The 116,046-nt window shown below is 56.5% G+C and overlaps 2 protein-coding genes across 6 annotated transcripts; one reads left to right on the top strand and one right to left on the bottom strand.

Moving 5' to 3' along the window:
• Nucleotides 1–33,069: 33,069 nt before the first annotated feature.
• Trmt44 (tRNA methyltransferase 44 homolog) lies at nucleotides 33,070–55,673 on the bottom strand. 4 transcript variants are annotated; one of them, XM_047566490.1, is made up of 11 exons: nucleotides 54,781–55,666; nucleotides 52,337–52,451; nucleotides 49,759–49,978; nucleotides 48,495–48,563; nucleotides 47,063–47,170; nucleotides 46,491–46,562; nucleotides 43,524–43,630; nucleotides 41,171–41,354; nucleotides 39,813–40,203; nucleotides 37,676–37,792; nucleotides 33,070–33,834 (listed from the first exon to the last, which is right to left on the bottom strand). In XM_047566490.1, exons 1-11 carry the CDS (start codon nucleotides 55,349–55,351, stop codon nucleotides 33,605–33,607), a joined length of 2,184 nt encoding a protein of 727 aa, XP_047422446.1. In that variant the 5' UTR covers nucleotides 55,352–55,666; the 3' UTR covers nucleotides 33,070–33,604. The 4 variants fall into 4 exon arrangements, with proteins under 4 accessions (XP_047422446.1, XP_047422448.1, XP_047422449.1 ...); XM_047566492.1 differs by having other exon boundaries at nucleotides 49,759–49,949; nucleotides 54,781–54,920; XM_047566493.1 differs by lacking the exon at nucleotides 54,781–55,666 and adding an exon at nucleotides 52,542–54,746 and having other exon boundaries at nucleotides 49,759–49,949.
• Nucleotides 55,674–60,873: 5,200 nt separating this feature from the next.
• Acox3 (acyl-CoA oxidase 3, pristanoyl) lies at nucleotides 60,874–98,087 on the top strand. Of its 2 annotated transcripts, XM_047566494.1 has the most exons (18): nucleotides 60,874–61,015; nucleotides 66,447–66,604; nucleotides 66,985–67,218; nucleotides 67,897–67,971; nucleotides 68,339–68,428; nucleotides 69,219–69,362; nucleotides 73,986–74,074; nucleotides 78,116–78,212; nucleotides 79,723–79,905; nucleotides 81,177–81,299; nucleotides 82,883–83,003; nucleotides 84,840–84,962; nucleotides 85,047–85,160; nucleotides 86,615–86,730; nucleotides 92,494–92,668; nucleotides 93,996–94,063; nucleotides 94,709–94,795; nucleotides 97,444–98,087. In XM_047566494.1, the coding sequence occupies exons 2-18, from the start codon at nucleotides 66,461–66,463 to the stop codon at nucleotides 97,561–97,563; spliced, it is 2,103 nt and encodes a 700-aa protein (XP_047422450.1). In that variant the 5' UTR covers nucleotides 60,874–61,015; nucleotides 66,447–66,460; the 3' UTR covers nucleotides 97,564–98,087. The 2 variants fall into 2 exon arrangements, with proteins under 2 accessions (XP_047422450.1, XP_047422451.1); XM_047566495.1 differs by lacking the exon at nucleotides 85,047–85,160.
• Nucleotides 98,088–116,046: the final 17,959 nt, after the last annotated feature.

Below are 116,046 nucleotides of genomic sequence, written 5' to 3'. Positions count from 1 at the left end.
TGTCAATGAATATCATGAAGATGACAGAAGTCAATAATTCCTCACCAGGAGGTGGAAGAACTGAGAAGTCGTTCCCATAACAAGGCCAAACAAAGGTTGGAGAGGACAAGGCCTTTATTTGGGAACTTTAACATCGTCCAGGTTATCAGGAATGTAAACACAACATTTAACTCTTAATGTCATTGATGTCCCCAGAAAATATAGTTAAGCTACTTAATGTCATCTGATTTTTGTAAAATATCCTTTTATTGGCATAACCTGTGTTTAGTAGCGATTTCTGTATTTCTGTTACTTAGGGCTAGATAATCATACTAGCAAACGTACCTTAAGCCTATCTGTGTAGTTTAGGAAGATCTTTAGGCCTTAAACTGACTAAACGTTTCTTAGTCTGGCAGTTTCTCTTGATAGTTATCAGGTACATCTACCTAAGGATCTCTCTTTTGTAGCTTCCAGTCTTTACTTGTTCTAGGGAGCTAACACAAGTGTACATCTTAAGTTACATTTAACTACTATTTCTTTTAAATGCCCAAGAATGGCGATATTTTGGTTTTAACTGTTTTGCTAGGTGTTTAAGATTAAGCTTATCAAATTGACCTGTTCCTGTCTTGTTAATGAGTTAGCTGAGTTCCCACAGGGGTCACTCATGGGGAACATGAGAGCAGCTTCTTAGCTCCTTTAGTGCCATTCACTAGGCAGGGTCTCCTCGATGAGATGGCTTCCCTTGGAAGCATCAGGGATGTCTCCCTTTTTCCATGACCCTCCTCTGCAGCAGGTGCCCTGATTGGCTTTTCATCCTCTAATGGTCTCATTAATCTCCCTGATCGGGAGGTTGTGTGGCCCAGATTTGCAAAGCTCCTTAGAGAAGTTCTCATGTTTCCTGGATTCGGTCTGACTCTGAGGGCAAGAACCAAATACTGGTTTGGTTCTTTTTTACCCCTTTGTTTTAATCTCAATCTCTAAATTTAATCCTAAACATCCAGCAAGCCTGTCTCACCAGTTATAAAGAGTACTGGGCTTTAACTTCAATGTTTATGACTTTACAGTAATTTACCCTTTTATCTAACTGGAGTCTGTATTAGTACTGGAAGTTACCATTATATACTATCTGTTTTGTAGGTGATGGCTTATTATCACAAGTTATCTATGTTGTATGTTCTTGAAGCAGTACCTCTGCAAAACCAACAAGTAACAGTTTTACAAAATAAAATTAGTAAGAGTAAAAATATATTCAGCTTGTATAATAGCTATCTTGAATTTCCGCTGTCTGAGATCACGGTAATTTTATAACAAAAAACAATTTTTGACTATAACTTTAAATGAGCTGAAGTCTGGCTTATTTTGGAGCCACTCTAACATGCAGTAAGGTGGGAGGCAGAGCCTTATCTCAGGTAAGGTGAGGCTCTTTACAAATCTTAAGTGTTCTAATTCTGATGCTGATCTTTGCTTCTTTCTTAAATGTCATTTTAAGAAGTTTACATATAGTTTCCTGAGTCTATATTAACATTAGTAAACACGATTTAACATTATATATAAAACATGAATCAAAGAAAGCCTGAGAGAGCTTTTAACTTTCCTTTTGTGTGACAAAGTGGCAAAATGCTTTCTTATTTCACGATCTTTACTTTTAAACAAATCAGGTTCTCACTAACTTTTAGAAATACATGTACATTAAAAATTTTTTTATCTCTGTGTAAAAAGCAACATAAAATTTTAAATATACCCTATTGATAACAGATCCTGTAATAGAACATTAAATGATAGAAATAAATCTGCAATAAAATTTACTCTTCTTATAAGTTTAAAATTACCATTACAGACAATTTTAGATTGGAGAATAGCAGCTTGATAAATTTTCTGCTTTAAAGATTTCTTTACCTGGAAAATATGAACACATTTAATATACAAAGAAGAGTGACCACCCCACAATTACCTTGATTTTTATATTAACCAAATTTAGTTTTTAAAGAAAAATTTAGACTCTATAACGTAGTAATACTCTCACAGTTGTTTAACCATAATTGTATAAACCTTGATTTTTAAGAATAATTTCTCTAAAGAATAAAACTTAACAGATACAATGTTAAGAGTAAATTAGTGTCTTTAAAGAAATCCTTGTTGTTAGGTCAGAATTTAGGTGACTGTAGGGGGCAGAGCAAAGCAGCTGAAACAAAGGCCAGCCTGCCAAATGGTGACCAATCAAGTGGGCTAGAAAATTCCACTGACCCTTCACATCCACCTGTCACTTAGCAGGACCCCCTCCCGTTCCAGCCTATAAAAACCCTGGGCAGCCAGGGCCACGTGCGATTTTCCCCAGGTCCCTACTTGGGCTGTACCCTGGGGGTCTGGGAATTTCACCCGAGAGCCAAATTCCAATAAAGCTTGCTTTGGCCACTTTCTGTCCCATTTTATTTGGCTGCTAACCGTGCCCCCGAGTTTACATTTGGTGCTGAAAGCCAGGAGGGGTTTTTTGGGCTCCCACCTCGGGGCTGAGGCCCACCCCCTCCCTCAGAAGAACCAGGAGATTCTGTTCCGCCCCACCCAGCTCTGCTCCGCTCCATCCTTCTTCTCTTTCTCTGGCATCAAAGCACGGTAAGTCCCCGGGGTTTTTCCCCATTCACCCACTTCATCTCTCAATCAGCCCCTGATACAAGAAAAAAGCTCAAATGAGCCGAGGAGGGCCCTCAAACACCTATCCGAGATCTGGTGAAAATGGCCTTCAAAGTCTAGAATGCCCAAGAAGAATCAGCCAAATTGGCCAGGCAAGCTCGTTTACAGAAGAAGGTGACGCTCCAATCCCAAGCCTTGGTAGATGCCCTGCGGCCTGTGGCTCCAGCAAGAGCTTCAAAGGGGAGCCAGCAACCCCCTCCGCCAGGGGCTTGCTTCAAGTGCGGACGCGAAGGTCACTGGGCTCGTCAATGTCCAAACCCACAGCCCCCCACCAGGCCGTGTCCCACCTGCAAACAAGCAGGACACTGGAAGAGTGACTGCCCTATGGCCGGTCCCTCCCCAGTGTCTCCACACAGGGGTGTGGCCAGCCAGGCAGTCCCTTCCCATGAGCTTTTGGGATTCGCAGAAGACTGAAGGAGCCCAGACTCAAGGACCCCTATAACCCTAGCCAGGCCCAGGGTAAAAGCTCCAGGTAACGGGTAAGTCCATAACTTTCCTTGTGGACATGGGGCCACCTATTCTGTCTTGCCTGCCCACTCTGGGCCTTTATTTCCTTCCCAGGTTTCGGTTATGGGAATTGATGGAAAACCCTCCTTCCCAAGCAGAATAGCTAAATTAGCCTGTGCCCGAGGGACATCCTTGTACACACTCACTCCTAGTTATTCCCTCCTGTTCAGTCCCCCTCCTAGGAAGAGATGTTCTCCAACCTCTAGGATCACCCTACAGCTTCTTCCCAGGCACACTGGTAGTGCTCACCTTCCTTTACCTCTGTGTCATACATTCTCTAGCGCCACCACACCACCTATCCTACTGTTGCCCCAGACCTGGTCGACCCCCAAGTCTGGGACACTTCCAAGACAGGCATAGCCTCCCACCACAAGCCAGTCCTTATCCAACTGAGACCTCAAGCTAAGTTTCCCCTCACGTCCCCAGTTTCCAATTTCCCGTACTCACAGGGAAGGACTTAAACCCATTATAGACCAGTTGCTTACTCAGGGACTCCTTGTCCCTACTGACTCCCCTGTAATACCCCCCATACTGCCAGTACGTAAACCCTCAGGTACCTATCATTTGGTCCAGGACCTTCGTCTAATTAATGAGGCAGTTATTCCCATCCACCCCGTGGTTCCTAACCCTTACACCCTTCTTTCCCACATCCCCCCTTCTACCACCCACTTCACAATCCTGGATTTCAAAGACAAGTTCTTTATAGTTCCCTCCACCCTGACTCCTATTACCTCCTTGCCTTCACATGGGAGGATCCCATATCCTTTAGGTCTCAACAGCTGACATGGACAGTTTTACCCCAAGGCTTCCGGGACAGTCCTCACCTTTTTGGGCAAGTCTTAGCTCAGGATTTGGCTACTTGTGATTTGGGAAGTAGCACACTCCTACAATATGTGGATGACCTCCTCCTATGCAGCCCATCCCTCAAGGCCTCCCGGACTCACACTGCCCAGCTCCTTGACTACCTGGGATCTCAAGGCTGTTGAGTCTCTCCAACCAAAACCCAGCTCACCACCTCTTTAGTCACATATTTGGACATACTCCTCACTCGTACCTATAAGAGGCTCACAACGGACAGAATCCAAACCCTGTGTTACTAACAGCCACCAGAAACAGCAGATTACATTCTGTCCTTCCTGGGTTTAACTGGTTTTTTCAGACACTGGGTCCCTAATTTTGCACTCCTTGCCAAACCCCTATATCAGGCAGCAAAGGAGATTCTACATAGGCCCCTTACCTCCCCCAAGATGATAGCTAACTCTTTTTACAAGCTCAGAGATGCTCTTATATCCTCCCCTGCTCTCTCCCCAACCCTAACCATCCTTTCCATCTCTTCACGGATGAAAAGCAGGGTGTAGCCACTGGCCTCCTCATGCAACCAACTGGACCTTCTCACAGACCGGAGGCATCACTCCAAGCAGCTTGACTCCACGGTTTGTGGGTGGCTACCATGTCTCCAAGCACTGGCGACAGTAGCTGAATTAACTCTAAAATTCGCCCTACTTCAACCAATAACTGTGTTTTCCACCCATCAACTGCAGAACCTCTTAAACCATAAATCCCTTCCACTCCCACAGGTGCTAAAAATGCTACATTCACCTCGTGAAGACCTCTTCGATTACCCACTCCCCTCACCCGCCCTAACCATTTTTGTAGATGGCAGTTCTGTGCTGGGTCCTGATGGACGCTGTAGAGCCGCTTTACGCAGATGTCACCACCGCCTCAGTTCTGGAAGGCAATTGCCTTCCAGAAGGGACCACTTCCCACAAGGCTGAACTCTTTGCTCTGATCAGGGCTCTAATTTTATCCAAAGGTAAACAAGTCAACATCTACACAGATTCCAAATATGCCTTCCTGATTGCTCACTCACATTGGGCTATATGGGAGGAGAGTAAATTTTTCACCACAAAGTGTTCACCAGATAGGAAAGAAAAACAGAAGGTTCTAAATATGGGAATGTATTCAGTAAAAAGTAAAAGAATGATTCTAAGTAAGAAAGTTCTTGCGTGATGGAATATATGAGGGTCAACTAAGAAAATCTGTGTAAGTAAAGGGCAAATTTCAACAAGTTTGCATATAACTAAGTGGGTTATATGTACGTTAAATCAGTTAAAGCTTTTAAGGTTTTTCCTAAGGTCAAATACTAATGTACTGATAATCTATATGTTAAAATGACATTGTGTCTATTACGTTTCATTCTTTATAAGCTTCTTAAAATGACATTTAAAAAAGAGTGTAATACAGGGGGTTTTGAAGATGGCAGACTAGAGGGTGGCTGCATTTCATGTTGCTCCAGGACGCAGGATTCAAAAGAGGAGATATTGAGAGACTTGGGACCAACTCAAAGCCGCTGGGTGAGTCTCTCCCGTTGGGGAGGCGTCCCGGATGGGGCGGTAGTCCTGGAACGCAGGGAACTTTGTGAAGTAGAGTTGCCCGGTGAGATGCCCCTCCCCCCGCTGGAGCAGTGAACTCGGACAACTGGGATCATCGTAGAGGAGGTTGCTCAGCACAGCTCTTGGACTCGGAGTAACCACTGGGGCTCCGGCGGCTGCCCAGAGGAGGAGCTGCATGGCGAGCTGTTTGGACTCAGAGCAAGCACTCCTGAACACCGGGGGGCTGCCCAGAGGAAGAGGAGGAGCGCGGCGGGTCGCTTGGATTCGGAGTGACTGCATCAGACCTACAGGTGGTTGCCAGAGGAGGAGCTGCACAGCGAGCTGTTTGGACTCGGAGCGACCGCTCCTGAACACCGGGGGGGCTGCCCGGAGGAGGAGGAGGAGCATGGCGGGTCGCTTGGACTCGGAGTGACTGCATCAGAGCTCTGGGCAGCTGCTCAGAGGAGGAGGCAAGTGGTGAGTTGTCTGGACTCAAAGCGACCGCTCCTGAACACTGGGGGGCTGCCGGGAGGAGCGTGGTGGGTCGCTTGGTCTTGGAGCAGCTGCACCAGAGATCCGGGCGGCTGCCCGGAGGAGGCGTATGGCAAGTCACTTGGACTCAGAGCAACCGCTCCTGAACACCCGGGGGGGCTGCCCGGAGGAGGAGGAGGAAAGGGGCGGGTCACTTGGACTCGGAGTGACTGCCTAGGGCTTCGGGCGGTTGGCGGGAGGAGGAGACGCGAAGTGAGTTGCTTGGACTCCTAGTGACTGCACCAGAACACCACGGCTGTCTGGAGGAAGAGGCATGCGGCGGGTCGCTGGGACTCGGAGCGACTGTACGGGGCTCCAGGTGGCTGCTCAGAGGAGGGGCCGCATAGCCAGGCAATTAGGTGCAGAGCAGGGTCCCAGGACCTAGGCGGCTTCTTGGTGGAAGAGCCGCACAGAGACACGCTTAGGGGTGGAATGAAGGTTCCAGGACTGCGAGCAGATTCTCTGAGGAGAAGCAGCCTAAGGAGACTCGTCTGCGAAGGGTGAGGCTCCCAGGCCCAGGAGGTTGGTCCAGGCCCCTGATAATGTTGCAGAGGAAGGCAGCCCAGCCCAGGTGGTAGTTGTAGATTGAGGGGAACCTCTAGGAGGGGAACTGACCAGTGAGACCTTCCCACCGGGTGAGTCTTCCTGCTGGGTGAGGTTTTCCAACAAGGATGGTAAAACCAGAGTCACAGGCCCAAACAGGCCTTGCCTCAGTCCGTAGCCTAGTTCCCCTTTGGATGACCATTGGTCACCAAGTGGAGGCACCTCTGCCCACTAGTAGGGAATATACCCCACCTCAAGGCCACCACCCCTAGAGAGGCAGCTTCCTTGTGAAGCACCGCATTATCAACTTCCTCCAAGAATTCAGGCTACTGAAGGCTAAAGAGGGGATATACTAGAAATCTTCGGGGACATTATAAGTCAATAGAGGAAATCTGCAATATCTTAATGATCCACTGATACCCAAACAATATGAGAAAACAAGGGAAGAAAATGCCCCAAACAAATCTAGATGTTACATGAATAAAATCCAATGACAGCATGGCAGAAGAAATGACACAAAGGGAGTTCAGAATGTACATAATTAAAATGATCAGGGAAGCAAATGATGAGATGAAAGAGCAAATGCAGGCATTGAATGATGAGATGAAAGAGCAAATGCAGGCATTGAATGATAGCACCAATCGACTGTTAAAATAGCAAATACAGGAAGCAAAAGATCATTTCAATAAAGAGTTAGAGATATTGAAAAAAAAAAAAACCAAACAGAAATCCTTGAAATGAAGGAAACAATAAACCAAATTAAGAACTCCATAGAAAGCATAACCAATAGGATAGAATACCTGGAAGACAGAACCTCAGATATTGAAGACAAAATATTTAACCTTGAAATCAAAGTTGACCAAACAGAGAAGATGGTAAGAAATCATGAACAGAATCTCCAAGAACTATGGGATATCATGAAAAGGCCAAATTTGAGAATTATTGGGATTGAGGAAGGCTTAGAGAAACAAACCAAAGGAATGAACAATCTATTCAATGAAATAATATCAGAAAATTTCCCAAATCTGAAGAATGAAATGGAAAATCAAGTTCAAGAGGCTTATAGGACTCCAAATACACAAAATTACAACAGACCCACACCAAGGCACATTATAATGAAAATACCTAACATACAAAATAAAGACAGAATTTTAAAGGCTGTGAGAGAAAAGAACCAAATTACATTCAGGGGGAAACCAATATGGATATCAGCAGATTTTTCAATCCAGACCCTAAAAGCTAGAAGGACCTGGAACAACATTTTTCAAGCCCTGAAAGAAAATGGATGCCGACCAATAATCTTATACCCAGCAAAACTTACCTTCAAGTTTGACGATGAAATAAAATCCTTCCATGATAAACAAAAGCTAAAAGAATTTACAAAAAGAAAGCCAGCATTACAGAACATTCTCAGCAAAATATTCCATGAGGAAGAGACGAAAAACAAAGAAGCATATCAGCAAAGGGAGGAATTATCCTAAAGGAAATGTCAAATAAAGGAGGAACCAAGTCATGTCAAAAAAATAAATAAGTAAATAAAATTTTAAAAAATGAACCAAATGACCGGGAATACAAATCATATCTCAATAATAACCCTGAATGTTAATGGCCTGAATTCATCAATCAAAAGACATAGACTGGCAGATTGGATTAAAAAGAAAGATCCAACAATATGTTGCCTGCAAGTGACTCACCTCATAGAAAAAGATACCCACAGATTAAAGGTGAAAGAATGGGAAAAAACATACCATGCACATGGACTCAGCAAAAAAGCTGGAGTATCCATCCTCATTTCAGATAATGTGGACTTCAAGTCAAAGTTAGTCAGAAGGGATAAAGAAGGACATTACATGCTGCTTAAGGGAAGCATAAATCAGCAAGACATAACAATCATAAATATCTATGCCCCAAACAGTGGCTCATCCATGTATGTCAAACAAATCCTTCTCAATTTCAGAAACCAAATAGACCATAACACAATAATACTAGGTGATTTTAACACACCTCTCTCACCACTGGACAGATCCTCCAAACAAAAATTGAACAAAGAAACCATAGATCTCAATAACACAATCAATAATTTAGACTTAACAGACATTTATAGAATATACCAACCAACCAAGAGCGAATACACTTTCTTCTCAGCAGCACATGGATCCTTCTCTAAAATAGACCATATATTATGCCACAAAGCTACTGTTAGCAAATACAAGAAGATAGAGATACTACCTTGTACTCTATCAGATCATAATGGATTGAAATTAGAAATAAATGAGAGAATAAAAAACAGAAACTACTCCAACACCTGGAGATTAAACAATATGCTATTATATGATGAATGGATAACAGAAGATATTAGGAAGGAAATTAAAAAATTCTTAGAGGTAAATGAGAACAAAGAAACATCATATCAAAATCTCTGGGACACTATGAAAGCAGTACTTAGAGGAAAATTTATTTCATGTAGCACATTCAATAAAAGAAGTAAAACTCAACAAATAAATGACCTAACACTACAGCTCAAAGCCCTAGAAAAAGAAGAGCAGACCAACACCAAAAGTAGTAGAAGACAGGAAATAGTTAAACTGAGAGCTGAAATCAACGAAATTGAAACAAAAGAAACAATACAAAAAATTGACAAAATAAATAGTTGGTTCTTTGAAAAAATAAAGAAAATTGATAAACCTTTAGCCACACTAACAAAGAGAAGACGAGAGAAAACCCAAATCACCAAAATTCGGAATGAACAAGGAAATATCACAACAGACACAATTGAAATACAAAACATAATTAGAAGCTATTTTGAAAATCTATACTCCAACAAAATAGAAAATTTCGAAGACATCAACAGGTTTCTAGAGACATATGAATTGCCTAAACTGAACGAGGAGGACAAACACAACTTAAATAGACCAATTTCAAGTAATGAAATAGAAGAAGTCATCAAAGGCCTACCAACAAAGAAAAGTCCGGGACCAGATGGGTTCTCAGCCAAGTTCTACAAAACCTTTAAAGAAGAGCTCATTCCAATATTTCTCAAAGTATTCCATAAAACAGAAGAGGAGGGAACCCTCCCAAACTCATTCTATGAAGCCAATAGCACCCTGATACCTAAACCAGACAGAGACACATTGAGGAAAGAAAGGTTCAGACCAATATCCTTAATGAACATTGACGCAAAAATTCTCAACAAAATTTTAGCAAATCGCATACAAAAACATATTAAAAAGATAGTGCACCATGATCAAGTGGGTTTCATCCCAGGGATGCAAGGTTGGTTCAACATCAGGAAATCAACAAATGTAATTCACCATATCAATAGACTTAAAGTCAAGAATCACATGATTATTTCAATCAATGCAGAAAAAGCATTTGATAAAATACAGCACCCCTTCATGCTCAAAACACTAGAAAAAATAGGGATAGTGGGAACATTCCTTAACATTGTAAAGGCCATCTATGCTAAGCCCATGGCTAATATCATTCTAAATGGTGAAAAACTGAAAGCATTCCCCCTAAAAACTGGAACAAGGCAGGGATGCCCTCTTTCACCACTTCTATTCAATATCGTCCTTGAAACTCTAGCCAGAGCAATTAGACAGACCAAAGAAATTAAAGGGATACAAATAGGAAAAGAAGAACTCAAACTATCCCTATTTGCTGATGATATGATTATATACTTAGAGGAACCAGGAAATTCCACCAGAAAACTTTTAGAACTCATAAGTGAACTCAGTAAAGTAGCAGAATATAAGATCAATGCACATAAATCTAATGCATTTTTATACATAAGTGATGAATCTTTGGAAAGAATAATTAGGAAAACAACCCCATTCACAATAACCTCAAAAAAAAAATAAAATACTTGGGAATCAATCTCACAAAAGAGGTGAAAGACCTCTACAATGAGAACTACAGAACGCTAAAGAAAGAAATTAAAGAAAACCTTAGAAGATGGAAAGATCTCCCATGTTCCTGGATAGGCAGAATTAATATTGTCAAAATGGCCATACTATCTAAAGTGCTATACAGATTCAATGCAATTCCAATTAAAATCCCAATGACGTACCTTACAGAAATAGAGCAAGCAATTATGAAATTCATCTGGAAGAATAAGAAACCCAGAATAGCTAAAGCAATCCCTAGCAGAAAGAGTGAAACAGGGGGTATTGCAATACCAGATCTTCAACTCTACTACAAAGCAATAGTAACAAAAACGGCATGGTACTGGTACCAAAATAGAAAGGTAGATCAATGGTACAGAATAGAGGACACGGACACAAACCCAAATAAATACAATTTTCTCATACTAGACAAAGGGGCCAAATATATGTAATGGAGAAAAGATAGCCTCTTCAACAAATGGTGCTGGGAGAATTGGAAATCCATGTGCAACAGAATGAAACTAAACCCATATCTCTCACCATGCATGGAACTAAACTCAAAATGGATTAAGGACCTCTGAATCAGACCGGAGACCCTGCAGATTATAGAAGAATAAGTAGGTCCAGATCTTCAACATGTCGACTTAGGACCAGACTTCCTCAACAGGACTCCCATAGCACAAGAAATAAAAGCAAGAATCAATAACTGGGATAGATTCAAACTAAAAAGCTTTCTCTCAGCAAAGGAAACTATCAGCAATGCAAAGAAAGAGCCTACAGAGTGGGAGAAAATCTTTGCCAGTCATACTTCAGATAGAGCACTAATCTCCAGAATCTATAAAGAACTAAAAAAACTCTACACCAAGAATGCAAATAATCCAATCAATGAATGGGCTAAGGAAATGAATAGACACTTTACAGAAGAAGATCTACAAGCAATCAACAAACATATAGAAAATGTTCAACAATGCAAATCAAAACCACCCTAAGATTCCATCTCACCCCAATTAGAATGGCGATTATCAAGAATACAAGCAACAACAGGTGTTGGCGAGGATGTGGGGAGAAAGGTACACTCATACATTGCTGGTGGGGCTGCAAATTAGTGCAGCCACTCTGGAAAGCAATGTGGAGACTCCTTAGAAAACTTGGAATGGAACCACCACTTGACCTAGCTATCCCACTCCTTGGCCTATACCCAAAGGACTTAAAATCAGCATACTACAGAGATACAGCCACATCAATGTTCATAGCTGCTCAATTCACAATAGCCAAATTGTGGTACCAACCTAGATGTCCTTCAATTGATGAATGGATAAAGAAAATGTGATACATATATATACACAATGGAATATTACTCAGCCATAAAGAATGATAGATTTATGGCATTTGCAGGCAAATGGATGAAATTGGAGAATATCATGCTAAGTGAGATAAGCCAATCTCAAAATACCAAAGGACGAATGATATCGCTAATAATTATGACACATAATGGGGGGTGGGAGGGGTTAGTGTTAGGGTTAGAGTTAGGGTTAGGGAGGACGGCAAGAATGGAGGAAGGAAGGACTGTTTAGAGGGAAAAGAGGGGTGGGAGGGGTGGGGGGAAGGGAAAAAATAACAGAATGAATCAAACAACATTACCCTATGTAAATTTATGATTACACAAATGGTATGCCTTTACGCCATGTACAAACAGAGAAACAACATGTATCCCATTTGTTTACAATAAAAAAAAAAAGAAAAAGAAGAGAAAGAGTGTAATACGCAATAGCAAAAATGGGACAACAGTGACTGAGATTTTGGTCTCTGATGACCTCATGGCTGTGGCATGCCTGGTACCTGGGAGTGTTCCTATGCAGGGGCACAAGATGCCTGGCTGCTATGCCAGTACCCTCGCTGGGGAGGCTCTGTGCAGCAGTCCTATCAGCTCTGACATTGATCTCAGGCACACAGCTCTCGGGCAGGAAGGAATTCCGTTGCCAGACAACCAGTGTTTCCTCAGCTCCCTTCTCTGGTTCCTGCCTGCCTTACAGTAACTTTGGACAGTGGACTTCCATGAAAGCAACACAGAGCTGCTAACATTGCACTTTGCAGCTGTGAAAAGTTATATAGATGTCCTAGTCTCTGTAACTTTCCCGAAAACAAAGAATAATGCTTACATAATCTTTAACCTGATAATAAGACATATATAAAGATTGCTGCATTTCCATCAGAGAACAGAGTTCCACCTGATCTCTGCTTAATCTTCGAAATCTGTGATTTGTGAAGAGCCCCGCCTTACCTGAAATAAGGCTCTGCCTCACCCTGCTGCATGTTAGAATGGCTCCAAAGTAAGCCAGACTTTAACTCATTTAAAGTTGTGTTCAAAAGTTTGATGTTTGCTGTAAAGATTACTGTGATCTCAAACAGGGGATATAATGAATAACTCAGCCAGAATTCAGGATACCTATTGCACAAACTGAATGTTTTACTGTTGGTGATTCCATTTTGTATTTTCCTTGTAAACTCTAACTGTTGCCTAATTAATTTTTGCAGAAGTATTGCTTCAAGAGCAAACACTATAAATTAACTTGAAATAATAAGGCACCACTGATAGGACAGATAATGTAGACCCCAATTAGATAAAAGGGGGTGAATAACTGTAAAGTCATAGACATTGAAGTTAAAGCCCAGCACTCTTACTTTATGACTGGTGAAACTAGCTTGCTGGATGGTTAAAATCAAATTTAGAGACTGAGATTAAATACAGAAGTCAAGAAAAGCCAGTAACAGGTCAATTTGACTAACTTGATCTTAGACACCTAACAAAACAGTTAAAACTGAAGTATAGCCATTCTTGGGCATTTAAAAGAAACAATAGTTAAATGCAACCTAAGATGTACACTTTAGTTAACCACCCTCCCACCCCAGAATAAATAAAGACTGGAAGCTACAAGAGAGAGATTCTTAGGCAGATGTACCTGCTAACTAGCAAGAGAAACTGCCAGAATCAGGAGTTTTTAGTCAGTGTAAGGCCTACAGATCCTCCTAAATGACATAGGCTTAATCTATGCTTGCTAGTATGATTATCTAGCCCTAAGTCAAGGAATGTAGATATCTCTACTAAACACAGGTTATACCAACAGAAGGACTTGATTATGCAGTCACTGCCAACCAAAAGCTAGAACAGCAACTCCAGAAGGCAGCAGAGGCATCTGCTGCCCCCCGACATCCCTGCAAAGATGAATAACATTTATTGCTCAAGTTTCCTTGCAGAACCGTCGAGCACTCGACTGACGGTAGATAAAGGGGGAACACGCCTCTTCCTAAGAGAAGAATGTTGTTGCTGCATCAATGAAACCAGTCTAATGGAAAAAATGTCGAAACTCTCAGACGTCTAAATGAAAGGTTGAAGCAAGAAGAATCAAACTACCCCTGGCCAGGATGGCTGAACTCCACTCTTGTCACCTGGCTGACCCCCACCCTTACTCCCCTATTTGTGATAGGATTTCTGCTAATGATTGCTCCCTGTCTTCTCAGGTTTGCCCAGGTCTGCATGAGTGAGGCTGCAAGGGTGACATGCAACCAGACGCTCCTACACTCTTACAGCCGCCTCCCCACCGACCTAGAACCCGAACCTTTTCTTCCCCACGACGCCCCCCAACATGCAGGAAGTAGCCAGATGGACTCCGGTGCCCTATATCACCAAAAAGGTCAGGATATTAGGTCGGAATTTAGGCGACTGTAGGGGGCAGGGCAGAGCAGCTGAAACAAAGGCCAGTCCACCAAATGGTGACCAATCAAGTGGGCTAGAAAATTCAACTGACCCTTCACATCCACCTGTCACTCAGGAGGACCCCATCCCATTCTGGCCTATAAAAACCCTGGGCAGCCAGGGCCACGCGCAATTTTCTCCAGGTCCCTACTTGGGCTGTACACCGGGGGTCTGGGAATTTCACCTGAGAGCCAAATTCCAATAAAGCTTGCTTTGGCCACTTTCTGTCCAATTTTATTTGGCTGCTAACCGTGCCCCCCGAGTTTACACTTGTCATTTTAACATATGGGTTAAACTTTGGTTGATATCAGCATATTAATATTTGACCATAGGAAAACCTTAAATAGCTTTAACTGATTATCTCACATTTATACAACCAATTTAAACACAAATTTGTTGAAATTTGCCCTTTACTTACACATACACTTCCTTAGCACTTATGTTTTTCATCACATAAGCACTTTCTTACCCAGAAACATTTTCTTTTCCCTTCTACTAAATATATTTCCATACCTAGAACCTTTTAGTTTTTTCTTTCCTATCTGTTGACCCCTTTTTGTTCACATTCTGAAACTCTTATGAAATTTCTGAATTTAGATACATTACTTCATTTTAATATTATGAAATACTTTGTCATGTGTAGTACTCTAATTAAAACAGTTGAAATTTTTGGAACACTTTGTATATAGAATTGTACCTGTTAGGACTTAACTCTTAGTAACCTTGTTTTTAGTGATGACACAAAGCAATTTCAAACCCTTTTTATTTACCAATCTATGAAAATACCAATAATGTTTAAGTATGTTACTCCATAGAATTTAAGGAGTTAAGAGTACTCAATGTCATTTAACAATTAGCATTTTAACTTATAAATTAATCAAATGTCTCTAACAAACACATTTGAGTAATCCCATACATGTCAACTCTAATTCACTCATCTTATTGTAAAAAAATAAGATATCAGACAAGTGTATTGAACAGAATCTGCCATCTCTTTCCTGTTGAAGAAAAGTCCTAGAAACAATTGATATTAGACATTTTATAAACATCAACATTTTATTAGTTTGACCACCTAGAGACTTGTGAGTTAATTTTAAAAACATTTTACTTTCATTAGTTTACCCAATTTAAATAGAACCTTTTTATATCACATGAATTAAAAGTATCTGGATCCATTTTTTAATTTTAATTTTAGGAGTGCTCAATTTTGATATCATGCACATACAGACAACGTGATGTCAGACAACACGATATACATTACACAAAAGCAAAGGCCTTGGAACTTTATAGGTGAGTCTCCATTGCAATGTAACAGATGTTTAAAAAAATCTACTTGAATAAAAATATAACTGATCTAAAAACATTAATATCATGAGCTCAAAGAATATATACTTTAAGGAAAAAACAAGAGTCCCGGAAAAATGATACAGCTGTTAATTATTATAGTAAAGCACCATACAATTTTCTTTTTCGCTGGAGTTCAGGTTAGATTCTTTCCTTTTTTTTCCTTGGATCCGATACTGGTCTCCTACTAAGCCTTCAGGCTTCTTCCATTTACATTTCAGCCTTGACTGAGATCTGAAAGTAGCTGAGAATAACTGGTTCTAGCAGAAACTTGATGCTGAGGGCATCTTAGTCATTTCTATCAGGACAGGTTTGGATGTCAAAGAAAATTATGAGAACTTATTTTCTGTTACTTTTGGGAATGAAGCGACTATGCTAATTTCCTCAGTGAGAGATGCCATTGGTTATTGACCTGGTTTGTCCAAGGCTGCCTATCCAGTATTTTTGGGTGAATATTTTTAGGATTATTTTCCTCTCAGTGACAGATTAATTCTTGCTCCATAGGTAAGCTGAGGATAGGGGCTTGAAGTAAGTCCCCTTTTTTGATATTTCTGGGGCAAGGGATTTTGTCCTATGGTGGTTATTTTCCTATTTTAGCTTATGGGTTCCTTGAGACAATTGCAATCCTAAGTATTGAACCTGTTGATTGCATAATTAAGCTTTATTCTTTGAGATCTTATAACCCCTATCAACAAAGAAGCTTAGGAGCTCTGTAATAGCCTTTTGATATTCCTCCTGGGTGGAGGCATATAAAGAATGTCATTTTCATACTGGAGAACAATTACAGGTGTTTTATCTCTGAATTTTGTTAAGTCCTTAGCTAGGGTTTATCTGGAACAGGTGAGGGCCATCCCTAAATCCTGAGGCAACACTGTCTACATTATCTGGTTCCTCAAAGGCAAACAGAAGTTGTGATTGAGAATCAAATGACCCCTAGCATATACAGGAAAAGCCATCTTTTAAATTTAACATAGTAATCCCAGCACTAGTTGGAAACCCAGATAACTGAGTACATAGATTAAGAAATACAGCATGGATGGAAATGACTGCTTCATTACTTTAAGGTTTTGGACTAGGCACTTTGCTTTTTAACCCCTAACATGGGTGAATAGCATGGGCTGTTGCAAGGCATTAAACGTTTCCGACATTTTGAATGATCTTTATGAAGCCAGAATTGGGGACAGGCAGTTAGTGTAGAAATAGGGGATCAGGTCAAATCCAGGAAATGGAGGCCATGAAAGCCATCTGCCTCTGGAAGTTGGAGACTGCCCCTGGGAGAATGGAATGTCAAGGATCTCGGAGCCCATTGATTACCAGCTTTACCTGTACTTATCAAGGACTGCATGCAGGGAGCTGCTAATGAATGCCCTGTGGGCCCTTGCCTGGCTGAATCACCTTGGCCCGCCCCCTGCCCATCTCACTTGCAAAACCAGGTCTAGTCACTTAGGCAGGAAGGAGAGATAAGGGGGAGAGAACTGGAGAACAAAAGAGACCTTAACCTCTAAAAGATGTAGGGCGGGCTCACTTCTCTGGGACTCTAGCACCTCAGCCATGGCCCCTTCTCCCTCCCGGGAGTAGTCTGTATTATCACCTTTAAATAACACCTGCCTCATAGGCTTGCCTCGGCGAGCTTCTCTGATGTTAAACTTCAACACCTGAGGAAGCAGCACTTGTCACCAGTAAATGGTGGTATCATTTATTAAGCCCTTTTTCTTGTCTTTATGCTTCCTTTCTTTTTTATCTCTATTATAAAAAATGGAAGATGCAAGCTGGAGAAGATCATCTATGGATTGATCAGGGCCATGTGCCAATTTTTGTAATTTCCTCTAAATGTTTGGGACTGACCAAAGGATAAATTCATTTTTTAAAATAGGTGGCCCTCTATGGATTCAGGATCTAGGGTGGTGAGTTTTCTTACTGCCTTCTTGAGTCTCCATGAAAATAGTAGGACTTTCCTGAAGGCCTCGTAATAGTTTTTTAGGCATCCTACTCATTGTTTGAATCCCAGTTAGGATGGTTTCTGGGAAATGCCTGTGCTCTAGATGGTTAATAGCTAGTTTTTCCAGGTGAAGTCAAATACCTGGCATACGTTTTGAAACATCTCAATATTTATTAGGATCCTCCAAAACCTCCCCTAAATTTATTTTTATCTGTCTTAAGTCGGGGGGGTCCCCTTGATCTTCCTCCCTCAGTAGGTGATTGCTCAAGGTTTTCTCTCATGGTAGAGATTATTGATGCCAAGCCTGGCAACATATGAAAGGCACTTTTTTGATCGTTTTTAATTTAGCAGTATGCTGGCTAGTGGTGAACCTGGCAATACTGTTGAGAGAGAAGCTCCCTCTGAGTTAGAAGTATTAGGGGTGTCTCCCTAACTTTGAACTCTCTCTCACTACCTGGCTTTGCCAAAGTTATTCCTGGCCTTCTTCGGCAAAGTGCTAGGGTCCCAGTTTGCCCCGTGCTACAGACCCTGGGAGGATTCAGACTTAAGTGCATTACTGCTTTCCTCCTGCCACTATAAACTCCTAATTATGGGGAAAAAAAAACAAAAAAACAAAAATGCAAAAATCAAACATTTTTGCCTATCTTTTTGCCCTGTAGACTAAAGGAATCTCTGGAGGTGAGGGGACATCTATTGGGTGTTAGGCATGTAACACCCTTTTCTTGGAGGGTCTCAGAGGAGGGATTTTTAAATGCCTCCCTCTTGCAGCTTAAAGAGAACACAGTGAGCCCGTCTAAGCACAGGAACAGTAATGGGGAGACTGGATAGCCTAGTGACAGCTAACTGTGAACACAGGGAACCTGGGCATTTTCACACTAATCATCCCAGACCTTAATCCTACAGCTTGAATTCCTAATGTCTGACCGGCAAGGGAAGGGGAGCATCCAGGAGGGAGTGATGTGCGGGAGTGTTTGCGGCCCATACGGAGGCAAAGGTAATTGGCGCTTTCCCTCAGTGCCACTTGTCTACCGATCACCCTGGATACCCCTCAGGGTGGTCGGGAGGGGGAGTCCGGAGAAGGAACCTTTGGGGTCCGCCCGAGAGTAGCCCAGGCCAGGGAACCCCGCAGTTGTTCCAACCCTTCCTCCGCCTCCACGCATCCTGGGTGGGTCAGCACTAGGGACACAGTGTACTGGTGCCAATTGTGCTCCGGGTCTGGACAGAAAAGTAGGAAACGGCTTTCGCAGATTCCAACAGGCCTGGTCTCTACAGAGCAGGCGATTGGGAACTGCCTGGGCCAGAAACCTCTCACCCGAGTCTTGAAGGATGGCGGCTGCACTAGCGGCATTTAAGTAGCCGACAGGTGCCCATTTTGCCCTCCAAAAAAAAAGAGACAGAAAGATGCACCTCAAACAGAGGTGGGGTGCGTGGAGAGAGAAGCTTACCTCCATGTAGATCTCGGTGGGACCTCCAAATCCGACACCGCCGAGTGCTGCTTCCTCAGGTATTGAAGTTTAACATCAGAGAAGCTCGCCGAGGCAAGCCTATGAGGCAGGTGTTATTTAAAGGTGATAATATAGACAGCTCCCGGGAGGGAGAAGGGGCCATGGCTGATGTTCTAGAGTCCCAGAGAAGTGAGCGCATCCTACATCTTTTATAGGCTGAGGTCTCTTTTGTTCTCCAGTTCTCTCCCCCTTATCTCTCCTTCCTGCCTACACAACTAGGCCTGGTTTTGCAGGTGAGATGGGCAGGGGAAGGGTCAAAGTGATTCAGGCAGGCAAGGGCCCACGGGGCATTCATGAGCAGCTCCCTGCATGCAGTCCTTGATAAGGGCAGGTAAGTTTGGTAATCAGTGGGCTCCGAGATCCTTGACATTCCATTCTCCCAGGGACAGTCTCCAACTTCCAGAGGCAGGTGGCTCTATGGCCTCCATTTCCTGGATTTGACCTGATCCCCTATTTCTACACTAACTGCCTGTCCCCAGTTCCAGCTGGCTTCACTGCCACCACTGGTGTGTGGCTCACACTGTGGGATATGCCACAGGGAGTGTGCCCAAGCTGTGACGAGGGAGCCATCAGGGTGACATGTCAGGTGACACAGCAGGGTCACAGGTACAAGAGTTTCCAAACACCCCAACTTCTCTGCTCCTTGTGAACCTGTAACAAAGCTCTCATGCACAGATTCCCTCATGAGAAGTGCTGAGTCACACGGACTGGTGGACCCTCGGCTCGGCCTCCCTGGGCCACAGCCGGCCTGGAGCTGGCCAGGCCCCACCCACCCCAGAGCCCAGGGCCCAGCAGAGAGCCCAGGGAGGAAGGTCTGAGGGACGGACCAGGAGGAGGAGGAAGAGGACGAGGGGGGAGGCGAGCAGGAGGAGGAGGGGTCGAGGGAGGAGTCCAGCAGGTGTCCTGGTGACTCCTGCCCTTGGCTGTGCAGAGGGTGGCTGTGGGCGATGGCTGACACTAATGGCCACACAGCCTAGGACAACCTGGGGACCTCAGCAGGACACCCTGATGGGGACAGTGCTGCCAGCAAGAGCAGCTGGGGCATGGCGGCTCCAACTGTGGCCCCCAGTGCTCCCTCAGGTGCGGTCAGCCTGGTGACCCCGGCTGTCCACTGTGGGGGTGCTCCAGGGGCAGGCCTTGGGGTCCTGGGCCCCACCCAGCCCCCACGGGCTTCATGGAGTCCCTCCTGTGTCCAGCCTTGTGTGACAGGGACAGGGGCGGGAGAGGATGGGCCCCATCTCACTGCTGGGCCAGAGGCTGTGGGGCCTTCAGGTGCAGCACAGGACAGCCCATCTCCAGCCCTGAGGGGTCAGCAGTCCAGTCCAGCACAGCACCCCCTGCCAAACCCAGCCCGGTCCAAGCGGGCGGCTTGGTCACTTGTCTTTCCGTGCCTCAGTGTCCCACCCATAAAGCGAGCCCACAGGACGCCACAGGTCTACCCACAGGACGGCCACATGGATCTCCCTGTGGGCAGAGTCTCCAGTGGCCGCACTCTCTTACCCACCCGGACGGAACCAAGGGGCAGAGCCGGGCGGAGAGGGAGGAAAGCTGCGCAGCCCCCTGACCGCCTGGGCTTCACAGTCGCTGTCCAGGCCTGGCTGGGCTCTGCTGAGCATCTGCACAACGGTCCCTGCCCTCCTCCTAACACCTGCAGCTCTGCAGTGCTGTGCTCTCTCAGGTAGTAGACAGCAGGAGGGGTAGTCTGGGGCTGGGGTAACCCTGCCACCTGGTCAGCAGAAACCCCGACTCCTCTCTACTTCAGTGTGTGTGTGTGTGTGTGTGCGCGCGTGTGTGTGTGTGCACACACAGACTTATCCATTTCAAAGTCACAATCTGGCTGCCAGAGCTCCAACCAACACCTTTACATTCCAGGTAAGAAGGAAAGGGCAGTTCTCAAAAGGTGTGAGCACCAGCTGCCTATTCCTCTCTAAGGAATTTTCCTGAATTTGATCACATGGCGTCCACTTCCACCTCCCTGGGCCCATACCTGCAATCTGTCTTCCCTTCAACCTATCTCCTGGGGCCTCACCAAGCGGCTCTACCCAGAGTCCCGCTCTGTTCCTAGTGCAACGGCATAGCAGGAGCCTGCACCTTCTTCCCTAATGGTGGCTCAGACCACAGTCCTCGGCCCCACCCTCTGCAGATGGGGAACTGAGGTCCCAAAGAAGGGGCTTACACCCCCACTCACAAAGCTGGCGGGAAGCGGGGCCACCGCCTGCCCTCAGCACCAGCGGCTGAATGAGGGGTCGGGGCAGCGCGCCGGCACACCGGTGCTCCCAAAGCCTGAGTGGAGCTGTTGGACTTGCGCCGCCCATTCGCACCTGCCACGCTCCACCCGCAGATGGCCGCACATCCAGCCATGGTCAGCTTTGGCTTCCTAGACGGGTCTCCGCATCCAGTGCTGCTCCACGTCCACCCCGAGTGTGGGGCCCCCGAGCACCCACCCCGGGAAGAGGCAGCTGAGGGGCTCACAACCGGGAGGGGATGGCCGACTCCAAGGGCCCCCGAGTCCCACCTGGCTCAGGCCCCTGGCCCCACAGGTGGGCTTCTGACGTGGGCACCACCGCCAGGAGGGTGCAGTCGGCCCCTTGGTGAGGGCCAGGCTGGCCAGGCTGCCCACGCCCTCTGCACGAGGAGACGGGGACAGAGGGGACCCGGGCAAGGGCGGCACTCGGCAGGTCTGCCCAAGATGCCAGGTGCACCTGGAGTCAGCACCTGTCCTGAGGAGCTGCGCAGAGGCGCCCACCCAGGGCCTCGTGCAGGCTCAGGGACGCCTCTGGCCTCCCGCTGCACGGAGAGGCTCAGGCTAAATCGCCCAGGTTCCGCTCTGGGGCTCAGTCACCAGGGCAGACCCCAGCCTGCCTTTCGCCAAGGCCGCTCCTGGGCCAGCAGAGGCTGGCGCTCTCTGCCCCTCCTGGCCCAGCACCCTGGGGGCCGGGCCACGCGCTGCCTCACGGTGCGTGGGAGGGCACGTCCCAGCAGCAGACGACTGGCAAGACTCGGTTCCTGGAAGCCGCAGTTTCCTCTGGGCCCAGGAGGGAAGCCGACCCCGCCCTCCCTCAGCCACGCCAGCAGCTCCTGCCCCTGCAAACCGGGGAGACGGTCCCCTCCCAGCCACAGCCTGCCGCTGACGTGGCCGCCTGCCTGAGCTGCGCACCGAGGGCCAGGGCAGTATCCAAAGGCCGGTGCCCGGAGGAGGCCACTGTTGCCAAGCTGCCCAGGCACCTCTGGCCAGAGGGGTCGCAGAGAGACCAGAGGATGCCCTGGAAGGGGCTGGCCTCTCTCACACTGTCACCTGCCCAAGGGCCCCAGACCCCACAGGACCCAGGCCAAAGCTCCACCAGCAGCCTAGGGTACCCCACCTTCCCTGCCGCAGGAAGGGGCTGTCCTGAGCGCCGCCTATGCAGACAGGACAGAGTCCAGCCCTCCACAAGCTGCATGGGCAAGGCAGGTGACAAGCCAGGTGTGTCTGACCCCAGAGCCTGCACACTACCCTTCCTGTCCCTTACTCCCCAAAGCCTGGGTGGACTCTGAGGGAGTCGCCAATGCCAGGGGAAGTGGAACCCCAAGCTGGAAGGGCCCGGGAGCCCGATGTGCTTGTCAGACCAGGACTTGGAGGCCCAGAGAGGGCAGGACCTCCCCAGGGCCTCGCACAGCTGGTTGAGGACAGAGCCCTGTTGCCCCCTCCTAAGCCCACGAGACCCTGTGCCCTACCAAATAACCCCCATTTCCTCTGGTTTCCACCTGCTCTTCCCCTCCTGGAGGTGGGAGGACAGAGACCCCCACAGTGCCTGGTCAGCATGCCATGGACACCCCCAGATAGAAGCAGGCTCTAAGACGAGCTTCTAAACGGGTCTTTGCATCAGGAACCTCAAAAACGCCCGGTCCCCTTAGAGGTGCCTATCCTCTGTCACCAAAAAATGTCCTCCCACTGTCTCCCTCAGCCCCCATGAACAATGCACTGGCCAGCGGGGCCACGGGAGGAGCTCTGTGGGAGCGGGCACTGTGCCTGCTGCAGGGCTGGACGGATGGACGCCAGAGTCCCTCTGGGGGCAGCTGGGAACCAGGACAGGTCCCAGCACATGCACCTTCCACACCCTCTTCTTCGGGTCTGTGCTCCTCCAAGACCACCAGGAGCTGGGTGGCAGAGGGGCCACACGCACCGCTCCCTCCTGATCAGTGGGGAGAGCCCCTGGGCGCAGGTCACCTTGTCGTCACAGGATTGCAGTTACAAATGCACCTCATCGCCAGAGCCAGACTGCAGAGACCACAGTGCCCAGCACCTTGTGGTTCAGGAGAACAGCTGGTTGGTTGCCTGGGTGTGGGGAGATGGATGGGAGGTGGGTGGTAAGCAGTGGGCGAGCCGGGTCCCCGGCTGGTTTCCGTTGGACATTCAGCCAGGGCCGGAGATGCTACCACACGGTTCTGCTCCAGCCGAGTGGCCCAGAGGGCTCAGCGACTTCTGTTCTCAGCAGCACGCACAGCCGTCTGCGGCCAGCAGGCATGCTGGCGGTGAGTCGGGACCGCACGCGTGGTCCCAGAGTGCATCTCCCCATGGCTGCAATGCGGAGTGGCTTCTCATGGTTACCAAGCCTTCGGCTCTTCTCTTTCTTGAGTTTTTAAAGGTCTACCCATTTTTGCTCTGCCTTTCTTGTTGATCAGCAGTGGCTCTTTACGTGTTCCGGAGTCGGCCCTCGCCAGTGGCGGGTGCTGCTGATCTCCACCTACTCTTTGAGGTCCCCTCACACTGGCAGACCCCGGCAGCTCACTGCCTCAATTCACTGCGGTCCAACTTTCAGATTTAACCTTTCTGGACAGACTTCATGTCCTGCTGAGGAAACTGTTACCTGTCCCCGGTCATCAAGACGTGTCCTGTGTCTTCTGAAGGAATTCCGGTTTGACTTTCCATATTTGGGTCTTGGGTCCATCAAGAATTGAGTTGGGATATGAGCAAAGCAGGGTCAACAGTCACTTCCCTAAGGACCCCAGCGGCTCCAGTGACCTTGGCTGCAGGTCCTTCTTCCCAGGCCATGTGCCTCCCCCATCAGGCAGTGCAGGCAAGGAGGCCTCTGCTGGCCGCACGCCTGCTGTCTGGACTCTGCCACCGCACGACAGCAACGGCGTGGGACCTCTGCTGTCAGGTCAGCCGCCTGCTCTTGGTCCTTTGCATTTCCATAAGCGCCGTGCAGCAGCTGCTCGCTTTCCACAGGCGGAGGGCTAGGGACAGTTGGCGGGCCTTTTCTTCTGGCACTTTGCAGACACTGCCTGCTGCAGGTTCACAGCACTCCTAGGAGAACTCCTTGGGCAGCTTGCGGGCAGGACCGCTGAGGCTCAGGGAGGCCACCTGCAGCTCCTGCTGTTCAGCCAGCTTCCCCAGCAGGCTGTCAGCCTTCAGAGGTAGCCGTGACGAGCTGGGCACCACCTCCAGGGTGTCCCTCAGAGAGCCGGGGGCGAGGGGTGGCCCCTGTCTGGTGGAGAGGAGAAGGGAGGCTCCCCATGCCAGGTCCATCAGGCTGGAGCCGAGCCCCTGCCTCCAGCATTCGGGGAATGACACTGCTCACGGCGGCCCTCAACTCCAGCCTGGCTCTTGAATTCTCTTTCAAAGGAAAGAAAGAAAAATCTTCAGAAGCAAATGTTTGAAATCCTTCCAGAGAGTTCCTAGTGTAGCTGATGGGGCCTCGCCACCCACGGACACTGACGCTATGAGCACCTGCTGGCCACCAAGGAGGAACATGTGGCACTGAGTCATGTTCACCAAGCCCCCCAAGGTGCTGGAGGCCGTGCAGGCCAAGTTCTGTGGCAGAAGGGACACAGCCTCAAGACCCCGACAGGCCCAGAGTGGCACTGCCTGACAGGGTCTGCACCGAAGCAGACAAGTCCCAGGTCAGGGGCCGGGGCCTTGGCAGAGGCTCCTGGAAGAGGCTGGCAGAAAGCGGGGCCTTAGGAGAGGCGGCGAGGGTGCTGTGGGAGGCGGGAGAGGTCACCACCTGCCCTGAGGATCGTGCATGCCGCCGGCCTGTCCAGGGAGCTCATGCCAGGATGAGCCATGGTGACACTGTCTCATTCTTTGCCGTCCCGAGGTGCCCTCTGCTGGTCCTCGCAGGAGGGTTGAGCTGGAGGGAGAAGCAGCACAGGACTGCCTCTGTCCAAGGCCCCAGGGAGCTGAGGTCCCTCTGGAGCTGTGTGCTGGCTTTAGAGTGAGTCACCTTCCTGAGACTGGAGGACTCTGAAGGGCAGGACAGGGCAGCAGCACCAGGAGCATGGCCAGGCGGGGTCCTCCTGTCCTCCCTGCCGGGCCTGGGCTCTGCAGGACACCTTGTCCCCATCAAGCCTGGAGATAACAAGGACCGAGCTGGGACGGGTTCAGTGCTCCTTGTGGGTTCTGGATTGTTCTTTCCCCCACTTGGCTCCTATTGCACCAGCCTTAGAGTCTGCTCAAGCTGCCTGGCTGCAGGCACTGACTCCCCTCACACAACCCTGGACAATAACACACATCCCCACGTGGGGTGCACACACTCTTGTATGTTAACACGGGAATTCACGGATTCAGGGCAACCGGGGAACACGGGAGGCGATCTGGAATCGGGATGGGCGGGGGCTCTGAGTAGTGCAGGGTGGGTGAGGGGAGCGTGGGGGCTGAATGGGGGGTGTGTGCATGGTGGAAGCCTGGCCAGGCGGGCGGTGGAAGGCCGGATGGGTGACTGGACGGGTACATAAGTAAGTGAGTGAGATGAAGCACACAGTGGGACATACAAAGAGCATCAAGGGCGGGGTGTGAGCTGGAGGGTGTGGCCATGTTCCCGAGGAATAAACCAACTGCTGAGGGCCCCTCTACTGCCCGGCGAGACGCTGCGGGGAACGTGCCAGCATATTTTGCAGTGGGAAAGGTCTATGAACTCTGTGGTCCCAGACAGAAGCAAGCCTGGGGACATACTGAAGCTGGTTGGCCTCTCCAAGCTCCCAGGAGACCTGCCGTCCAAGTCACCAAGCCCCATGCCAGGGCCAGGGCCAGCTAGGTCCCACGGCTGTGATCTGAGGTCAGGCTCCTGCGTGTCTACACCAGGCAGAGGTGGCTCAGAGCAGCTTTGGGGTCACCTCCAAGGCCCAGCCTGGCGGGGAGTCCCTGGGGAGCTCCCAGGTGGCCCTTGCCTCCCCCACAGCCCCAATCCTCAGCCTACTTCCAAGGTGGCGAAGGGGCCTGGGCACTCGGCAGGGAGAGCAGCGGGGAGGGGAGGAGCTGGGCCTCAGTGCTCTTGCAAACTGAGCGCGCCCGAGCCCCCACCCGGTGCCCTCGGAGCCTGGACGCCACCTGCAATTGGAAGGACAGCCCTGCCTCCAGGTTCTGGGTGGGTGGGTTGGTGAGTGAACCCAAGATCCCACAAGCCTATTCCAACTCTTCTTGCATGCAAGGGAGGGAGGGAAGGGAGAGGGGAAAGAGAAAGTGGGAGGAGAAACGAGGGAGGACCCACCCTAACCCTCAGCAGGGCCGCCTCAGGGTGCAGGCGCCCCAGGGCTGCCTCCTGCCTGCATCCCTTCCTGCCGGGGCCTTCCTCGTTCCCTCTGAATCCTGCCATGGGATCCTGGGTTTCTACACAACCAACCAGTCCCTGGAAGCCACTTCCTCCACCTTCCCAGTGGAGACCCTGCCCTGCCCCGCCTGTGGCTCCCACAGGGCAAGGCGGCCACTCAGCGTGCCTGTGGAGGCTGGGGCCGAAGTGGAAGGAAGGCCGCACCAGCTGCGGGGAGCTGGCCGGCCCCAGGGAAAGTGCACATGCACTCTGGCCCCCCGGGCTCAGCGCTGGCCGGGGTGTGTGACTGGCCCTGTGGGCCCAGGCCGGGAGGGGAAGTTGGCATGGTCACAGGCCTCCCAGTGCCGCCAAGCCGCAGGCTGACTCCCCGAATCATTGCCAGCTGGGTTCCAATGGGGACACTCCATCACAGGACAGTCTAACGAACGTTCCCCTGGGTGCCACTGTGGAGTTCTGCAGAGATCCCTGTGGCCCCTCCGCCACAGTGGGACCCTGGACGGGCTGGGACAGAGGGACAGCCTGCTGGGCTGGCCTGGCCAACCAAACGGCACTTTCCACTTGGAGCCTGGGGAGCTCAAGCTGTTTTGTGCTAGAAATGCGTCCAAACCCTGCACATGTTGGCCTCTGCTGCAGCCTCCAGCTGGGGGAGGCCGGGCCAGCTGCCTCCTTCCTGTTGGGCAGAGGAAGTGCACACGCAGCATTTGGCTGACTCCACCAAGCCTGGCTGGGTTTCCCTGGCTCCAGGCCAAAGAGGGGAAGGGACCAGGTCACCTGGGGACCTCGGTGTACAATAGAGCCAGAACCAAAGGCTAAGTTAGGTCAAATGGGCACTGAGGTGGAGTCATGCCTGGCCACAGTGCAGCCTGCTCCAGGTGCGGGTCTTGCCTGCTGCCCAGCTGGGCAACAAAGTGCTCCTACTTCGCTTTCAGCTGACCCAAGTCCACAGTGGACCTCCAGCCTGCGTGCCCCAGCAGTGTCACGGCAGACTGGCAGGAGCTCTGAGACACCACGCCTGCGGGTCTCGGGGGGCCCTGGACATAACTGGAGCACCAAGTCCCCTTGCAAAAGAGCCAGAGTCAGCAGAGCCCTTTCTCTGGCTCGTGTCCTGTCTGCATTAGGAATGTGAACTTGGGAAGAGACAGGCCTGGAGGCTGGCTCCAGGGCTGCAGGTTACTGTGCAGTCTTGGGCAAGTGTCTTGACCTCTCTGTCTCTGACTTCCCATCTGTGTAAGAGGTGACAGCAAGGACACTACATCTGTTGTGCAGGGAGACCGAGTGTGCCTCCCATGCCACTCTGTGCCACAGTGTGAGCCAGGCTCCTTCTGAGCCTGGGGCCTCAGCTCACCTACCACCACTTGTGCCCCCTGCAGGGCCACAGAGGAAACCTGAGGTCTCCATTCTCGGGGTCTCATAGAGACTCTGAGCCCAAGATGCATCAGGAGGCCCAGCAGTCCTTGTCCCAGGGCTGAAACCGACCTCCAGCCACTGTGCCTCGGGCAGGTGACTCCTGGTCACTTGGGACAGGCGCACATACTGTGGCTCCCGTGTGCCCAGCCCGGCACCAGCAGCCAACAGGCACGGCTGCCAGACCCTGATGTGCAGAGAAGCCACCTTGGGATGCTCCCCAAGGCTCCGGGTCCTCTTCCTCCTCCAACTCCATGACTCGCGGCCACCTGGCTCCGGTGTCTGCCTCCACCCCACACCTCCTCCGTGTGCGCCCTCTCCTCGGGACACCCTCACTGGTCAGAGCTCGCCCTAACGCCGCATGACCTCACCTTAATTTGGCCACTTCTGCAAAGGTCCAATTTCCAACCCAGGCCACATGAGGTTCCCAGCAGGTGGGGATCTGGGGCACGACTCCCATCACGGGGGTGCAGGAGAGTCTTAAGGTAGGGAATTCTGGCCCAGAGAGGATCCAGCTGAGGGGCAGCCTCCTGTGCTGCAACGAGGTGCCAGGGCCCGGGCCTCCCAGGGCTCCAACGGCGCCGGGCCCTCCAGGGCGAGTGGCCTGGATGCAGCGCAGCTCTGGTGTTCCCTTTGTAGGCCAGGAGGGCACGGCAGAGGCCCTCGCAGGGGCAGCTCTCCACCGCCACCAGCAGGCAACAGCCCCACACGCCAACGCCCACAGGCCTCCTTCCACGCGGGCGGTGCTGTTGCCTGGGGTCGGTTCACCGGGGCACCTGTTCCAGCCAGGCCAGGGCCTGAGCAGGTCACCTCGGAAGATGCGCAGAGTGGACAAAGACCAGCTTAGAGGGGTTATGGGGAGACCACCCCTGGGGCAGGGCGTGGGGACATCCCTGGAGAAGGTCCAGGCCAGTGTTCACCTGGCAGGCGAAGGAGAGACCCAAGAGGGCTGCCCTAGGTTGTAGGGCGAGAAGACACGGCCAGCCGCGGCCCTTGTCAGCGGGGCAGAGGGCGTCCCCGCTTCGGTGGCTCTGCTGCACCCCGACAGCACCCAGCCAGGCCTGGGTGTCCTGCGTGTGCTCAGCTGTGCTGCATGGTCCTGCCTTCAAGCATGGGCATGAATGGCCTCGGGCCAGCCCAGAGAGCAGTCGCCGCGCTCCCAGGTGCCCACGAGCCTGGCCCCCTGGTGCTCGCGCCTTCGACCAATCTCCTGCGTGTGGGCAGGGCCTGGACCTGCCTCCCATCTGCAGAATCCAGCACAGGCGCAGGAACGTTGCTTCTGTGATCCTGCGACACAGGTCAGCTTTGGTCTTGCTGCCGTGTTCTGAGCTGGCCCAGTGGAGAGGCTGGCAGCCAGCACGGCCCCTGGTCCTCAGGTCCCAAGTGCTGCCCTTCCCAGTCAAGTCTGCACTGATGTGCAGCTTGGCCCAGCCAGGCCTGGGTGTCCTGGGCACAGGAGCAGGGAGGCTGGGCTCGGCCTGACGGCCACCCAGATGTGCAATACTGAGCCAGCTGGCTCACCTCCACTGCCATGCAGGGCCGATGTTCAGAGGCCCCTCACTGGCCCCAGCGCCTGCTCTCCAGAGAACTGTCCCCTGGGTACACTCACCCGGCTCGGTCGCGACCAGTGGAGGGCTCTCCAACAGGCTGGCCTCACTGCCAAGGTGAGCAGGGCCCTCGCTTCAGGGCTCAGAACCACTTTGGACAGCTTAAGCCGTGCTCGTCGGGCCCACTCGTCCCTCCCCTCGGAAAGCCAGCCCAAGTCCTGCAGTGTGCATTCAGCTGCTGCTCCAGAGCCACGGCAGGCCCCTGCCCCAAGCATGCAGGAGGGGGGAATCTAGGACCTTGACGTGGCACAATCTCACGGAAATACTGATCTAGGCCGTGATCAGCGCCGAGAACAGCTTCTGGAAACATCCATGAAGTAGCTTGGTTGAAAGGATGGAGATTTGAGCTCAGGCCTGGGCCTTGCCCGAGGTCATGTGGCTGGCTGGAAAGAGGAGACCTAAGGCCCCACGGGCCCTGGCCCTGCATGAGCGCCCCTGCTCCAGACCTCCCGCTAGCTCCCTGCCAGAAGGAAGGGGAGCGGGGAGGAGAGGGGAAGGAAGGACTTGAGCAGATCCCAAATAGCAAGGGGGGGGCAGGAACCACACGGCCCCTCCTGCACAGCACAGTGGGCCCTCTGTTCCTGCACTGGATGCATGTGCATTAAAGCTGCTGGGCTCTAAATTCAGGCCAGGCCCCCATCAGCGTGGCTATCACAATGAGTCTGCCGGAGACGCCCAGCACTGCACACTCACACACACCTGCACGCTCCCCACTCCCACTTCTGCACCTTCTCTGGTGGCCTCTGAACCCCAGGTCCCCTGGGGCCTGGCCAAGCCGTCCTCTTCCTCTCCATGATGCACAAGACCCTCCCACATCCCTGGTCACCCCATTTTCAATGAGAAAAGCCATGCCAAAGCATAAGAGTGGCCTGTGCAAGATCACACGGGGGGTGCGAGGCAAAGCCCGGAGTGCCCGCCCTGCCCGCATCTCCATGCACCCAACACCCGCGTGGAAAAGCTCCTCGCCCTACACGGCCCCAGCCCAGTCCTGGACAGGTTCAGGGCCTGGGGACAGTCTGGACATGCACTGGCATCCCTGCAGCCATGACGTCAGAGCTGCACCCAAAGGTTGCCCAGCCAGGGCCCAGCAGCTCCAGGCCTGCCGGACCAGGGGTGGGCAGCGTCCCACGAAGAACCGGCCTGGCAGGTGCAGGGGCTGGGCTTCCTCAGAGAACAGGGCCATGGACAGCTGGGAGCTGGAGCCGGGAGCTCAGAGCCTGCAGGTCTGGTCTCACCTCTGCACACAGGTTGCCTTCTAGAATCTGCGAGAGCAGCAGGCTGGGCCATGGCTCCCAGAGCGCACTCAGCCCCGCGCAGCTCCCGAGGCTGAGGCCCTGCGAACAGGCTGGCCGGGCTGCTTTTGTGCTCTAGTGCACATCCAGGTTCCTTCTCTCCTCCCCACCCCTCCTGGCCGGCACAGCCTCTGTGGGCACAGGGCATCTGGCTGAGCTGCCCTGCGTGGTCCTGGGTCGCTGGTACTGAGCTCCTGAAATCCAGGGCTGGGGCAGTACCACTGGGGGCCATGGTCTGCAGCAGCCCCTCTCCTCACCCAGTGGTCACCCAGGGAGGACACACACGAGCCAGTGTGGCTCCACCGGGGACTGGGACAGCTCTGAAGGAACAGCCCCTCCATGCCCCACGCCTGCCTCAGCAGCAGGGACGGTGGCCCTGGTCCTGGCGAGAACCTCCCCCTGTAAGAACAAGTCAGTGAGCACAGCACCCCTGGGCTCTTTGAAGGCCTGCAGCCTTGCTTCTTCACAATCCACTCAACAAAGGAATCTGCCAGCCACTTGGAGGCTGAGGTGGGAGGAGTGCAAGTTCAAGGCCAGCCTGGGCAACCTGCCTGTCTCAAAACAAAAAATAGCACAAAACCAGTAACAAAAAACCTATTCTAAGAATTTGAGTTCAGCAAATTGAAACAAACTCCTAAAAGGTTATTTATTCAAGAAATAACCCTACTCTCCACCACAGATTTCTGAAGACCAAACTATTGACCACAGAGATGAGGGCGGAAAACAATTTGCAGGTGTCAGCGCCCGGTTACCAGGCACCTGAACTGTGTCCACTATGTCACTATACACCTGGCCTGGGACGCTCTGTGCCAGAAACGAGAGACAGGGCCAGGGGTCCCTAGGCCTGAGACTCTGCCCAGGATGGGGCCCAACCCCTGGCTGGAGTGTGGTCATCAGGGTTTAGCAGTTGCCCCCACTTCTCATCAGTTGCAGGCTGCCTCTCCCTCATCCAGCCTGGCCGGGGATCAGGGTGCGTGCCCGTCGGGGCTCTGGACAGCACAGCCACACCAGCATGGACACAGCCTGCTGCAGTCCGACGCACACACCAGGGGATGCTTTCAGCTCCAACAGGGTACGACCCCTCTCCTGGCCCCAAGCATCCCTCGAGAAGGGCAGTGGCCCTCCCCACACTCTGCCCTACACCAGGACAAAGCTTCTGCCTCCTGGGACAGTCCCAGTCAGGAAGGGCAGAAAAGCCCCCAGCGCCCCCAGCCAATCAATAGGACAAGATGGGGGGGGGCACCCAGGGCCTCTTCACAACCACCAGCCTCCTAACTCCCAGAGTGGACGCTCACTGGCTCCGCGACTGTCCTGGGGCCACCCTGGAGCCCTGCCCTGTGCCCACTGGAGAGCTACTGTGGCTTAATGGAGCACCCAGCTCTGCAGGTGACTCCCTTCCCCTCAGGGCTCTCCACTCCCCTGCGGGGCTGGCACTGCGCCCCAGAGCCCTTTCCTACCTTCTACCGCAGCTGCTGCCTGGCAGTCAGATGCTCCTGCCACTGCAGCCCAGGGTGAGACGGAACAAAGCCAGAGTTGCAGGACAGACAGCCAGAGTTGCTGCAGCCTGCCTGTAACCCTGGCCACAGGGCAGCGATGTCCAAACGGTGCCACTCGAGGGCCCCTTCACACACAAACTATTGCCAGGCTGCACTGGCATCAAACGGCCTGTTAATTGGAAACCTCCTGAAGACCCGCTCCCCGTCATGGAGGGCAGCCGGCGCGTTACCCAGGCAGGGTGAGGGGTGAGTGGTCCACGCCATACCCGCCATACCCGCATGCCGTCTGGCCAGCACGTCTCAGGGGGCCCTGCCGGCTGGTCCCAGCTCCAGCAGCTGTGAGACTGGACGCAGCTCTTGCCTTGGGATTGCTCCCAGGGCCCAGGTCACAGACACGTCACCTACACAGGCCTGAGTCATCCCTGGCACGGGAGCAGTTCCACTGCAGCCTGCGAGCCCACCAGCTTTCTCCCGGGCACTGCAGGGCCGTGGGGGCACGCCTGGCACACAGTCCTGAGATCCAGGCCTCCTGGAATGCGCTGGCAGTGCCCAGGGCGAGCTTCGCAGTGAGCCACGCCACTGTTAGACTACAGGCAACACCCCTCATGCAAGGGTCCCCAGAACACGCCTGTGGGAAGGCAAGGGGCCCTGTGTGTGACGAGAGAGACGGCTAATGCACACTGCGGACACAACTGTAAAGGAGAACACAGGCTGCGCTCCTGGAAGGAATCAAAAGAATGTCAAAACACAGCGGGGACAGGCCCGGGGAGGACAGGAGGAGGCAGTTACATTCTGACCTTGCACAGGAACCACTTTTGATCTCAGGGCCACCCAGCAGGGCCCAGGGAAGGGCTGTGGCACTGCTGTGCTCTGGGAACACCAGGGCTCATGCCTTTTCAAAGCAGAAGGTGACAGCCCGGCAGTGCATCTGCGTGTGATGCGCTGGCCTGGGCCGCCTGCTGCCCCTTGGGGAAGCCTGTGCTTGTGCAGAGGCTGGTGTGGCAGCCCCCCTGGTCAGCAGTTGCCCAAGAAGGGTCTGAGTGGACTCCCCAGCTGGCCCTCAAGGAGACGTGCTGAGAGCCTGCCACTGGATGTGGCAAGGCTCGGTGCGGGTGGGCCCACGGGTGTCCTGAGTCGGCCAGCTCCGCTGGCTTCTGTGGGAGCGGCTGACTGCCAGGGCATCGGCAGGAAGGCAGGAAGGCAGGAAGAGGGCCGGCGCAGTGCAGGCCGTCAGGGGGCCTGCCTTTTCTTTTTGGAGGTCCGGGGTGGTCTCAGCTCTTTAGGCCCGTGGGCAAATGGGCAACAGGCAGAGGGCAGCACGCAGCCATCAGGGTGGTGGGTGAAGAACCAGCAGATGCGAGTCTTGAAGGCCTCAGAGGACGGGCTCCGCTTGTCGTCAGGCCGCCTCTCCCTCTGCAGCTCTCGTCTCCAGTCTCGGATGTGAACTCGCCCGTTCAGCACTGAGGTGTGGAACACAGACAAGCCCTCTCACTCATGGGGGTCCGTCGCAAGTCCACTGAGGGGTGGCACTGCTACAGGGATGCAGGGCCAGGGATGCAGGGGATGTGCACCAAGATTCTCCTGGGAGGTGGTGCCCTGTGGGCAGGACCTGGGTGCACAGTGGGTTATCAAGCAGGAGAGGCCAGGAAGACCTGGTGAGCAGAGGAGAGGTGAGGGGCGGAGCGCACCCCTGGGACTGCTCCAGAACCAGCCAGTGAGGAAGGGGCACGATGGGCCCTGCAGAGCATCAGGGAAGGCATCTCCCGCCACCCCCTCCAGGGGGCGCTGCAGACCGGGTCCCTGAGGGGAAACACTAGGAGGCATCTGTGCTGGGGCTGGCCTTCAAGGACACGTCAGCATCACCAACCGAAGACAGGGGAGGCGGGAGGTAAAGGTCCCCTCTGGGCAGCCTGAGTCGGACTGTGTGCAAGCCCCTCCAGATGCCCATGGTGGTGATGGGGGTGCCCGGCCTGGACACCCCGAGGTAAGGGCAGCTGACCCTGCCAAGCACACTCATGCAGACGCCTGCCTGAGACACCAGGCCTGCAGCAGAGGGACCCGGGACAGCCAGAGCTGACCTCAGAGTGCAGGGGTGGGGTGGGGGCATGGGGGTGTGGCCAGGGAGGGCAGCTGCAGGCCACTAGAGTCTGCTTGTAGGCCGATGGGCAAGCAGGGCTGCAGACTAGGCCACCCAGGTCAGGCTGAGGCTTCCCCTGGGCTTCTGCTTGGCTGCTTCATTTCAAGAAGCCACCAGCTCCACATGATTGCAGCCAAAGCAACCAAACCCTTTCTAGTTTTCTTTTTTGTTTGTTTGTTTGTTTATTTTTGTGGTGCTGAGGACTGAACCCAAGGCCTTGTGGTTGCAAGGCAAGCACTCTACAACCGAGTTTTCACCGGAAATTGCCTGCCCAGACAGGAAAGCTGACAGGAATGGGGTTCCTCCTGATCAAGTCTGGCCACCCACGTCCAGAACCTGAAAGTGAGGTATGTGGCCCCCACCTGCCTCCACAGCTGAGCCCCATGCTCTGCAGGGCCAGCCCACCTGTCTGCCCTCAAGGGACACTCAGTAAACATTCTCCACTGAAACCAGGGAAAGGAGGTCACCAGAGGCGCCTTGCTGCACCGAGGGGCGGAAAGGAGTCTCGTCAGGATGCCCAACCTTCAGACCAAGCAGCCCTCGGGTCAGGGCAGCTCCAGGACGCTGCACAGTGCAGCCACTGGGGACCACCGAAGTGGCTTGGGAGGAGCCCTGGTGCAGGCAGAAGCAGCTACCAGACCCCTAGGGGGCCCACGACAGTGAACAGTCTCTGGTCTGGATGGAGGCCACCCGCCTGGGCTGGCCTGGGCAACCCCCAGGCAGGCTCCTCCCAGTGGGCCCTCCCAGGGCAGCGCAGTGAACTGAGACCCACTTCACTGGGTTATGGTGTTAATCCTGTAGCCAGGGAAATACAGAGCCAGCCAGGATGCCCAAGGCCCAGCAGTGGGCATCAATGACAGAGGGGCCCCAGAGGGGGAGAGGACGGCCAGTACCACTGATGCTCCTGGTCTACACCCCACAACAGCACAGCTTGCTGCCACCCCTCCTGACACCTGAGCGCCCATCCTGGGCAGACGAGTGCCAGGCACCAGCGGGGCGGCCCTCCAGGGGCACATGCTCCAGCCGGGTCCCAAGTCAGACCACCAACAGTGCTCCTCCTGCAGAAATGTGGTCCTGATTTAAAACAGAACCGCAACACAAAATCCGCTCCGCCCCGCAGCGCACCCTGGGAAGACGCCCTCCGCCCTCGGGGTGTCTGAAGGCAGCGCTGGAGCCGCTGCCCTCCTCCCTGCTCGCAGCGCGGGGAGAAAGGAAGCCCAGGCCACGTGCGGCTGCGGAAGCGCCAGCACCAGGGTCCTCACCAGCGGGGAGCCCTTGGGCAAGTTCCCGTCCCCCAAACTGTGCCCACCACTAGAGATGGGAAGGCCAGCGGCACTGGGGGCAGGTCGGATGGCACCAAGTGCGTGTGCTCCACACGGGCCCTGGCAGCCTGGGGGAGCTGGATGCGAGCCCGGCCCTGGCTCCAGCGTGTTGGCCACGCTGCAGCCCCAGCATGACACGGGCACCCGGCGGGGCTGGCACTAGCTGACCTGAGTCACAAGAAAAAGTGTGCCCTTCCGCTCTCACAGCCTTTCTCGAGAGCAGCCACAGAGGTCTGAAAAGTAAAACAAAATCTCAGAGAGATAAGACCCAGCTTCAGCGCATATTTTTTGCATGACTAGAAAAGAATGTTTATTTGGCGCTCAATCCCCAAGCCGCCTACTCAGAAGTGATTCCAAAAATAATCTTGCCCCCAACGTGAACTGCACAGAAAAGCAACTTTATAATGTTTATACCGGAAAGAAGATACTCCTTTAGAAAGTCAAAGAAAACCATGTGCAGAAAAGAAAGCAGCCTCCGGCTCAGGCAACGCTGCAGCTTCGGGAAGGAAGAGCGGCTCCAGGCACAGCCGCCCCACCTGCTGCACAGCGACCTGGGGTTCCCACAAGCCCTCCCAGGGATGTGGCTCGCACCCACCCCCAGCCCCAGGCTCCAGGGCACTGGCCAGGCTACCCCATGGGAAGTCCAGTTACACAGAACCAAGGTCGGCCACCTGAGCAGCCGGGCCACCGAAGGCAGCGCTGTGTGAGCAGGTCTGGCCCACTCACACGTGGGCGGTGTGCACGCCCGGCTCCAGCGCAAACTCGGGGCAGTGCACACCGCTCTGACACAGGCAGGTGTGACCATCACAGGCAGTGTGCCCCGGGTTCTCAGGTGTGCACACGCACGCACAGAGGGGACAGGGAGGAGGAGCTGGCGGCATGCCCTCCTCAGGTCTAGGCTCTGCTGGCTGAGGTACCAGCCACGTGTCCCTGCAAGGCCTTCCTCACCACCAACCTGAGCTGCTCTGACCACCTGTCCCAAATCTTGGGCTGCGCACAGAACAGTAAGATGGGGGCACTCGCCTGCCGGGCCCTCAGGAGGGCATTGCGTAGAAACAGTACCAAGCGAAAGAGCTGCTTCCTAGCATTAACCACTTACCAGTGCGGTTCACACGCAGCTGGTGACTTCCTCCTGTGACTAGCGGGGAGCCAGGCCCCGGGAAGACTAAACTCAGCGCTGCACAGGACCCTCACGGCAACGAGTGACCGCTGAGGCCTGGGCCAGGCCCCTCCTCCCCACCGTCACGAGGGCATCCTCACTCTGTGCCAGTCCGCGGCCCGTCCTTCTCCGGTCACAGCAGCTGCAGCCCACCGGCTCCCACCCCACTGTTCCCTCTGCCCCAAATACTTATCCCTGCCCCCAACCCCCGACGCTGTTCTCCTTCCAGCCCAGCTCAGGTGCCGCCTGCCAATCAGGCCTCCCTGCGGGCCAGTGGGGCCCTGGTCCATCTCCCTGCATGCTGCAACACCGCAGAGATCTGTGCTCTGGGTGCTTCCGGTGCAGGGGGCCAGAGACAGAGCAGACAGTAAGCAGCCCCCGCGGCTGTTGCAGGGGGCACGAGACACAGCACACTTTTCTGAGGGCTCCTGCTCTGCTGAGGAAAGGCCGTGAGCACACCCTGGAGAGAGGAGGGCCCGGGGGGCAGCCCAAGCAGGACTAGAGGCAAGAGCATCCAAGGGTAGGAGGCTGCTGAGGGGCCCAGTGGGCACAGGGAATTCACACCGTGCCCAGGTCCTCAGAAAGTGCCCGCTCCCTGAGATGATGCAGTTACTGAGCTGAAGAACAGGGAAGCCAAGCCCTGCCTGAAGGACCCGCGGCCCGGTGCTCCAGCCAGCCCTCACCTTCGAACACCTGGTGGCTGTTCCTGAGCAGCGTCTGCAGGCCTCCACACTCGCGCTTCAGCCTCTGCAGCGTCTCCCTGTCCAGCTCCTTGGCCACTTCCGTCAATGACAGGCTCTCTGTAGAGAAGTAGGGTTTCCCCAACAACAGGACATTACAAAACTGCACCCAGGCAGCCGCCACTGGGTCCTGGTTCAAGTCCCTCCTGCAGATTCAAATTCCTCAGAGCCCAGCAGGCGGCCCCTATGCTGGTCTAATGGGATCCACACCTCACAACAACAGGAACCGTGGGATCAGGGGTACTGCCACCCGAGCTGCACAGACACAGCGCGAGGCTGTGCAGGACCAGGATCCTACTGTCCTGTGTAGGCTGAGCACTGAGTGACTGCCAGAGTCTGGGGGTGGCTGGGTCCCTCCTCCCTGGTGCCCCACAAACAGAATGGTCAGGGAGGCAGGGCAAGGGGCACGGCCTGCTGCCCAAGCCTTCCTGGGCTGCTCTAGCCAGAGTTGCCAGCCAGGCCCTGGAGGCAAGGGCTCTAGGTGGGCCAGCTGCAGCACGGACAGCGGGGGTGTGAGGCGGGAAGCAGCACCGCAGACAGGAACGGCAAGGACCAAAAGAGCTGGCAGTCACCTGTGGGCCAAGAGACCCAGGGTGCACCCATTCCCGGGGGAGCAGCTTCTCAACCCAGGAGGCACCTGAGGCCTCCAGCTAGCCTTGGGGTGACAGCACCTGGCCTCCAAGGTTTCCGTGGCAGGCAGGACCTGGGCCCACCACAAGTCGGCTCTAAGTCTGGCGCGGTTTCTCTTTGTTCACCAGAACCTCCCAGGTCATGTCTCTTCTGGGGTTTGTAAAGGTTGCCCTGCACCAGGACTCTCCACTGCTCACTGCACTCAGAACCTTCAGACCCACCCCAGACCCACTCCCGCCCTGTGCTTGGCCGCCCTGCCTGCTTCAGCCCTGTCTGTGCCCACTCAGTGAACCACCCAAGGCCCTGGAACCTGGAGGCTGGTCGGAAGTTATGCTGCCAAATCAGTCACTTGACCAGAACCACTCTGGCCAAATGGTGGCTCTTGGTGCCCTGCAGAGCTCTGCTGACTAGGCTGTCCTGTTTGGACACTTTCTGGAGGGGAACAAGATGTGGTCCTGCTGTATCACATGCAGCAGAGGACAGCAGGTGAGAGGGTACTTGGTCAAGGAAGGAGCCACTGCCCCCACATGGGCAGGAGCCAGCTCCGCGCTGTGCAGGGAAAGGGTGTCCTGGAAAGGGCTCCTCGCTCTCCTCCAGCTTCCCAAGACTCGGAGAAGCAGGTCTGAGGCTCCAACCCCAGCAGACAGCCCCACACTGCCCCCTGGTGGGCAGCCAGTATCCCTGCAGGGAAAACCAGCTCAAGCAGGAGAATCAACTTTATAAAAAGAACAAAAGCGGGGTGCAGTGTCACGCCCCAGTAATCCCAGCAATCTAGGAGGTGAGGCTGGATGACTTCAAGATCAAGGTCGGCCTGGACAACTCAGCAAGGCCGGAAAGAACTTAGCAAGATCCTGTCTCAATATAAAAAATAAAAAGGGATGGGATGTAGCTCAGTGGTTAAGCACCCCTGGTTCAGTCCCTGGTACCATAAAAATAAAAATAAAACAATAAGTAAACATAACAGCAGCTCATACTTTGGCCCCTGTCTCTCTCAAATGCCACTAATCTCAGACAATGAAACAATCAGATGCAATTACTTTGATCAGAATGGATTCTTGTTATCTTGAGAATTTTTAAGGAGAATTTCAAATCTTAAATATTTCTAAATTCTAGCTGGATATTCAAGGGAACAGTGCATTTCTGGCATTCGGTCCCCTGCTTTCTGGTTGTATCATTTCTATGGCTGAGAGTGAGCAGCCCCGGCCTCTGAACCTGCACATGGCCCAGGTTAAGTAGAGCTCAAGGCTACTACCCACTAGCTTCAGCCTTCCTCCCCAGAAGCATGCCAAGTCCCTCGTGTTAACAGGACCTATGAGGAAGACTCCGAAGAGTGAGCTTACTACAGCCGTTCACCACCAACCACCTTCTCGAGTGCACTGAACTACAAGGACCCACAATGCATGCTGGTGAGCCCGAGGAGTGCGGCAGCCCTGGGGTGTGGATGGCCTACCTCCTCCATTCCAGGTCTTCAGGATCCCCTCCTGGGAACTTCCCGTGTTTAATCTCTTTCCACCTAACAACAAATTTGCCACTTGCAAAACCACTTGGTCAATAAAATCTCGAGGAAGGGAAGCGCAGTTCCTCACAGGCTCGGCCTTCTCCCTGGGGTGGAACCCAGGCAGCCAGAGTCCTGTGGCCGGGGCCCCGGCTCCACAGGCAGCTCTGCGGACATCTTGGTGGCCTGCACCGTCAGCAGCAACCTGGGGTGCAGAAGGGGAAGGCCCCCCTTCAGGCAGGCTCGCGGGGCAGCCCTGCCTACTGCGAATGTACTGAGTCCTCTGCTCATCCCTCCACACTTCTCCAGTGGCGGGGTATGTTCTGGATTTTCCAATGAGACAGACCTGCATTTAAGAGAGCAGGGTAAGCATTTTAGCGGGGTCGCATACTCCAACACCTCTCTACCTACAGAATTTCCTTATTCTGGAGTACAAACCACATAAAAATTTTAGACATCTGTCATGAAAAGAATCCTTTTATGAAAATTTTTTTGGCGGTGCTGGGGACTGGACCCAGGCCTCTTGCACATCAGGCAAGCACTCTACCATGGAGATACGCCGCCAGCACAAAAGTCCTTATTTTAAAAACTAACACTAATGTACATGACCTAAAAACTAACAACTAACTTGGCAGCACGCCCTGTTCCAGACACAGCACTCGGGCCCACCCTTGGTGGACGACCACAGCTGCCCCGTGAGCAGAAGCGCGTCCACTCAGAGTGCTCACGGGCACTGTGAGAGAACACACCTGATGTCGCCCCGCCGCAGCAAGGACACACAGGCCTGCGAGTGCTCGGTGCCGCCCAGCACGACAGCTTCCTTCCTCCTGGGAGTCTGAGCGAGGCTGGGCCCAGGATGGTGGCCGTGCAGCGCCTCGGTCCGAACGTTGTCCCCAGGCACTAAAACCAGAGGCCGGTCGCAGCTACGCCAGAGCCTCCCCTTCAGCCCGGCTGCACCGCGGTGGGACCGCACACGGCACACGTTCAGCTCTAAGAACACCCAGGCAGAGATGGAGCCAGAGTCCTTGTCTCTCATGACAGGTGACAGAACAGCAGATGTAAAAAGCAAAACCGTGGGGCCTCTGCCTTGCCAGTGACCCAAACCCGAGCAGGTTCCAAGAATCAACCCACCTCAAAAGTCAAGGACCTGCCCACAGAGGACAAGTGGACAGCAGCACACAGACGCTGAAGACTGAAGACGAGACCTGAGGCCATCTCCAGAGCAGCTCTGAGGGCCACAGCAAGGACCCTGTGCCCGCCCCAAGCTTCCCACGTAGACACGGCACACCGCCCAGGGCAAGAGCCACACCTACTCTCTTGGTGGACGGAATCCTGAGGCAGTCTTCCTCCACCTGGAAGCCACAGGAAAGCCCCACTTCCCGAATGAAGTCCAAGTACTCTCGGTACTGCGTCTTCCCGCTCTGCCTGCGGCAGAATTTCCCCGTGAAGTCAAAGAAGCAGCAGGGCAGGACGAAGAAGCGGCAGTCATAGGAAGACCTGCAGGCGACCCACAACAGACCCTGAGCTCCAACGGGTTCCAGCTCAGCAGAAAGCCTCCACGTAGCGGCCGCACAGGGCAACACGTGGCGAGTTCGTTCGTTCAGGACAGATGGGTTTTTTTTGTTTGTTTGTTTGTTTTTTTTTTGGTGGAATTGAGGATTGAACCTCGGGGTGCTCTATCACTGAGCTCCAGGGCCTCACTAAATTGCCAAAGCTGGCCTTGAACTTGTGATCCTCCTGCCTGAGTCTCCCGAGCAGGGGTCACAGGTGTGTGCCACCTCACCCAGCGTGGCCAACATGTTTTCATATTAAAAAATGAATTACATCCTCAACAGGACTCCCATAGCACAAGTAATAAAAACAAGAATCAATAACTGGGATAGATTCAAACTAAAAAGCTTTCTCTCAGCAAAGGAAACTATCAGCAATGTGAAGAAAGAGCCTACAGAGTGGGAGAATATCTTTGCCAATCATACTTCAGATAGAGCACTAATCTCCAGAATCTATAAAGAACTCAAAAAATTCTACACCAAGAATGCAAATAATCCAATCGACAAATGGGCTAAGGAAATGAATAGACACTTCACAGAAGAAGATCTACAAGCAATCAACAAACATATGGAAAAATGTTCACCATCTTCAGTAATAAGAGAAATGCAGATCAAACCACCCTAAGATTCCATCTCACCCCAATTAGAATGGCAATTATCAAGAATACAAGCAACAACAGGTGTTGGTGAGGATGTGGGGAGAAAGGTACACTCATACATTGCTGGTAGGGCTGCAAATTAGTGCAGCCACTCTGGAAAGCAATGTGGAGACTCCTTAGAAAACTTGGAATGGAATCACCATTTGACCCAGCTATCCCACTCCTTGGCCTATACCCAAAGAACTTAAAATCAGCATACTACAGAGATACAGCCACATCAATGTTCATAGCTGCTCAGTTCACAATAGCCAGATTGTGGAACCAACCTAGATGTCCTTCAATTGATGAATGGATAAAGAAACTGTGGTATATATACACAATGGAATATTACTCAGCCATAAAGAATGATAAATTTATGCATTTGCAGGCAAATGGATGAAATTGGAGAATATCATGCTAAGTGAGATAAGCCAATCTCAAAAATCCAAAGGACGAATGATATCACTGATAAGTGGATGATGACACATAATGGGGGGTGGGAGGGGTTAGTGTTAGGGTTAGAGTTAAGGTTAGGGAGGGGGGCAAGAATGGAGGAAGGAAGGACTGTGTAGAGGGAAAAGAGGGGTGGGAGGGGTGGGGGGAAGGGGAAAAATAACAGAATGAATCAAACAACATTACCCTATGTAAATTTATGATTACACAAATGGTATGCCTTTACTCCATGTACAAACGGAGAAACAACATGTATCCCATTTGTTTACAATAAAAAAAAAGAACATACCTAAAAGAAACAAACAAAAAAAAAAGGAATTACAGCCTTTCCCGAGTCAATCTCCAAAAACAATGCAACACAGTGCACAGTGTATCCCTTCAATAAAATGCAAATCTAACTACCAGAGCAAAGTGTGATTTCCCACCACAGTTCTTATCACTGTGCTCCAGACTTCTGAACACGCAAGACTAAACATTCGGAGTCCTCGGCTAGGAGAGGAAGCTCAGAGGAAGACCACGCAGACGAGGTCCAGCCCTGCCTGGGAACGGTGTCCTTCCGGCCAGTTCAGAAGACCCTCAACGAAGCCTCTAGGAGTGGCAGCCCACCCCATGGAGGCCCCAGCACCCACCTCTGACAGACTCAGACCCCACGGAAGACATCGTGGCCACAAAGGTCACCTTCTGACAGAGTGCCTTTGTTATGGGAGAAAAGCTTACAGAAAAACCCGCTCTGCACGCTGGGCATAAACGTGGCGTGAGTAATAGCGTTCTGATCTCCGCCGGCCTTAGAGACAGACGGTGAACCCCATGGGTTATTCTGTGGATTTTTATTTTTGAAAGTAAAGGAGATGGAACTTATTTAAACTTAAACATATGCATATACACACGTACACACACACCATCATTTTAACCAGCTGCATGTCTATGCTCAGCAGGCACACGCAGCTCATGGCCACCACCCTAGACAGAGTGCTTAGAGGACAGAACATCCTGCCACTCAGCAGGATGACTTCTGCCTGACTCACCTGGCCGCGATGACAGGAATCCAGGGTGTGAGCTCATCGGAATGGTTACCAATCAGCCAGTCAACACCAGGGAAGAGGGTCTCCTCGCCCGGGGTGATCGCGTCTTCCTTAAAGACCAGCACAAGAAAGGACAAATGGTAAGTCAGCACAGAGCAGCCAAGGCAGCAGGACAGAGGCTTGGGAGCCACACGCCATAGCTCACCTGTGGCATGACCTTCTTTGGCCCCCTCTGCACTTCAGTCACCAGGAGCAAGGTGGTGATGACCCTGCCCCATGTTAGCCCTTAAGGGCACCAACCACTGGCAACTATTGGGGTCATTCCTGGGGACATGAATAGCACTGATCTCCTGAGTGCTAATGTCCTAATAATTTCAGGACATACTTTTTATATGAACCCAAGAAGCAGCTACAGGAGAGATGGGACACAAGAACAGTCTCCCTCTGGCAGAATAAAAGGGAAGAAAGGGCCCGAGGTGGGCCAGGGAGAAGAGCCAGGCCTGAGGCTGAGGCACGCGCCAGTGCGACACAACCCAGAGCCCTCCGTGGAAGGGAGCCCGGCACAGCGCAACCCAAGATGAGTTACCAGGTGCACACCACAGTCCTGCTGCACAAGTGTCTCCTGGCAGCCCTCAGACAGCGGGCAAGCCCCTCTGGCCAGGCACCCGCGCCCAGCCGACCCTGCGTGCTCTCCTTTCTGACGCTGGCAGCCGGTCTCCAGAACCTCCGCCCCGCGGTGGGAGAAGACGGGCTAGCTGCCCACCAGGATGGCCTGTCTTCTGCGGGTGCGGAATGATCCCCAGGGAAGGCGCAGAACTGTCACCCCCAATCAGAGCACATGGGAAAGCATCCAAACATTCACCACGCAAGGCCGCTCCTCACAACACATCCACACAGGAAGGGCTGTTTGCAGACAAGAAGTTTACAAAAGGAGAGCTGAAATCCTCCGGCCTTCCTGGTTCTTCAATAGCACACGTGCTTCTATTCACACAGATTTAAGCATGAAAATACTATTGCTCGACCAGTAAGCGCACAGCCTACAAGCAGGTAAAATGAGCCTTTGGAGATATTCTTCTACTGCCACCCAAACTGGGTCTGACTCTGCCCACCTAGCTCTTTCAATGGCTTGAATTAATGGAGACCTCATTAAACCTGCAACCGACGCAGCCACACTGCAGCATCTGGCCTCAGCACCCTGGAATCTTGCCCAATGCTTTCCGAAAAGCCTTCACTGGCATTTTGAAGAGCAAATTGCAACATTCCTATTTCATACATAGCTTCACAAAACTAAGATAGTTTGCAAACATCACAACACTATCTTGCTTAAATCCAAGGAAATTCCTAAAGGAAAAGACAGGTATGACACACTTGATCTTTGAACTTCTAGAGTGCCCACTTCACAGAAATCAATCAGTCAACCACGTGGGGAGATGAACTTTCCCAGGAAATACAGAAACACTATACTTGTGAACACCGCCACTCCCCTGGGACCCTGGTCCTCAGGACGGAAAGCATGACTGAAACTCAGTGGGCTCTGTCCCCACCCTCAAAACACCAGAGTCAGCTGTTCCAACCCGGAGACTGAGCTTCAGGGGCAAAGAGAACATGAGAACCAGAACTCTCCCGGCAGGGGCCTCGACTGAGGGCTCAGGACGGACGGCTCCCCAGAAGAGCCAGAGGCAGGCTGCTAGGAACCACCAATGGATGATGAGAACCTTCTACCCACTTTCCAAGGGCACCCAACACCAGTCAGTCTTCCCTTGGGTCACGGCTGCTTGAACCCCTTACCCAAAGGACATGGGAATTTAAAATTGGCTGCCGCTCTTTTTTTGTTGCCGCCGTTATTGGGGATTGAACCTGGGGTGCTTGACCACTGAGCACAACCCCAACCCTTTCTATTTATTTTTATTAAAGTTGCTGGGGCTGGCCGGAAGTCCCATCCGTCCTCCGAGTTCCTAGGCTTACTGGCATGGCCACCACACCCAGCTCACCCAGCTCACCCAGCTGCATCCTTTCACTTTGATCATCAACCTCACCCCAAGTCAGGGGTCAGTTTTGCTAGGTGGGTAAAAACCAGCGTCTGCACATCCACAGAGCCTCCCCAGTACACTGGCCAGCTGACCAAAAGTCTTCAAGTCTAAGATTTTACACATATTTTTTAACTTACTGTGATGTGTGAATGTATAAGCAATTACAAACCCCTCTAGAAGAAGGAAAGAATAAATCTAGAATAAAACCTAGCAGACACAGGGCGGCTACAGCAAGCTCCTCCCTCCAACGCTTTGACCTTTCTGGAAATATCATTCTCAGCTTTAAAAGGCAACAGAAAACATAAAAAGTGTCCTGAAGACTTCCCTTTCTAGGCATGGGAGAAGTGATACCTGCTGCCTGTTTCAATGGGGTGTGGGTCATGCTGGGGTTGGGGGTGGAGGAAGGGGCTCAGCTGGCTGGTGAGCACAGGGGGCTCACACTTCTCCTGTCCACTCTCCAAGGAATGGAACGTCAAACCGACATTCTGTCCTCCAGCAGATGCGACTCTTGACTGTCACATCACGCCTTTAACTCCATGGACAAAGGCCTGCTGGCAATTCAGCGGCTGAGTGGCAGACCCCACAGGATCCTGGAGGGCTGGGCACTCACTACACACTGAATGCCTGAGCAGCAGCCTGTGGCAGTCTTGTAGCACCTGAGAATAGGAGGCCCGTCCTTTTCCCCAGGCGGCCTGGGAACACCACACTGGAGACACACTGCACGCGGCAGGACCAGGCTTAGAAAGGAAGAAGGACAGGACACTTGAGATTCCACAGCCCTCTGGTCATGTTGAAGAGTGGACGCTGAGCTCTAGCCAGAAGAGCTGCCTTTTCCTGGGCCTGCTGCGTGCAGCATGCATCTCCTGTGGGGTGTTCCCATCTCACTCACCAGATGCCGCTAGGATGAGCCCAAGGTCAAGTGCATGGGCAAAGTCAGTACCTCTAATTGAGTTTGGGGTCCATACAAGTCCCAGATTTTCCTTCTTCGGACATCAATCCCTCTGCCTGGATGCTGAAATAGTTTTAGAAACCAAAGATTACTCTAATACATCACAACAAATCAGCCACAAGGATGCAAGGCCTGCAGGAAGCGCAGCAGGGAGGGCAGCTGAGGGACCACAGTGGCTTTGGTCCAGGAATGCCACCACGTCAGCGCCCCGGGGAGGAGGAGAGAATGCGAGCCACACAGCCCCTGGCCAAGGCTGTCCTCCGGCATCTGCTCCTCCTGCAGCCCGGCCACGCTCTTGGCTCTCCCAGGGCAACCTGTTCACTCCCGAACGGGGTGGAGGAGATGCACACACCTCCCAGTGGTCGCCTCATCCCAGCTGCAGGTCCCACGAGCACCCTGCTCACAGCAATCACCACTACAAACTCTGTCTCACAAAACATTTGAAAAGCCCATTTTAACAGCCAGGCCAACGCTAAGTTCAGACAGCAGCAGCAGAAAAAGATGTCATGAGCCCTGTGCCTGACCTGCAGAGACTCTAGCAAAAGTCACAGAGCCACACTTACCCCCTCGCTGCAAAGGATGTGAACCAGGAGGCCATTTCCACACCCCAAGTCCACGAAGGACTGCTTAGCGGTCATTCCCCTCTCAGCCCTTTCCTCTTCCCACAGGATCTAAGGAAACAGAAGAAAGAAAACAAAGCTAGCTTGTAGTTCACTCTGTTCAAGAATAATCCAGACACAAATCCCTGCTGGGCTGGGCACCATGGCCATACTTGTGATCCAGCCACTTGAGAGGCTGAGGCAGGAGGATGTCAAGTTTGAGGCCAATATGGGCAACTTAGTGAGATCCTCTTACAGAATGAAAAATGAAAAGAGCTGGGACGTCACTCAATGGTACAGCACCCCTGTGTTCAATCCCCAGTACCACAAAGTAATCAAAAAACCCAAATCCCACCTGTGACTACAAACTGTACTCCCAGAGTAAGGCTTCACTTGAAGCCCGGGGCCTCTAGCAAAAGACACACAGGTGAGCCCACTGCTGTGCCTGAGGCTGCAAGGGCTTCAAAGCTTTCTCTGTCCAGCAGGAGTCAAGTTCAGGGCGGGGCTGCAGCTCAGCGGCAGAGCACGTGCTCAGCACACACAAGGCCCTGGTTCAATGGGGGGGGGGGGTAAAAAAGGCCCACATTTAAGTGTTCATCTCTGATACGAGCTTTATAGAGCAGTGGTAATAAGTTTCTTTACACTTTCTCGTCAAGTTTTGTATACTTTGATAATCAGAAACCCTGCTACTTCTAAACTAAGAGAAAAGTCGAAGGGAAACTAAAAATGATCTAAACATTGGACAGATACGAAAATTAAAGCTAGCTGGGTGAGGTGGTGCACGCCTGTAATCCCAGCTGCTCGGGAGGTTGAGGCAGGAGGATCCTGAGTTCAAAGATAGCTTCAGCGGGGCTGGGAGATAGCTCAGTCGGTAGAGTGCTTGCCTTGCAAGCATAAGGCCCTGGGTTCGATCCCCAGCACCCCCCCCCCCAAAAAAAAAAAAAAAAAAAAAAAAAAAAAAAGACAGCCTTAGCACTTAGCAAGACACTGTCTCTAAATAAAACATAAAAAAGGGCTGGGGATGTGGCTCAGTGGTTATATGCTCTTGGGTTCAATTTCTGCTACAAAAAAAAAAAAAAAAAAAAATACAAAAAGAAAAGAAAATCAAAACTACTAAGTTAAATGGCATGCCCAAATTCAGCTGGCTAGCCAGCTAGCTGAGGAAAGACCCAGGGACAGGTGCCAAGGCCCAGAGGTGGAGGCAGGGGTGTGGATCAGTGGTAGTGCCAGCCCGTACCCCACAGTCCGCCTCAGAGCTGGCCTGCTTCATGCTAACACAAAAGCACCACTCAAAGCAAAACCGTCACACGTGACAAGCCTGCAAGCAGCCTATGGCCACCACAACGTAGTTACAGATGTGGGGACTGTCCCGCCCTCCTGTGGCAGACATTCTTACCAGCAGGTACGCAGCTATAGCCACGTCTTCATACACAAACTTTTCAGGATCAGTTACTTCAGGCCACACCTAAAAAATGTCCAAGAGCATGTGAAAATGGCTGTCCGGCTCCCAGTGCTTCCCAGCAAGGCACCCTCAGAAGGCGCGAGTCAAACCGACCTGGTCACACCAAGAAATACACGAACCAGCTCCAAGGAGAACTTCCCCTGACCGCCTCACATCCAGACACAATTCCCACACTACGTGTGTAACAGGAAGCGTCTGGTGCAATATGATCAAGAGCAAGACGGGCGATGCAGAAATGTACAAAAGCTGTATAGGTGAGGCAACCGGACCTCAGAGGGAAATGCCCACCTACACGATCAGTTTATCTGGATAAAACAACGAAGAAACAAGGTGGTGGCGGGAGGAAGCCAGGGGTTGGAGACCAAGGCCCGGCCCATCTCAGTAGCAGCAGTGTCCCTGCAGAGCAGGGATGGAGCCTGGGCCCTAAGGCACACACAGGCAGACCACTGAGGTGCCCCAGAAGGGGCAAAACAGGCACCGGACAAGGGCACAGCCTCACTGCTGAGGTCAGCAAGGTGCGTGTGGAATCTGGCCCGAGAGGAATCCCAAAGGCCAGCGCTCACCACCGAGACTCCACTTCTAGTCATGGTACACGACACCCCTCTGGGCAGCCAGCTCACGTGAACAATCTTAAAAGCTATAAAAATACGAGAAGTGCCTTCCTGCACGTATTGAGTAGGGGGCGGGAGGGCGGGGTCATAGCCAGGCTCTGCAAAGGAATGCACCCAGCTCCAGGCAGACCCTTGAGACCCACAGCCCAGTGTGATGAACCGACATGGTGCAGGTGTGGCTCCTGAGTGCCTTGTCAAACAGCGATGGCAATGACTTAGGGAACCATGACATGCTGGTTTTTTTCTGGGAAGTATGTTCTCACATACTTCAGCTTTTCATGTTTCCTTAAAATATCTTCAAATTCACTCTAAAGAATTCTGGTAATTAAGTAATAAACTCAATGTTCAATCATTTTTCAATTAAAATTCCCTTCTGATCTCCTGAAAAAATAATGCAGAAAAAAGAGCAATCCCCTTGGTCACACATCTGCCTGGCGGCTGGGCGCCCTGAGGCAGGAGTGCAGCTGGCAGCCACACACTGGGGGTCACATCTGGACAGATCCAGAAGGACCACCGGAACTTGTCTACTGCAGGGTCTGGTCACATCACCTTGTCTATAGGGGCTCACACATGTCCCACAGAATTACCTTCACCATTTCTTTGTACTTCTCCTTAAGCTCCCGGTAAGCCTCACTGTACCGCAGGATGGAAATGAGAGAAAGGGTGCTTTTAAATTCGCTCTTCCTGTTCTCTACAGACCACCTGGCCAACCTGGCCAGCAGTTCTTTGCCAAGCCAGATGGGCTTGGGATAGATAACTCCATCTGAATGCCACCTCTCTGGACAGAAAATTAAAACAGATATGAACCTTTAAAAATAAGAAAAATATGAGTAAGCAGGGCTGGTTTTAATCCTAATTTTTAAATTATGTGTTTATTCACCAAACGAAGAGAGCAGAAACACACATATCTATATCTAAAAAACTTTACATAAACATAAAATGAACGGAAAGTGGTCATAAAAGTTTTGGCTACTAGAGGGGAAAAAAAAAAAATCACACGTAAGCAGCAAAAGGACTCCTCCTCCTGTGAGCTGCAAACGTCCTCCTCGGCCTCGGCCAGTGAGGGCCTCGCAGACGAGCTGCCCGCCCTCCTCCTGTGTGCAGAGTGAGCCAGCCTCCCGGGCTCGGGCCTCCTGACTTCACAGCTGTCGGATTTCCATGTGAGTTCACTGGCTCCAAAATGCTAGCCAGAATGCCATCAGAGTAAGGGACATGTGCATGGTCCTTGTGCGCGTGCCTCTCATGTCCTCTGTCAGCAGCAGGAACAAGGACACAGCTGTCCTATGTCCTGCTCCTAGCAGGCCAGATACACCGAGGCCCTCTCCACGTTTGATAAGGAATGACAGCTCACAGTCCTCAGGGGGCAGGTGGAGACAAACGGGGGCCCAGAAGACACCCCCATGCTGCAAGGCCTGCAACCTGGCAGCACCCTAAAGAACAGAGTGCTAAGCTTATGGGGCAGGTGAGAAAAAGCTACAAAAAGGGAGGTGACAGGTGGATGAGAGAGGCTGCTGACTGGCTGCCAAGTGATAAGAGTGAGCACCAGGCAGTCCAGTGACAGCCAGGCCACCATGAGGTCAGCACCATGGGAGTCCCACCAAGGGACATAATCCCAGGGTGCACAGATCCGGAGGGCCTGGGAAGGGGCCTAGACGCTCACCTTTGCCCTCTGGCTGCCGGCCGGGCTCCCTGCCAGGCTCCCCTACTGGACTGACATTGCCCAGAGGGCCTTCCCTGCTCTTCCCTGGACCTCCATGCTCTTTCCCCAGGTCCCCAGAGGTCACATGGCTTTCTCCTCCATTCACTCAGGCTGCTTCTTAGAGATTCCTTCCCCTGCTGGCCTGACATGCGACCCATGGCCCGACTGCCATTTTTAACGCAGGGTCATGGGAACACAGCCACGTTTAGTGCTTTGGTTTTCTCCCCAGCACTTTCAGGCACTAGAGCACACCGTCTGTCTCCTCCCGGAGACTTGCTCACCCCACAGGCCTGGCACGAGCACATGAGGAACACACAGTCCTACTACAAGGAAGCATGCCGAGAGAGTCTTCAGACACCACCTCATCTGCACTCAACGTAGAACACAGCAACCTCTGGCCTCAGAGCGTGCTGTGCCCAAAGGGATGCCAGCAGCTGCCTGGAGCTACTTTAGGAAATGCCAACCCAGAAATACAGGTACCAGCCAATCTCTGGTGGCTTGTCAAAGAACAGCGACTGTGACTCCATGTGACAAGCTCACCCTCAGTGCTAACTGCAGTCAGGGCCCCTGCTGGGTGCATTCTCCATACCCTCTAGGGGACAGGTGTGACCTAAAAATTCACCAGCAGAAGGTCCTGCATGAGTACATGCCAGGTTAATGCCAGAGGTGAGCGGCCTCCCCTGTGTTCCCAAAAGAGAATGCCAACAAGGAGGGACTTCAGGGCGGGTGTCCTCAAGGGAATCAAACACTTCTGTCACTCAGCCTGCAATGGACATGAGGCCCAGGCCCTCCTCAAAGGTCAGTAATCACTAGACCCACTTCAGTGGTGGGGAAGTGAGGGCCACTTGGGTAGAGTGAGAGATACCAAGGCCCACAGATGGGGAAGCCCAGGTCTGTCTGACTCTAAACCTTGCTCTGCCCTCCACTCTCCAGGCAGCTCAAGAATGTTTCAGAAGGTACTGACCAGCTTGGCTTTCTAGAAGGCCTCAGTGCAAGAGCAGTGAGTAAGATCACCCTTCCGTTGACTTGCTCATTTAATACAATGGAAATGTCACACTCTGCATAGGGCTAAATACCATCTGGAATCAAGGGCTAGTTAAAACCTACTTTTATAATAGGCACCTCTGAATACCCACTATGAGAGGGAGCTTCATCCACTCCTCCTGACCTCGTTGTAAAAACAACAAAGTAATAACAGGACAGGAGTTTACTTGAACTTGGTGTCAAAACTGGGTGGTGTTGACCATCAAGGCCATGTGGGACACAGAGACTAGAGATTCCAGCCAGGTTGTGACCCCAAGACACAGGGCCAGCCCAATAGCGAAGAGACAGGAATGCACCCTGAAGGCATCCTGCACAAGGGACAGAACCTCAGTTTTGCCAATGACCCAGACTCCAGCCGTCCAGACAAGGACCTGACTGAAACCACAAAGCAAGGACATGAGAGTCGGCCGTGCGGGTCTCACCACTCTTCTTTGCTTCGACGAAGCTGAATCTGATACACATTGTCCACCTTGACCTCTAAGTTCCCATCATCATTTTCTTCCAAAGGTAAAAAGCTTACAGTTCCATTGGGGACATCTGGAAAAAAAGAAAGAGGCCAAGAATGACAGACTGCCGCTGCTTAGCGCTGTGCCTCCCCAGAGGCTGCATGACAGTGGTGAGTGGTACCATGCCTGCAGGCCCAAAGGTCTTCCCGGCACCCAGGAGACGGTTCTGGGTCTCATCACAGCCAGAGCCCAGCCTGCAAAGCACGAGGCACGTGGCCCTGGTTCTCAACAGTCGTCTGTGGAGGTGCAGGAGCCAGGAGCTGAGGGAAGGGAGCTGACGTGGACTGAACACTGCTCTAGATGACCATGACCCCCGGAGGCCAGTTCAGGACAGTGACTATCACTCCAGGCCTCTGGACTCAGGGCCTTGAACTGTGTGACGTCTTCACTGTTTGCAGGGACTCTGCACTCACCTTCCCATTAAAATAGAGGAGAGCAACAGACTCCAAAGTTAACCTTAAGGCATTCTACCAATTAGTGACGACATCTGAGCTCTGGACATATGAAGTTCTATCCCTAAAATCGTTTGTTTACCTTTAATATGCAAAATTAGCAAAATCTAAGTTAAGATGAATGTATACCTCACTTCACAAACCAGGTATGAACAACTGCTGCCTTCCACAGCAGACCCAGTTCCCTACCACTGTGTCACCCTGGCTGGCTACCACTAGCTATGGTTCCTTCGTCACATTACTCTTGAGCCCTTTGTGAGCTCACCCAAAGCAGGGCCAAGACATATATGAAAGTTGGGAGCATCTCCACTTTCAAAAATAGCGGTTATTAAGCACTGAAGGCTGCCAGGAACTAGTCCAAGTGCTTTAGAAGGCAAAACTTCACTTAACCATTCCAGCAACTCTAAGAGATTTTACTACCCCATTTACAAATGCAATAACTGAGGCACACAGACACTGTATAACCTAAGCAGGGCCACACAGTTAATAAATGGCAAAACAGAATACAGGCCAAGCTGCCAGTACTCCACGGAGGACAAAAATACTCTGATGAGCCTTCACAGCAGGAGCTGAATGTACAAGACTGCTTATGGGGGCACCAATCACCTCCTGAAGAGAAAGGAAGTGGAGCCTGCCCGCTGCCCCCACTAGCGAGAGCCACAGAAGGCGTGTGGGCTGTCTCACTCATCTTCTCAGTCTAGTGGACAGGAAATGCAAGAAGACTGTCACGACAACATTGATAAAAGCTGGAAGAATTCTAGACTGGACTAGACTGGTAGGGTCGGAGAGGCCCCTGGAGGAGGATACTGGGAAGTGTCACAAAGGCACCAAGGCAGAAAGCACTGGGAGTGTGTGTGTTGGGTGCCCCTACAGCAACTGCCGCCTGTGGTAGGCAGAGGGTCTCTCCGGGCGTCCACACCCACACTCAGTACTCGTGAATACACTGTTACGTGGCAAAAGGAACTTTGTAGACGTGATTAAGGCTACAGGCCTTAAGCGGGAGGGTACTCTGGGTTATGGAGCGGGCTCAATCTAATCCCATGAGTCCTCAATAGCAGAGAACTTTCTCCAGTTGGAGGTAGAAGAGAAGTCAGAGAAATTCCAAGCAAAAGAAGGATTTAAAACCACTACAGCCTCAGAAACATAGGGCACTGTACAAAAGAACCAGAAAGAGGCCTCTAGGAAATGACAACCAGAAAGGAAACTGGGGCCCCAGTTCTACAACCATAAAAAACAGGGTTCTGCCAACCTGAGGGAGCTTGCAAGTGGGTTTTCTCCTTGAGCCTCCTGACAAGAGCCAAGCCAGCAAGCTCTTAGATTTTGGCTTTGTGAGAGAAACCTAGAGCAGAGAAGCCAGCAGAGACCACCAGAAATATTAACCACAAAACTGTGTGAAAGAATCAGTTTGTCTGGTTTTGGCCATTAAATGTGCAGTAATTTGTTACAGCAATAACAGGAAGTTCACAATGCTGAATAAAGTTTGAAGCAGGGAGTGGTTTAAGTCTGAAGCTCACAGATAGTCAAACTAAATGTCTGGAATTTGAAAACCACTCGAGACTAGTAGATTCCCATCTATCCAATCACCACACTCTTTCACATCTATGTGTCAGCATAGATTACTTTCTGAACTTTAATTTCTCTCTTTAACTACTAACCTTGTACTTTATCATTCAAGATCTAGCCCATCCTCACCTTCTCCCGGGAGTCTCCCGACACCAACCATCAACTACCCCAACCTCTGTAGTGAGGACACACGTTTCTACACACGCCCTCAAAAACAAGCAAACACCTACAACCTCACAGCTAAATCGACAAGGAGCGGCCATGGCAGGTTCCTCCAGCGCCTTTTCAAAAGAATACTTTGTAATCTAATCATGTTCTTCCTTCCACTATCAGATACGCGCTGACCTTGCACAACCATCTCTCTCCTCGGAGCCCTAAGTGGGCACCGAGGGCTCATCTTCGGGATGACAGTTCTGAGAACCAGGTCGAGCCGGTGCGGGGCCTCGGGCTGCGAGCCCGCCCCGGGGCGGGAGAGGAAGGCCAGCATCTCCGGATTGCCGTCGGCAAGGCTCTGTGAGAAATGGCCCCAGAGCGAAGCCAGACTCGCGGCGGGGTCGCCGCCCTCGGCGCGTCCAGTCTTGACGGGCTGCCCAGGGTCCCCGGAGAGTAGGGGGACCTGGGCCTGTTCACGTCCGCCCCCCGCGGTGCCCCGGTCGGGTCCCAATCCCAGGCCCGGGTCTCCCTCGGAGGGGCCCGGGCGGGGTCCCCGCCGCTCCTGCTCGGGGCCGGCGCTCGGCCCGGGGCGGCGGGCCTCGGCCCGGGGCAGGACGGCGCTCCCGCGGGCCTCCAGGCGGGCGCCGCTCAGCCGCTTGTTGGCCACCTGCGGCCTCTCCAGCCACACGGCCACCGCGGCCCAGAAGCCCTCCGGAAGCAGCACGCCGGAGTCGCACACTCGGACCCGGCCCACCTCCGCCATGGTGCGCCGGCGCCACGAGCCCAGGCAGCGGCGCGCCGCGATGACGCGCCCGGCAGTGGCGCACCGCGGTGACGACAGCGGCGGCGCGTCGACGTCGGGCCGCCTCTGCTGCGCCAACGGGTGCGTGGCCCAGGTCCTCCCTCCCGCTCCGCCAGCACGCTGGTGCCAGGGGCGGCCTGAGCGGAGCCGGGTTCTGGGGGCTCTGGAGGCGGCGGAGCACGCACGGCGGCCCGGAGCCGCTGATGGCAGCCCGAGTGTGTGAACGCGCAAGATCGGCGCTCCTTGCAGCTCAGTGCCCTTTCCTCTGGGAGAGTGACAGCGGCTACGCCTGGGTCCGAGCTCAGCCCTGGGTGCCGCCGAGAACTGTGCACTGTGAGCTCGCCCAGCAGTGAGCGGCACCTTGTAGCGGCACCCGGAGGCCGCCCTCGGGAGTGCAGGGCCAGGGAGCGCAGCCAGAGGAGCACGGTGGAGAGGGTCTTCGCCCTCGGCAGTGCAGGGCCAGGGAGCGCAGCCAGAGGACCACATGGAGAGGGTCATCACATGCAGCGAGTAGGGAGAGCACTGGGGACAACTTCCAAAGCAGTGTCTCCCCAAACCCACGGGGCAAGAGGGTCTTATTAAGGGAGACTTATACTAACCTTTTTTGAAAGGACACAACTAGTAGAGTTGGGCTGATGCCGAACATTCTCAGTTCCAGCCCATACTTTCTTAGGCCTGGAATGTTCAAATGTGGCAGGTGGCAATTTCCCTTGGGTGGAGAACTAAGCGTTATAATGAGCAAAGTTCACAGCGTTACCCAAAAGGACTCAGATTTGGCTGGTTTAAACCAATTCCTTGTGGTGTTCTCTGGAGGGGCTTTTCATTTTGTTTGTACTGGGAATTGAACCCATACATTACCACTGAGCTACATTCCCAGTCCTTTTTGTTTTGAGACAGGGCCTCCCAAAGTTGCTGAAGATGGCCTCCAACCTGGCACTCTTCCAGCCTCAGCCTCCTGGTGGGATTACAGGCTTGAACCACCTAGCCAGTTCTGAGAATCCCATCTGAAACAATTAGAAGGGATGTTAGCAGTTATTAAAGAGGTGATAGCTTCCCCTAAGCACAAGCACCTTGTCCCTAAAAGTTTCTGCCCTGCAGCTGTCACAGAGAAGGTCAAAGACTGCCAGTGTCATCCAAGGTCACCAGCACCTGGTGTGCAGAATCTCTAGTGAAATCTCAAAAATCTCACAGGGTCTTCATTCTTTCTATACATTAGTCCCTCTGATGGTGTAAGGAATCCCACAGAAACCACGCTAGACACAGGAAATCACATAAGGGAGTTTATTAAGCAAACAGAGTGATGGCTTTAAGCCGGGGGTCAGGCGAAGGGTTGAATCTGCCAGAATGGAGGACCCAGATCCCATGGTGGAGACTGATACAGCCGAGTCTGTGGCCAGGGCGTCCTGAGGCCAGAGTAGTCGACTGGAGACGAGAAGGCGGCACATAGATGGTGCCGTCACACGAACATCAATGTGGGGCCAGGAAAAAGCCGAGAAGAGTTGAGGACCTGATATCAGGGTTTCTGAGTGCGAGTGTGCAAGCGCGAGATGAGCCTCAACCCTGAGAGAGAATCTCCACCATAAAATCAGGAATCCACCTGGCAGATAAGACCGACTATAGGGGCCAGCAGTAACTGTTAAAGTTGTGGCTGGGGGTACCCCCACCCCTCAGCCTCCTCGAGAGCCCCGGACACTCGACGGTCACTTCTCAGGTCAGCAGAGGTGTGTTTAAGCGGTCTAGAGTGGGGGAACTTATCAATCTGAAGTCCAGTGTTGCATGCAAAAAACTGAGCGTCCCGGCAAATGGAAGGTGGGGCTGTGTCCGGGGAGCACTGGGGCATCAGATAGATTTCCACTTGCTTAAGAGGCAGTGGAAGGACCCATCCCGGGTCTCGGCACCAACGTAAGGGATATCACGAAAATCACGCCGGACACAGGAAATCACATAAGGGAGTTTATTAAGCAAACAGAGTGTCCCCCTGGAGGGTAAGAGAGAAAATGAGAGGAAAAGAGAAAGGAAAGGGAAAGGGCGCACGCTAGAGAGTGGAAAGCGAGGAGGAGAAAGAAAGTGAGTAGGAGAGAGAAAGCAAGAGAAAAGATGGTGGGGGAGCTATCCTTAAGCAGTTGAATTCCGCCGGGCTAACAGGGGACCAATAACGCAGAAGGACACTTGCAAGCTGACTGATGAACCAATAGCTAGCTAGGATGTTCACAGACTGACAGTAGCTGGGAGGCAGGGAAATGGATGCAGTGGAAAGGGCAGCTTTGTACATTACAGATGGGAGTTTACTGTAACCCACAGGATCTCTGTCAGAATCAAAGAAAGGTGAAAACTAACTTGTGATTTATGAGTGAGGAGCGCAGACCAAATGTGGAGTGAAATAAAAGACAGTTGAGTAATACAGTCTCAGACAGCTGTTCGCTCCAGCCCACTCAGTCTTTGTTCACATAGTTGATTTTTCTGTGGTCTGTGTTAGTTTTCTGGGATTTCCGTGACAAATTACCACAAATGGAGACACATTCTCCCACAGGTCTGAAGGCTCTGAGGTGGAACCTACTGCCCAGCTCCTGCTGCTTACAGCAGTCCTCAACACTCCTTGGCTTGTCTGCTTCATTACAGCCTCTGGCTCTGAGGTACAGCTCTCCCTGTTTCTCTGAGTCCCTTTTTAAACAAAAATACCACTCATATTGGATATCATGTGACATCACTGTAACTTGGTTTCATCTGCCAAGGTCCTATTTTCCAAGTAAGGTCACAGACCTTAGATAAGGTTAGGACTTACGAATATCTCTTGGCAGGGGGTGGGCACAGTTCAACCCCAGCACTGTTCAGAGGTGTTTGGCCTGGTTGGGGCAGCCAGAAGGCCACCAGTTACAAATCTTCCTAAGCTGCAAATGCGTGCGGGCCTCAGCCAAGCCCTGAGGATGCAGAGGTAAATAAGGCCCTGCTCTTGAGAAGCCTCCAGCTGCCAGGGGATGGAAACAGGGCTGCAAGTCCTGGTTGCAGTCCCTCTTATCCCAAGTAAACTTGCTGCCTCCAGAGAGCCTGTCTCTCCAAGTTTCCTGTTAGGTCAAAAAATACTTTGGTCTGAATGTGTTTAGAGTGCAAAAATTTTTCCCATTGACTCCTACCACCAGTAAGACTAAAGCTTCAGCCTTTTTTATGTGCATCTTATACAAAACCACATTTGTCATCCCCAGCTCTTTCTCTCGGCCATGCTCTGCTGCCCATCTGAGTGTGACCTCCACATGGCAAAGTGTGGTGCTGGCCCTGGCAGAGGTATCGCAGAGCCACATGTGGTGCAGAATTGGCAACCCACTCCCAGCCCAGTGACCCAGTGGCTCCATCCCCCACCACTTTCCTGTGAATCTGAACCAGCGTAAGAGGTGTGGGAGGTGGGAGAGAGGAAGAAGGGAGCCAAGTGGACACCGCTGGGAGGAACTGTAGGTTCTGCATGTTGAAATGCAGTGGTTGCAGGTGCCTGTGGGGCAAGAGGGCAGACAAGTAAGCCTGAGCAGGGGACAGGTGTGCCCAGCGGCTGGTGGAACAGGAGAGTGGGTGGCGGGTCTGATGACAGCTGCAGTGGACGGCCGTGGATCACTCAGCAGCAAAGCCCAGGCGCTGCTCCACCTATAGCTCCCCTGTTTCACCAGGAAACCACTAACAAAACAAGGACACAGCCAACCCCCTTTTGTTTTCTTAAACTGACCTCGTTGGCATCTCCAGTGTTATGGCTTGGATCTAGATGTTTCCCAAGGCTCCTGGGTGGAAGGCTTGTTCCCCATGCAACACATCACGGTTACTTATATCAAACCCTAACAAAATGGAGTGTGGAGGCTTGGTGTGTGGAGGATGATTCTTATGCACATTTTCCTGGTAATAAGAACTATCGCAAAAGGGTCAGCCAAAATCACAACCTTGCACAAAAGATACCTCTGTCAGGATGCCTATCCAGCATCTGCCTTCGGCCTCAGACTGACACCAGCCTAGTTTTTGACCTTTGTAGCCAAGGATGAGTGTTTCCAAAGAACGTATGGAACCTTCCTTATTTTACCTCTAAAAACCCATGTCTTCTTAGATGCCCTGTACTACCATAGCATGCATATCCCAGACTGCAATCCCCTGTCATTCCCAAATAATGTCTTTGTGTTGGAGAACCCATCTCTCCACCACTCATTTTAGGCTGACAGTTTCCAAATTGGAATGATGCTTTTCTATGTTAATAAAACATGTGAACCTAACATAATAGTTGTGTTTGGGCAGACATTCTGATCTAAAGGTGTGAATTCTCTAATGAGTGGATGTTATATGACTCAACAGTATCTCCAAACATCTGCAAATTAGCAGCATGTATTCTTGCTGGACTGATTGATTTGGTTTGCAGGCAATCCTACCACTCCTATGAGCTCAGAACAATGCCAGGCCTCTGGAAGTGCTGGCTGAGATGGGGCATCCACGCTGACTGCCTGGCAGGACACTGCTTCATCCTTTAATCCCTCCTGCTTTTCAACAAGAAAGTTCTAATATCTGTAATTACAGGACGATTTTGAGTGGGAAGTGTGAAGAACAGTGTTTTCATGGAACTAAGGATAGAGCAGGATTAGAAGGAGACTTTCCCAACAACAGACACCACCACCCAGATATGCTACCCATGTCTCAAACTTGACACATCTCTAAAATTCAACTTAGCATGTTTCTCTTCCCCACAACCACGCTACACATCTTTTAGTTCTCTTTACATGGAAACCTTTGTACTTCTCTGTTCTTCATAGGGGAAACCGCCAAGTCCAGTTGGTTGTCTGTAAGTTTAAACAGACTTGAGACAGAATTTGGGTGCTGGCAATTAAATGTAGAGGTGATCCCAAAATGCAGGAGTGAGACAGAAACCAAGAAAAGTGTGTATTCCCGAGTAGGCTACTTCCTGGGCCGCCAGGACTCAGGCCCCGGGGCCCTCTGGGGAACCGTGCCGCAACGGTTCTCAAACTTCGGCGAGCACTAGGGCAGGCTTACTGGTTTGAAAACGCCCGCCTACTGGTCGACGGAGCAGCTCTGGGGTGGGCCTGGGAATCCGCAAGGTGAACCGCCACGCAGGATTCCTGTGCAGGGGTCCCCGGCAGGGCGCAGAGGAGGAACTCCGCGCAAAAAGCATCTGAGAACAACTCGCGTGCAGAGCGCCTGCTACTGGAGGCAACGCACGTCGTCCGCGGCGGCGGCGGAGTTTCCCGGGCAACGGAGGCGGTGCGGCTCAATGACGTCCGGTGGACCGGCAGGCCACGCCCCGGAACCGTGGCGTCGAGCGGCGTGCAGGACACGCCACGGGGCGGGACCAAGACGTGGGAGTCGGGCAGGCCTCGCCCCGGATGGGCGGGGCGAAGACGGCGGAGAGGGGATGGCCACGCCCCTTGCGGGGGCGGGGCGGAGCCGGGAGGGCTAGGCCCCTACTGGAAGGGCGGGGCCACGCCCCTTGCCGGGCCGGGGCGGAGCGGCAGGCCACGCCCCGAAGCGGCCGGGGCCTCAGGGCTGACAGCGGAGTCCTGCTTGCGGTCGAGGCGTCCAGACGCCCCTGAAGAGCCTGCGGTGTGCGCTGCGCGGTGCGGAGCCGGGGCCGGAGCCGAGCGGGCCGGGGTGAGGCCTGCGCGGGCGCGGACGCGGACGCGCTGCACGGCCGGGCGTGGGGCGGCGGGCCTGCGGAGGCGACCTCGAGGCCGGGCTGTGACCCGGAGGCGCCGCGGAGAGGTGTCCCGAGACGGTCAGGACAGGTTTAGCGGGAGGTGACCGTGACGAGGCCCGGTCACCCGGGCTGCAGAGTGACCTCCCCACACCGGACTTGAAGGTGGAACCAGGAAGCAGAACGGTGGAGAACAGGCCGCAGGTCACCCCGGGTCTCTTTTCTGTAAGGGTCGAAGCCGAGGGGGCTTCCTCATAATGAGGCCACGGTGGACCGAAGTCTCCAGGTTCCGGCAAAAAATGGAGTTTTGAGAACCTAGATTTTGGAGCATTTTGGTTGGTCTGGTGTGTTGGGGCTCCTGTGCGGGACCTCAGATCAAAAATATAGTGTTTCATGTTTTTGTTTTTTTAAGAGAAAGAACTGGCAGCAGCGATTGCCGGAGATGTTAAAGCCACTGCTTACCTCGGTGCCAGCCACTGTTGCAGTATCTATTGTGTTACCTCTTGTAGACAGTACACACTGGCCAAGCATTGCCTTGTACTGCCCCTGAAGCACAGGAGAGGCACCTTGCTGTAATGTTGGCATCTGAACCCAGGCAGTCTGCTTCGCAATCCTCCTGCTGTGGTGTAGCAATGTTGTGAGCTCAGGTGGCATGGGACCAGAGGAAATTGGAGTCGCTGTGCCTAATAACAATTGTAGGACTTGGCAGTTGGCTTCACTTCAAGAAGAAACTGGTTTCTTCACCTGGAAAATGAGCAACCTGGTAGTTCTTGGGTGGTTAGGCGCCCCTGAGGCTACAAACTTCCTAGTGATCACCTGCACACAGTTCTTCCTCGGCAGGGGGAGGTTTTCATGCTGTGTTCAATAGGGCCCTATATGGGAGAGGTGCTGACAGAGTGGTGCCTGATCGGCATTTGGCTATGGGTGTCATGGGTAGGGGACTTCCAGGAGGGAGCTCGGCAGTGTGGAACTGGGCCTACAGGAGGACAGGCTGGGTCAGGGGTGAATTCAGTGTTGAACCTTCAGTTTGAGGGCCTCCAGGACTTGAGAGTAAAGGGCTGTCCAGCCAGCAGCCAATGAGCACACATCTGGAGGTATGGAGTTGGGAGCTCTCCACACACCGAGGACCATCTCTGTGGATGGGAGGATGCGTGGGGTGGGTGGCTAAGGACAAGGGTCTGCGAGGAACAGGAGGAGGAGAAGGGGAGGAGTGCTGCGCTGGCCACAGGGAGGAAGCATGTCCAGGGTAGTGTGGAGAACTTGCCTCTGCCGCGAGTGGCGCTTTATTTCCCCCTTTTCTGCCATATTATTGAGATATACTTCACACGCCATGGTCTGTACTGTACAGTTAAGTGGTTGCTTATATATTCACAGAGTTGTGCAAACCTCACTACTATGTAATTCTGGAACATTTTCATCACCCCAGAAAGAGACCTTGGACCCATTAGGAGTGGATCTGTATTCCCCCAGCAGCTGCTAGTCTACTTTCTTTCTCTATTTGCATATTCTGAATGTTTCCTATTGTAGGAAGCATATGATATGTGATCTTTGGTGACTGGCTTCTTGAACTGAGATCATGTTTCCGAGGTTCATGTATGCTGTGTCATGAATCAGTACTTCATTCCTTTTTGTGACTGAGTAATGTTCTAATATGTAGATCTGCCATATATTATTTATGCCTTTATCCACTGATGGACATTTGGGTTGTTTCCACTTTGGGGCTATCACGAACAATGCTGCAGTGAACATTCATGTCCAGGTTTCGTGCAGACCTAAGTCTTCAGTCCTCTGAAGTGTATACCTAGGAGGAGCAGGGCTGGCTCATGCAGTTTGAGGAACTTCAAGTTTGTCTTTCCATGTGGTTGCACCATCCTCTGTCCCCACTGGCAGGCACAAGGATTTGGCTTCTCCACATCCTGCACAATACTTGCTATTTTTTGTCTCTTTTATGAGGTCATCCTCATGGTGATAAAGTAGAGCTCTTTGCATTCTTGATTTGCTTTCGATGGCTAATGATGTTGAGCGTCTTTGCATGAACTTGTTGGCCATTTGTGTGTCTCTTTGGAGAACTGTTCTAGTCCTTAGCCCACTTTAACTTGGGTTATTTGTCTTATTATTGAGTTTTAAGATTACTGATGGTGGTTTTTGCGGCAAAGTTTTTAATTTTGAAGAATCTATTTACCTACTTTTTCTGTTGTTGCTTGTGCTTTTGACACTGGATCTAAGCCTTTTTACTTAACCTAAGGTTATAAAGATTTATGCTTGTGTTTTCTTCTGAGTTTTAAGGTTTGGGCTCTTACCTTTGGATCTGTGGGTCACAGAGTTAAATCTTGCATTATGTGTGTGTCCTTTTGCATGTGAGTGTCCAGTTGCCACAACTCTAGTTGCTGAAAAGGACTGTTCTCACTGATTGATCATGGCACCCTTGTCAAAAGCAGCGGAGCACCCATGGAAGGGTCGGAGCAGAGAGGACTTATTCCTACATTGATAGGAATTGCTGGTTTCTAGGAAAGCAGCTCTGTGTGGGGATTGTGCTACTTGGTTTCCATCACCACCACTCCCGAGATAGTCAGATTATAAAAACAGTGGCTTACAGTTTTGAGGTTCCAGTGCAGCCATTTGATTGGCCCCATTGCTGTGGCCCTGTGGCAAGGCAGCCGGGTGCCCTCCCAGGGGAATCCCCCTCACTCCGCCCCCCTCCCCTCAACTGCCCCCCTCCCCTCAACTGCGCTTTCTCCATCTGTTGCTGGATTCTGTTTGCCAGGTTCAGGTGAGGGCTTTGCATCTGAGCATGCAGGGCCCCATGTCCTTGTCTGGTCATGGTGTCAGGGTCGTGCTGGACTGTGGGATGTCTTGGGAAGTGTGGGCACCTCCTCTGCTCTGGGGACAAGTTTGTGGATACTTGGCATTTGTCTTTGAGTGTTTGGCAGATCACGACTGGACCCTAGTTTCTTGGCTGCTGACGCGGCTTCTTTAGTCACTGTAGGTCTACTCTGATTTTCTGCTTCTCACAGATCAGTTTTGGCAGGTCGTGTCTCCTTAGGAATTGGCCATTGCCTTGAACCATCTCTTCAGCTGGCATCCGGGCTTTGCAGGATTCTCCTGTACGCTTGTTTCTTTAAGGTCAGCCCTAACTTCCCTCCTTGATTCCCAGTTAGGAGTTTGAGTTTCCTCTTTTTAATGGGCCTGGTGTCATGATTGAGCTATGTCACTAACATGGACAAACATGTGTGTGCCTTTCCCCAATGTCAGAATTCGCAGGATTCACGGAATCCTGGTGGGTCCCCCGGAGCCACAGGCTGGGCAAACACGGGTCTTTTATTCCAGTCTCGACTTACGGTCTCTGTGACACTCAAGGCACACTTCGTGCAGAGAGGGGTCGCAGAAGGTCTGCAGGGTCAAGGCGCCCAGGCAAAGAGAGGCGAATGCTGTCAGTCGCCGTGGGTGGTCAGAGGGGTCAGGACAGACCAGTCCCACTGAGCTGTCAAGGCAGAGGCGGGTGGACAGCAGTGCAGACTCTGGGCGGGGGTCCCGCGTGGAGCGGCTGTGCAAAGCCACAGCTGGGAGAAACCGCCGAGCCGAAGCCAGAGGGGCAGAACCAGGGGTTTGCCGCTGTGGAGAACTTCCTGGGCAAGGCTTGTGGTGAGTGGCCAGTGTGGAGTCAGTGCTGCTGTGTCCAGCCCAGGGGTCTTGAGTGAGGGGGTGGCGTCTGATGGGTCGACACGCCCCCGTCTTGATGTGACGTGGGACCCCCAGGATCCAGGTGCTCCTGACTTTGATAGTTGGCCTGTGTGTGTTTGGGGATTTTTGTTTGTAGTGGGACTTGAACCCAGGGGTTCTCTATCCATGAACCCACCCCCAGCCCTTTGCACTTTTTACACCCAGGCAGTCCTTGAACTTGATATGCTGCTGCCTCGGCCTCCTGAGGGAGGTGACACCGTGCCTGGCTGGCACGTATATATATTTTTTTCTTTTAAATCAGCTTGTGCTTTATGGTGGTGCCGGGCAACAGGTGGATGTTTACTTGTGAAGTTATCTACCGTGGAATTTGTGCTCAAAATGGAGGAGCTCATTGCAAAACACTGCTTTACACAACGGGGTCACCCAGGGCAGGGACGGCCTGAGAGGTGCCGTCCCACACATGGCAGAGTTGCTCAGGGCGGGCACAGCCCGAGAGCTGCTGCTCTGCACACCGTGGAGTCGTTCAGGGCCCGAGGCTGCTGCTCTGCACACCGTGGAGTCGCTCAGGCCTGAGGCTGCTGCTCTGCACACCTTGCGTCCCTAGAGCAGACGCAGCCTGACCTGCTCTGGTGCACATCCCGGAGCCACTGGTAGGGCACAGCCTGCTCGCCGCACTCTGTCTGGCTAAAGCTCGCAGACTCCTCCGTCTCTTCGTAGGACAGCTTACTTGCGGGAGGTTTCTCCTGCCTGCTGCGCCTGCTCTGCTCCTCGTGCTCGCTTGCCCCTAGCCTGCCCCGCTCGCGTGTCCTGGGCAGTCTCCTGGAGTTGACTTGCGTCAGCACTGCAGGGCTCTACCCCTGCCCTGCTGAAGGCAGGGGAGAAGCGAGCCTTCCGTGTTTCCACAGCGACAGTGCAGGAGGGTTTCCTGGCAACTGTCTGCAGAGGGCAGGGTCCCTGGTGCCCAAGCAGGTGCTCGGTGGCCATGTCCCTTCTTTCCCTCTCACTGGAACTGTGGACTGTCCAGTGCAGAGTCCAACTCTGGACCATGGCAGCAGTCGCCTAGAAGCATTTCAAAGTCCCCTAACTCCCTGCCGGGGTCTCAACTCCTGGCTTGTGTGGAGCTGGGTCCACGACCTCTGTCCTCCAGCCTCCATTAGCCACGGCTCCTGGGAGAGGCCCAGCCTACTCAGAAAATGCCCCAATTCCTTGTTTGAAGGCCCTGTTCTCTTAGTGGAGAGCCAGGTGTCTGCATGTTAGGGACAGAACGGGACCAAGGCTTGGGGCAGATAGCCTGTGTCAGGTAGCTGTGTCCAGGGACATCCCATACTGTCGTGTGTGGCCAGACTGGACTGGTCAGCTTTGCTGGACTCCCGGGGAAGTCCTGCATGTCCTCAGGCTAAACCGAGGCTACAGGAACCCAAGGCCCCAACACCCTCTGGACTCCTCCCCTGCCACCAACTGTTTGCTGCCTCCTGCTTCCCATGTCCTTCACAGTGTCCTTCACAGCTCTAGCCCCAGAACCACTCTTAGCTCTCTTTTGTGTCCTTGTCACCCTTTGTCCAGGAGTGGAGGTGATCTCTTTTGGAAGATGGGCGCCCCTTCCCTGTGCAGCCCCGCCTGCCATCCCTCAGGCCAGGGCTTGCTTTGCTCGGGTGGTGGCATGTGGCCAGGAATGCAGTCTTCTGCTTCAGGTGGTGTCCTCCACAGGTTGACGGCAGAGGATGGCGCCCACCTTCAAAGGAAGCGACAGTGCCCTGTGGCCAGACCTCCCCAGAGGGCCCCTCAGCAGGTACCGGGCCCGGGCCTCCTTCAGCGGTGCAGCGCTGCAGCTGTTCTTGGAAGGCGAGGACGTGGTCCGCTTTAAGGTGAGCCTTGGGGCACGGTGGTGTATCCTGGGGACGGCTTAGTCCACGGCAGAAACGGGTCTACAGCTCTGAGCTGCATGGCGTCCTGGATGTCCTCCTCTGCGAGATGCTAATCCTGGGCCACTGTGAACTGCTCTCTTCCTCGTAGCCCTGGGCAGGCCTCAGGGAGCTGACCAGAAAGATAGGAACAAACCCGTAGCCTAAGGTCCTGTCCCTCCAGTCCCGTGTCCCTCAGTTGGAAATGACACCGTCTCCCTCCGGGTGGTCCTGGTTCAGACTGTGTCCCAGGCAGCCCGTGGCCTTGAGAAACCTGTATAAGTGAAGCAGATGAAATTCCGTCCTTACCTCCAAACGAGCCATCCCGTCTCCTGCATTTTCAGAAAACCATCTTCTCGGCTTTGGAGAAGGACCCTCTCTTCGCCCGTTCCCGTGGGGCCGATCTGCCCCTGGAGAAGTACCGGGAGCTCAACTTCCTTCGGTGCAAGCGAGTCCTGGAGTACGGCTTCTTCAGCGTGGAAAACCTGGCCACGAGCCCGCTGAGGGTCTGGGCCTTGATCCACTGCCTGGGCATGTACGACTGGTCCCTGGCGGCCAAGTGCATCCTCCACCTGTTGGTGAGTGCCCCGCATGGGTCAGTGTGCACGGACACATGCAACCAGACCTGGGAGCCCCGGCTGCTGCTTCCCAAGGCCAACGGCACTTCCCGTGTGGCAGCGGCAAACCCAGCCTTCCCAGCTGGGCAGGCAAAGCTGCACCCTGGGAGAGACGTGGTGCCGCGAGCCTTGAAGGCCCGAAGGAGAGGGTCTGGGGCCTGCTTCCCTTTTGCTTCGTGTGTGTGTGTGTGTGTGTGTGTAAGACCAGCAGGAAAGAAAAGTGGGTCAAAGGGAGGCGGCCACTGCCTTCTTCCCCTGTACTCGTAGGGGACTCGGCAGGGTGTGGCCCTTGTCCAGGGGTGCGTTGGGGGTGGGGTCTCTCCCTGCCTTTTGCCCTCCTCCCCTCTGTCCCTTCCCACCCCTCTTCCAGTCTCCTGGCCTCTCTCAGGCTCAGGATTTCTCTCAGGCCTGAGGTGACTGCAGACTGCCTGGCTGGGGCCCATGCTCCTGGGCAGATGAGCCTCAGGAGCTAGACCCCGGGTTAGCGCTGCCTGGGACCCTGGGGGGCCTCGCGTGGCCTCGCTGAGCCAGCGTGGTGGTGAGGAGCCAGAGGGCGGTGTCCAGTTCACGTGGGCTTTCAGGGTCCTGAGCAGCAGCTCTCCTGAGCCCCGTCTGTTTACACGACGATGTTGCTTTCAGGTTTTCGGATGGGCAGTTTTCACCTCAGGATCTGAAAGACACCTCAAGTACATCGAAAAGGCCTTCAGCATGGAGGTAAGGGATGGAGGTAAGGGCAGGGCCGCCATGACCGGCCGGCACGCTCCCTGTCCCTGGAGAGTGGTGGAGAGGGCCGAGGCCGTGGCCATCCTACCTCAGGGGAGTCTCGGGCCAGCCACCAGGGCAGTTGGAGCCCAGCGTGTGGGTTCTGCCTCCGCCCAGGCCAGGGCCTGGCGCAGTCCTCACTGCCCTGTGATTCAGAGGGGCGGCCGCCGGCTGGGGCACCTGGTTGCACGGGACCTAGGGGAGGCAGAGCTGGTGAAGCAGGTGAAGGAGGACGGGCGTCTGGGGTCAGTGCTGTGGGGCAGAGGTGGCAGCCCTGAGGAGCAACTCCCCTCGCGTCACTTTGCACTTGGGCTTTCAGGTCTTTGGCTGTTTTGCTCTGACTGAACTGAGCCACGGGAGCAACACCAAGGCCATCCGAACGACCGCCCACTACGACCCTGCCACCCAGGTAAGTGCCCCTTGCCCAACAGGTGGGCCCCTCCCCGCCCCTTCCTGGTGGGAGCAGATGGAGTGTGGGAAGGAGGTGGCAGCTGACCAGGAGACCCGTCCTCAGGCCCGTGCCCACACCATGCACATTGACTACTGAGCTGGGGAGCGGGTGCCATGCCCACACCGGGTGGGCTCCACCGTGCTCTGGTGTGTGTCCTGAATGCCACAGGGAGCCACTGTTCCCTCAGTCACTGCTCCGGCTGGGGTGGGCACGCCCACTCCAGGGCTGGCTCCTGCGTAGTCCTGAGGTCGGCCTCTGGCCGCGCCCGCCCTGGGCTCGGTGCGCTGAGCCGGCAGAGGCGGCTACTCTGACGCTCGCAGCTCTGTCCCTCACCCTCCTGCGTGTCCATGGTGCCCCTGGGTGTGGGGAGGGCCCTGCTCTTGGAGCTCGTAGACCAGAGACAGCGCGTGAAAGAGGCTGTCGCTCCGGAGGAGCCCAGAAGGGACGTGGGAAGTGGAGCAGGGCACGTCGAGCAGCCCTTGGGGCTTGCCAGCGGACAGAATATTTCACGGACATTTTATTGTTTGCAATGTAGCTCATCATTTTCTTTAGAGAGGTTTTTCTGTAAATCACAGGCCCTGGAATATGCTTTGCTTAAAAAATAAGGTCCACTTTGCAGAAAAGGAAATAAAACGTGCCCCCCTTTGACTCTGGCAAAGAAGTTGACCACAGGGAAGGAGCCCCTGGGGAAGGGAGGGCCGCTGGCATGTGCTGCGAAGGCTGATGGAAGCCAACTCTCCTCGTGCAGGAGTTCGTCCTACATTCCCCCGACTTCGAAGCTGCCAAGTTTTGGGTTGGCAACATGGGCAAGACGGCGACTCACGCGGTGGTGTTTGCCCAGCTGCACACGCCAGAGGGCCAGTGCCACGGGCTGCACTCCTTCGTGGTGCAGGTAGGGTGCCCGGTGGGACCGGCGAGGGCATGGCCTGAGGCCCCGTGGCTTCTGCGAGTGCAGGTTTGTGCCTGGAGGGCCTCGGGGAGCGCCTCCTCTGGAGGGCCTTCTTCAGGAGCCCAGGCCCCAGGCCCCGGGCCGCAGTGCAGGAGGCTGTGATGTCTGATGCTGAGATGCTCAGAGGACCCTGCTGTCCCTGAGGCGTCCAGGGAAGCCCACTGCATGCAGGGGCACTGTGGGTCCTGCCTGGGGAGCTGACATCCGAGGCAGAGGCGGGGGCCAGGGGAGCGGCGAGGCCTCCTGGGGGCCCTGCTGCTGGTGCCTGCAGGGAGGCAGGGCCCGTTAGGCTCTCGAGTCCGGGAAGTGCCAGGTGAACTGGCACAATCAGATACTTTGGAGACAAGTTTGACATTGGCTATTTCTACTTTTAGCTTAAGAACTCTTTCCTCGATTCAAGAGTTATGAGGATATTGATAATCACTACGTTATCGTTATTTCTAAATGAGCTGAAAGCCTCGTTGCAGTATTTTTCTGTTTGATTACTTGAAAAATATCAATTGTTTTTATCATTTCCCTCCTCCTGTGTTAGCTGTCTGTCGCTGTGTCAAGACATCCGAGATAATTAACTGTTAAGGGGAAGTTTTGTTTTGATCTGTGGTTACAGAGGTTTCTGTCCATGGTCACTGGGCCCCATCACTGGGGTCTGAGTGGAACTGCGTGTGGAGCAAAGGCGCCACCTCATGGTGGTCAGGAAGCAGCGGGAGAAGGAGGGGCTGGGTCCCAAGGTCGCCTTCAAGGACATGCCCCCAGGGGCCTAGCTTCCTCCGTGAGGCCCCCTCCCTAGAGGCTCCATCCTCTCCCAATAGTGCTGAGACCTCAGCATACGGCCCTGGGGAGACATTTGAGAATCAAACCCTATTATCCTGCCCCTGGCCCCAGAGCCTCCTCTCTCTCTGTCTCTCTCTCTCTCTCTCTTCCCTTCTGAAAATTAAACTGAAGACTAAACCCAGCAACACTTAACCACTGAGCTACATGCCCAGCCTTAAAATTTTTTTCATTTTGAGACGTGGTCTTGGTATGTGTCTTCAGGCATTGCTAAACTGCTGAGGCTGGCCTCAAACTTGCAGTCCTCTTGCCTCAGCCTCCCAAATTGCTGAGATTATAGGCATTGTGTCACTGTGCCTGTCACATGTCCACCTCATAATGCAAAATGCATTCAGTTTATTTCCAAGAGGGACCAAAGTCTTCACACTACCATCATTGTTCAAAAGTCCAGATCCAAAGTCTTCTCTGAGTCTCAAAGGCAAACTCTTAGCTGTGATCCCCTATAAAAATCAAAAAACAAGTTACATTTCCCAGATATAGTGGTGGGACAGGATAAATATTCCCAATCCAAAAAGAGGAATAGGAGCATAGAAAGAATTGGGCCAAAGCAAGACCAAAACACAGAAGGGCAAAATTTAACCCTGTAGTTCCATATCGGGCACCTTGGGCACATACTGGTGTGATGTAAGCTCTAAAGGGCTTGGGCAGCTGGGCATTGTGGCACACGCCTGTAATCCCAGCGACTCAGGAGACTGAGGCAGGAGGCTGAGGCAGGAGGCTCGAAAGTTCAAGGCCAGCCTGAGCAATTTAGTGAGGCTCTAAGCAACTTAGTGAGAACCTGTTTCAAAATAAAAAATAAGAAAGGGCCGGGGATGTGGATCAGTGGCAAAGCACCCCCTGAGTTCAAACCCTGGTACCAAAAAATAAAACAGAATCAAGGGCTTGGGCAGCGCCCCATGACCCTGCTACCTGAGAGCACCTGGCCTCTCCGGGCAGGCTGTTTGCCCGCGGCTCCCCTCGGCAGGCATTCCACACTCCTCACGTCTCCGGCTTCCTGGGATCCGCTGCGGCTTTGGCTTGGCTTTCACAGCCTCGCACGCTGCCCTCTGGGGCCTGCGGCACTCTGCTGGCCTCTCAGGATTTCCTGTGAAACCTGGTGGAAGCCCCACAACCCCATAGCTTTTGCACCCTGAATGCCCGCAAAACCTCGGGGCCAATGCCTAGGCTGCCCTGTGAGCGTCGCGGCCGGGGGCACGGGAAGAAGTGAGGTCCAGGGAGGCGGTTCTCTGGGTGGCCTGTGTGAGCAGGGGCCCTGGGGCGAGCCGCTCAAGGGACTGTCTGAGGTGGATCTGTACGTCCACCCTTTCGAGCCTGCTGTGGGGGTCTGGATGATTCCTACTGCTTGGCTTCTTTTTCATGACTGATCTCTTTAGCAGTCACTCCCACCTTGACCATAACCCTAAATGCACTTCTTTTGTGGCCAAACTGCAAAATTTTCAAATCTTTCCACCCTGGTTTTTGTTCCTATTCTCACTGTAAATCTGGCTACAAGCAGCCAGCAAACCTCATGCCACTACCTGAATGTTGTGCTGCCAGATTAATTAGTCCATCACCTTTAAATTCAGCCTCGCACACAATGTCAGGAAAGACAAAACGTAGACGAGCTCTGTCAGGAGGCAACGTGAGCAGGCGGCAGTCCGGTCCCAGCAGAGGCCCGTTCCTGAAGCTTCGGAGCCTGGCCTTTACGTCTGTTCCCGTCAGCCTCCCGGTCTCCGTGCTCACACCGGCATTGTGCATAAAGCTCCGTTTGCAACATTCTAGGCTTCCCCTAACCTGCTCACTAAACTTGTCCGAATTCTCCTGCAAACCAGTCCCAAAGGCTTCTGAACCCGTACATGGTCAGGTATGGTCACAGAAATGCTCCACTTCTTGGCACCAGTTCCCTGTATTAGATTTTTGTTTCTGTGACAAAATAGCTGACATAGCCGGGCGCGGGGCACGCCTATAATCCCAGTGGCTCAGGAGGCTGAGGCAGGAGGATTGTGAGTTCAAAGCCAGCCTCAGCAAAAGTGAGGCCCTAAGCAACTCAGTGAGACCCTGTCTCTAAATAAAATACAAAATAGGGCTGGGGACGTGCTCAGTGGCCGAGTGCCCCCGAATTCAATTCCTGGTACCCTCTCCCCCAAAAAACATAGCTGAAAAAATATACTTAAAGAAGGGAAGGATTTTTTTGGCTCATGGTTTCAGAGATTTCAGCCCATGGCCACTTGACCCTGTGTCATCTGGGCCTGTGGAGAGGCAGGACATCATGGTGGGGAGTGTGTGCAGAGCAGAGCCGTTTGCGTCATGGTGGCCAGCAGGCAGGAGGCAAAGGAGAGCTGGGTCCCGACCCTCTGGGCTAGCCCGCCTCCTATGGCCTTGCCCGAGAGGCCGGCCCCCAGGCCCCTCCGCTCCAGGCTCTGGCACGCAGCCTCTGGGCACGCTCAGGGTCCCAGCGATACACCTCTTCATGTCTACTTCTTAAACTGCTTTTTAAATGGCATTTATTTCAAAGATTCTTAAAAATTTGCTTCCAAATCTTTACTGAGCCTTATTGAAAGACTAGAAAAAGGAAAAGATGCCTTATGTTTGCATTTTGGCCCTTCTTATATCAATTATATAGATAATTGTTCTACAAAATAAAAGCTAATAGTACACACAGATAGGTAAACTTCAAGTGGTGTACTTTCAGTATTTCCTTCCTTCCTTCTTCTCTTTTTTCTTCTGTGGTGCTGGGGATGAAACCCAGGTCCCCGGCATCCTGAGCACACCCTGCCCCTGAGCCCTGCCCTGTCCTCTCCTCCTCTCCACCTCTGGAGTTTTCTGTGGCTGCCCTGTGCTCTCTCGGACGTTGGCGGCCTTGGCCTTCACCACGGGGTGCGAGTGCTGCCCCTTAGCCAGGACAGCCACATATCTCCAGACCCAGACTTGGAACCCTGGATGGGCGGGGAGGTGGCTGCCCTGTGCTGGCCGGGGTCCCTGCACTGACAGTCTGGCAGATGAAGCCGGGTCCTGCTCAGGGAGCGGTGGCGAGGGCCGGTCGCCCAGCTGCCCCGCGTGCTTTTAGACAAGCGGGCTTTCTGGAAACTTACCGCGTGAGTGGAGAGTTGCCGCACGCAGCCTTGACTGTCTCTCACGGCATGTTCCATCATTCTGTCCACCTCCTGCGGAGGTCCTTTCTGGGATGTCAACAGGACCCTCCAGGTGGCCTTCAGGCAGCATGTGCCATCAGCCCTGAGTCTGTCCCCTTGCTGTCACCACAGCACTGTGACCAGCTGCTCCCTCGGTTCTGGAGGCTGGAGGCTGGGCACTGATTTCATTTCCGAAGCTGGCTGTCTGAAATCCAGGTGAAGTGGCCGCTGCCTCTGAGGCTGTGTGGGAGGCCCATCCCTGCCTCCCGGGAGTCCTCGCAGTGTGGCCGCCTCTCTCCAGTCTCTGCCTCTGCCCTAGTCACGTGGCCTCCTGAGTGTGTGCCTCCCCTGGTCCCTTGTAAGGATCCTTGTTGTTGAATTTAGAGCCCAGCAGGGTGTCTGGGGTGCCCTCGTCTTGAGACCAGCCTTCAGAGCATCTGCAAAGACCCTGCTTCTGCACAAGGCTGGTTCCCAGGTCCAGGGCAGCACGTGGGCCTCACGCTCCTGGAGGAGAGGTTGCAACCCACAGCCCCGCCGAGCAGCCCTGGCTCAACCTCGGGTTTGGAACCTCGTTTTCCTTTTCCTATGATCCTAACGAGGGCCATTTTTCACTCCCATCACTTTACAGATTCGGGACCCAAAGACCCTTCTTCCCATGCCGGGGGTAATGGTTGGCGACATAGGGAAGAAGCTTGGGCAGAACGGGCTAGACAACGGGTGAGTGTCATGGTGGTCCTGGAGCTGCCCCTTCGGAGCCCTCACTTGAGCCGGGCAGAGACCAGCCTCTCTGGGGCGTCAGAGCTGTCCTCACCTCTAGGCTCCTGTGAGCCTGCCCCAGGCCACAGAGACCCTTCCCTGCCTCCAGGTGCACAGCTGTCCCCTCCATAGGTGGCACTCCCAGGCCTCAGGGCAGGCCCCGCCCCCTCCCTCCACCTGGGGGCCCACCCTGGGCGGGGTTTAGGCTGTGTGCCTGGTGGCCTCCCTGCTGCTGGTCCTGGGACTCAGCCTCAGCACCCTGCTCCTGGAACCCGGGGGGGGCTGGTGCCTGGTGTGCCTCTGTCCTGGGGATCCTGCGTCGCAACCTGGAGGGGTCACTGGCTGCTCTGTTTAATTCGCCCACGGAAAGCTGCGCAGAGGCTCTGGCAGAGGCTCCGGCTAGGGCGGGAACTGGCTGAGTGCCGCGGAAGACCGTGGACAGGTGGGGTCTTGGCCCCTCCCCAGCACGGCGGAGGCAGAGTTGATGTGGGTGGGGGTGCTCCTGGAGCTCCCTGCAGACCCTGGCCTGGGGTGGAGCCTGAGAAGTCTTCAGTGAGAGCTTGATGGCCAGGCGAGACCCCATGCTTAGCGAGAGGTGGCCGGAGGACTGGGGTTGGCCAGGCTTGCAGGTGGGGGAGGAGACCGCACAGTGTGAGGCCCCAGGGTAGGTGGCCAGCTTGGGAGGGTGTCTGGAAGTCTCCCTGAGTTGCGGGTGTGGCATAGCAACAGCTTGAGCTCTGTGCCGCCTCCACTGACTTTCTTGGCCAAGGTCCTCATCCGTACGATGGCCTGTGCCTGTGTCGGGGCCCTTGCATGGTCCTGCAGAGCAGCCAGGAGAGTCTCCTGGCCATTACTGTGTCAGGGCCTCCCCCACCCTGCTCACAGGACCCAGCACTGGCTCTGGGGCAGCCCAGCCCACGAGATCTCCTGGGCACAGGGAAAGCAGGGGCCCCCAAGTCCTGCGTCCTGCACATGTCTCAGGAGCAGCGTCCAGGCTGTACTGCCACGAGGCTCTTGCTGGGCCACTCCTGTTGGGTGTCTGGGCCTCGAGGAGGAGGTGGTCCCTCCAGAGAGAGCAGCTGGGCCAGGTGGTTGCCAGGCACCCGCCCTGGAGAAACCTCCTCTCACCTTTCCCTCCCCAGAAGTTGGGGTGCTGGACTGGGAGAGGTTCTCTGATCTCTGCTTGGGCCATCACAGCAGGTTGAGCCACAGGTGGAACCTTGCCACTGCTCTGTTGAGGGTGGTGCCACCTCAGGCCCCTGCTCGCCGGCCATGGGTCTTGGAAGCCAGCATCGTTTTGGAACACCACAGAATGACCCTGAACTTGGCTCCTCTGAACCAACTCCTGCTGCTGGAGATCGGATGATCTCCAGGTGGACGGGGTCCCCGCTGCACCCAGTTGGACCCTTCGGTGGACCCGGAGAGTGGCCAAGCTCTTTCGAGAGCCGGCAGGCCCCTCTCCGACTGCAGTGGTGTCAGCCTAGGAGCCAAGCAGCTCTGAGGTGGAGCCCCTGCTGGGCCCGCGTCTCCCCGCACGGGCAGCAGGAGGCGGCCTGGGCCTGGGCAGAGGCTGAGTGCCGCTGGCAGGGTGGGCGCCTCCGCCAGCTGCGGGCTGCCCAGCAGAGGGCGCACGCAGCCCCTTCCCGCCGGTGCTACTGCCCCTCCCTGGCCCCAGGGTCAGCTCAGCCCATTGTGGAGAAAGCAGCGGTCAGCAGTTAGCTCCTGTCACCCGAGAACCCCAAGCTTGTGTGGCTGGAGATCCAGCAAACACAGGCTTGTGGATCAGTTTTAACTAAACAGCCCTGAAAGCAAAATGGGAAAGATCTTTCCAAGGGGCTTTTTCAGCCAAACGCAGAGGGGGCTGTAGGTACTTTGTGTGGTGATCTGGGACTTCAGGCCTTGGGGATCCCTTGTGAGGTGACTGGGAGACCCAGGCTTGAGGTCCACTCTAGGGGTGCTGGGGAGCTGGAGCGAGGCCCCAGGGAGAGGGAGGCCCAGGGCAGAAGGGGCACAGCACACATGGCACACCTCACCACACGCCACGATCACACACCCTGTGTCCCTCACGCCTGACCACACAAGCCACACTCATGCCCCGTGCCTCTCCTGCCTGTGCCACACTCCCGCCACACGCACACAACCCTGCGCCACCTACACAACCCCTTACTCCAGTGCAGCCTGGCCTGCCAGCTGGCCCTGTCTGAGTGTTTTGGGGACAGATTTGGGGTACAGAAGTCCCAAAGAGAAGAGGTGGCACGGTGTGGCCGGCCAAGCTGCAGTGGTCCCTGGGCTGCAGGCGCCTCTGCTGCCTGCTCTGGGCAATGCGGAGGAGGTGCCCGCTCCCTCCCGGGCACCTTCTGCTACAGAATCACGCCCAAAGAGCAGGCCTGGGCTTCCAGGCAACAAGCTAGAAGGCTCTGGGCCTTGGCACCGAGGCCCGTTTTCTTTAAGGTGGGTGCTGTGAATGAGCCGCCTGCAGGGCAGGGGTGGGCGCGGCAGCCACCTGCGCAGGTCTGGAGGAGCAGCGCCCACCACCCGCAGGCCCTGGACGCGCTGCGCTGGGCACCGTTGAGCTTCTAGGTGACAGGCCTGCGCCTCGTGCACAGGAGAGGCCCACAGAGGAGCCTCCTGCTGGACACCGGCCTGGATCCCTCCCTTGCCCAGTCCCCCGAGGTGCCTAGGAGCTTGGGAGGCCTCCTCCGCCATGCCCGCTGCCCTCTGCCTTTGCTTGTCCCTGGCATGTGGGGAGATGCTTGTGTATCTTCTCTTCAAGGCTGTTGGGACTTGTGGCTTTGGGGAATGACCCCAGTACCCCAGAGGATAAAGTCTCGCCCACTGCTGTCCATTCTGTGCTGAAGCGTCCAGTAGGTGCCTGGCACTGAGGCTCTGTTATGGATGGCAAACCCCCACTGACACGCTCATGAGGGCGAGTGGACAGTTAAGTGTCACCACAGAACAGAGTCACCCCCTGGTGTCCTGGGCAGAGTCCACCTTACTGGCCTCTTGGGGGCGGAGAATCATGATGGACTTCCTGGAGGAGGCAGTAGCCCAGCTGCCTTCCAAGGAGCATCGGTGGATTCACAGGGAAAGGCAGGGGGAGAGAGCCTGGCTGGGTTCGGGTGCCTCAAGCGAGGACCCAGCTGCTAGAGAGAGGCGAAGGTCAGTGGAGGGTCACCGTACACAGTAGCCTGGAAAAGGGTGCGGCAGGTGCAGAGCGTGTCTGTTCCTGCTGGTGTTTGACTGGGATGGCGAGGGTGGGCTGGGCGGGACGTCCGCCAGCCAGGTGTAAAGGAGGACAGGTCTCGGGAAAGGAGCACCTTCCTTGTCCAGCAGGCTGTCCCCTGTCCCCAGCAAGGACAGCTGTTCACCACTGATGAGGTCTTCTTTGGTGTCACAAAAGACGTCCTCTCGGATGTTGTGAGCGATCTCAGTCATCGGCTGGGTTCCTTTGGGAACCACTGATCAGTCTGGCTCATATTTGGGGTTTTGAGGGGTGGTCCGCATAACACGCACCCCTTTGCTTAACCGTGTTCCCCAGACTGTTCCAAGTAGGTCTTCCTGACCCGACAGCCATAAAAGCACCTTCAGTGTTTAACACGTGCTGGTCCATAAGGGTGACCGTGTGATCTTCATGCAGCTGCTCAGGAGGGACAGGTCACCTCCTTTGGGTGGCGAGATGGCCGCACAGGTTCGCTGGTTTGTCTTGAGTGTTTTGAGACCTCAGTTTGCTGTCACTGGACGGTGGCTCAGGTTGGAGGATGCAGCGTGGGTTCAGGGATGCCTCTCCTCAGCGCCGGCTCCCGTCCGGCCGGCAGCACAGGGGCCTTGCTGGGCACAAAGGCCCTGTGTGTCCTCCAGGAGCACCTTGTCCCACTGGGCAAGGGTCCTGGCTTCATGGTCCTCTGCAGGCCACCACGGGCCCTGACCTGGGGGGTGGTGCCTTCGTGCTGCCCTCCGGGGAGAGGAGGAAGCCTAGCAGACGCTGCCCTTTCTTCCCCGCAGATTCGCCATGTTCCACAAGGTCAGGGTTCCTCGCCAGGACCTCCTGAACAGGACTGGGGACGTCACCCCTGAGGGCACCTACGTCACCCCCTTTAAGGTAGGAGGAGTCTGCAGGGCTCCGGGGCCTCCCTGCAGGGCCTGCTGCAGCTCTGAGTGAGACCTGCCACTCGAGGCCCTGGGCCGCCCTCCTTGGCTTGGGTTCTGTGTTCCCAGCCAGGGTGGGGACTTGGTCACACAGTGCTGGATGCAGGGTGAGCCTGGCCTGGCAGCAGTCACAGGCTGACTCGGGGCATCCACGCCCATGGGATTCTGGTTAGGGGACTCCCCGGCACTGTCACCTGAGTGTCCACAGGGAGAGGTCGCTGGAGAACAACCACACTTGGCGACCAGCCAGGCTCTCTGCCTCTGGGACTCGCCACCCGCTTCCCCGAGACAGCAGAGGCGCGTGGCCTGAGTGGAGTTGGCCGGGTCGCGTTGAGCCTCGGGGCTGCGAGCTCATGGCTAAGACCTCTGTGCCTGAGCATCCTCAGAAGGGCACTCCCTGGACACCCGTGTCACCTGCCCATGAGAAGCGGGGGACGGATGCAGGAAGGAGAGACGGAGCACCCTGAGGCCGGAAGCCGCGGAGCATGAGACCTCAAGCTGGGAAAGCGGCCCAGCTGTCACAAGCCGGGGACCTGGAGAAGGAGCCCCGGGGCCACAGCACAGCCAGAGAGCCAGGCGGGCCCCTGCTGCCCACGGGGAGCGGGAGGGGCTGAGGAGGCCCAGAGTGACCGAGTGTGGACGAGCAGCCCACAGACGGGTGTTCCCAGAGGAGCAGACTCTGGCCAGGTCTCAGGAGAGGAGCTGGAAGGATTTCAGAGAGAAAATTCTGGAACCTTCAGGTCTGATATCAGTGGAACAGTAGTCACTGGAACTTGAGATTTCTCAAGCGCAGCACGGGTGTGAAGTAGCACCATGAGGTGACCCTAGACCCCGCGAGCCTCCTCTGCGAGAGGTTGTGGTGCGCGTCCGCAGCCTGCAGCATTCTGGAAGATGCCACACGGTGCCACCGCCTTGTGGAGAAGAGCCCACGATACAGCAGATACAGCAGCGAGGCAGGAGGGAGGAGCCCAGGCGCCTTGGGGAGGCTGCACACTGGACGTGCCCATAGCCCCGACGGTGGTGATGGGCCGTAGGGTGAAAACGGAAGAGCTTCGCGTCACCTGTCCACAGGGACACAGCGAGCACGGTGTCTGTTGACCCCTGGATTGGGGATTCACAGGGTGGGGATAAAAGGAGCCTGTTTCATCAGCAGAATGTTGGGCCAGAGCCACACTCCCAGGCCATGGGCACCCTGCTGCCCTCCAGCGACCCAGGCCACTTCGGATTCCCGCCCAGGTGCAGGCAGGGCCCCAGGAGGGCACTCCTGCAGAGCCGTGACCTGCTGCTCCCTCTGCTCGGGCACCTCTTCCTCCAGCAGCTGGGCGTCCCCCTCCACCCAGGATTCCCTGGCGACAGCCGTGCCTGCAGCCCGCTGCTGCCGTCTGGGCGTGGAGGCTGGCGTGTGGAGGACACATCGCCTCGTCTTCGTCTGGCCCACACTCGCACCTGGTTCTCTTCTGCAGGACGCCAGGCAGCGCTTCGGAGTGTCACTGGGCAGCCTGTCCTCGGGGCGGGTCTCCATCATCGGCATGTCCGTGGTGAACCTGAAGCTGGCCGTGTCCATAGCACTCCGCTTCTCGGCCACTCGGCGCCAGTTTGGACCCACAGAGGAGGAGGAGGTTCCCGTGCTTGAGTACCAGCTGCAGGTGCGACTTCTTGCTTGCCTGCTACCCCTGGGCTCACCTGCTCTTGGACACGGCAGGTTGGCCACCAGGAGCAGGTCCAAGCCGTCAGGCAGTACAAGGACAGGGAAGGAGTGTGGCCTTCCGGGCAGCAGGGCCTTGGGGTGGCTTTTAGTCCAGAGGATCGTGTGCAAAATGGCCAGAGCAGGGCCCAGGGCAGAGCAGTCAGGCAAGGCCCTGGGCGGCGGGTGTGCTCCCCTGACGTGCTCACGAGGTCATGCCACCGTTGCTGGTGGTGGGCTGCATGTCCGCCTGTCATTCATCCCTGCTCTGGGACGTGATTCCAAGGAAATGAGTTTCAGAAGCAGCAGGTGAGTGCAGAGCCCTGTCCCCTGTGGTGGCATTTAGAACAGCAGGACAGACACCCAGGCAGCAGCTCAGACAGGCGCAGACCAGGGGGACTGACCCCTCACCACAGCACAGGCCTCTGCCCTTGCTGGATGCTGGGCTGTGCAGCCAGGCAGGTGGGCCTTTTGACCCCCACATTACAGGTGGGGACCAAGGATCAGGTCGGGGGGCAGTCAGAGCTCAGTGGGTAAATCTGGCCAGGCTTGGGGCCTAGCTGTGCATGAGCTGGTGTGTCCAGTGACTCTGCGGAGTAGTGACCACTGCAGTTGTCCTTCACCTTTTCTTACACCAAGGCTAAGTCCTTCTGTGTGGAGGGGAGCAGGGGAGCAGGGTGCTGTCCACGCCTGGGCAGCCCAGGGCCCGCCCACACCTGCCCCCTCCAGTTGCACGTCAGGAGCCCAGGACAGCTCAGCCACAAACCCAGCTCCACCCTGACAGGCGGCAGGGCCAATGCCCCGACTCGGTGCCCAGGGTTGTGTCTGATGGTGCTGCTGGTCACGCCCCTTCCAGGGTCTGAGGGATTGGATGGGTTTGTACGTGGAGGCAGCCGGCACAGCCTTTGGAGCCCGGCAAATGTGGGACTGTGGTCGTGGCAGCTGGTTCCCTTCCCCTGTCCCCCGCCCTGCTGGTGTGCACAGCTAAAAATCACACACTCTCTGACCTTCAAGGGCTTGCCAGGCCACACGAGCCTAGTTTCCCGAAAGTGTGAGGGAGATTGCGTCACCCTCTCTAGGCCCACGACGCCCAGGCTGGGACCCAGCCAGCCTGTGCACCAGGCAGCCTCGGCCCAGGAGCCAGTTCACAGGTGGACTTCCTGGGGCCTGAGGTCACTGGGTGGCAGTGGTCTGCCCCTCAAGAGGACCTGGGCCGTGTCTGGTCTCTTCTAGCAATGGCGCTTACTTCCTTATCTGGCGGCTGCCTATGCCTTGGACCACTTCTCCAAATCCCTCTTCCTGGACCTGATGCAGCTGCAGCAAGGCCTGATGCAGGGGCACCACGGGGCCAGGCAGGTGAGGCGTCTGTGCGCTGCTCAGCGCTGTGTTCAGGTTCACCGAGGTGGAGCAGCCAGCTTCTGCTGGGTTTTGCAAGTCTTCGTCCCCCTTCCTCCCTGCGTCCCCCATTCCTTTCTCCCTTTCTGTCTCTGTCCTTTCTTGTTCTGAGAGTTGAACCCAGGACCCTGTGCATGTTGGGCAGGTGTTCTTCCACTGAGCCACACCCAGCCATTATTTCAAAGCAAAGTCAGTGCATTGATTTGTGAGAACCAGGCCCGTGACATGTCCCTCAGCTGTGCCAGACACTTGGGACTGACTTGTGCTGTGACTGGAGCCGTCTGGGCTGTGTGCACGCCCCAGCTTCTCAAGCATGTGCTGACATGACTCTTAATTCCCGTCTGTGAGTTCAGCTCTCGTTCTCCTTTTGAGAACACGATGGTTTGCAAAATCCCCATTACCAGCCCCTCAGCGGATTTCATGGTTCTGATCCTTTCATAAACAACAGCACAAAGAGCTGAGTCCCACTGACAGGACTCGAGTTGACAGGCAAGGATTTGTGCAGGAACGGGCATGCAGATCCCCTGAGGTCAGCACAACTAAGGACAGGTCCGTCCCTGGCTTTTCTGTCGGTGGTGCACAGGGGGTTTCCGTAGGCCCCCATGCTGCTGCCTGAGCAGAGTGAAATGTGAGTCCGGATAAGTGCATTTGGAAACAACGGGACTGCTGCACCTGGGGTCATGCCAGCATCCCAAGGCATCCCAAGGAGCCCGTCTGATCCCGTACCTTGGAATGTTGAGTGTAAACCCGGGAGTGAGCGGAGGGGGGCATTTGCAGCTGGCCGCAGGTCCCATGGGCACCGTGGGGGAAGTGGAGGGGTCCAGTGTGCTTTTCCCTGGCATGAGTCACGGGAACTCTGGGCAGCTGACATCTTCGCTCTCTGGTGTTAGTGGCACGGAGCACAATCGGGCCTGTTCTTTCTTGACCAGACAGGCATGGTAGGGACGAGAAGTTGCCCTTATTTGAACCTGAAAACACTAGTAAAATGGATCATTTTCTGTAGCAGGTGTTTCTCTCTAGTTGTTTTCCTAACTGTCAAGTGAAGCAGCAGGACTCTATGGGACACACTCAGGGCTTGGGACGAGGCAGGGAGCGCCCTGCCAGGGCCTGTCGGTGGCCACGCCTTCTCCACCTGCCGTGAGCTACCACCCCGACCGGCCCTCGTCCCCTCGGAGGGAGGCACCGTGTCCAGTGCTGTGTGGGTTCCTCCCCTCGCAGCAGGAGCACCCTCTTGCTGGCCACTCGCATGGCATCTGTGAGCTTTCCAAGAGTTGGGGCAGCGGTCATTCCTCTGCAGGGCTCCAGTCACCCACCTGGTGGCCCTGAGGCTTGTCCTGCACAGAGCCATGGTCCACTCATCATGCTGTGCCACTCTTGGGTACATCTCCCCGTCCACAACTAAGGTTGGGTCTCCTCCTCCTGAATCATGGGGTGTCTTGGACTAGAGCAGAGGGGACACGGTCCTTTGTGTTGTTGATGACTCTGGGCCTGACTTGAAGTGTCACGGTCTTTTCACCTGTTCTCATTGGATTCCTCACCTGAAGGCAGAGCTCGGACGCGAGATCCACGCTCTGGCATCGGCCGGCAAGCCCCTGGCCTCGTGGACCGCCCAGCAAGGAATTCAGGAGTGCCGGGAGGCCTGCGGTGGACACGGCTATTTGGCCAGTAGGTTCTGGAGAAGTGCATGGTGGTCTCTGCCCTTAGCCCTGCCGTTTGACGCTAGGCCAGGGGTCAGCACCCTGCAGCCCTTGGGCCAAGCCCAGCTGCTGCCTGGGTTTGCGAATGGGGTTCCGTGGAACACAGCCTGCCGGGCACTCCCAGGCTTTCTGTGGTGTCTCCATACTGCACTGGCAGCATTGAGTGGCCCTCACAGCCCGACAGAGCCACACGCCCTTAGAGCCTGAGCCACGAGCCAGGCCAGGCGTGGTCTGCTGACCCCTGTCCCAGACAGCGCCCTCTGCTCTGATGTCTGTCTTTTGGTGACCTGGACAGTGACGCAGCATGGCGGAACGCGTGAGGGAGCCCACCAGGAGCCGGGCAGAGCAGGCAGCCGTCCGTTCGTATTGCCGCCTTTTGGTTGATGACCCGGTAGGAAGCTAGTGCAAGCGCTGACACCTAGAAAGGAAAGCGCGCCATTGGCACTGAGTCCTCCTGGGCACTCCCTGCGGCCAGGCCTGGCCTCGCTCATGTCCACGGCAGGTGGAGCTGCACCAGCCCTTTTTCTTGTATCTGGAGCCAGGGCCTCGCTAAGTGACTGAGGCGGACCTTGAATTGTGCTTGTCTGCCTCAGCCTGGCTGCCTGCTGGGGTCACGGGCATGGGCCACGGGGCCTGGCAGTTGTCACTGTCGTTATTTGCAGCGTATCTGCCCACCTTCCTGCGGGATGATCTTCAGTAATCGGCTGTTAAAGCTGTTTGTCCCTAGAAGCCGTGCTCTGCAGCGCTCCAGGGTGCTCATTCTTCACTTGGCTCTGGCCAAGGGGTGAATGCCTGGGCGAGGACCGGGGAAGGTGACACTCCTCGATGGCGTCTGTCGCCGCTGCCCGAGCCATGCCTCTCCAGCCCCGCTGGGCAGCAGCTTGGCCCTCTGTGCCCTACACGCTGCCCGACATGCGCTGCTGTGCGGGTGACTGTGGCTGTGCAGGATTTACTCACAGGCATGTTTTTGTCCTCAGGGCAAATTCTTGGCTTTTCTGTTGTTGTTATGACCCATAGAAACACTGTCAACAGTTTCCTCTGCTCCAGTTTTGGTGGAATAAGGACAGTGAGTCAGTAATACTGCAGACGACAGAGATGACTGAATCGAGATTCTTAACTTCCGTGAACACTGGGCCAAGACCAGTGAGACCGAAGTCAACAGGGACAAGTGTGAAGGCCGTATCTAGGTTCAGCATGCCAGTTAGCGTTTTGAAAATGACCAGAGCTTCTAAGTGTCCACAGCTTCCTTCAACTGAGCGCCGTCAGCCTCTGGCTGGCTCCATCTGAACGGCGTGTGAGCGTGGCCACGGTGCCTCCGCTTGTCTGGCTGGGTTCCTCTGTTCCAGCCCCACGTTTGCAGAAGTTCCCATTTGAGGAGGAGACTGGGTGGGTGAGGGTCTGGCGAGGGCCTTGTAAGGAACCGAGTCACTTGCTGGCAGGAGAGAGCAGGACAGGGTTTCAGACGTCCAAGGTTTCCCGTTGAAAAGAAAGGTCTGTCCCGCTGTGAGCCAGCTCCGGGCCACCTCCCATCTGCGGGCCGGTCCCAGAGACCTGAGCTGCAGGGAGGCCTCAGGAGGCTCGTGCAGCCCCTGCCCAGCCCCTGCTGAGCGGGCACCCCTTCCCGCCCCGCCCAGGCACCACTGGTCTCGCCATGGTGGACACGCGGCGGTTTGGGGGCACGGGCTGGGAGAAGCCAGCCGCGAGTGCTCTGTCTCCGGGCGCGGGGCGGGGCTCCTCATGCCGGCCGTGGCGGTGGCGCCCCTTAGGCGAGTGTGGGCATGACAGATGCTGTGGCTTGTTATAGTAAGCCGGCTGGGCGACCTCAGAGACGACAACGACCCCAACTGCACGTACGAAGGCGACAACAACGTCCTGCTGCAGCAGACCAGCAACTACCTGCTGGGCTTCCTGGAGCGTGGCGCGCCAGGTAGGCGGCACGGCTGGCCCGCAGCAGGAGGGCGGCGGGCAGGCTGGGCGTCCCCGTCACCAGGTCAGGCCGCGTGTGTCCTAGATGGAGCTTGCTTCAGAAGCCCCCTGCGGACCGTGGACTTCCTGGAGGCCCACTCCACCATCCTTGGCCAGAGGCTGCCAGGGGCCCATGTTGCAGACTGGCTGGACTCTGCAGGTGTGCCCCTCTCCCCTCGGTCACGGGCCAGGGGCTTCCCTGGCACTCTCGCTTTCTGACATTACCCTGGGAGATGCTGGGCCACGGGGTGTCTGGGGCTGGGCTGGGGTGAGGGGCAGGAGGAGGACTGGGTGTGGCCTGAGCATTTGCTTTCATCTTCAATGACCCGTTCTTGGGTCACCTTTCTGTGCCTGAGGCTCAGGGGTGCTGACTCCAGGGTGAAAGGAGGGTGCCCTCCCCTCCCCCAAACCTCTCCCCCTGAAACTGGGCGCGGGCGGGGCCCCGTGGTCTGGTCTGGCCTGCCGTGTGTCCTGAGCCCCTCAGCCCTCGAGCCGCTGGCGTTGAGACACAGGCCACACTGCTGCAGAGTTGACGGTCCCGTCTGCTGAGCACTGTCCAGAGGACTGTGGGCTTTGCACTTAGAGGCCAGAGGACGAGCGTGCTTGGGGTCCTAGAGGGCCCTGGACCCCAGGGCAAAGTGCCAGCAGCCTCCTCCCCAGCAGGACAGCAGCAGGGCAGCCCAGGCGCCAGGCCCCTCGCCAGCTGGAGCAGGGCCACTTCAGCGTCCAGCACGTCTCCGCGGCCTTGGGTCCTGCCGGCTTCCTTGCTGCGTGGGGGCCTGCAGCAGAGAGCGGGAGCAGCTGCCCTTCCGCTGTCACCGCCAGGGTGGTCCAGGAAGCACGGCTGTACCCGCTGTCCAGCTCTTCTGAGTTAGCAGGTCTTCCTGCCGTCCGTCTGCCTTTCTAGTGGGCTAACAGCAAAGGGGGACACGTGAAGATCCGGGACGTCTGCACGTCGATTCCCGAGCTTCCCAAATGCTGCCACAGAAAGTGCTAGAAAATGACCTCACCACTGTAGTCCCTTCTGCCAACCAAAGTTCACCCCACATCGTCAGGCATCGTGAAACCAGAATGTGGGCTCCAGCTTCCCCTGTGTCCGCCTGGCTCACCCACCTTCTCCCCTGCGGATACCGAGGCAGGAGCGCTCTGCCCGCCAGGCACTCCAGCTTCTGCACTGCCATGCCTAACTACCACGAGTGCGGTGGAGGGGAAACGTGCCTGAAGAAGCTGCGAGCTGTGTCCTGAGGACTCATGGTCACAATCCCCAAGTCAGGGCTGGCTGACCAGCCCTGGCCTCGTCTGGATCCAGGGAAGCATTATATAGTGACCTTTGGCCCTCTGGCTCTGCAGGACTGGAGGGAGTGTGGCTTTCCAGGATCCGCCAGCGAGTCTGGAGACTCACCGGGCCCAATACCCTCACCTTTGGGACACAGACTGTTGTTGACAGGTGGCAGGAGCTGCTTTCTCCAGACCCCCGTGCTGTGCGGATGTGTGCTGAAACACACTTTGCAGCCAGTCCACGTGCTGAGAGCCGGCCCTGCCCGTCTGTCCCGGGGTGGGCACGCACAGCTGTTGAGTGCTCTGTGGCTAATTTCCCTCTTTCCTGTTTTGAAGTCCCCCTGGCGGCATACAAGTGGTTGGTGTGCTACTTGCTCCAAGAGAGTTATCAAAAATTAAATCGAGAGAAGGAATCCGGAAGCAGCGACTTTGATGCAAGAAACAACAGCCAGGTATCTGTTTTAAAATTTGCTTTTTTATTTTTTTGCCCCTAATTCCTCTGCTCTCATGTCCCCAGGAAGTCCAGCATCCCTGTGGCTGCCGCCCTCGTCTGGGCATCGGGGCCTTGGGATGCACTCTGTAGGAGGGAGAGGGCGAGGGCCTTGGTCGCCATGCCTGCTGCTGTCTGCTGGGGCCCAGAGCTGCTGCTGTTGGACTGGAGATGGGCCGTGGCAGCCTTGGTCTGCGGTGGGGCTGCAACGCCAGTGTGGGCCCCAGCCGCCCCGTGGAACAGGGGCTCCCCAGCCGCCCCGTGGCTCTCTGCTCAGCTCTTCTTGAGGCCCCGTCGACCTCCCTGGGCCTTGGTGGGAATGGGCCACGGGTAGCTCACCAGTGGCTTGAGCAGTGCGTGGCTCCCGCAGTCGGTGCCCTCTGTGCAAGAGCACCTGGTATAAAGCTCCTTGCTGTGCCAGGCTGTCCGGATCAGCCCTGTGCCATGGACCCATGGGGATGGGACATGTGAGGAGGCCCCTGATGAGCACAGTGGGGGTCTCGCGGGGCCCCTGCTGCCCCTCCCCTTGGTAAAGCTGCCCTGGGGGCCCAGTGCTGGGCTCTCCTGGCCTGGGTTGTGGACACAGGGGACAGCTCCTGATTCCCAAGCTCCTGCTGGCCAGGATTGAGTCAAATGCAATGCATGACTTAAATGAATTCAGAAGATGGCCAGGGTCAGTTCAGCTTTCAGATCAGGGCCACAGTGGCCCAAAGCAGGCCACTGGAACAGGCTGCTTCTGGCACAGGCTGCTTTCTGTACCCTGGGCCTGGGCCTGGGCCTGGGCCATGGCAGGCTAGTCATCTGGAAAGGATAGGTGGCCGTGGCTTTGGCCACTCCTGCCTGATGGTCCAGTGGTCATTCTCAAATGAGCAGCAAGCTGTCCTGCGTTACCAACCAAGACCCCCAAGAGATGGGGCACAGGGACACCCCTCCAACAGTGCACTGCCCTCAGCACCGCAGCAGGCCCAAGCAGCCCTTCCGGCTGCCCCCAGCAGGCACCGGGCTCTTGCCCTGTGCCCTCAGCACCTGTGTGTGTCTGGGTGCTTTGAGGAGCACGTTGCCTGGGGGCTTCACTAATGGACTTCTTAGCAGCCTTTCAGTGAGGGGCAAGGAGGACAGGCCTCCGGGTTCTGGGTCCAGCTGGGATGGGTTCCCTGGGGAACTGGGAGCTGACAATGCTGCTGTGTGGCCGCAAGAGGGGAGGGGCCAAGATGGAGGTGGCCCCAGGCTGGGCCCGTTTCCTGCTCAGGATCACAGGACGTTTAGGAGTGAGGGTGCCGACAGCTGAGAGCTCGCGGAGCCCTGGGCTGGGCGCAGGGGGCTGTGGGAGCCAGCCTCTGCTCATCTGCCGAGGCTCGCAGCCATGTGGCCCTGGAGAAAACTGAGTGCTTACTCGACCTAGCCAGGACAAGCCTTCTTAAGACAGGAAACGCAGAAGCTGCAAAAGAAAACTCGGGTTTGACTGTTTAGAAGTTCAGCGTTTCTGGGCTGGGGGTGCGGCTCAGTGCTGGAGGGCTCGGTCAGCGCGTGAGGCCTGGCCCCATCCCAGCACTGCCAAACAAAACCAAAGCAGAACGCGACTTCCCGGAGAGCGGCGGACGCCCCCGGCAGACTCAGACCGAGCCTGGCGGGAAGCCCGCGGGGCCCGACCAGCAGGCTCTGTGCCTGGAGGGACGCCATGCTCCCAGCTGCGGCTCAGCAGGCCAGGGCCTGCAGGGAGGCCACAGTGGGCACTGGTGGAGTGGGTCAGTGACAACGCCACAGGCTGCCCTTTGGGGAGCCACCGGCCACTCTTGTTGACGTGACAGGAGTCCCTGCTCCTCTACTACCAGGGCAGGTTTGCTGACTTTCCTCATCTACTTGCTCTTGGCAATAGCGAGTACCTTGTCCAGCTTACCTACTGTGGCATTTCCTAGTGCCCTGGCCGGGAGGCTGCCCCTCCACGTTGGCCAGTCCTATAGAAAGGTGCTGTGGCCACCCCTGCCTCCTGCCTTGCTGCCCCCAGCGCTGGGACCAGCCCCACGAGGATCTCCCTGGAGCCCCTGCAGAGATCTGCAGGAGAGGTTGCACGGGGACGTTTGCTCTCCCTCCACCACACTGGGCTCTACACGTCCCTTATGTCCCCTTGGGAAGTAAAGAACCTGAGATGGAGAGCAAAGCCCAGGCCCCCTGGCTCAACTGTGCTGGGAGATGGGACCTGGGCCGGCAGACCTAGAGCCCAGCTGTCCCTTGTTCTGCATTGCTGGGTCTGGACCTGGACAACTTGGAGTGGATTTTGCCTAAAGTGTCCACTGCCCATTCAAATGCCGACGCCCCTAGACTTGGGCACACTGAGTACCCGATTCTCCCTTTCTCTCCTGGGACTGGAGGTGTGCTACAGTTCGTTAGACGGAAGGCCGGCCTTGGGGACCATCGTGAGAGAGGGTGCTGCCATTTAGTCACGGCCACACCCTCTGTGTGCCCTCCGCCCTCGAGCCTCCAGGCTCACTGCTGCAGGGTGGCCGCGGTCCACAGCCGCGACTCCTGAAGTGCCTGTTCAGCCTGAGCTCGGGACAGTGGAACAGCTCTGTGGGGCTGGGACGGTCCAGGAGCTTGCTCCGGAGCAGGCTGCGGCCCCTGCTGTCTGTCCACGCCCGGCACAGCTCTGGAGACAGTGAGTTGCTCAGGCGGGCCTGTGAGTTCCAGGACACACTTGACCTGGGGCACCAGCGGTACAGTGACAGTGGGGACGCCCTTGCACCATGCCCAGCCCACCTTGGTCAGTATTGCAGTCAGATCTGCTGGTTGCAGTGACACTGATGAGGGAGTCTGTCCCTGAGCCCGTTTCCCACAGGTGACCATTGGTCTCATCCGTACATTTCCCAAGAACCCAAGGGAGTGTCCTGCATGCTGAATCCTGGTAGGGCACTAACAGCCACGTCACAGGTGCTTCCTCAGGCATGGGGCACATGCCCTGAGAGGCCACGCGGATCCTGAACCTCACCCGGGGGCTCCCACGTGTCCCCTGAGAGACCACACGGATCCTGAACCTCACTGGAGGCTCCCACGTGTCCCCTGAGAGACCACGCGGATCCTGAACCTCACTGGAGGCTCCCACGTGTTCCCTGAGAGACCACGCGGATCCTGAACCTCACTGGAGGCTCCCACGTGTCCCCTGAGAGACCACGCGGATCCTGAACCTCACCCGGGGGCTCCCACGTGTCCCCTGAGAGGCCACACGGATCCTGAACCTCACTGGAGGCTCCCACGTGTCCCCTGAGAGACCACGCGGATCCTGAACCTCACTGGAGGCTCCCACGTGTCCCCTGAGAGACCACATGGATCCTGAACCTCACTGGAGGCTCCCACGTGTCCCATGAGAGACCACGCAGATCCTGAACCTCACTGGAGGCTCCCACATGTCCCCTGAGAGACCACATGGATCCTGAACCTCACTGGAGGCTCCCACGTGTCCCCTGAGAGACCACACAGATCCTGAACCTCACTGGAGGCTCTCACGTGTCCCCTGAGAGACCACGCGGATCCTGAACCTCACCGGGGGCTCCCACGTGTCCCCTGAGAGACCACGCGGATCCTGAACCTCACTGGAGGCTCCCACGTGTCCCCTGAGAGACCATGCGGATCCTGAACCTCACTGGAGGCTCCCACGTGTCCCCTGAGAGACCACGCGGATCCTGAACCTCACTGGAGGCTCCCACATGTCCCATGAGAGACACATGGATCCTGAACCTCACCCGGGAGCTCCCACATGTCCCCTGAGAGACCACGCGGATCCTGAACTTCACTGGAGGCTCCCACGTGTCCCCTAAGAGACCACGCGGATCCTGAACCTCACCCGGGGGCTCCCACGTGTCCCCTGAGAGACCACGCAGATCCTGAACCTCACCAGAGGCTCCCACGTGTCCCCTGAGAGACCACGCGGATCCTGAACCTCACCAGAGGCTCCCATGTCATAGACGTAGACAGTTCTGCTCGGAGACATTCCACTCTTGGCGGCACACACTGCTCACAGGAGTGAGAGAGCTGCCACTTTCAGGGACCACATGTCCTGCTCCGTGGTGGCAAGGTTAAAGGTTACGGGGCAGCTCTTTCCAGTCTCACCCCCACCTGTCCAGCCTGTGACCTACCAGATATGGAAACGTGCCCTTGTCACAGAAAGACACGATAACAGGGTGTCACTCAAACACTGTAAAGTCCGTGTGGTTGAGGGGAGGAGGAGACGGAGAAGAGCAAGACTGGCCTCGCCTTTGGTCCCCAGAGGACACTCGGTGGGGAGGGGCTCATGGGGTGTGTTTGGGTGCTGGTGGAACTTTCTGGAACCCCCTGCTCCAGCCCACCTGGTTCAAGTCCTCATTTCATCAGCTGGTGGAGGGAGGCTGGGGGAGCCCAGGAAGCCAGAGCACCTGGCCCAGCTGCGCAGCCAGCCTGAGGGCCCACCCCACCCTCCACCAGCAGAGCCCTGGGAAATCTGGGTGCAGGTCCCGCTGGGGTCCACAGCAGTCCCCACCTCCCAGTCTGCCGCCAGCCTCCACTGGCTGGAGCAGGGACTCGCGCACTGTGGCATGTGAGTGGGGGACAGGACAGGCCATGGCAGAGGCCCCGGGGGCCCCGCTGGCCTGCCCTACAGTGCGTATGGCTCTGTGGGCATCTTGGGACTGGACCAGGTAGGCTGGCAGGAGGCAGAGGGAGGACGCATCTGCTCTCCAGAGGCTGCTACTCTGCATGGGGCCCTGGGGAACGCCAGCCTCAAACTGGAGCCCCTGTGCTGCCCGAGGCATGAGCCAGCCCGAGAGCCAGGCTCCATCCTCCTGCAGTCAGGTGGGACCCGTCCTTGTGCCGTGCTGTGTGCCAGTGTCCCACGTAGGGTGTGCATGGTGGTCCCTTCCTTCTCTTGCTGGATCAGCCTTAACCTCTGAAGCAGCTCTCGCTCATTCTCACATGCTGCGTGCCAGTGTCCCACGTAGGGTGTGCATGGTGGTCCCTTCCCTCTCTTGCTGGATCAGCCTTAACCTCTGAAGCAGCTCTCGCTCATTCTCACGAGCCAAGCAGCACATGGTTGTTTCCGTGACTTGAAGACCTGGTCAGACCGTAAATTAGAGACAAGGAAAGAAAAACAAAGGGTCGTCAGCAAACATTTTGGGTGTAGGTTAAAAAAGAGCACGACCCAGAGAGGAGCGGGGCTCCCGCTGCCCCGAGCCGCGCTCAGAGCTCCAGCGGACTGGCTGGGCAGAATCTCTCCACGGCCCTGTGTGTCGGTGCCCTGTCTTGGGATGCAATGCCTGAGCAGAGGGCAGAGCAACCTCTTGGGAACTTAGGTGGAGTAGAGACCACTGCCAACCATGTCACTGGGGCAACCCACGGAGCCCTCTGGGTCCCTTGAGTGTCCCAGCTGCAGGAGACAGCAGGCCCTGCACCCTGGGGGCACATGCCGGCGCCACCTCCCCTGGGGCAGCAGCCGCCTGCTGAGCCTGCCCAGACCCTGTCCATCGAGGCTGAGCTGAGTTCCAGACGCCCGAGCTGGGCGCGAGTGTCGGGCCGTGAGCGCCAGGCTGCGCACGGCTGTGCCCCCACAGGCATCGCCGTGGCATCTGGGACTGCCTGCCGAGCGCCTGGTGCCCGTCCTCCCGCCGCTGTCCTCCTAGGGTGCACACTGCATGTGGAGGCCAAGCCGAGGGGCCTCTCCGCCCCGCCCCCGGTCACCCGAGGCCCGTGTCCTGTTCCCAAGGTGCAGTACTGCCGCCCGCTGGCCCTGGCCTTCCTGGAGCTCACGGTGGCCCAGAGGTTTCACGACCACACGCATGGCCCCGGCGTGCCGCCCTCCCTGCGGCCCGTGCTGGGGCGGCTCAGCGCGCTCTACACCCTGTGGTCACTGAACCGGCACACGGCTCTGCTCTATCAAGGTGAGTCCTCCACCCTGTCCTCCTGGCCCAGGCGCCTCCAGGCTGGCTCATCCCACTCTTATGGCGGCTGAGGGCCCAGGTGCCACGGTGCCACCTCAGGCCAGCAGATGGTAGCAGCATGGGGCCAGAGAAAGGTCAGGCCAGCTGACCAGGTGCAGCAGCCCCTGCCCACGGGCCCTGCAGTCAGCCTCGCGTTTGTTGGTAGGTGCCTCCAGGAGGCCCCGGGGTGAGTGAGTCTGGGGCGCGCGTGGCTCCTGCTAGGTGGGCTCAGCTGCGCGGCCTGCCCCCTGCTGCAGGAGGCGGTCTGGCTCGGTTGCCCAGGCAACCTCAGGCTTGCAGCCCTCGCTCTTGCCCAGCAGTGGGCTGGGTTTTGGAGAGTGGGGCCCAGCCCTGTGGGCCACAGGCAGACATGGGACCGGGCTGCTGGGACACTTCCCGGAGTCCCCAGTCTGGAAATCTTCCCAGTCTGGAAGAGGCAGTGCCCGGGCTGATCCCTGAAGACTGGCAGGGCCAGGGTAGACCAGTGTTCTCCACCCGAGGAGCCTTCTCAGGTGCTCTGTCCTGGTCACCCCATGAGCCCTTCCTGCGGAGGGGTGCTGTGTGCCCACCCCTGGGCTGTGGTGTGTCTGGGCTTGTGGAGAATGAGGTCCCCCCACCAAGACCAGCTTTTGGCCCCTCAGGGTGGTGGTTGCCCTGCGGAGGCCTTGTGAGCACCCAGGCCAGCAGAGTGCCCGGCCAAGGGTGGAGCTGGCAGGGCCGGTGCCCACTGCTGCCTGAGGAGGCTGCTGGGCCAGGCTTGGTTCTCCAGACGGAAACCCTGCCAGGCGGGATCCTTGAGCCAACGCTCAGATGCACGGGCCCCTGGACCTGTGGGGCTCCGGAGGAGAGCTGCAGGGGCTGGGTGACACCAGGGAACTTCTCTCACCCATGGGCCCTCATGCCAGGACTCTGTGGCCCTCTGGGTGCCTCCAGGGGCTGGTGGCCGTGGCCTCACGCCTCCTTCTGAGGCCTCCTTCAGCCTCGAAGCCCCTCCAGGTTCCTCCTCAGCAGGCAGCTGCCAGCCTCCTGCCCCGCCTGCGCCCACCTCCCCGCCCTCAGGGCACTGCCTCTCACCGCCTCTGCCAGGCCCACCAGTTTCTGGCCCAGGACCTGCTCTCACGTGCTCAGAGGACTGAGGCCTGAGGGGGGCCAGGGGCAGTGACCGCTGACATCCCCATCCAGGATAGCCTTCCTGCAGGGCCACTCACAGCCCCCTGGAGGCACTGCTGCGGGCCGGGCAGGGGCGGACGGGCCACCGGCCCTGGAGTGACGAAGGCTGTGCTTGCAGGCGGATACCTGTCTGGTGAGTGTGCAGGGATGCTGTTGGAGAGCGCCGTCCTGGACCTGTGCGCACAGGTGAGTTCTCTCTTTGCCATGTGCCGCCTGCAGAACGCCAGCGCACCCAGTCACGATGCTCGCCCTCCAGGTGGCGCGGCGGCCTGCGCAACACATCCATGACCTCACACTGCTTCCTGCGCTCAGAACCACTGAAGCCGTTCCTGCCTGGGTGGCAGGGTAGCCAGGGCATTCTGTCACAGTCACTCAAAGGAAAGATTCCTCAGAGACAGCTCTCCGTGGTGTTGAATAGCAATCCAGGCGACAGAACTGGGGTCCTGAAACTGCTGCCCCTGAAGGGCCCTGCACCCTGCTGGCCCTTACAGGAGCCCTTGGGTCCCTTTGCAGTCCTGTGACTCCTGGCCACCTGCTCTGTGCCAGGCGGCCATCCCCATGTCCACCAGGGACTGAGACGCGCCTCTGGGGACAGCTCCGGTTAACGGGCTGCGGGGTCTCTGCCAGCCTCCCCACCTTGCTGAGCAGCAAACCTCGGGGTCCCGAGCAAAGAGCAATTCAGTGGGTCCTCCAAGTGCAGGGGGACCCCAGCCAAGGGTCAGCACTGCCTATGCCTGCTCGCATTCTGCTTCTAGTGGCCCTGGCTGGTGGCCCAGCGTGGCCTTGGAGATCGCGGGTGTTGCTAAGTGTGTGGACTGTGTTTCCCGACAGCTGAAAGATGACGCAGTTGCCCTGGTGGATGTGATAGCTCCTCCTGACTTTGTTCTGGACTCACCGATTGGCAGAGCTGACGGGGAGGTAAGGGCCCCCCTGTATCTGGGTGGGGCGTGGCCTTGTCAGGGGCTGGCGGGAGTTTCTGCAGAGCTGAGGTGGTGGTGGGGGTCAGGAGCCTTTGCACCTCCTGGGACATGGTGATACTTCAGAGGGCTCCAGGGCGGGGGTCCTGATGTCGGGGTGCCCTCACTGGCTCCTGGCCATGCCATCCCCAGCCTGCTTTCCTCTGTGGGACGGGGTGGCTACACTGTGCACCTGGCCCAGGTGTGACGGTCGGCTCTGCCTCCCCACCCTCCCTGCTGCCTGCTCTGGCCTTGGCCCAGCTCAGGGCTGGCTCCTGCCACCTCAGTTCCAGACACAAGTCAGCACTGCCAACATAATGAACGGCCATCCTGGGCCCCGCTTTGTTCTCCTCCTGGCCAGTGCCGCGCTTGTCCTGCTGCATTACAATCTCAGGCCTGGTCACATCCTCCTCCCCACTGCAGCTCAGGCCTCTGCCCTTGTTCCCTGCAACTGTCCACAGCCCTGGGGGCCGCTCTCCCCTCCCTGCTCACCTGGGCTCCCCACGTCCTCTGAGTAGCCCATCATTTCCTGCTGCTGAGCTCCAGAATGGTTTCTTAAGAAGCAAGTTGGGTCGGCCTCTCCCAACGGAGCCCCCACAGCACCCCCACTCCAGATCCTCCCTGCCCCGGCCCTGTGCTGAGTCTGCGCCCTCCCGCACTGCTCAGAGGGATGCCCTTCTGCCCGCTGGACACCAGCCTCGCCATCCTCTCGCTGTTCTAATGTGCCGGGCCCCTTCGCAGCCCAGGGCCTTGGCACCTGCTCCTGCTGCCTGGAGCACCCTCCTTTCCCTCTCCTGAGCCAAGCAGGGCCTGCTTGCACCCCAGGAAAGTGTCCCCAGCCATACTGCCCGTGACCCATCTTTGAGCCTAAGGCCTCACCCCCACGTGGCAGTGTCCTTACAGGGTGATGCTCACACCGCCACCTGGCCTCGCCCAGAACCTCGCCATCTGTGGGCCATCTTCCCCTCGAACCGCAGGAACCTGGCGTTTCAAAGTGTTCTCCTCCCGTACCTGAGGTCTTGCAGTTGTGCGCTGTGGCACGGGCCGTGTCTCCACCCAGCCCCAGCCTCCCGCCCGAGACCACCAGCTGCTGCTGAGGCACTTGCCGACTTGGGGTTCGGCCTAAATGGAGGCTGGGCAGGAGACCCTGGAAGCAGCCCTTCCTAAGCCATGATGGACTTAACCAGGGAAGGGCAGGTGCCTGGCCTCAGCACAGTTCAGGCCACCCTGGGTGGGGATGGGCACGCCCCAAGGCAGACCTGGCCCAGTGGGCAGCATGGAAGTCCCGAGTGCCCTCAGATCTGGAGGGCCAGGGACAGTCACACCAGAGGCCCGTGGTCCTCCAGTGAGGCTCTGCCCTCTCTCGCCTGCCCTCCCTGGCCCCGTCCATTTCATTGATGCGACAAATCCAGAGAAGCCCTGTGGGTAGCCCAGGGTTGCCCAGGCAGCTTGATGCAGCCAGGGGCCAGGTAGAGATCAGGGCCCTGGTGCTTGGAAAGGAGATGGGGAGGGGACCTTGGGTCCCAATGGGAGCCCTGGGCAGAGGGGTCTGTCCTGCCCCTGTGGGCTCACCAGGCAGACAGGCGAGGAAGTCTGCCACGGAAGGTACCTGGTGGCTTTGCGGAGAACCCGAGCACACAGCCGTCCTGCACGGAGGGCGTGCCTCGGCTGCTGCATCTGGGCAGCTGCCTTGCCTGTGGGCAGGAGACTGGAAGAGGAAGGGGCACTCACTGTCCCCAGGATGGAGAGGGCCCTCTGGCTCTGGGTGCCAGTCAAACCCGGTGGTGTCACCTGGCAGAGTGGCCTAAACATGCACTTTCTCCCAGTTTCAAATTGCCAAATTTTAACCAGGTGCCACCAGGTAAGAGCTTCCCTGTCGGTGAGCGAAGCCCGTGGAGGGGATGTGAAGAATACAAGTGAAGCAGGTGGGCTGCTTCCCAGGAAGGCACCTGGCGTGCGCCTGGAGAAGCAGCGGCCTGTCGGTGCTGGGGAGCCGAGAGCGCGGCAGGCGCAGGCAGGGGCCATCCTCGGGCAGGCCCCTTCCCTCAGGCCAGTCCTGAGAGTCACAGGCCCCTCTGCCCTTGCGACCCAGCGTGAGGGTCAGCGTGCAGCCAGGCTGGTTCAGGACCATCCTCCCAGGTAGCTGCAGCTCGCCCTGGGTTTCCCACAAGGCCACTTGAGCAGCAAGCGGCTCAGCACAAGACCCTGGAGGGGCCGCGGCTGTGCCGGGGCAGGAGGAGGGCCACGGGGCCCAGCAGCACCCCAGCCCCAGCCTGCGCTCCAGTGCTTCCGGGCTGCGCGGCTGGTGGGGCAAGGTGCCAGAGGACATGTCTTGAGCAGATGGCAGGCGTGGGCTTCCCAGGCGGGGCTGCTGGCCTGTCCAGGGGCCTCTGCAGGGGCCCTGGGGAGCAGCTGGTGCTTGCCGTCACAGACACGTCTTGCTAGTTTGTAACTGAAGTTTCCTGATTGCTTTCCACTTTTAAAAGTGTTTCTACAAATTGAGCCTAAAACGTCCTGACGCTTTTCTGTGGAGGACCCCGTGTCCTCACCCCGACTTCCCCGGGGGCCGATGTGCGCGTGCAGCTGACTGAGCCCCTTCTCTTCCTGCAGCTCCATAAGAACCTCTGGAACGCCATCCTGCAGGAGGGCGGGGTGCTGGAGCGGCCGTCGTGGTGGCCAGAGTTCTCGGTGAACAAGCCCGTGGTGGGCAGCCTCCGGGCCAAGCTGTAGCCACACTGGCCGCAGCACAGATGTAGCTGAGCCGGTTGAGCCAGCAAGACATGGACATGAAGCCCAGCTCAGCAGACGCCCAGATGGCCTCTTCCAAGCTGGCCTGCCACACCGTGCCCGGCTCCGCTGGCCTGCACCTGGGTCGGGTAGCACTGCCGCACGGGTCAGTCCAGGGGGCGGATTGCTGCACGAAAGGACCCGAGTGACCACTGGAGCCCACACCTCCTCCTTGGGCTGGGTCCCTGCTGTAGAGGAGGCTGCTCCAGATCGGGGTCTCCTGACCCTGCCTGCGGGCACTATGAGGCTCTGTTCCACAAGGACTCGAGGGTCCAGCCTGATCCTCGCCCTCGAGCTGGGCTCCTCACGTCGCTGGTCGTACTGGACCTTCCTACTTGCACCACAGGCCCTCCGAGCCACAGCCTAAGATCTTTAGGGAAAAGAGTAACCACTGTTCTTTGTACAGCTGGAGGTTTCACTGAGGAAGTTTCCCAAAGCCACAGGGCACAGTGATGTGTCAGCGTGACCAGCTGAGCCACCAGAGCAGGTGGCTCTGTCGACTGGTTTGGTCCCTTGGCTCCTACAGCAGGCAAAGTGCCTGGGGCCCCCGCTGACGCCCCTCAGCAGACCCTTCCACACGCATGGGGCGCCCCATGGCCCGGCCACAGTTCAGTGAGCTCTTGCTGCTTTTTGAGGGCGTGGCCCACCATGCCCATTTCTTCCTGCTCTCAGAGAAAAGGAGAAGGAAGTTTCCAGACCCTTTGCGACCCCATGGTTGGCTCTGAGCACAGACCCGAACAATAAACCACAGGAGCTGCCGGCACCCCGGGGCTCGCGCCTCCCACGACCTCAGGCTTGGGGTCAGGGCTCACGGCTCATCCACCAGCCTGGGTTCCCAGCCCAAGGAGCGGCTGGGCCTGGGGACCTGGCAGCTGAGGGCTCTCCATCTCTACCAGATGCCCTCGCCAGACACCGCAAGCCGTGCGTTCATGGTGGGGCTTCTCTGCCTAGGTCCACAGCTTTTCCAAACCGTGAGAAACAAGTCCTGAGTCCTCCTGTGTCCCACTGCCAGTTCTGGGAGGTATCCAGCCAGAGTGGAGTCCTGTGGCCCCGGCTCATCACCTGTCCAGGGCGGGCCCCTCGGAAGATCTCTGTGTTTTGCCTTTTTTTTCTTTGATCATGTGCGACCTTGGTTCACCGTCTGGCCTTTGGTTGGAAGCTCCCTGTCCTTTCGTCAACAGGACATGGAAGTTGTCCGAGGTCAGGGGAACGTTGCATCTGGAAGGAGCTCACGCGCCTGCTGGTGTCTCACATGCGGGCTCCCTGACGTGGACTCTGCAGGGCATGGCCACCAGCTCCCTGCGTTGTTTGTGTCTTCACTGCAGCTGTGAGAAACACCCTTGCGTCCATCAGAGGGGTGGCTCACCGTCCAGTGGAGTCTGACTTCATGGAGTGTCAGTCCGCAGGCGTCATCTGCAACCTGTGGAGGGTGCTGTCCAGGGACATGCAGCCCACCCGCAGGACTGCTGGGCCTGCCGGGCCACCTGGCAGCTCTGCCCCAGTCCTGAGGGTTTGGCTGGATCTGGGGGCAGGTGGAGCGGCTTTAAGATACAGAGGTGATGTTATGAAATCTGCCTTTTAAGTAAAGATCATTTTAAAAATAAAACATTTTGAAAACAGCAGCACAGATTTGAATAACTGAATAAAACGTTCCAACGATCTCTGCCTTCTAACACTCTTTCTGTTGATAGAACCAGCATGTGGTCCTTAGGTACTGTTTTGGGAAAATGTAGAATAGTTCATAAAAGAAATGACTATTACAACCCTGCACTCAGAAGTAGCACCTGGTCCGTTTCAGGTATTTACTTTAAAGCTGAGTGGTGACAGTGGCCTGTGCCACCTGTGTCCCTGCCGCTCAGGAGGTCCTCCCGGCTGGTAACATCTTAGTGGTGCTCTTCCCAGCACCTTCGTCCCTGCGCGTGTGTGTGCACACGTGTGGCTTTTCCACGGGAACAGGGACACACGCTTTGCGGGTGGCTGGGCCATTGCCCCGTCAGGGAGTGTGACAATCAGCAGGCCTCCCAGGAGACGGCAGAGGCGCCCCTGCGTGGCTCTGCGCAGGGCCAGCTTGGCTCACTTCCGCGGTGGGAGGCGGGGAGTAGGAGCCAGGGTCCCGCGCTCAGCCGCTGGGCGCAGACAGCCCCACTTGGGAGCAGGCCAACGAGGAGGCCCCATCAACGGGGCTGCTCCACGGGACGCACGGCTGGAGCCCGGCCAGGGGCCCTGGTGTCTAGGAGCCAGGGGCTGTGTCCCTGCAGTGGCCTTGCCGTCCTCTGCGGGTACCATGCCCCTGTGTGGCGCTCCCCGAGGCTCTGCTGCCCGTGGCTCCTGCCGAGGGGCCCCACCCCGCCCTCATGACCCGTTCTGCTAGGTACGTCTGTTCTCATGCTTTGCCTGATGGAGCGTTTAGTTTTTCGATTTTTCTATTCGTAAAGAATTTTTACACATTAAATGTAGCAAACCGTTGACAGATCCATTAACAATGATTTTCCTGATCTGTCACCTGCCTTCTGATTGCATTCACTTTTCCCTTGGGGTGTAACATTGTGAAACTGAATTTTAAAGCAGAAATGAATATCCAAATGTAAAAGCCAAGAATCATTGTGCCTTTGAGGCCATGCTTGGAAATTCTCACACCAAGATTATTTCCATTTTATTTGTTTTTCTTTGACTACATTTCAGTTAATTGACTGGGAATTTATTTTGAGGTGTGTTGTGAGGCAGGGGTTCAATGTTAATTGTTAGCCTTTTGGTACAAGGCAGGGATCCAATGTGGTTGGCCCTTTGGCATGAATTGGGGCTCTAATGTGGCGGGCCTGTTGGTGTGAGGTGGGATCTAGTGCGGTCAGCCCACTGAACATGCACTCTCCTGGTGCTACCCGTTTGAATGCAGAATCATGTATGTTCCTCTTTCTATTTTGTACTTTTCGACTATCGCTTCTATTATTTTGCTACTTCTGATACCTATGGAAAAGAATAAAGTATCTTTGTCAAAAATGTCCTGGTAAATGAGCTTTGGTATTATTTTAAGGCTGGACCTCCTCCCACCACCAAATTTTTAAAAATGTTATTTGGAATTTGAAGTTTTTGTTAACCTGTAGGTTAACATCAGGAGAATCTACATCTATAGTAAGCGATCTTTCCATCTAAGTTTCTTTTTTTGTTGTTTTAATAAAAAGCTATCTGACTTTTGTACACTTTAGCTTTGGCTATCTTATTATAACCTTATTTAATTATTATAGTCTTTCATCGATTCACTTTGGCTGTTCTTCTATCTCATTGGCAAATAATGATGGTGTTGCTCTTACCTTTCCAGAACATGAACCACTGAATTTCTCTGCCTGATGGCATCTCCCAGCCCTGCAGGAACTGTATTCCCACTGGCCACATGGCACTATTATTACCTGGCATCCAGAGTTGAGGAGGTGCCTGCAGTGGGTGACATTAGTGCAACGCCACATGGAAAGATGGACTTAGGGCAGAAGAACTGGCAAGCTACCTTCTCGCCTGGTGGGGTGCAGGCAGGTGAGGACAGCTGACCTCAAGGCTCCGTGACTCGCCGAGGGAGATGCCTGCGGGATGAGAGAAGCTTTCCACCCTGGGTGGAATGAGGAGCAAGGTTCCTGGGGGCACGTGGGGCCACCTGGGAAGGGAAGCAGAGTATGAAGAGGAGGAAGCCACCGTGATCCCCACCGCGACAGCGCCTGGGGGGCTCGGGCTTGAGGTCCTCCTTTCTGCTGTCGTAAGGTTCCTGGTGGCCCTGGCTTTTCACCTTGGGTCATGGCCATTGGGACTGTCACAGCTCTCATCTTCTCCCCTCTTTTGTCTTTTAACCTCCAAAGACGTAAGGTGGTTCTGGCTCTCAGGCTGCCCACCGGCAGTGGGTGTTTGTTAACCGGTGTTTACTGAGCGCCTAACCATGGCCCGTGTCCTTGTCATAAGAAGGCTCTCTTCTCTTGGACCTGCTTCTTGGGGGCATTTGGCTAGTGCCCGACTTCCATGTGCAATGTGTCTCACCAGGCAGTGGCCCCCCAGAAAAGCCTCGCAGCCCAGTCTACTGGGGTCGGGGTCCCGGTTCCTCCTCTGAAGTGGTGGACCTCGTGAGTCTCATGTCTGTCTTCCAACCCCTTCTTTGTCCCAACAGAATCCCAGTTTTGTCCAGGTTCTTCCCCAACAGACGCAGCCCACAAGCCGGGGAAGCTGCCCCACCCAGCTCGAGTGAGCCCATCTTGGCTCAGGCTCCTTGGCTCATTTCGTTCCCTTGCTCACTGACAGGCCAACCCCACAGAGGCTGCTGGACTAACGGGGTGCTGGGACAGAAGTGGCCTCCTGCTTCTGCTGGGCTGTGTGGTGGCTGCCTCACGCTTCCTCAGCCACGTTGCTCCGGAGACCAAGCCAGCCTGTGGGGGTGGCAGAGACACCGTGGGCGTCACAGAGAACAGAGGACACAGCAGAGCTGCAGGCTGTAGATGCAGGACAGGTTCCAGGAGGCCTCAGCTCACTCTTGATGCAGGGAGTGACCGGAAGCCGGGTGTGGAGGAGCTCGGCACCCCGTGCTGGGGAGGAGCTGCCCAGAAGCGGCTGTGCTGCCCCGCCTCCCCCAGAGCAGGATATTTTGCAATGCCTGAGCTTGGCCAGCCCACCATGCCCAGGGGCTGAAGTCAGAGCAGGGAGCTTCCTGGTCCTTGTGGTGCAGCGTGGGACAAGTAGTGAGATGCATCTACCCTGCTGCTTCTCAAGCTGGGGACGGCGCCCCAGGAGCCTGTGCTTCTGCAGCTCCCTGCTGCCCTGGGGGGGCAGTTGTGTGGTCCTGAGGCTCCTGGCCTAGGCCTTCCAGCAGGCGAGCCCCGCAGCGCCCCAGCTGCTGGAGGCAGGCCAGCTGAGCCGGCTGACCGCACACGTGGAGCCCGGGGCCAGACGTGCCACTGTCAGGGACTGCTCAGCTCCATGGGTGCCCCAGTGACCCTGGCTGGGCAGCTCTTGTGTGGTCATGCAGGGGCTCATTCCCCTCGGGGCTGGCAGGACGTCACAGCCTCTGGGAACACCCGTGCTCCTCCATGCTGCCAGGGGCCCCACAGGCTCCGGTTTGCTCCTGATCCTGCTCTGGCCACACGCTGTCACAGAACCCACCAGGGCACTTTCCTTGGGCTCTGGGCCGGGTCTCAAGTCCAGGAGGTCGGTGTGACCTGGCGTGAGAACCCAGCGTTCCCGTGGTTTCCAGGAACGCTCCACCGCCCTGTCCCCACTCGAGTGGAAGGGCTGCCTCAGCTGGTTCCATGCCAGGCTCCCCACGGTGCTGGGAAAGTGACTCAGTTAGCGCTGTCATGCTCAGAGGAGGATGTTCCCAGCGCGGTGGCCAGTGGGAGGTCAGTGAGGCCTCGCAGTGAGGCCCTGTGCAGGCGGGAGACTGCCGGCTCTGCTGGCCCGGCTCCGTGCGGCTGTTGGTTCGGAGCCGATGAAGTGGCCGGAACTCTTGTTTGGTTCTGGAGGCCCGTTTGAGGGTCCCAGGGGCCGCTGCGCCTCCCCAGAGAAGCACATAGTCGTGGGCCGCGGGCAGCGCCCTCAGCGGCTGCTCATGCTCCCTCCCTGGGTGAGTGTCCCAGGAATCCGGTTTGCAGACATTCTTGACGTCTCTTGAAAAGACGTTTAAAGGGAATCCCTTTCCAGAGCAAGCCTTGTAAACATAAAATAAATGTCGAGGAACATTTTCCTGAGCCACTGCCCTTAGGGATCCTGGCCTGGCAGCTCCCTAATGGGAGCGTGCGCTGGCCTTGTGGGCACTCAGACCTTCCTCCACCTTCCTGTGTTCCTTTCCTCCTTTACAAAAGCCACACACCACCCCTCCCAGGGCTGTAAGGACGATGGAGACCAGGGGGTCGTCCCTCACAGTCCCAGGCAGGCACAGGGAAGGCCTGTGGCCGCTGGGCGGGGCCTTGGGGCCGCCCAGCAGCACTGTGCAGGGACACGTGCTCCTTCCTGCCCCGGGGGTTCTGGCGCGCAGTCTCAGGCCCATGGCAGAGGCCTGGGCCCACTGGGGACAGAGGCTGTGGTTGGTGCCCCTGAGAGTGTAGCAGTCCCACCCTGTGCAGTTCCTTCTCCCGCGTGTGCCAGGCACCTCAGCTCTGCCCTTGGCCCTCTGTACACGGGCCTCCCCAGTCCCTGGGTGGCCTCAGGAGGAGCTCCACATGACTCCACCTGAGCCTCCTCTGTGAGTCCCAGGCCTGCGGGGCCTGCCGCAGCCTCTGTCTCTGAGAGCATTGCTGTTGCCGCTGCCTTCCAACCCCAGGACATTGGCACTGCACCTGAGTGCTGCCCCTCTGTGCCCTTCATCACACATCCCACTCCCGCCCAGCAGCTGTGCAGATATGGGTCAGCGCTGGCTGGGAGCTTGATTGCCCCGTGGCGACCTGCCACTCCTGCCCAGCTGCCTCGCCTCGGCCATGGCGGCCCCCTCCCTGCAGAGCCAGGACTGGCTTGTGGCCCAGCTCCCCGCAGTCTGGAAGCTCTGAGAGGTCAGGGACCAGGGCTGAGTCATCTGTCTCCAGCTGCCAGCCAAGGTCACACACCGGAAGTGCCGGGCAAGCCCAGGAGAGCAGAGTGGCGGGCTGGGTGCCTGAGTGAGCAGAGGGGAGCCAGGAAGGCTCGGGGGAAAGCAGAGTGGACCAGTGCACACGGCTGTCTGGAGCAGCTCGGGGCGAGGAGGAGACGCCGCAGGGGCTCGTGGTCCTGTCGCGGGAGCCAGCGGGCTGCTCACGCCCCCAGGAGGCCCAGGCCGTGGCCACTGCCCTGGTGCTGGTGCACGAGGGTGCCAAGCCCCTCCTTTCCTGGTGGCATTGCCAGGAACTGTGGTCTGCCCAGGGGCCGCCGCCCCCCGTGCCCCGCCGCCAAGGGTCTGCAGCGGGTGGCCGGTGAGCAGAGGGCAGGTGCTGCTGCGTCCTGCGGAGACAGGCAGGCGTGGGAGCTGCGGAGATGGACACAGCGTGGCTGCAGGCGCAGGGCCAGTCCGCAATGAGGGAAAAGAGCAAAAGCCACGGCCCCTCCAGACCTATTACATGAGCAGGTGTCGTCTCCCGAGACTCCCTTGCCGGTACAGGAACCGAGGGCTCTGTAAGGAGCTGCGTCTGTGCAGATCAGTGTGGAGCCGGCTCTGGACGGGACTTCGCAGCTCACCCGGGAAGTTCTGCTCCTCGCCCTCCCGCTTCCTGGGTCCCGGCCTCCGTCAGGCACGCAGTGCTACCGAGGCCTGGCAGTGCCCACCCACGGTGCCAGGGGCTGAGGAATCAGCCTCCAGGACTGAGTTGGAGCCCCAGCCTGTGGCCCTGTCATGGAGCCCTGGCCACCTGGCACACAATAGCTCTTCCTTGTAGGTGTTCGTGAGCCCAGCCCGGGGCCAGGGGATCCCACCCATTTCAGAAAAGGAGCCTGAGGCAGGGCGTGACTTGGTCCCTCTGACTGCAGGGCGCGAGGCACCCAGAGGCCAGAAGCGACCTCTGCCCAGCTTCCACTGCCCAGAGGAGGAGGCACAGGGCACGGGGAAGGTGTGGGTCCAGGGGTGCCCAGTGGGCGGCTGGCAGAGAGCCAGCGTCCAGCGTCCTGTCCTCTCACCCTCTTCTCCACCAGTGGGTGGAGGTGGCTCCCCTGTCCCCCAGGAGGAAGTGGGCACAGCTCCAAGGGCTCAGCCGCAGGCCACGGCTTCCCGAGGTCTCAGCCAGAGAAGCTGCATGCCCTCTGCCACCGCGGGTGCCTCCACCTGCGGGTCCCACGGCGGGGTGGGCCCCCTCTCCAGGAAACTGACTCCAGCGCTCAGGTGGCCAGCAGGGAGGGGCCCTGGCCTCTGCCCCGAAAGGCAGTCTCTCCACGGACTGGAGCCTGTCCAGGGCTAAGGTTCTGTGTGTCCCTAGGAGGCCGCGGGGCCCACGGTGACCCGTGAGCGGAGACTCGCTGACTCCGGCCTGTCCAGGGTCCGCTCCACAGCAGGCGCTGCCTCCACCCTCCTCACAAGGACGTCCACCTTGGATTCCGAGGCGGCTGCCCTCCGCGGGGAAGCCGGGACCCTGGGGCACAGAACCAGTGTGGTGGTCTGTCTGGCACGTATGGGACGGGCAGGGTGGGGCCAGACCAGGGGCCACGCTGTGGAGCAGAGTGCAAGGCCACTGGGGCGCCCCTTCCAGGCCCCAGGAGGACCATGGGCCTCTGGTTTTCCCCACCCTGTGTGCTCTTGGCTCTGCAGCTGGGGAGCCAACGGAAGCCGGAGGCAGCAGCGGAGGCCTGGGGTCTGGCTGCCTCTCTGCAGAGCACACTGTTGCCCCTCCTCTTCCCCCTCTGCAGCCATGGTGACGAGGTGACAGCTCTGTGGGGTGGCCCTCGCTGGGTCCCAGTGTCCCACCAGCAATGCCCCCCTGGCCTCCCTCCACCATCGGTGCCCCCTCCCCCCAGGCCTCCCTCCTCCACCAGTCCCCCCTCCCCCCAGGCCTCCCTCCTCCACCAGTCCCCCCTCCCCCCAGGCCTCCCTCCTCCACCAGCTCCTTCTCCTCCTCCACTCTTGTGTGCGGGAGCAGGAGATGGTCACTTGGAAAACCACGCAGGGCTGTGTCCTCAGGGAGCCCCTACACCGTGGCCAGAGGCAGCCTCAGGGGGCCATCATGCAAGAAGCAGCACCCTGTGTTGGGACGCCGACAGCTCTTTCTGTCCAGCTGCCTTGGTCACCTGCCCGCGAGCCTCGTCTCCCACCTCCTACAGAGGCAGTTTGAAGAGCCTTCCACCTGAGATAGTCTCTCAGTGAGGGCTTCTTTTTAAAATCATAAGACAAAACAATACATCTTATGAAACACTGAACTCAAGGGAGAGAAGGCCACATCCCTGCGGTCACCCTGAGCAAGCCCTGTCACTATGGGGTGCTCCGTTCCCGAAGGTCATTCCGGAACATTCCGCGGGGGAGTTTCCTGAGCTGTGTTACTCCCACTCCTCCTAGGGGTTCCCCTTGCTTCTCTCACTAATGTCCACTTGGTGCCTTTCCTGGGCCCTCACACACGGGCTCACCCCCGCACCCTGTCTCCCCCGACGGGAGCTCCGCTGGGTGGAAGCTGCTCTCTCAGCCTCACCAGGAGGAGCCCCCGCAGGCAGGAGGGGCGCCCCCAGGCGTGACCTTCGCTCCGCAGGCTGGGGTTATTCCCTGCCAGAGCACTGCGGAGCCGAGGCTGAGGCTTGCCCGCCTCACACTCACGCCCTGTTGATAAAGTCGGAAAGCCCACGGCCGGGCAGGAAGCGGCGGCCAGCGCCCCGCCGGGAGGTGCCATTGCCACCCAGCTCCTGACCAGGGCCACAGGGCATGGCTGCTTGCAAAGCGACACGGAGAGGGCTCAGCAGGTGCCAGGGCACCAGGGTTTGGGTTTTACCCCGACCCGAGCAGAGCAGTCAGGCTGGGAACCCCAGTCTGTCCTCCCTGCCCCTGTGGCTTGGGCCATCCCGGGAAGGGCACATCCTGCGATCCCAGTCTGACACCAGGTCATCTCAGCCCCCAGACCTGGTCCCGGCGAGGCTGCTCCACAGGCCCTGCTGAGCCAGTGCCCAGGACAGTGCCCAGGGCACCCCAGTGTGTTCTGATGCACCCAGGAACAGGCAGGACTCGCAGACTGGCATTTGGGCCCTTCCCGCCCCTCTCCTCCCCGCCCGGCACTAGACACCGCAGCCCCAGAGTGCAGCCACCCTGACCCTCCCCTCCCTTTGAGCGGCCTCGTCTTCTGCCCTGAGGCCCCCTCACAGCCCCCTCTTGCTGGCCTGCCCCCAGCGGGAGCCATGCAGGGTCCTGCCACCCTGCCAGGAGCAGGAGGGGCCCTTCTTCATGCCCAGAGAAGCTCAGCAGCCTGGGTTTCCACCTGGAAGCCTGTCCTGCCACCGTCCCGCTCCCTCCCACTGCCTCTCGTCCCCTCTCTTCGCCCTGCCCGGAGAGTCAGGAGAGCAGCCCCTCACGTTGGCATGAGAGCCCCGAGCTGCTGCCAGGACCCAGGTGGTGGGCAAGCAGCGGAGCCTCAGAGCCCTCAACTGACAGGGAACAGCACTGCCCATGAGGACCGGGGAAGACAAGGCCCAGCTTTCCTTAGAGGCTCGACCCCTGGGGGAGCCCGCCAGCATGGCTGTGTGAGGACCAGAGTGAGGCAGGTGTGAGGCTGGGCACCTGGGGCATGAAGGCAGGCCCCGCCCCTGGCAGAAGCTCGGGTGGGTCTGTGGGTCTGAGGGCCCCTGCCTTGGAGGGCGGGCCTGCAGAGGCAGGGCTGTCCTCACTGTGGTCAGCGTGCCGCGGCCCAGCCCTGGACGAGGTGGCACAGCGCAGTCTGTGCGTGGGCCGGTGGCCAGCCCTTGTGCGTGGATTGCTCTGGGCCAGCCCCGAGGTCACAAGCCGACCACGGCGTTGAAGCTTCTCCAGATGGCCCCTTCTCTCCTGCCTTGCAGCCGTGATTCCTCACGGCCACACAAATCCAGCCCTACAGAGCGGAGCAGCCACGGGCTGGCCACCCTCCCCTGCGGCCCCGCCAGGCCGCCCTCCGCCATGACCCATGCCCACAGCACGCTGGGACCCCCCGGCTGAGCCGCTGTGAAGAGTGGGGCCCCACTGAGGACCCGGGTGTGTTCACCAGGCCCTGCCCCACTCTGGGTCCCGCTGTAGGACAGGACACGGCAGGAGAAAAGAAAAGAGCCCGCGGGCATGGAGGTCACTTTCCACAGCAAAAAATAGAAGACGGTACGGGCAGGAAGCCATAGAAGAGGGCCGAGCTGGGGAAGGGGCCGCGGGTGGGCGGCACCGAGGGCCGGGGGAGACGGACAGGGAGGCCCCACCCACACACCAGCTCAGAGCGGCAGGTGTGGTGAGAAGGTTCTGGATCTTCAGGAGGTGGAACCTGCAGGACTTGCCAAAGGGGGAAGGAAAGCAGTGACAAGTGGCCCAGCCTGCTCGGAAGGATGGAGACCGTCCCCAGGGGAGACCACCGTGCAGAACCACTGCTCCCTCCTGCGGCGGAAGCCTCTTCACAGTGTGTCTGGACAGCCGGGCCGTGGGCGCACGGGCAGGCTGCTGTCCACAGCTGGCCGTTGCTGCCAACCCCCTGCCCCTCTCCGCTGGCCCTGCCCTGGGATCTGCCAGGCCATAGCTCCCCACCCACGCTGGGCACCGTGGCCACTCTTGGTCCTGCCCGAGGCTTCTTGTGCTAAGGCCCTGGTCACCACCTTCCCAACCTGCTCCTTGGCAACGTTGGCCCGGGCACACAGCCCTGTGGGCATCTGTAGGCGGGTCTTGTGCTGCCCTCAGGGGCCAAACCCCATGTCTGGTCAGCCCTTTTGCCGGGGTCCTTCCCTCTGCCCTTTCCAGAGATGAAGGGTGCTTGGCTGGGTGGTTCGGGGGCGGCTCCTGAGGGGCTGCCACATGGTGGGCCTGCTGCCCTGCCCAGGGCGGCTCTGGGAGCGGTGGCCTGCCTTCCCGTCTCCCCACTGCCCAGGAGTTGGTCTCCCAGGGCCTGTCACTGCCCCACAATGCACCCCATCCCGCCCAACCTCTACCCCGCCCCGGCCATCGCCCTCCTCCCTCCCCGGTGGCCTCTGCCTGGAGACCCTCCTCCGCGAGCATCTGCTCCCCTGCTTCAGTACCGCCACCCCTTGGCCCTTCTTCCTTGAGCTGAACTTGGCCTGCGCTGCTTTTTCTTTAATATCTTTTTAGCAGAACTCAAGTGCGTGGCCTGTGGCAGGGCCATTGTGGGAACTTTACAGGAAGTGGCTTATCCTTACGCCCCTTGGCTTCCCATTGAAACCAGAAGCGAGAGAGGGTAGGTAACCTGCCGGTGACACACAGCCAGCCGGCACTGCAGACCGGTTAAGACGGACCTGGATCCTGCATCTGGGCTGCCTGGGAACACACATTTCCTGCTGTCCTTTCCTGTCCACTGCCTGACTCCCCGAGGGTCGCAGCCCTGAGCAGAGTCCTCTCCGCCCCTCCCGGCCCAGCCTGGCCCGAAGCAGGGTGGGTCCTGAGCCCCTCCTGCCGCACCTTGGAGGTGAGGAAACAGGCACTCGGCGTGGTCCTGGAGGCTGAGCTGGCCCACAGCTGGCACATCCTGGGTGTCACCAGCCTTGCTGTTCTCAGTCCTGCCAGACTGCAGTGACAATTAAACCCCTAAGGCGGCGAGCCAGACCTCCGCCTCCCGACAGCTGGGGTGCAGGGCCCCTCTGGGTGGGTCTGGGGAGCGACCTTGTGTCTCCATTCCAACAAGCTCTCTGGTGACTCGAAGCCACCAGACCCTGGGCCGTGCTCTGAGGAGCAAGGCTGTTGGGCCCTGAAATGCCCAGCGTGGGCCCAAGGGGTGCCTCTCTTTCTCAGAACACAAACCGGTCTTGGCCTTCCTCCTGTCCGTGGCCTTGGAACCGGCAAACATCCCTGCAGGCTCCACATCTGGTGGAGCAGAACCGAGTCCCCGCCAAGGCCCTTGTCCAAGCTGAGGGACTACGGCCCTGCCCTCAGCGCATCCTCAGGACCTAGCCAGGAGGCCAGGCCTTGAGGCCCAGCCCTTCACCCCACGAAAAAGGGCTCAGTCCTGCCTGGGGAAAACACCCCCGGGCTGCCCTCGGCTCACCAGGCTCTCTGGAAACGGGATTTTGAACGGCAGCCGCCTGTGCGAGTGCGCTAGGGAGCTGAACAACCCCTGGGCTGGGCTCGCTGCTCAACCCGCGCCTGCCCTCTGCCCACCCCCAAGCCTCCTCCCCGGGCAGCCGCGCCCTCAGAAAACCAAGCGAACTCTTTCCGTGCTTTCCTATGTTCCTAAATAGCGTTCCGGCATCGCTACTCCTCGATCTCACGGCTCTGCCACTTCAGGCGACCTCTGCTGGGGAGGAGGCCCAGCCACATGCCTGCTCCCGCGGCCTCAGCCCGAAACACAAGGACACGGTGTCACACATGCACGGTTTTGCCAGCGTATCCCAGAGCAGAGCCACACGCCCTGAGTGGTCACTCTTCCTGTCGTAGCTTCGCCCCCAAAGCTGCTGCTGGCGATGCCATTTTATGGAGTGTGCACTGGATGCGAATTCAGGCCCCGCGACTGCTTCCTGACTCCCCTCCGTGGGCCCGTGACGCACGGCGTCCCCGTCTTCCGCAGCCTGGATTCACTCTGGTGCTGATGCAGCTCGTGGGCTACATCCTGGCTTTCCACTGAGGGTCCCTGGAAACCAGTTGCTGTGATCTCAGGGACCTGACAAAGTCTGAGTCCGCTTGACTGGCGGTTTGCCGGGTTCTGCATGCTGGTCTGGAGACCATTTCCTACAGCGACGGGCTCTGCAGGAGTGGCTCCCCGCCCGTCTGGTTGCCCGCGTAGCTATCGCGAGTTTGAGAATTATCCTAATTCTCTAGAGTGCCCTTCACCCTTCCATTGCCTACCCAGCAGTAAAACCAAACCAAAGACACCCGAGAGGTCTTGTTTGGCCCTCACTCCTGTGCACGGTGGTGGGCTGGACAGCAGTCCTCCAGCACCAAGGACTAAGAAGTGGCTTTGTCCCCCAGACCCACCCAGTGTGGAGCCACCGAGTGCCATGACAGAGGAGTGGAGCACGCCATCTGTTTGTCATTGGCACAGATGTCACCTGTTTACTGAGGCGGTGGCTGCGGACACTGGGCAGAGGGCTTGCCCCTGGGGCGGCCCCAGGACCGTCCCCTGCACCAGGCGCCTGCTTTCTCTCCAACACCACCTGGAGCACAGGGGGCCTTCCCAGCCCCGCCTGGCTGGCCCTCCCGCGTCGACCGCCTCTGGGGCCCTTGGTCAAGGGGCGCTGAGATGGCTCCTGACCCAGCCAGCTCTGGGCTCCAGCTGCCCCAGCTGAGAGCCACGTGTGGAGCACAGCCGCACAGCACGGACCGCGTGGAGAGTGCTCTGGAGGGGGCGTGGGCACACACGCCGCTGTGCCACGAGCCAGAGCAGCAGATGTGGGAGGCGCTGCAGGATGGTGGGCTCCTAGACCACCCTGACGAACGCCTGCTCCTGACTCGCTCTGCTGCAGTGCCAGGGGACATGAGCCCTGGCACTCGCCCGCCTGAGCCTTCAGGGAGGCAGGAGGCCCACGGGAGGCCCCTGCCCTGCAGTGCAGAGCCCGGGGCTGGGGGCTGCGTGGAGCAGCTCTATGGCCTTGTGAGGGGCGGGCAGGAAGACCAGGGCCCAACTGGCCACAGCCCAGCGCCCTCCCCTTGCCAGCTCGGCCGACTAGCGCGTCCCGGGGGAGCCTGCTGCACGTGCCACGACCGGACCGGGGCCTCTGCCTCACTGTGAAGCTGGGTTAAGCCCTGACTCCCTGGGGCGAGGTCAAGAGGAGGACCGTGCCAGCGCCTGTCCCTGCAGCGTGAGTGAGGGGCCTCCTGCCCGGCTGGCGCCTGCCCTCTCGGGCTCTGGAGAGCTCTGTCCTGGGCGCAGTGCCCTTCCTGTGCTTGTGGAGGGAGGAGGGGGCCGCCCAGGGCAGCAGAGGCCATGACTGCCCAGACCAGTCTTGAGGCTGCGTTGGCCACGTGCATCCTGGGTCTCCTGGGCCTGGCTCTGCGAGGGAGGGCGGGCGGGCGGGCAGGCTGCTGGGGACCTGGCGGCCTGGAGGCCGACCTGTGGCTGCTGGGCGGAGGAGCGGGCTCCTGCCCTCCTGTCTGCCGGGGTCTGATGTGGGATCATCCCAGTTCTGAGCATAGGTTCTAAGTTAAAATCACAGTGCTGCCTTTATGGCTATGGTGGCCGAGGGTCAGGGTGTGGCCTGGGCCTCGGTCCCCTCCTCTGTGAAATGGGGAGAAGGAACTCCCTGGGCAAACCACGACGGTGACAGATGTGGTTTGATGAGCTCCAGCAGCACAGGCTGGGTCCTCGGGTCCTTGCCAGCTGCCTGGCCATCTGCAAAGAGCCGGGACTGTGGTGGCCCAGATGCTGACCACACAAAGACACCCCCAAAAGCAGGGTCCCTGTGCAGACGGCAGCCCCCGTGGCCCAGCCCTGGAACTACAAGCTCCAGGATGCTGGAGCCGGCCAACGGCCAGCACCTCTGCTTCTCGTTAGGACTCGTCCCCGCCCCCACTGCAGCCCCTCCCTGCCCGGCCGTGTCTCCTCCACATCGTCGCTGCCTGGGGACGCGCAGCCAAGTCTGGTCTGCTGGCCAACCTCAAGCCAGGGAGCCCACGCCTTCCAGAAGGGAAGTGGCAGGAAGCCCAGCCCGTGAAGCCTGGCCCCCAGTCGCGGGTGCAGATCGCTCTGAAGTCTGTTGCAGGTGCTTGGCATGGCGGGGAGGCCCGGGGGAGCCAGAGACCCTGGAACGCCAGGGTGAGGACCCGGCCCGTTCCTCGGGGGCCTGGAGGGTGTGGACGTGTTGGAGGTGGGGTGGAGAGAGGGAGTGGTGTCCAGATGATTTCCGGTGACTGAGCTGGCGCAGCGGGGGGAGATGGCTAGCAGGTCACTGGACACCAGCCAGGCCTGGGGTGGGGTGCAGGACAGGTCGCCTCAGAGCCCACCTGCGTGGGCTTCCCTTCCGGGTGCTTCCAGTAGCCCTTCTGCCCCTTCAGAGGTGCCTGCCCGATGTGCCAGATGGGCAGTTCTGCCCTGTGTTGGGGTGACCACTGGGCACCATGTGCCTTGGTCTATACGGGCTGTGTGACAAGGACCCACAGACTGCGGCTCAGGAACGTCAGGCACCTGCTTCTCACCGTTCTGGAAGCTGGAGGTCTGGGGGCCTCTGGGAGGGTCAGGTCACACGAGGCCTTCGGGGTGGAGTCCCCGTGGCCCAACCCTGGTGGCCGGGAGCGGAGAGAGGGGCCGAGGAGACATACCCACTCCCGGCCTCTCCATGTGGAACCTCAGCCTCCACAGACTCCGCCAGCAAGAAGCCCCCACCAGGTGTCAGCACCTGGCCTGCCCCAGAACTGAGTGGAATAAACCTCTTTATACGCGAGCACTGGTCTCGGGCATTTCGTCATAGTGAGGTGTGGGCTGCAACAGGACTGACCCGTCCATGAGGCTCGTCCTTCGGGGCCTTGTTCCGCCCCAAGACCCCGCCCCCAACACCATACACCCACGCCAGCCAATTCCAGAGGGTTGGAAACCATCCAGCGCAGCACTTCCTGGGGGGACGTCCAACCCTTCATAGGTTGCTCCTGGTTGGCAACTGGTAGGAGGGTCCCCAGTGCCCCCAGTGACCAACAATGGGCCTGTGTGAGACGGTGCCTGGATAAGGCTTTTGGACAGTACCTGGACCTGCCCACTGCCTTGGGGTCACGAGGGACGTGCCCAGGTGAGCAGGGGCGGGTGTCCCAGGCAGCTCCCCGCACCCAGAGCGCTCGGGGAGGTGGCTTGGCAGGGCTGAGCTGATGGGACAGCTCCACCGTCCTGCTGGGAGGGACATGGTGTTCTCGTCCTCCCTCTGGCCATCAGAGGCTCCGAGACCACAGCGTGGGGCCAGCTGGTGGCAGAGGCTCCCTGGTGAGCTGAGAGGAGCTGCCTGAGCAGATGCTGGCGTCTCCCAGGGCTTTGACTAACAGAGGGGTGGGAGCGTGGGAGTCCTGCGTGTGCTCGTGAGCGTGAGTGTCCGGGTGCTGGCCAGTGGCCTCCTGCCCCGCCGTGGCCTTGCCAGGGCTACAGGTGAGCACTCATGCTGCCTCCCGCAGGTCAGGGTCCCTGCCACCTTCGTAGGTGGACAGACGTCTGTGGGTCAGCAGAGGCCCAGAGCTCGGCTGCAGGGCTGCCCTTCCTGCCCCGCTCCCACACCTCACTCCACACCTCCCCGGCCTCCTGTCCACGCCCAGCCTGGGTGAGACCACGTGGCTCAAGCCCTGAGCCACCCGTCACCGCTGTTTGTACCTTCTGCGCACAGGCTGGATGACCTCCAGGCCTCTGCCCTCTCCCACCGGGGCCGCTGTGCCTCTTGGCGCTGCGTTCTGCCCAGGGGTGGGTCTGAGCCCTTCTGGAGTCTCTGGCTGTGGGGGTGACACCCTTGGTCCCCCCCTTGGTCCCGTGACCACATCTTTCTGTTGCTCCATTGGACAGTGGAGCTGGCAGGATCCAGGAGCACAGACTGCCCTGGGGACACGCCACCCACCGGGCAGGAGACCGGACAGGTTCCTCTCCCGCCACACAGGCCACGGCTGCTGTCCTAAGGGGAAGGGCTGGACAGGGTCACCTAGTGCCTCCCCCCCCAGACTCCGGCTTGGGGACTGGCTTGCTGCTCAGAGCGCCTCCCCAGAGGCTGCCCGGCACTGCTTGGCTCCCTCTGTGCCCTTGCCACTCCGACACCAGCCTGAGGCCCGGCACAGACACTACCTCACTCACCAGGGCTGCCAGCCATGGCCAGCCGGCCAGTCTAGGCAGGGGACGGAAGCTCCTGAGTCTGCTCCCGTCAGGCTGTGAACACCAGCCGAGTAGGTGGTCGGCAGGTGGCAGACTTTGCTATTCACGTCTCAGCCTCCCCGAGAAGAGCACTTCTGTGCACCCACCAGGGCCAGGAAGCGGGGGAGCCACCCAGCCCCAGGAGCACAGACCTGTGTGTGACGCCCGCTCTGCGTGGCCTCAGAGACTTGTGTAGGGCCCTGTGAGGTGCGGGCCCCCCACCCACTTGATAGACACGAAATCTGAGGCCCAAGAGGAGAGCTGACTGATTCTGGGTCTTACGGCTATAGGTGGGGGAGTCAGGATGCCAGATAATGCCCTTCTGTCCCCAAAACACATCCCTCTTGCCCACACTGCCTTTCTGACCATGGAGGGCCCAGGTCTTCCTGAAATTTCACCCTCGAGCCTCAGAATGAGCCAGAGCCCCCAGGAAGCCTCTCATAGCAAGAAGCCGAGAGGTCCCTCAATGCCTGTCTCCTGAGGCCCAGGAGTCCTGCGTGGAATCCCGAGCCAGGCTGGGAAGGGAGTTGTGTGGACGCAGGGCCACTCCTGGGGTGCTAAGGCCTTGGCTGGTCACAGGTGTCCCAGCTCAAGGCTAGCTTAGAAAGTGCCAGCTCTGTGCAGGGCAGTGTCTGCTGGGGTCGGGCTCTCGGGAGGGAGTCCTAGGTCCCCATCGGGGAGGCCTCACCAAGAAGGTCCTTGCTTCCTGAGTCACACCTGCCACGACCCTCCCTGTCTCCCCAGGCCCTAGCTGAAGAGTGAGGTGGTCAGACAGACCAGGACTAGGGTGGGGTGCAGGGCCCCAATCTAGGAGGTGGCCCCTCGAGGGACCTGGAAGGCAGAGGAACCTCTCGGGGCATCACAGTAGCAGCCTGACCAGCAGCCACATGCCCCTGGGGTGGCAGGGTCCGTAGGAGGCCCAGCCACCTGGCCTGAGCAGCCAGCTGCCCCCGCTGTTGGGGGCTTCTCTGGGCACTGCGGGATGTAGGGCAGCATCCCAGCCTCGCACCCCGGGTGCCAGCAGCGTCACTCAGAAATATCACAACCAAAA

This window comes from Sciurus carolinensis, chromosome 10 (genome assembly GCF_902686445.1).
Source record: "Sciurus carolinensis chromosome 10, mSciCar1.2, whole genome shotgun sequence".
NCBI classification, from domain to species: domain Eukaryota; kingdom Metazoa; phylum Chordata; class Mammalia; order Rodentia; family Sciuridae; genus Sciurus; species Sciurus carolinensis.
Note: the sequence above shows the minus strand (reverse complement) of the source record. Positions and strands in the feature narration are given on the sequence as shown.

What these genes read in the sequence shown, in the direction of transcription:
- Acox3 (XM_047566494.1), top strand. Translation starts at nt 66,461, where the DNA reads ATGGCGCCCACCTTCAAAGGAAGCGACAGTGCCCTGTGGCCAGACCTC. An exon ending in AAAAGGCCTTCAGCATGGAG is followed by an intron (nt 67,972 to 68,338) that starts GTAAGGGATGGA and finishes TTGGGCTTTCAG; the next exon opens with GTCTTTGGCTGTTTTGCTCT. An exon ending in TTGGCAGAGCTGACGGGGAG is followed by an intron (nt 94,796 to 97,443) that starts GTAAGGGCCCCC and finishes CTCTTCCTGCAG; the next exon opens with CTCCATAAGAACCTCTGGAA.
- Trmt44 (XM_047566490.1), bottom strand. Translation starts at nt 55,351, where the DNA reads ATGGCGGAGGTGGGCCGGGTCCGAGTGTGCGACTCCGGCGTGCTGCTT. An exon ending in ACATCCTTTGCAGCGAGGGG is followed by an intron (nt 46,563 to 47,062) that starts GTAAGTGTGGCT and finishes AAACTATTTCAG; the next exon opens with CATCCAGGCAGAGGGATTGA. An exon ending in GACCCCAAACTCAATTAGAG is followed by an intron (nt 43,631 to 46,490) that starts GTACTGACTTTG and finishes CTGGTCTTTAAG; the next exon opens with GAAGACGCGATCACCCCGGG.